Genomic DNA, 144,179 nt, shown 5'->3' with positions numbered 1-144,179 from the left:
CCATAGACTATTCAAGATCAAAGAAGATCGCATTTCCTTTTGGTATAAAATGCCAGCCTTGTGCTGGATTCTAAGCGCTTTAGTTGATCCAGGATGGATCGCACGTTACGCAAGCCGCTTCAGTCTTGTGATATAAGTTTTTTTCTTCTGTTTTCAAGGTGGTGCTTCAGTCTGTTATTTATCAAAGTTTCCATAATCTTACCAGATATTATTAGTAAGGTGATTGATCTGTATGAATTGATATCCGCTAGATCTTTTTCGGGTTTCGGGATTAATCGAAGAATTGTCTGTTTCCAGCGAAATCTAAGTTTAATGGGCTTGAATGGTTTCTCCTTCCTGTGGACAATTGGGGAGTGCTTTCTCAGCTTTATTCATGTATTGTTGGAACGTTTTGGAGCGATCAGAGTTAATATTCATACCGGCAAAGGGGGTGGCTAAGATTTCATCTTATTCCCCGTCTTTAGTGAGCCCTGGAGTTTTGGGGTCGAAAATATGGTTTTACCGCTAATTTTTTAAAATATATTTGAGCCCATACTTGTTTTGAATTTGACTAACGGCTTAATGATTAGTATAATTCTTTCCACGAGTTCTATTTTGTTGTGAATATGGTGTTCTTAGCGATTCGTTCTTTCCATTTATAGGCAAGGAAATCCAAACTTTGATACGCCTCTTTTCTCTTTAGTGGCTTGCCAGAGATCTTCGTTCCACCGTGGGACATTATGTTTGGTGTACCGTCCACTAGGTTCAGGGATACACGGTCAATCCACCCCTCAACACACACACACACACACACACACACAAACACACACACACGCACAGAGAGAGAGAGAGAGAGAGAGAGAGAGAGAGAGAGTGAGTGAAACATATCCCAGTCATCCTTGTCAAATATCCATTAGCGTGTATATGAGGTAATGTTTTTTTGTACTTTTAAATGTATTGTGGTTATTTAAACGTGGTCTTTACCCAGTTTAGCAGAGTTAATTTTGCATATGTCATTGTAACATATAGCGATTTTGCATAGATGAATGCGATTTTGATCCGGATTAAATCCGTGGAATGTGTAAAGATGCTAATACTTGAGTGTATCTGATTGGAACTTGATTGATTATTAATGAACTTCCATTTGCTTACTATGTCAGGCGAACTGAACAGGGGTAAAGATTGGGTTATTGTTATCGAAATGGGTTGATATGTTGCCCTAACAGCGTTTGTACTTTCTGAAATATTTGCCATAAGTGGTAACTTTGCGGAGATCAATATATTATGGGGAGTGGGGAATGTAGAAAATTACAAACCCTGGAGGGACGTGTTTTAATAATGGCGGCTAGATAAGCATGATATTTTATTGGGTAGTTGGTGGTTTGGGATGTTTCTCAGACGTAGTCTCGTGTTTTAAAAATGACATACAGCAAAATCAGGCAGTCCAATGTTTGCTCGAGGCGAAAGGTCTTGTCTCCGGGGATGGGCGAGACCCTCGTAAAGGTTGTCCAAGGAACGTGTAGTTGAGAGTCTGACAGGCACGTAACTAGGGGTGTAAGGAAACGATTCTTCTAAAGGAGAAAAGAACGAAACTCGAAGCTAAAAGGTACCGTATCTTCATTTCATACATATTTTTTCTTTGATACGAGTCTCGAGATATGTTTTTGAACTGATTTATCTTTATTTACAAATGATATATACTACGAATTGATCATTATTAAGTTTGTAGATATTTTCTACCGAGAAATGTTTAAATAGCAATAGTGTAGTATAAGATAAGGTGTGAATTTTGTTTCACATATTTGTTTAACTAAGATGTGAATTCTTTTAACCTTTAAATTGGTTGTATTAACATTTGAGCAGCGTTATGGACTGTCTGTTATTTACTGATTAGCGGTACGTGGGTATGTGGTCGACGTTTACTTCAAGATAGTGATTAATAGTTCACACTGCAGGGGCTTAACTGTTATTAAGCGAGAGCAGACTATACAATCGATCAGTTATAGTAATGGTAACTAGTTCTGTTGGAGAAATACATTAATTTCCTTCACTATGTTATCTAGGTAAAGAGAGAAGCTCGAGAGTAGCTACATATGTTGTTTGTATTTGATGCAAGGTAATGACCTGTGGCCAATTAACAGTGGAATGTCTATTGTGAAATGTGATACGGGCTATTTTGCGTGTACCGGAGAGAGGAATGTGTGTTTAGTTCAGGAAATAAGGAATGAAGAAAGAAACTGAAGATGAGATAAAACGACCTGTACAAGAGGCTACGCAAAGAGAGGCCACTAAAGGTGGTGTGACACATAAGTAGGCCAGAGAGAACCCAAGAGTGTTCAAGTGCATGTCGACACCAACCGACAAGCTATGTTGATTCTGGAGGGTGAATAAGAACCAGTTTCAGATTATGAGAAACGTAGTGGACATATAAAGTTAGAACACTCACTCGATTTCGTTATGAAATTCGCCGTCTTAATATAAAACGGAGCTATAAATTGCATTTACGAACTTTGAGTTTAATTGATTTATATTCTTTCCTTTCTGGTAGAGGCGCGTCATGTAATTGGTCTTGTACAATTTTTATTACTTTGTATCTCTCTGTGTTTGTGTTTTGGATTTTTAACGTAGCTTTAAAAGTTTTTCAATCATATCGCTACGATGTCCTGCAGTGTGACAGTTTATGGTGGGGTTTAGCACTGGGATATCTTGCCTTAGGCATGTAGCATGATGTCCCACCAAGTCACAGTATCCTGAAACCAGGCCGACCAGTCCTAACACTAGCCTATTAATGCTGAGCGCCAAGCAAGGCAGCTGCTAGTGCCATTTTATAAGTAAGTGGTATGACTCGGCCGGTGTTCGAACCCGCGACATCCTTCATCTGTTGGCGGGCACTCTAAGCACTAGGCAACCAGAGCGGTCTTTGAATCTAATTAGTTAGTTATATTCTCTGCACAAGGGCTCGTGTTGTTCTGTTCTATATCTTTGCTCAGATTTCCATTTAGTCCATCCGTTAATTGCATTTTAATATTCGCTCGATCGGGCAATAACACCGTAGTCGGTGCTCCTCTAGGATCGACAGCCACCAAAAGACACACCTAGGGCGATTGATTGCTCAACCTCCCAATCAGAAGTCAGCGCACGTTTTGGTATAGCATTGCCCCGTTTTTCAGGATTTACTCTGGTATCATTATTCAATAAAATTAGGTGTGAATGATCCACCTTTCAACGGATCTGCATGTAATATCCAAAATGGGTCCATACCCATAGTTCGCTGTAATCATACAAATGTCCGCAGATAACAAAGTTGCCTCCTGGCTTGCTAATGATAGCTTGATACATTTCTGCTGAGGTCTGGTTTCTCTTCTGGGTCATATATGTTTACCACTAGCAGTGGGTTGTGACCTCAGTTACTCTTGTTATTTGGAATTCTGAGATTAGTTCGGGATTTTGGGTTTGAAATGTGCCTTCAACAGACTCAGATAACAGTGTCACTAACAAATGCCACCAGATTTCCATGTGGTCTGCTTGTAATAACAGGTGGAATACCCTGGTATTTTGGGAGTAATTGAATGTTGGCTCGTTCAAATGTGTTTCTTTTAGTCACACGATATCGGGTTCATTAAATTTATTTTGCAATTTGCCGATCAGTTCTGGGATCCCACACACACACACACAATTCTACTGCAAAATACGAATTACTTCTCTTGACTCCATTTTGGGTGCATCTTAGATACATCTTCATTGTATCTACCTTTATCAGGAGCTGTAATAGGTGTTATGAATCTGGAAATTGGTCATGGAAATTATCTGGTTAGGTACGGCTTCACCGAGTACGTAGTTGTTATTTAGTTTGAGTACCCTATTGATTAAATCTCGGATTTTGTTATAGCACCTATGTTATTGGAATATTGTGTGTTCTTTCCTTTCTATTGCTAAGCTTTGCTGGTTAGTGCTTTCTGATTATAGGCGGGCGGTTTGTTATTACCTGGAGTGAAATAAATTCACCACAGGCATATTCACTCAACAAATACTTGTTTTGCAACCATATGTCCAAATCTGTTATTTTCAAACTGTAGCCTTGTTTGATTTTCTTTCGACGGTCGTTAAATCCAACATTGTCCGTATCATCATATGCATTCAATGCTGTGTCGTCGATCATGCCCCAAAGTTTCATGTTTCCATACCACTGAAGTATCCAGACACGCGTTCTTTGCTTCCTTCTGTACATGAAGATATTTGCCAGGTACGCTCGGTAAGATAAGTATCAATGCTGTTTCTCACCGGTGTGTTATTCAAGTATTAATCCACTGCTCTGAACAAGGAATGCATGAAATTGTTTACGGGAGCTACTCTGTCAGCGGTGCTTGGATTGGTGTTGTCCGTTTTGAGATCTTTGACTTTTAGGTACCAGTACATGTTTCTCACATCGTTGTAATCTTTGATTTGTCCTTTGGTCTCAAATTTGATTCATGCCTAAGAGGTCTTAAGTGGTTTAGACTTATCGTCCCTGCTGTGGGTCAACGGCGAAGTAATGCTTTTGCCAGAATGATGAAAATAGTCTATACGGGTGTACAGGCACCCTAGGAGTTCTTTTCCAGCTTGAGTCAGTATATCTGTCGCAGAATAGAAACCGAGTGGGATTTTGGACTAAATGAATAAGACAAACACAATGTGTGAAAGATGGAAATTTATGAAATGAATTGAAAAAGAAAAATATATGATGCAAAAATACAGTGATTCTCTCACGCTCTCAACATACGATTGACCCACTCACTCTACACAAACATTCACACATTGAACGTAAACCAAGAATATGAACTCAATATGACATACAGATCCAAGAACCTCATGGACTTCAGATACGTTGCAAATAATATTATACACAACAAGAGAGATTCACATAATCTCAAGTATAGACTCCGATTAAGATTCAAAATAATCTTATAATATTCAAATGTGTTTCCAAATAATGTTATAAACTATAAGAGATTAACAATCTCTTGGAACACAACTAAGATTCAAAATAATCTTATGAACACAACTAAGATTCAAAATAATCTTATGAACATAAAAATGCACCCAATTGGAACAACAGTTGAACCAAACATATGATTCTAGACCCTTGTACAGTCGCACGATTCCTTGGGTTGGCCCACACTCTTATCGGCCGCTCGCACCCTTTATGGATCCACCACATGAACAGTCATACGTATTCACACATACAGACAGCATACAGCCCCCTTTTGAATTAGCTACGTCTACGTCCGTGGCTCAGACATACGTACATACATACATACGTATCGACAGTACGCAGCCTTAAATACTCTGGAAACTCCAGACAGCTCTAAACAGCTTCAGATAGCTCTAGACATCTCTAGTAAACTCTAGTCAACTCTAGTTATAGTCACAGTCACAATCAGCTACAATAAAACCAAACTGGTGATAATAATAGTTTCTGTAAAATCTCTAGATATATGCTAATACATTAACCTCTAATAGTGACTTGTAATTCAAAGTTCAAATATGCGTTGTAATAAATGCATTATTACGCGATAAGACATTACAAACCGAATAAGCTTCGCATATCATATGAAATATAAATTTAACACTTACCCCTATGGCTGGAGAACAATGGAGAGCATACACTCCTTGACGTGATCCAAACGACCAGTGTCGGTTTAGAAATTGATCTTACTTAAATCCATAGGAGAGTGAGCAATAGTCAGGGTAAAATACCCGTGCATATCATGTTATTAATGTCCCTCGTCGCAAGTAATTTCCGGCGAGGTACATGCTAATACAGTCGCTTACCTGGAAAAACACTTATTCACCTTAGATAAAGTTGTACGCATTTACAACTAAAAATAGTCAAATAGTTCTAAGGCAAAACCAAGTTATTTTTTTTTTGCCTAATTCTGTGACAATATCTTTTCCAGCTTTCATCAAGGCTTGTTTGGGACTTATTTCATCGATGATTACGTTTTGCGTATGTTAGCCTCGTTACGCAAAATCTTAGCTATTTATCAAGCACTTCTCGAGTGACGCGCGGTTTTAACGCGGCTGCTACTATACGAAAAGCAACTTTTAATATCTCTCCCAAACCATGTCCTCGTTCCTGAGTAGCTTGGTAAAAAGGATACATCTGATAAAATTGACAGAGGAATCATTTCCAGAAATGTAGTTTTACTGTGAGTTTCCATTTGAAAATAGAATATTTTATCCAAGATATACATTTTTTTCTAGTACTAACACTGTCAAAATACGATTTACTGACAGAAAGTTAATGATGATGCACAAAATCTCGATCAACGTGTTACTTGTTTCTTCCTTCATGTTAAGAAGCTATAGCATAATCCACTTTGATAGAAACGGCTCTCAGCAAATTAGTCCTTCGTTTAATTCAATAGCAAAGCGTAAATACTTGTTGTGAATGTCTTTCATATGTACTATAGAATAGCAAACAAACCGGGAGAATAATTAATGGACATTGTTTTGCTGTCGGAAAAATAAATTTTAAGGTTTGGTTTCGGTTGTGGGTGTAACGTTTTTCAGCACACCATAGGTTATACGTGGCGGCCAGTATATTTGATCGAGGATGAACCCGACAAAATCCCAGAAAGAACGATCGACTTACCGGAAGATACTGGCAAGCTTACTTACATAACCACGTTAGCCGAACCTGAGACTCAAACCCATGCGGACAAAGGCGATATGACTTTGGTCCGTAAAGGTGAGTGCCTTAAACCACTCGGACACCCGAGGCCCCGGTTTTAATACGATGAGAAATGGCATGGTATTCGATCATTACACTTCGCGGAGTTTCTTAAGTTCATTGCCAAATTTATCGTTTGAAATCGTATTGATGAGATGTCGAGCATTAAGATACTATTTTGTTGGAATTTGCATAATTACGATTGAGGATTGACTGGTGATACTTCATAGATTTGTAATATATATGGTAATTTTTTCCAACTGTTCTTGGATTTGTTCACTGAGGATATTTACAGTTACAGTGAAAGTATTTTGACTGTCGGTGATATTGATGACTTGAGTATGTAACAGTATGAATTTTGTAGATGTCATGATAACACATAGCTAAGTGAACGTTGCAGAGGACAGCGTGACACATAGCCATTTTAAGTTAATGGATATGATTGGAACGGAATTGAATTCATGGCAGGGGTTCTGTATACGGTACACTAATGTGGATCAAAGGGAACATGATTGATTTTTATTTAGGTCCTTCCGATAATTGTGCCAGGCTAATTAGTCAATACAAGATGAATTGGTTACAGTATAGAAAAATGACAAAGGTTGAAATATTACCGAAAGAGCATCTGAACTCGGTGAAATATTTGCCATAAGTTAAAACTTTGCAGAGATCTGTTATTAAGGCAACAGGAATGTAAAACTTTTCAAACCCTGGATGGACGTGTGTCAACTTTTGGCAGTTAAGTAACCTAGATCCTGACTGGATAAGTAGCAGCTTGGGATGTGTTTCCATGCCATGTTTCGTGTTGTATAAATGTCTTACGCCGAAAAATTAGTCTAGTTATGCCGATGAATTGTTTGTTAGCAAATAATGTAGTTAATACAAGAAGTGAATTTCTTTTGTAAAATTAAGACGCGAATTCTTTTCACCGATAATCGACTGTATTAGCACCGGAGCAACTCTGACGGCTTTTTATTGTCGACCGTATGCATACATGTGTCCGACTTAGGAAAAATAGCGTTTAATAGTTCACACGGCATTATATATATCTGCTCAGATGTCCATTTATTTCAGCCATTAATTTCATATGTTTATTTTCCATTTGATTTGGGCAATAGCACCCCGTGGTCGATCATCATCGTAGAGATAACGACAACAACCACCACCAAACCGTAACAGAGTTGGATGGATGATTTCTATCAGAGCTACTTCCTACTGAGTGTCAACATGCAATTATATGGCTTGCGATAATTTAACCTTGAAACAACGATTTTGTTTTGGGGAAAACCATAGAACTGTCACTGCATGATGTTAATTGATATCTGTTATTCTTAGTTCAATGATACTGGTCTCAGAAGTGTCACTCGTTGCCAATGAAGATTATCCAATTAGGGTTTCAGAAGAGGACTGGAAGAGGGGTGCTCACTTGCGTTGGCGGCGAGACTATCGTTGGTGTTACTGTCGGCATATTTCAACGACATATTTCGAAGATGACCAGTATAACTGCTGAGTAAAATACTCCGCAAATGTTTATCTTCTTACTGCAAACACAAATTTGCAATCGTTGCTTCGATGAAACAATACAATACAAAGATTTGGGAGAAAAAGACGAGTTGATTTTTAAGGACACGTTCTCGACACCACAGCCACAGTAATCGTGTTTGTTGTTCTTGGAGAGGGGAACTCCGAGAAGGAGATGCAACTGAGTTTAACGGCATATTAGTAACTTCTACTTTATTTTATAGTTGATGACTTGTAAAGCTGCGCGCCAAGCATCTAAGCCGTGTGGCTATTCTTTCTAACAAAACTTTTACTTCTTGAAGTCGAAAGTGTGCCCCACATTAAGTGTTCTTCAGTCGAGAGTGCTTTCAATATCGTACACATCTTTCTTTTTGGTCACTCGTTGTACAGGCAAGTAAAAAGTTAAACACTTGTCCTTTGAAATGTTTCTACAAATGGACAGGAATATTACGTCCACGTACTGTGATATGAAATAATTATGTCGTCTAGCTGCGTAAATAACCTTTCTGATAAAACGGGTGAAGTCATTGCAATAGATGTCAACGCCGTTGCGATTTTTATGTTTCGGACAAATCTCTTTGATCGATCAGCGATTGTAATTCTTGTTGTAACTGTGATGTCTAAGAGTGGGATTAGGAGGTAAATGTGGAGTTCGTCGCTCCTACCATTTGTGGATTTCCATCCACTGTTCGTAAGGAACATAGATTAACTTTCGTCCTTTCATAAAATCTTAGGGAATATGTGTGATGTCTTTCCTGATAGGTGTTACTTTATATTCTTCTTCATTTTCTAGTCACACCTCCTAAAAGATGGCCAGCAATCGACCCTAATAATGGAGCAGCCACTTCTAAGAACGGTCCTATCAGCATGGATAGAAATCTTCTCCAACGAGCATTTTGTTTTCTTTTGACTAATTGTCATTTTCTTTCTCGCCATTTGGCGAAGAATGTGTCTTTCTAAGCGCTGTTTCTGCATTGAGGTCGCAAACACCGTTTCCTTCAGAACGTTAAAACAACATTCACACACGATATCGATTTCTTTAGGTTATTTGTTAATGAATTGAGCATTGGATTCGGTCAGTAGTTACAATGCATTCCACAAGCAATTAAAATCTGGGGTTGCAAGCAGACCAGTCGATTCGAAATCGACAGGGAGGATTAGTACCTGAAGCACTGTTGGTAGACCTAAAGGCAATTACACTTCCATCGACAGCAACAATCCAAGCTTCGGTTGGTAAAATCAACAATGAAGAAACTAAACATCGTCTGACTGATTCTGTTATTGTAAATGCGGCAATGGGAAACGGATTACAGTTGAGGACTAAGGCTGGACATAAGTGGCGTATTAGAGGAAACCAATAATGTATAAACAATGATACACACTTGATAATGTACCTGATCACGCGTTTGATACTAACGCGCCTGTGTTAGCAGATCAAAGTTTCTGATATTTCCAGTATTATTCATACCCGCCTAAGTACCCTAATGAACAAAAAAAAAGAATTCAAAGTGCATGACACGTCTCGGTATTTTCTCCCGTTTGAGGTTTTCTTGGAGATCGAGGAAAAACATGTTGCAAACGATGACGACGGTACCAATTACGCCCTCCATATCAAGGTTTGATTTAACAATGGCATCATGGAGTTGTCCAGCAGCGCACTATATTTTATGAATGAAAAAGTAATCGAAGCAATTCTCGACAACTTTGACACTGCAACGACAATAATCTGACTAGCTACATGCAGCGATGTTTTCACGCGAGATTCTCTGGTCCGTCTGTGATGTTTCCCATGGATGGATTCGACCATGCAGATCATAATCTCTGTATCAAACATCAGTTTACACAAAATTCGTTCGTAGATGTACAAGCCCCTGATATTCCTGCCAGACCAGGTGTTCATCGCGCCTCTATGATGGATTACGCCAATGATAATTATATACTTGGATACGCACAGCGTGGAGGACAACTTCATGGACCCTCATTACTGTTTTCATGTGAGATTCATCAGAGTCATGTATTTGGATTTAGCAGAGGGGTTCGCAAGATTATTTTTGGAGCCAAACACAGTCATGTTATTTCGAAAGGGAAACAACAACAGTGCAATTTGGCACGATGAAAATACTGATGATGATGGAAATGTTGTGTTGGTGAAATTAACATTTTGTATGCCTATATTGAACCCCTTCGGTGACAGTTGAAACGCGTTTGTTGGCGTTTATTGGCTCTGGAGTCAAGTCACCACAACTATTTCACACACTTACCACAGACTCGCATGAAGCCAACGTTCGGCAGTTTCCATTGCAAATAATCACCATTGGCGCTTCGTTCTTTGGTTCGTGTAAATGGTATTTTACAAGTTAGGAGTGTCTTAAGTTTCTCTGTGATTAAACGGTCATCAGGTTCTATAAGATAATGTCTCTCGGTAGCCTCAGTGCCATGGCAGAGAATATTTAGTGAAGCAGAGAAGAATATGTATATCTCTGTGTAATTCTAATCCCGGTCTAACGAAAGTGTTTGCCTTTGATGAAAGAACCTGTTATTTCTACAAAGAAAGACGTATCACATGTTATTTATGTCTTGGTGCTACGTCTTACAGCCTAAAAAAAAGGCGCTGTGTAGCGTGTTCCGATATTGACTGACATCAGAACGAGAGACCAAATTTTTTAGAATATCTCACACACTTGGCAGCACATTTTGAAGTTTTTTCCAAATTAGAGTCATGTTGATCTAGGCGGACTTTACTTTCTCCAGTGTCTTTTTTCGAATAAATTCAAATTCTCACACAACCAAATGGATGTTTTATCATGTTCCGTTGACCTACGTTTGAGTTGGCTGGAATGCGATGGAAGACGGGAATGCAGAAACTGGTTAAAAGAATGATAACTATCTTGAACTAAGCTACATAAACACTTACTTCTATATTAAGAGTATTTATTCGTTTCGTTAAAGAAACATTCTTTAACCTAACCCGATATCGGCACTCTCGGCTTCTTTTGCATTCCAACCATTTGAGCGGGACAAGAAAATGCGTCAATTTGATACTGTCATATTTTGATTCGATCAGGATAAAGATAGCAAAGTAAGTTTAATCGATATGATTTAAATTTGTGGAAGAGTGTCGATATGGTCTACCAAGTGTGTGAGATATTCCTGAAAAGTTTTACCTCTCGTTCTACTGTCAATCGACTTAGCAATACGCTACGCAAGGCCGTTATTTGGACAGCAAGACATAGCACCAAACAAAAAATATATGTGATAAGTCTTAGTTGTATAACCAATGAACCTGTTTCGAAAGAGCTCAGGCTACTTTCAAACGAGTGTTGAAGTGTTCTTGCAAGAGATTTTCTCATCGATTTATTTCTCAAAAACGGGTTCTCCAGTGAATGAGAAATATCGTCATTTTGCCGTAAAATTCTTTATATATAAAAAACAGCTGGCCGGAGATTAAAAGCCGAAATGGAAGACATGTCTGGGAAAAAGAGGACATATGGCAACCATAAAGGAGGGGATGTTCCCTATGCATGTGTGTTCTATTAGTTTATACTGTATATTCTTATTCTCCTTTATTGTATTTTGCATTTTTTATATATATGAGATGTACACTCAAGAATGCATCGATTGTATATGCATGGTAGTTTCATCTGATGTAGTTAGACTTTCCTTTCTCATGTTTCTTCGGGATTTGAAATTAGTGGATTTCTCAGAGAAACTTTAAAAAAAGTGTGTGTGGGTGAATAGGATGTTTAACGTAGCTTTAACAGTTTTTCAGTCATATCGCTACGATTCTGCAGTGTGGCAGTTTATAGTGAGGTTAGCACTGGGGCATCATGCCGCAGACATATAGCATAATGTCCCACCTAGTCACATTATCCTGACACCAGGCCGACCAGTCCTAACAATAGCCTCTTAATGCTGAGCGCCAAGCGAGGCAGCTGTTAGTACCAGTTTTGTAAGTCTATGGTATGACTCGGCCGGGGATCGAACCCACGACCTCCCGCATCTGAGGCGGACGCTCTAAGCACTAGGCCACCGGAGCGGTATAGATATACATAAGTCGCAAACAATAAAATCCGACACAAGAGAAAATTCCCAAGTAATTTTAATGTTAACACAAGCTAGAGCTCAAGACGACTGCACCTTATACAGAACAGATAGGTAGTTTTTAACCAAGGCGATATTTTGTCAAAATAACAGAATTGAGACAAAGTCAAGGATCATTAAGAGTATAAATTCTTGCCTTTACACTGATGACCGACACAGACCCAAGTCGTATGGGTCAGCCTGATAATCAGGATCAGATGTGTATGTTATGGCTTAATGTGCTTAGCGGGTTAGGGTCAATTTCGACACTGAATAGAGTACCGTTTGAGTAGTAGTAAAGAGATGCTATCGTCCATACTATCGGAAGGCATTCTATCTTAATTGTAGAATAATTCTGTTCTCTTGGCAATAGCTTGCGGCTAAGATACGTTATAACATGTTTGTCCTTACTGTCGTTGTACTCACTCAAATCAACTTCTAAGTTCACGTCACTTGCGTCAATTTTCAGTACAAAAGGCGTTCAAAAACAGGGTTGATCAGAACAGGTGCATTTTCAAGTGCAGTCTTCAAGTAACGATTTGGCTGTCCCTTCCTTGTCAAGATGCAAAGCGAGGTCGAGAGCTCAGCAAATTCCTAACGAACTTTCTAGAATAGCCTACCATTTCTAGACAGTAATGAACTTTTTCTTTGTTGTCGGGAGTGGGAAGTCAACCATAGCTTTGACTTTGTCGTCGTCCCGTTTAACTTGTCCTCCACCACCAGACTCATCACACACAGTTGCTGACAGCAGAACAGCTCTCTTGTACTCACGTAATAGGTTACTATGGTAGATCAGTAGTCCTCGCCTACCACCAATATTATTTTTGTAATTAACGTCACTGACCTTACGAATGGACACCATAAGATCCCTTCGAGTGAGCCTTCATATTTGATGCATCGGATGGAAGCAAATCTAGAACTTCATCTCCCGGTCTAAATTCCCTTTTGGTAGCATGTTTGTCGTAGCAAGATTTAACGTTCTTGTGAGACTGGTATATTTTATTTCACTAACTCACTTACATCGGCCAATCGCTGACGAATCGAAAGAACGTGTTTTACAACTGACTTTGTGTTTCTCCCTCACCGGTGGATAGATCCTTAAGAATCTCCATCGACCCTCTTACTGACCAGCCATACAGCAGCTCAAACGGCAAACTCAGCAACCTCATGTGGTACCTCCCTATAACAAAAGAGTGCGTAAGGCAACATCACAGTTCACTCTTCACCGTTTGTGGAACACGGTTTCTTCAAGACAGCATTGAGCGTCTCAATAAATCTTTCGACTTTTCCATTGGGCTGTTGCCAGTAAGGGGAAGCTGTTATCACTTTGATGTTAACATGTTGTAGAGTTCTCTTATAGAAATACTTGTGAAGCTGGTCCCTTTATCTGTAAGGAAAATCTTGGGTATTCCTCTGTTTGGGCATCACTGTCCTTGAATGAAATTGCTTCCGGATACCAGGTGGCTTAATTAACGATATATTTTATTCCCGGCCTTTGTGCGCTGTAGTGGCATTATGATATCCATCACAATCTTAACAATCGCGTCATACACAATTGCTGGACACATTATTGGAGCTTTCTCCTTTTCTGTTATTCTGGTTGTCTTTTGATGGATGTCACAGGCCTGATAGTAGCTATGAATATCGACAAACATTCCTGGCCAACGCTGTTGTTATTCTTGCCTTCGTTTTCATCCTTCCAAAATGACCAGCAAAATGTCTATCATGTGCCAACTCCACTACTGATTGACATAACTACTTCGGCAAAACTAATCAGATTCCGTACTTTTCTCCATCCAACGATTTACGCTTTTGTTTTAAAATTACATGCTCCCAGAAGAACATTATCCACACCTTCTGCTTTATTCGCAGATGACAGGGCCTTTTCCCTCACGTCTGCCGACAAGTCGCCATTCTTTTGATAGCAAGAAATTGAATCCACATTATCATTGTGCAGCTTATCAAGGGGTATGTTCTTGTCATCATTTCATCTTCAGGATGGATGTCATCCTCGTCCTCATCAGTATCGTGATCCCTGTCTTCATCGGAAAATATCCTATCGCCGTCCAGTTCGTGGAATCAGACCCCGCATTCTTTACTTTTTCTTTCACTTGCGTCAGCTTCTTCTTTCCGCGCCCTTGCTTGATTCCTTGCTGATACCATAGTCCTTTATCTGCGTAGAATGTCCATACCCAGCAGCGGTTGTGCTGACAAGTCAGGTTCCAGTCCAATCTGGATATGACCTTTGTACTTTGGCGTGTTTTATTCTAATACGGCTCATTTCGCCTCAAGAGCCGCCCGGTGACGGTGTAAAGTGTTACTGGCAGTGTTTGTTGTTCACTGTTCCCGGTAAATTTATTAGCCGTCCACCAGTGGTTTCCTGGACAAAGTAGGCTACTTGATTTTGGTTTATCTCTATTGAGACAATCACGGGCATCATGACCCTTCTGGTGACAAATATAGCAATTTTTGTCTCCATAGAATCTACTGTTGAACCAGTTGCTTGGGTTGAGGTGAACCCGAAGCTTGGCTGTTCGCTTGATATCGGCTGTTCTTAGGGTCGAACTTATTGTCACCATAGGCAAAACGTAGTACCCAGTAGCCTCGACAACAGACCCATTGCCCCTACTGCGCCTTATCCATTGGGCCTGCACTGGCGGGTAGGATTTCAAGAAGAACTCATCAGCTAAACATCTATGTGGATCACGACTGTCAATAAATCGTTTTAAATACTGCTCTATACGCGTCATCAAACCTCCTTCTGCTTCGTTTGCGTCCTTTTTTTACGCTCACTAACTGGCTGAAATATTCATGACTTCTTTTCCCAAACCCATTTATCAGGGCCATTTTTTGTTCAACATTACTCTTGCTTGTGGTAACTCTCTTGCCTCTTCTGTTAGCAGAGTTCTAAGTTGCAAGGTTTTCATTTCTTCACCCCATTTTGCGTGGTCAGCCATGACCTCAAATTCCGTAAGAAATGTTAGAATATCTTCCTTCGCTTAAATGATTGTAAGTTTGAAGCTTAACATTGAATTGGAGGCTTTCGTTTCTTTTATCTCGGTCTTTCTGGTGTGTCACGTTTTCTATCACTAATTCCAGATCTTTATGTTTAAGATTGTGCTCCATTCGCAATTTCTCCCTTTCAAGGTATATTTTTATGTCTTTCAACAACGCATTCTCTTTCTAACTGCAACCGTTCGCGTTCAATTTACTTGTTGGTGTCCTTGGACGCTTTTAGTTTGCTCTGTGCTTTCTTTGGGTTTTTTAAAAATAAATATCGCATAATCTTCCTGTTTCCATCTCGTCCACTTCTCCGGCTATGAAGTCTCCTTCAGCATCTGTAAATTGTATCAAATTTGTCGGTTGTTTCCTTCTTTTTCTATCCCTTACAAAGCTGTGCTCTTCAATAATCGTTCCTACTTCCTCATCCATAGTGCTACCTTTGGTCGCCATTTTAATTCTTCCTTATGCTTATTCGTGGCTGAACAGGAATCCCATATGCAGAGTACATCTGATAGCAATTTTCTGCTACACTACTCATTCATAACTTTGGTACTTGTGCTGTTTCATTACTGCTGTCAAATATTTCCACAATTTTACAATCCCACCGCTGTCACCAAAATCTGTTACAGGTTACACATGTTGCAAACAATAAAATCCAACATAAAAGTAGATTCCCAATTAATTTTAATGTTCACCCAAGCTAGGACTCCAGAGAACAACACCTTACACATAACAGATTGGTAGTTTTACACCATGGCGACAATTTATCAAAAAAGCGGAATAGAGAAAACGTCAAGGATCATTAAAATTATACATTCTTGCCTTTACAGTGATGACAGACACAGCCCAATTCCTATGGATCAGCCTTTTGATCAGGATCAGATGTGAGAACTAAGTTGAATTTGTTTCTGACATCACCATGTGCCATCGCTTAAAGTCTTCTACCAAATCTACCAAATACATCCATGCCTCTTGTCTTGATGATAACCAATATTTATACAATAACTTGGATGGAAATGTTAGGCATTCATATGACGGCAACTATATATATATATATATATATATATATATATATATATATATATATATATATATATATATATATATATATATATATATTCCAGTATTACTTAGGCTATTTGGACTCGATTTTAAAACGGTAGACATTGTCTCAACTTATTTATTTAGGAAGAACTAGACTAATTTAATTTCTCAGTGAACTTGTTAATAATGTGCGGCCCATACACCACCAATAATGGATTACCGGTAATTCGATAAAATGATGGCTACATATATATATATATATATATATATATATATATATATATATATATATATATATATATATATATATATATATATATATATATATATATATATATATATATATTGCCATCATTTTATCGAATTACCGGTAATCCATATATATATATATATATATATATATATATATATATATATATATATATATATATATATATATATATATATATATATATATATATATATATATATATATCCTTCATCTAGTTTGTATACCGAATATCTTTCCAAGCAATATATAAATCCATATTCTTTGCATGCGAACTAGTCTTATATTTGACACATGATAACACATGATTTATTGAAGATGTAACTTTACATTTTTTACAATTGCCAAATGATGTAATCGTCGATTTTCTTCAAAAGTAATCAAGGAAAATATTCGAATATGTTTACATGATATTTGCCACATTCAGGCCTGAGAAACTGGAGTCGATACAGGTTTCATCCCTTTTTAAAAAAAAACAATCGAGTTAATCGTTTGGGATGAACAAGCAAAGCTGCGTAATGGTTTCTAATTTGTTTGAATGTCAGTAATAACGTAATAATAATCAATTAATTTTTTTTATACTTCATTTGTTTATGTGCCCAGCCTCATTTGAATGTATTTTTCTCTTCTTCTAGATTTCAATGTATAATGCAAAATCACTTGAAGAGAAAATCGTTCCCTATGTGCCTCTATTCCTATTATTCTATGACGAGGAACATATATAGCTTACATACAGGAAATATTTGAAATAAAGAAACACGTCTGACCATGTAAGAGTGTTGAAGAGACACGACTTTACATTGTTTACAGTACACACTATGATTCAAAAGATAGTTATATGCGACCCTCATAACTTTCCCCATAATCTTTTTTTTTAGCCTAATAAACCCAGGTCAAGTATATTGGGTCAGCAAGTACAAGCTCGGTGAATATCAGTACGCATTCCTGTTATACAGCTAAGAATAAAACAACTGTATTCCAGCTTTGGTCTGATAATAAAACTATGAGATTATGTATGAAAACGAGAGAGAGAGAGAGAGAGAGAGAGAGAGAGAGAGAGAGAGAATTGAATTGTATTATTTTTCACGATCAGTTTAAGTATATGTATTGTCTATATACATACATACATACATACATACATATTTACATACATACATGCATACATTCATGTATACATACGTAACGTACGTACGTACATACATACAAACATACGTTACGTTGATCGCCATATATAGCGACATTCTCGTTTCAAAACTATGAGATTATATATGGAAAAGAGAGAGAGAGAAATGTATTTTTTCACGATCAGTTATACATACATACATACACATTCATCCATACACACATACATACATACACACATACATACATACACACACATTCATACATACATACACACATACATACATACACACACATACATACATACATGCATGCATGAGTACATACATACACATACGTACATAAATCCATCCATGCATACATACATACACACACACATACATACATACATACATACACACATACATACATACACACATACATACATACATACATACATACATACATACATACATGCATACACATACGTACATAAATCCATCCATGCATACACACACACACACACACACACACACACACACACACACACACACATACATACATACATACATACATACATACATACATACGTTACATTGATCGCAGCACTTCATGACCACTTAGAGAAGGATATGACCATATATAGCGACATTCTCGTTTCAAGCCCATGGATAATACTTTGCTCTTGATGGTGAACATAACAAACAGAGATTTGCCTCATTTTTCCGTTACTTTATCATTCCCGAAATATGATTTTTTTTAAAGCTATGATGAACAACCACCTGCTTGCGTCGTGAGAATGAAACAATAGATTCAAATCACGATTTAGTATGACCGACATTAACCTATGACACATATGATGTGAAATGTTTACATGTGTTTTCTTTTACTGAGAGCACCCTATACTAAAGGTATACAGTTAATATGTACAGTTTAATTATTGATGTTTTCATCCTTTCGCTGATTTAAACAAGCGTGTCGGAGACTGCTTTCAGCCGTATGTCTATCCGTCACGGTACCTAATGGTAAATACTCCCCGCATAAGCTAAGCTGGTAGTAGTGAATAGGGGCACCCTAGCCTCAATGGGAATTAGCATTACAGACCCTCCTTGGGCAAACCTAGCCTCAATGGAAATTTAACATGGGAAAAAATCATGGGCAAACCTAGCCTCAAGGGAAACTGAACATGGGAAAAAATCATGGGCAACTCTAGCCTCAAGGGGAATTGAAAATGGAACAGGGTCGGGACCCTATTTTAATAGGGTCCCGACCTGATGAGTCTATGGAAAGGGAACAGGCTAAAATTGAAACAGGGAGGGTCTCTATTTTTTGTTTTTAAAAAAATAAAAAATAAAATAAAAAAATAAAAAAAGGGTAGGCAATTGAAAGTCCATCTCTTTTCGAGAGATGTGGGTGGCCCTGAAAAGGGCCTTTGGTTTCATCATCATCTTCTTTTATTTCCTCCACTTCTTTAGCCATCTTCTAACTTTTGCCATTATTCCTGTCTTCTTCTTTATTTCTGATTCCGGTATCCAGTCCGGGTGACCCATGGCTCGGAACTTCTGTTGGATTTTTCATCCAGTTAGCGTTTAGTTTCTCTAGTTCTTCCTTTTTCTTTCTATTTTCTTCTTCTTTTCTTTCCTTTGACCACTTTTCTTTGATCTTCTTGACCTCTTCGGTTAGCACATTCCTCATTACTTCTTCCGCTTTCTTAAGCTTGTCTAAGCCCCACTTCACAAAAGACCAATCTGTCCATTCTACAATGTCTTGTAAAAAACACCTTACAATCGTCACATAAACTATGGCTTCTTTCAACTTGCCCACTTTCACATACGGTGGGTTAATGAAACCTCTGATTCTCTTCTCCTCATCCTCTATCATTTCTTTCACAATATCGATGGCTAAGTGGAGGCTGGTTACTTGTCTTGAGACGAAGTCTTTTGTCACTGCATGCCTCCATTCCTGTTCAAGCCTTTCTGCTACATTCAATCCATCCACCATCCAATACCAACTTCCCATAAGGTTGTTATACAAAGCTGAAGCTGCTGGCATCTTCTTGTTTGCTTATTCCGTGGAATGGACTCCAATGGCAAACATTGTTAGTTTTATAGTTAAAGCACGGACGTGATGGAAAACATCCCCATAAAGCCCAAAAGTTATATTACCTAGATCATCGCTTAAAACGTGCGGACGTGAAGGAAAACATCCCCTACTTTTCTCATTTCATATGATCTACTATCCACATACGTGAAGCAGCAATAAACAAACCCCTAATCTACTATTCACACACGCAAAGCATTAAAATGAAACCCAAATCTACTATCCACACAAACTTACGTTAGCTCTTACAAAATAACACACACACACACACACACACACACACACACACACACAAAGAAAAAAAAGAGTCAGTGTTTATATTCACACTACTCTACCTACACACATTGGCAAATCGATTACTATTACATCTTCTTCCCCAGTCTCCTTTTACCTTTTTTCTTGGGAGTGCAGAGGCGGGATAAGTGGCTTCAGAATCCCAATTTTCTGTCTCTGGGATTCTGAAATTTCTTCTCTCCTTTTCCTCCTCTTCTTTTTTTCTTCTTTCCTCCTCCTCTTTCATCCTTCCCTCTTCGACAATGGCCTCCGCGGCCAGTTCATTCAACAGGCGCCTGGCATATTCCAGGTGCATCTGGAGTTCTAGAAGCTTTACAATTCTGGCATTCATTGTCTTGTTAACGAATGAACAGGGTAGCTAGACTGCCCAGCGAGTTTCAATTTATAGTGAAAGCGCGGACGTGAAGGAAAACATCCCCTAAAACAAAATTTATCTTACCTAGATCATAACCTAACAAACGCGCGGACCTAAAAGAAACACTCACTCACTTTTTTTATACTGCCCATCACTATTCTAAAAAAATTTCATTAATCACTTCAATATATTATTCACATACGCAAAGCAATCCAATCAAACCCCAAATCTACTCTCCCCACACCTCAAACAGCCAAAAACATGATCTTAATCTACTATCCACACCAACGTACGTGAGCACTTACAAACACACAATCCTATACACAAACACATACACTCACATCACAAAAGAGTGTTTATATTCACACTACTCTACATACACACACTGGCAAATCAATTGCTATTTCTTTTCTTGAGTATTGGGTAGCCCTGAAAAGGGCTGTTTTTTGTTTGCTATGGCAATCTTTTAGTTTCTAAGAATGCGACGTCCTCTGAGGATAGACTTTCTGACGATAGGTCTGTTTCTTCGGAAAGAGAAGAAGAACTCTTTGGTGTCGATACGACAATCTACAAAGCCTCTGTCAGGTTCAGGTTCCTGCTGCTGCTGCTGCTGCTGTTGCTGCTGCTGCTGTCTCTGAAGTCTGTACTTCTCTGTCCATTCTTCTTTCTCCCTGTTCACTTCTTCTCTGAAGAGCTCTTCTATGAGGTCTTCAGTGACTTTTAACATTCTCACATTCTCTATCTCTTCAGCTTTAAGTATCAGACTGTGTCTGACCCTAAGCAAATTCACGTAGGCTTCGTTTAGCTTAGCTAGTTTGGAGCACATCTTCGTAGGAGGATGAGTCGACAATGGATGGTTAGACTGGAAACTACCCCGGTTCTTAAAGTCAAAGCGCGGACGTGAAGGAAAACATCCCTCTGCGGTTTTCAAGCCGCAACGTTCAGTGAGTGTCATGAGAGGGATAGTAAGAAGTCAAAGAGCATGAATCAACATTCTTATAGCCAAACAAAAGACAAAGGCATTTTTTTTCAAAACACAACATTTTTTATTCCAAATCACTTAACACTAACCAACAACTCTAACATTTTTTTTAACAATAATCCAACAATATAACATCAAACATTTTTTTTCAAATGACAAACATTTTTTTCAATTAACACTCTACTTTAAACAGGGCTGACAACGTTGTGAATGAAATTGTGATTTCCACTGTTGGAAGTCATTAGGCCATTGATGGACACTACGTTTCCTAGCTTGAGACAAAAGATAAGCATAATGGTCACAAAACCATCAATCTACTTTCACATCATTTCTAGAAGACGAACGAGGATCAAAATGAGTCACTAAATGTTCTAAGGAATAGCCCAGGCTGCGATGATGCAGAAAATGCAGAAAATACACACAATATTGTCCACACACCAAGGAATCTGTGCCTTGTAATTTCACATTATTGAATCGGGTGGTCTGAGCATTTCTTCTCATAAAGTCAATGATATCGTCTTCCAAAGGGGGCAATCCGTACGAATCAAAATATTCCACACATCCTTCTTGAGGAAAGTAAACGGCTACCCAGTGGGTTCCTGGGAGATGACTGTCGTCCGTGTTGATCACATAAGCTTGATGGTCTTGAGGTTTGCGATGAGGGAGTTCATCTTTAGCACAGACGACAGGATTCCAAGAAGCCGTATACGAACTGTGGTTCAAAAGGTAATAAAGTTCCCAGGTATCCATGTTTTTTTTTCTTTCTTCTTCACAGGTAATAATAAGTCATCAATTCGATCCTGACTTTTTGCTTGAAAATGTCTGACAAATAACCGTTTCTTCGTTTCGTCTCCTCACTTTGATTCAGGAGAGCTTCGATACGATCGATCTCTTGAGTGGTTAATGGTGGACAAGAATGTTCACGCAAGCCTTTATACCACTGGTGCAACACGACTTCGTCCGAGATGAGACTCGAAGCTTTGTCCAGATACTCGTCCAATTTTTCTTCTTTACTCAGCATCAGGCATTTATCGTGTTGAATTTGACTAGGATGGTCGTTTTGACATCCATAGCAATCTTTTCGTCAACAATTCCGTCATTTTTTCGACCAAGTGTTTGGCAAAACAGGAGACTAAATGGGCTTCTTGTTCTGGCCATCTCGACTTCATCATGACAACTTCTTCGTCTTTGTCTTGGGATTCTCCTTCCACGGTCTCCTCACATTCCATGTCCAAAGTTTCTCCACTAGGTAAAGAGGGATAACAGTCTTCCATAGCTTCTAATAGTCTAGAATAACTTCTCTCAAACTCTTGATTTCTATCGTATTATCGAATTCTGCATACAGGATGACGTTCACTGTCTCTTTCACTTCTTCTGCAAACTGAATTTCCACACGAATCTGGCCGGATTTTATAGGGTGGAAATGTCCCTCGTCACTGCCTTGGTCTGGAGTGAAATCGAAAGCCCACAAAGCATAGCCTCCAGCGTAATCTTCGTACGTAATGCCGTGACTGGTGTTGGTCCCTAACTGGCCGGTGGCTTCGTACAGGGACAAGTACGATCTCAAGTAATTCATCTTCGTGTCACTAAAGTCAGGTTCGAAAGGTCTGGTACACAAGGTCTTGCCATCGCGACTGACTTCGATTTTCTTCACCTTAAAGTGTTTAAACTTAAAAGGATTTTTAGTGAAGTCTCCGTTGAAGGCTGAATTCTTGACCATACCAAGGATTAAACGTTTGGGTAACTGTCCTTGAAACAGATGATCTTCGATCATGGAATGATGTCCAGTGGGAATGGTGAAGGTTTTCACTTCCACGCGTCGTATGGGTATTTGGCGGTCGTTCTGCTCAATGTCTGACTAATGTCGTTTCCCACTCTGGGTAACACTTCCACGCGTCGTACGTAGAGTTTGACCTCCTCGATTTTGCTTTTAGGATTGCCACCAGTAGTAGCATCAGCATCAGCCAATAAATGGAAAGCAGTACTGCTACGATTCAGTCTCAAGCGAACATTTACCCCGTTCAGCAAATATTTCTCTTGCAACCACATGTCCAAATGCAAACGATCCATCAGTTCTAAACTCTTTCCATCTTTGATTTTGTTTCCTCTTTCCTCAAAGCCGTCATTGTCTTTATTTATTATGTCAAACTTGGTCGCTTCGTCACGTTCCCATAGCACATAAGCATTGAGATGAGTATTCTTGGCATCTATTCCGTACGTCAAGAGATTGTCCAGGTAGGCACGGTAAGGGTAAGTATCCATGCTGCTGCTGACCAGTTTGTTATTCAAGTACAAGTCCACTGAGCTGAACAAGGAATGCATGAAATTGTTGACGGGAGCTACTTTCTCGTCACCGTCTATACCACCTCCATTCTTATCTAGAACTTTGACTTTCAAGTACAAGTAACTGCTATTCAGATCGATGTAATCTTCGGGCTGTCCCTTGATTTCAAACTCGATGGGAGCGGAATCCGTCAATGAGGAGACGGGATGAAATTCCACCCACTGGGATTCTTGCATCGTCATCATGGTGGGGGGGGGGGGCATGGCAAACAGATCCAGTTCCGACTTGGAACAGGCGCAAGACTCTCGGTGCATCATTTTTTTCTCTTTCTCAATAATCGAAAACATCTAAGTCTCGAACGGTTCTTCTTTTCTTTGCCTTTCTAGCTTTAGACGTGTGAAGTCTGGTGAAAGGGTGTTTTCTTCGTCGTCTCTTTCTGCCTTGTCCTTGCTGAATGCTTGACTCGGTAGCGTGCAGGGCATTTATAGGTGTGTCTCGTCGGCCCAAAAGGTCTTTGCCCGTTTCCAACAAGACATTTTTGCCTGCCCTCATGAAGGCTTCTTTAGGATTTTGTTTGTCGATGATGACATTTTGGAGAAATTCTTTGCCTTGTGTCAGTGCCGCATCTTTCAAGGCGTGCAATTCGCCTGTCACCATCGGTTTGAACACCGGGGCCACCGAACGAAAGGCCGATTTTAACATATCTCCTAAACCGTGTCCTCGCTGTCGAGCAACCCCTCGGTACATTGGATACATGACTTACGAATCGTGAGAGAACCGTTTTCGAAAATGGAGTTTCACCGTGACTTTTCCTTTGGTGAATGGAATATTTTGTCCCAAATCTCATTTTATAGCAATGTTGACCGTGTCCAAATACGACTTGCTGACAGGCAAATAATTTGGATGTACAAATTTGCGGTGGACGTGGTAAGTGTTTCCACCTTCCTCGTCAGTGACCGTGGCAGAATCCACTTTGAAAGGAATGACACGCAGTAACGGCACGGAGGTGTGTCCCACCACGTTGTACTCCACCACATCGGAGTACACGAACATCAAATTCAGTCCCTGGTTCAGTTCTACCGGGAAAGGAAAATACCTCGAAAAATGCCCGTTGTTGTCAATCTCTGCTGTCTCAATCTTTTTGGAGTGCTTATCCGTGACCAAATTGAGGTCTCCACCCAAAATGTCATACAATTCAGGGCAAAATTTAATACGTATACTTTTTTCCTCACTTTCAAATTTGACGAGTAGACGGTGAGACAATTTGTGGTACTCAATGGTGACACGTTTTTTTAGTCCGGTCAGAACTTTGTCAAATGCTGCATAGAATTTGTCAGCGATGGCCTCCACCAGATGTTGACCACTAAAATAATGGCCTGAGTTAATTTTAAAGTGATAAACATAAAAAGGAGGAGAAGGGTCACTGCTGCTGCGGGGTATTGGGGTCTTTGGAAGTAATTTATGTTGAGAAGTGGTCGTCATGGTTTGCTGCACCATTGGGTCTAGAATTTCGACGTCAAAAGTGTTTTGAGTTTCAGTGATGTTTTTGATTTGTGTTGGATAAATCATTTCTACCAAAGCCACTTCCCAATGGGCTTCGTGATCTAATGGGATGGCCTGAGGTAATTTGGCCGTGTAACAGCACAACGTGTTGTGGGGAAACACCTCCATGGAACTGTCACTGGGTAAGGTTAAGTAAAATTAGTTTTGGTGACTCATAATTCCAGAGTTCTGTGGCTGTCCGAGGGTTTACTGGAAGTCAGAGGCGTGTCTCCGCCAAAAATGGGGTTCTGGTTGTGGTTGTTGTTGGAGTGGTGACTGGCACTGACACTGGACACAAGGTTTCCGTGGTTCCCGTTCGAAGAGAATTTCAAGGAGGGATTGGGAAGCAGGTAACCGATGCAACTGCTCAATAAAATGGTCCACAATTGTTTGTCTTCTTGTTGCAAACTCAAATTGGCAATGGCTGCCCCGATGCCACAATACACCACAAAGATTTGGCAGATAAAGACGATTTGCGTTTTAGGCACACGTTCTCCACACCACACCCACAAGGGTTGTTTTTGTAAATCTTGCACAGAAGAACTGGGTGAAGGAGTGGTCGACGTAGTGCGTCTGTGTGAAAGGGCATGATGGTCACTTCTTTTTATAGTCGATGACTTGCGAAGCGTCGATCCAAGAATGAAAACTGGGTGGATATCCTTTCCAACGTACTTTGACTTCTTTGACACGTCGTTTGCCCACTTTACGGGTTCTGCGTTCGAGAATGCTTTCGATGTCGTACACGTCGTCTTCTTTTTTGGTGACACGTTGTAACTCGGGCAAATAAAACGTTCCTTTGAGTACTTCTCCGTTCATGTCTTCCAATTTATAGACGGCAGGATGACGGCCATGCACTCGTCCAGTGACACGAAACAATTCGGTCGTCCAGTTAGGTAAGTAACCTTTGTCGAAAGTGCGTTTGGTTTTGCCAATGCGCACCCAATCTCCTACGGTTAACTCTCCACTTTTCTTGGGGACAGCGCTCGTCGGGGACGTACCAAACAGGTGCTCAAACACCAACACTTCGTTGTCGGGAGTCACTTCTTGCGGGGCACGTCCGATGCTTCGATGGTAAGATTGGTTGTACGCTTGTACCAGGTGCGGTAAGATGTCGATGTACTTCAGAGTGTGGTGATGCGTAAAATATTTCCACATGCGTTCTTTCAAAGTGCGTTGAAAACGTTCCACGATGCTGGCTTTGGTTTCGGGATTCTCGGTGGTAAAAAAATGAATGTCACGTTTCTTTAATTCTTTTTGGAAAGCTTGGTTCAGAAATTCGGTACCTTTGTCCGTTTACCATCGAAGAGGCTGACGACCGCTTTGTTTCAACATCCGTTGCAGGGCTCGCACTAACTCGCTGCTCGATTTGGAAGTCAAGGGCACGACCCAGGCAAATTTGGAAAAGACGTCGATGACACAAAACAAATATTTGTAGCCACGATTGTAGCTGGCCAAATGAGAGACATCGGCTAAATCGGCTTGCCATTGATGATCGATGCCTTCCACTCGGGTGCGACTTCTGGCAAACTTGCGTCGAATGGGTTTGTGTAAAGTGTAGGTAGCTTGTTCTTGTAACCATCGTTGCACTTGAGGTAAACGGAGACTTTTCAGTCGAGTTTTGGCAGCACGATACAATTTTTGAACTCCTGCGTAACCTGCAGGATGGGAGGGATCGTAGTAAATGCTGGCTAAGACTTTTTCCATTTTTGTGTTTGTTTGTGTGTTAATAAGTTACCCACTCTTCGGTGATGCTACTTTGGGTGGGACGAAAGGGTGGTTTAGAAACGGATTTACGTGTCCGATGGGCTACGGGAGTAGAAGTCGAAGGTAGTGGTGGTGGAGGTGGCAATGGAATGGCTTTGGTCTTCTTTTCTTTTTTCACTTCTGGTTTCCCTTCTTTCTTTTTCACTTCTGTCGAAGGAGGAGTGGACATCATCTTTTTAACCCAAGCTTTCATTTCTTCTCGTTGGGGTGTAGGGGACGGGGTCAACAAGGATGCTGCAATCTTACTCGAAATGGGAGCTGCTGACGGTGTTTGAAACACTTCTCGCATCTCTTCTTCCTCAGGTCTTCGTGGGGTAGCATCTCTGGCGACCCCTGGGAATGGTAGTAGTGGTGCTGGTGGTAGTGATGATGGTGCTGGACTTTTCATCAAGGTCTTAAAATCTTTCAGAGTGGGTAGAGCTGTCTCGTCTAAAGCTTTCTGGTGAAAGAGTTGCAGTCGTTGCAAGAGTTGACCGTACTTTTGCGATTTTTCTGTTTCGGACAAATCTTGGCGATCCATCAAGGACTGCAATTCGTGTTGTAACTGGGACATCTCGCTCAAATTGGGATTGGGAGGTAAATGCGGGGTGCGTTGTTCTTGCCACCGATGGTATTCCATCCATCGTTTGTAAGGCACTAAAGCTAGTTTTCGTCCTTCCATTGGGTTGTCAGGGGTCGATTCTGAGATCTTGGGACTTCAGAGGGCCTTTTTATCTTGCTCCCACCAGTCCTCCCAACATGGTTACCAAGACTCCTTTCAGTAAGGGGCCTAACAAGAGGGGTAAAATGCCTCCACGTTGAACCAACATCTTCTTCTTTTGACGAATGGGAATTTTCTTTTGAACCATTTGGCGAAGAAGGTGACGATGTTTGCCTACGCATTGTTTGTGGTGTTTGGACAAAGGGATTTTGCCTTTCAAGACGTTCAAACAGCATTCGCACACGGTATCGATGACCTCTTTGGAGGCCGATTGAGTTTTTTTTCGTAGGGGTGGAGAAGCTTTGGACAGGACAGATAACATGTCCCCATGTTTGACTAAACGAGGAGGCAGTCCTTTCCTTTTCTTTCCTTGGGGTTGTTTAGAAGAGGGATGTTTTCTGGAGGGTGACATCTTTGAGTCTTCAGCACCAAAAACACTGATACCCCTGACTTGGTCACAGGCCTTTTTTATACTGGAACGCGTCGCCACTGATTGTCTTTACGTCGTATCAGTTTGAGGACAGGCATGACACGTCGTGCAGGGGTACGCAACGGACTAAATCGAGCCAGTTCTTCCTTGGACAAATCCAGTAAACTTTGTAACATGCCCGATCTTTCTTGAACTTTGATTTTGGGAGCAGGTACTTTGTGAGCAGCAGCCACTGCCACTAAATTGGAGGGTCCTGCCACTGGGGAAGTTCTTGGGGTCATCAACGGAGAAGTTCTTGGGGTCATCAACGGAGAAGTTCTTGGTGTGATCAACGTCTCCAAGTACTCTTCAGTTCTTGGTGTCATCAACGGAGAAGTGGATGAACGTGAGGCTGCCGGAGATGCAGTCACCGCCGTGGCAGGTCGTCTTTTGCGAGTGTAAGGTTGCATCCTGGCCGAAGTGCCTCTCTTGCGACTAGTTTTCTTTTGTGGACTTTTCTTTTTCTGGGGACTTTTTCTCTGTTTCTTTTTCTGGGGGCTTCTTTTCTTTTTCCGGGGTGGTGTCTGGTAAGAGGAGGGTCCCGCCACTGGAGAAATTCTCCTTGGGGACCTGGTCTTTTGCTTCTTCTTGGAGCTTCGTTTGACTTTTTTCTTGGGGAGAAGTTTGGGGGCATTAGGATCCCATCTTAAGAGAGAGCGAATGATGACCCCTCCTAGAGTACCGCTGTCTCCAGGTTTCAAAATGATTTGGTTTTTTGGTTTGAGTGTCGATGCGGGGACCGGCCAGTTGGGTCAAAGCGACTTTGTTTCGATCAAAAAAGCGTTTGGTTTGATGAGGAATCTGAATGATTCCTTGGAGTAATTGACGTGCCGTCACCGTGAACCATCGTAAGACTTCTTTGAGACTAGCTTCTAAGACACGAGCTCGTATTTGTGGATTTTTTTCTCGACTGATGCCATACAAGGCACGAATCAATTTGACGGGAAGATGCGACTGAAGGGACGTCATGTTCGAAATGTGTGTGAGACAGACGAAAAGGGTCTGAGGTTTTTATAGATTTTTTTTGTAGAGTGAAATTAAGTCGAGGACGGAGACGTGTACAGGACAGGCCCTCCGTCTTGGCACCAGTGGTGAAACAAGTGGGTACGAAATCGCAAATCATCGTGGGTCGTAGGTTTCAAATCGACGAGTAAATAGGCGTGTGGCGTTTGAGTGGCATCGTCGTACGCCTGAGTCAGCCAAGGCGTTCCTAACTGTTTGGCTAAGACTTGCACTTGCGATTTATCTCGAGGGCTTTTAAACAAGACCACGTAATGCGCATTGAGACTGATGGTGCGATGGGCTTTACTTTGTTGAAACAAATTTTGGGTGATGTAAACGACACTGGCATTACGGTGATGCCCTTTGCGCGTGAACCACAGTTTAATTTCTTCTTCGTCTTCTCCTAACATGTCGTCGAAAATGACCAAATGGGTTTGACGGGAGTCAGAGACGATGCCGTCGTCTTCTTTAGGAATGCCTTCCACAAACACGATGGAATCGCCTTGACTTTCTCGCAAGATGCTGTACGCCGATTGCCACTCTTTGTAACACCACGCGATCCGCTGAGGTGGTCGATGGATCAAATGATGTTTATGTTCGATCAAACGTTTGACGAATTCGGTTTTGCCTGAACCGCTAGGTCCAGCAATGAGCATGTTAAAGGGATGGCGAAGATACAAAGCCTCTCAACTGGCACGATCTAAGTGTTCGTCGATGACTTTGACAGTGGAGGAAGAGGGAGCAGAGACAGCAGAGGTAGCCATAGAGTCAGGAATGTCACTTGTGACACGAAAACAGACAAGACGAGAGTTTATATACTTTTTTTCAGAACACGTTTATTGAATGTTTTAAACATGAATACGAAAGAGAAAAATACATAAAAGCCAAAGGCTTAAGTACAACGATAAAAGGCACATGATAACCATTAACGTGGAATAAAAACAAGTGTCTGTACAACATGTTTTGGGTAAAGTTCTGACCAGTTCTATAGGGGGTAAGGTCACACAAGTGTCCTCCCGAAAGGGTCTTTCAGGCCTATCCACGACAGTCGTGTCCTGGGTGACGGGTTCTTCTGGCACCGTCACTAACACAGGTTGAAAAGTAACTTTTTTCTTTGGACGTTGAAAGGAAGGATCACAACTCTTGGGTCCAAGCCTCAAAATCCCATTTTTTCCAGTCACGGACATCTGTCCAATGGGGGTGTAAGTCACAAGCTACACACACATCGTCATACACGTTTTGGGTAGCTAAAAGTTGACGAATCTTTTTTTTCCGTAGAGGTCGAGAAGTATCCAGATGAAAACGTAAGGCTTTGAGCAAAAGGAGTCTCTCGTGAACATTTAAAGGCACCACTTTCATGTTGAATGGGGTGGTAAGTACTGTTCATAAAGAGTCCACAAGGAATCGGCTGGTAAACGAAATCCCAGAAAACAAGTCACTAAGACACACACCACTTGTCGACCCAAATTGAATGGATACAGTTCTTGTAATAATTGATGGTAACGATCCACGGTTTGAATATGGTTATTGAGTTCCTTCCACGGAATCTGTTCAATTACATGTGACATAAGTCGTGGCATGGCAGCCTGTTTTTATATTCTCTTTTTTTCGGATGCAATACACGTACTTTCTAGCCAGAGATCTTCGTTCTCCAGTAGGGGATCTAAATCTTGCATACTGTAACCGAAACGTCAAACTTCGTTTAGGAGTTTCCTCTTCCTCTAAGTAGATTCCACGTAAAATATGTTTGTAATCCTTTAACTTGTCTTCCTCAATGCGTTGCACTAGGTGAATCTCGAAGTAACCAAACTTATGAACACGTCGATCATTGGCGGCCTCAAAAGTTTGAACAATGTCTGACCACTGAAACAATTTCTGACGAATCAGTTCTTTTATACCATTCAGGTACCAGTGGTTAAAGATCTGGTGACGTAACGGATGCAACTGTTCTTTACGTTTGACTTGTATTTTGACCAGCTCTCGGTAAATGCGTTCTCTCAACTCCACAGGCAAGCCCAAAATGTTCTCTTGTAAAGTATCCATAAGTATATACTGTTTTTGGAATCTTTGGGTGGTGGCCAATAGCCTCTTTTACCTTTGTGGCTGATGTAATATCCACTCATAATCAGTCTTCTTATACTTTGGAACAGAGCATAATTTAAAAACGGATGAATAACTTTGCGTTTGCGTTTCACTTGTATTTTGATCAGTTCTCGGTAAATGTGTTCTCTCAACTCCACAGGCAAAGCATGAATGTTCTCTAGCAAAGTATCCATGAATAGGTCAGTCCGTACAATTCAAGAGCAAAAGTAATCCACATAGTGAGTAATTTCTGGCCACTGCCATTCAGGGTAACGTCCAAGAATGTCACTGAACTCTTTTGATGTAAACGGTCTAGAGTAATACAATAGGACGAATGCACACTTGACCCAAAGAAATCTAACACACTGGTTGACTTTTTTCACTTTCCTCTTGTGAATTTCTCGGCACAAAAGTTCTACAGTCACCCATTGAGATTTCACTCTGGCAAATCCCTGCCAAACTTCCTTGTAAATCTTCTCTTGCAGTTCTTTAGGTAATGATTCAATGTCGTTTTTGAAATGAAGTTTAAATACTGGTCTCGGTGATGTCCAACATTTGACTCCTAGCCAAACTGGTTTCTTCTTCGTCAACGACATGGTAAGTTACTTTAATGTCTCGGTCTCACTAGGGGTAAGTAATGACAATTCGGTGACCATCGAGCATGTTCTACGTAGGCCGAATCTTGCGGTTCCCAGTGGTGAAGTGACACACCGCAACTGAAGCACTTGACTTTATCTCCTTCGCCCAAGTAGAACAATCCGGCTCTGGCTAATTCTTCGGGGGTCGGGCCTCCCAGATACTTAGGCCATTTTCCTTTGAACGATTGAAGACGATTTCAAAGTCACAGTATTCCGACAAATGCACAGGAAACGAATATTCGTCTTTCACAGGTTCGTTTCGATGAGGGTTGGGTGACATGAACAGGAGTTTACTCAGGGCTGGATGACATCCGTAGGGAGGTAAACGTGAAGGTCGACATTCCCCTTTAAAACGAAACCCAGTAAAATGTCCAAGAGGACGAGTGGCATCGCTTTCGCATCCCTCAGGTTTGACACGCACAGCATCACTTTCCATGATAGGGGTAGTGAGAACAAAGTTCCCATGATGCTTTACGGCATCGCTAAGGTCACAGCGTACAGCATCGTACCCATCGCAAGGCTCACAATCGTATTCCACTTCCGAAGCCCCACACTTGAATTGTGCCTGTCTAAACTTGTTTTGTGTTTCTCTGAAAGTATTCATCTTGTTCGCTCGGTCTTGGTAGTCCCCACGAACTATCGATCTTGACCATAGCCCCTTTTTATACTAGTCGCAATGCAGTCTCAAGCTTGTACACCGTTCCTTTTTTATGTTTTTTATGTCTTGTTTTGGAAGGTACCGTCTCTAAGGTACCGTCATCATTGTACCGTAATGTCATGGGTGGAAAGGCCATAGAAAGGTAAGGGCAGTGCGGAGACCATCGAGTATGTTCCAGAATAGCTGAATCTTTATAGATACATAGATCCATTCGTAACTTCAGGCCACAAGCGAAACACTGTACTTCATATCCCAATCCTGACTCAGGTCCCAAGTAGACAAATCCTGTTCTAGCTAAAACATGCGAAGAAGGTAATCCTTCCCTATCCGTAGGCCATTTCTGAAACGTGTCCAATCGACGGGCACAATCACAATAGTCAGGTAAGAAGACTGGAAAATGGTAGGGTTTGAACTTGGAGTTCTCATCGGGTTTCTCACTCGATTCTTGCTGTGGCGAAGTCATCCTTCTGGTGGGTGGCTATCCGCTTACAACCAATGTTTTATACCAACATGTCCATACGGCAAAGTAAAGTGGTTGGGCAGTCGCACTCGCTTCTGGTACACGATTTGATAGACTTTTTCCAAGGGTCGACTGACGATGTGGTGAGTGGGTAAACGTACAATCTTGTTCGGTTGATACGTGGTCACTTTAAAGTGTTGATCGTTTCCAGACTGCAAGGCTTCGTTCAGTACCCCAAAGTTCACCACTCGACTGGTACGATAATTCAGAGTCAATCCTTTCACTTTGCACGTCGTGTGCACTTCTCCTTGTTTGTCCCGGTATTCGTAGCCGTAATTTTTTGGACCGCCACTGACGAAACTTAGAATCTTGTCGTCGGGATGCTCGTCTGTCCAGGCTCCTAAACGGTCTCCTTCGATGTCAGGGTGCTGTTGACTCGGGTGATGGATGTAAATGCAACTGTCCGTGTCAAAGTACAGGACGCGTTCCCCTAACAGTTCTAAAGCTTCGTACAATTTTAAGCGAGCATGGGCTGTCACGTAAGCCGCAATGATGACATTTCCAAAGGGGTCGTCTTGTACAAAGTCCAGATCTTCTTCGTAATTGACCAAGATCAAATCCTCACGAACGACGTCCACGTGTTTCATGTATTTGGTTTTGTCGTGAATCATCTGGAAGTAGCGGGAAGGTTCTGTCAAATATTCCGTCTTGGGTAAACACGGTCGTTGTGCCATTTTACCCCACAAGCAATTTAACATCACTCTGGCAAACGATTGCCTGCCTTCGTTTTTCTCGATGTGATCTAAAGGGATGCCTTCTTGTTCATAGTATTTCTCTTTGAATGTCTTTTCGTCTTCGGGAGTGTGACACCAGGAAGGATAGCCGCTGGCTTCTTGCTTCAGTTTCAAAAAGGCTTCCACGTAGTCGGCGAAAATGCCTTTCTGACTGGGGTCACCCTTGTGGTATTGTTGTGTCTTGGGAAAGTGGCAAATTTCGTACACTTCTAACAGTTGGTATCCCATGTCCAGAGCTTTGAACAATTCTACGCTGACCCAGGTTCCCGTCAAGGCCCGTTCTTCCTGGGTGTGCTGACAAGGCTGATCTTGGTTGCACGTTTCGGCACAAGTACGGCACAAAGGAAACATCAGTTTGCCTCGGCAATGGTGAGGTAAGACGGGATGGTATAGGTTCGTGGGAGGCAAAACTTTGCACTTGATCAAGCCTTCGTATTGTCGAACGTTTTTCAGGTCGATGTGTTCCGTGAACAATTGTGGGTGCCCTGCAGGAAAGCGACAATAATTGCACACGTAGGGATACAGCGAACGCACGTCCAAGTATTTGATTTATTCTCCTTTCTCTTCGTCGGCTTGGTACAGCAAACAGGTGGCATTGGCCCTTCCTCCGTACAAACTATCCCTCGGGTTCAGGGGGTCCATGAACTGGTAACTGTCCACGAGGCATTTAAATTCGGGATCGGTTTTCAAACGGTGATCGTATTCGTGTTCCCACATTTCCACCACTTGGTATCCTTCCTGTTCTAACTTTAGGTGTCGCTGACAAGTGTCCTGGTACAAGTCTTCCATGGTTCGTTGTAAAAACTGATTTTTAGTGTCGCGGTCAGGGTAACAGACGGGACATCCGTGAAATAAGCAACCGTTAAACTTGTACACGATCCTGGGGTTTTCTAAGTCCCAACCATCGACCGAATGCGTTCCGATGGTCTTTTCGCCTCCTCCGTTGCGGGCATGCTGAATCCATTTGTCTTCCTTGTCGCACAAGTAATGTAACCAGCGTAGGGCTTTGACCGAGTATTGACGTTTGACATAGTTGGTCGTTTGAGGACTGATGACAGGCACGGTGTTTTCAGGCATGAATCGTTGCCTGTACACTAAGGAACACGCTTTGGCAATGGTGCAAGCTTCTTTCAAAGGATCGACCCCTCCGTGTTCCATGAACAGTTCTCGAAATTTTCCACAGCATCGCCGTAAAATGTCCACGTCGGAACGACAATACTTTAGCATTTCTTCCTGAAGGTCGAAAGGGTCCGAGGCGTGAGCCTGGTACCAAGCGTAGAAAGCTTCTCGTTGTTCGGTACGCATGTTGTCGGGGTCGTAATAGTGAGCCTCAGGCAAATGGGGTAGAACAGCGTGTTGATTGGCTTCCGTATTGAAAAAGTGTGGAAAGTACCCTTTAGCCATTTCTGTCATTCCAAACGTTTTAGGCATTCGACTCAAAGGCATGGCCAAAAAGCTCATCGAATCTTTAAACTGTACTTGTCCCACTTGCATGAAAATGATTTTGGCTCCGTTCAAAGTCACTTTAGGACGTTCGGTGCCATGTTCCGTATAGTATCTGAGAAGAAACTGTCCATCGTATCCGGAGAAATTGTGAGCCATCACCGTGGCATGACGATGACAATCTCCGTAACGTTCGATTTCCTCTTGGCTCCACGTCTTGTCGATGAGGTCTAAGACCCATCGGGCTAAATCGGCTAGCGTGTTCGGTCCTCGAAAGATTTTTTCACGCCCTCCGGGAATCTTACTGCAGTGAGGGTAATGACTGAAGATAGGTTCTTGCATGCATTTCTCGCACGCTCGATGAGCCACGCAGAAATTAGGAATGTGAATGCCGGTCTCTTGCATGCATTCGAAATCGAAAGAGATGAAATTGACTTTCTTCTTGTGTTCATCCTCTTTCTCTGGTGGGGGCTGGTATTTTTGCACGTAGCATTCGTGTTCCAAGTCCACGATGTGGTGACAAATGTGACATTTTTTCTTTCCTGAACATACGTGTCCCTTGGCACTATTGGTACATAGGCCTTGTCCACACGTGGGGCACAATCTCAGCAGTTGACAAGCGCATTTCTTCTGTGAACCTTGCGTCTTCAAATGCTGTTGGTAACAGACAGGGCTGACAAACGTGCGCAGACAAGTGAAACAATGCACTGGTTTTTGTCCTTCGCCCTGACAGGGTGGAGAGGCCAAACATCCTGAGCATTTCGATCCACAATGCTTGTGTTGCTCTCGATTGTTATAGCCATAGTCACATTTCTCACAGTAATAACTGTATCCCAGGAATCCAGTGATAGTGGTAATGGTATCGAAATGGTCATCGTGATGATAGACGTGAATGTATTTTCCATCCTTATAGTCTTTCCCTCGAAACAACAGAGGCCCACGCATTTCTTGAGGATGCACTTTCAAGGTGTAGCATGGAGCTAGGGCATCTTGCAATTTTTGCATTTCAGGAATGCCACAGGGTTTGTCTTTGGGCAAGCCAGCTTGTCGTAACGGGAGTTCTGCTTCGTTTCGTTGTTTGGCTCGGTCCGATTGACGAATAGTTTTCCAGGCTGTTTTCCCTTCTACCGTGTCGTTCTTGTTGACATAGGTTCGTGCCACCACGATGGCCCTGGCTAAACACATCTGGTCTTGAGGGTTGTGAATTCGGACGAGACTTGTTTTGGTGCTGCGAAGCTCGTCCACCAATAACATCTTTTTGCGTCCAGTCCTTTGAGGAGGAGAGACGTGGGTGATGTCCAGTGTGGCTTTTCCATCGGTGATGTCAAACTTGCCATTGGATTGTTGTACGTGTTGAATCTTGTCCATGACTTTGAAAGCGGTCAATTCTGCAGTGGTGCTAAACTCAATCCAAACAGGGGATTTCAAACCGTCGTGTTGTATAGAAATTCTCAAGCGATCATCTTCTTTGGGTTGGCATTGTCGCTCGAGTGTGGTGAGCAAAGAATCCCACACCCCGGTGATGAACCCTTCTGCTTTCTCTAACGGTACTTCAGCCTTGAAATCTTTAAACTTCACCGTGTATTTGTAAGCCGTGGTTCTAAATTTTCTAGAGGAGCGCTTTTCCGTCTCTCGAATGGAATAGTACTTTTCAGGGTTGACTAAGGGTGGTGAACTTCGTTTAGAGGGTTTGGATTCTGGTTCACTCATGTTCTCTTCAAAATCACTGGCATGAATTTGTGCCAAGACTTCAGCCCTGGTACGAGGCGATAGATCACGTTTCTGCCTCTTAACTTTCTTCTTCTTCTTTCTTCTCGAATGAATTGGATCGTTTCATCTTGAGTGCAAAACGTCAAATGACTAAAGTTTAAACACCATAGACTAATTTATAGTCAAGGCAGACCAGCGTATATAAAAGGGTGTGTGTCTTGTCCTTTCACTATTCATTTCACTCTCAAACCGAGCACAACAATAGAAGAGACTAGACAGATCGAACATTTCATCAGAGCTTTGCGAGGGGTCATTAGAAAATTCTCTTCAGACCAGCCGACGGACTACTCTCCTTCCTTTCGAGATAAAGGTCAAGATACTTGCTATATCTGTCAGAAGAAAGGGCATTGGTCTTCAGAGTGTCCAGACCGTCAAAAAAGAAAAAAAGGGGCTAGAAAAGACAAAAGTCAAGATACCTGTTATTATTGTCAAGAAAAAGGACATTGGTCTCCAGATTGCCCAAAAAAGAAACAAGAGGAGTCAGAAGAAAAGAGGGATTCTTCAGAAGAAGAGAGGGATTCTTCAGAGGAAGAAAGCAGCCAGGTAAAGAAAAAGAAACAGAAGAAAAGAAGGGAAGAAAGTGAGGAAGAAGAGGAGGAAAAGACTGTGACGGTGAAGAAATTCAAAAAACAGAGAGACTAAACAATGAGACAGAAGAAGTGTATGAACTTTTTTAAAGTGATTTGTTGAGAATTGTGAATTGGATTGTAAATATTTATAAAAGAATAAATTAGGTATAAAAAGGTAAGTGTCTTTGGGTTTTGATTTTAAAATAAGAACGTACACTCACGCACTCATACACAGACACGTACTATAGGGGTAAAATGTTTTTTTTTTTGTTGAGTTATTGGCAATTGAAAGTCGATCTCTTTTCGAGAAATTGGAGTGGCCCTGAAAAGGGCCTTTTTTTGGTGTAGGGGTGAGTTTAAGCAATCAACTTTAACTGTCTTAAGCCTTTGCCACGGCCAAGGCCTACTTCTGGACTGCGTACTGTTGATGATGATGATTTGGTTGAAATCACTAAGGGTGGCACGGTAGGCTTAGTCACAGGGTTGGCGTGTTTAGGTCGTATTCTCTTCGGTCGTGATAAAGAAGTCTGATACATTTGTTTCAGACTTCTTAACTCCGCTAAAATGTCTAACAGTACCGTGACCGTTTGATTTTCACCCTCTTGTTTCTTTGCTGCTACTTCTTCTTGTTGTTGTTTTTTTCTTACCTCTTCTTCTTGCTGTTGTTGCTGTAGGAGAAAAGCTTGTTCCGCTTCCTTTTGTCGTTGTATAAATTTCTCCAATTCTTCTTTCTGTCTCTGTCTAAAATTCTCCACGTGCGGTAATGAAGAAGGTGACGAAGGTTCCGGAACAAATTCTTGCGAGGTAAGAAAATCCACAAAATCCCAATTTACCTCTTCTGAAAGTAAGTCCGGGTTCCCTTGGGTGGTCTCCACTGCTGGTGCACCCCAATGAATCGTTTTCTGAGTTTCCGTCATGTTGAATCACTGTCGCATGGATTGACACCGCACAGGCGCTAGCGAATCTATATAGACCACGTGACGTCACAGACTGTTCTCTTCGGATTGGATGCGGACTCACTGAATTTTGTAACGCGTGGTTGGATTGGTCAATGAACTCAATCCGTTTCAATCCTTCTTCTAGCTATAAATAAGCGCAGTTCACTGCATTGATTCACCTGTTCTCGGCGCCTCAAGATGTGGACCACAGTCGAATCATCCACCCTTGTGTCTTCAATGATGTTTAGGACGGACATGCTAATGTATGTATGATCCAAGTGGACAGTTGTCCACAAGTCAGACACCAGTCTGTGGATACGAAGAGTGTATGTGGAAAGACAAGGATGCCTCAAGAGGACTCTGATTTATGGCCCTACACTAAGACGCAGCTTGAGGACAAGAAGATGCCACAGATGCCCTTTATGTTAAGGGCATATTAACATAAATCCGAAGGCCCTTTTCAGGGCCACCCACATCTCTCGAAAAGAGATGGACTTTCAATTGCCTACCCGTTTTTTTATTTTTTTATTTTATTTTTTATTTTTTTAAAAACAAAAAATAGAGACCCTCCCTGTTTCAATTTTAGCCTGTTCCCTTTCCATAGACTCATCAGGTCGGGACCCTATTAAAATAGGGTCCCGACCCTGTTCCATTTTCAATTCCCCTTGAGGCTAGAGTTGCCCATGATTTTTTCCCATGTTCAATTTCCCTTGAGGCTAGGTTTGCCCATGATTTTTTCCCATGTTAAATTTCCATTGAGGCTAGGTTTGCCCAAGGGGGGTCTGTAATGCTAATTCCCATTGAGGCTAGGGTGCCCCTATTCACTACTGTTGGTGCAAGACATATTTTTGTTATCTTAGACACCCGATTAGAACGCTGCAATTGTTTCAATAAATAAAAAAACTGCCATCATTGCTAAAATGTTTTTCGAATGAAATATTATGTATATGAAGAAACATGCATTTTCTTACAAGAAGTTCGAACTTGGAATAGTTTGATGGATGGTGGTATTTCTCTATAATACGTCAGGTAAAAAGACGCCATCAGTTTTCTTTCAAAACATTTTGTGCCTGAAGGACTCACGGTACTAATTCAGTTCCCTAGTATACCCATGCAAAAACCATGATATTAAAAATTCAATAACTTAACATTTCTGAGTGCTCATGATCAAACCTATATATATCTGTAAAGATGAAACCTGGATGTTTCTGTCAAAACATTTTGTGCCTGAAGAAACATACATTATATGAGAAACTAGCTGCACAGAATTATCGTCGTTTGTGTTGTTTTTCTTATCTAATTCTATAATACCTCATACAGTTTGATTTTTGCCTTACCAATCAGGAGTGATAGTGTACTTCGACGAGAAGATTAATTACTGACTCGATTTGCAGATGGGTCTGTTACGTACTCTAGCGTCATTTTTTTTAAATGTATACATGGTCGAAATATTAAAGGGGAGCGCATGTGCAGGCAAAGCGTTCGGTGCCGTTACCCGCGGATCCGGATTCGAATCTCCGTAGAATACGAACGAAAAATTCTTTATCTCTATCATAATATTAGTTACTCGTATTAAACATTTTGCCCATGCCATCAAGCATTCTTCTATATTATCCAGGGATAGCACTTTCTGCTCTATTCGGTTTAAATCTCTCTCTCTCTCTCTCAATACATACATACATACATACATACATACATACATACATACATACATACATACATATATATATATATATATATATATATATATATATATATATATATATATATATATATATATATATATATATATATATATGTGTGTGTGTGTGTGTGTGCCCAGGATCCATTTGTCTTAGGCACTATTGTTTAATTTCGGACATAGCATTTCGACTTGTGTAATTAGCAGTGGGAGGGACAGTGTGTGGATGGGTATACATTTTTCAAACTCAGAAACCCATAAAAAGTGATGGCAATGAGTCGTTAGTTTTTAACCGAGTTAGTGGATTAGGTCTTACAGTTATCAGTTCTGAGTCGGTCTAAAACTATTTAAATGTATTTTGACAATTTATAATTAAAATAATATATACTAATTCATACATCTAGATGCGTGATATTGTTAACTACATGAATTGCAAATACACTCATGATATTTTTGTTACATTTATATTTAATGTTTTTGAAATTCTTGTTATATTTTTCATTTACAAGTTTTACATCCACGGATTTGTTCAGCAGAGAAAACAAAACTCGCACCAAAAGTAGTACGTACACACGTACATACGTAAGTACATATTTAACGTGTTTACACACATTGACAGTATATGCATATTTATAGATCGCTTAGAGATTAAATACGTTACAATATTTAACACAATCATACGCTTTCAGGATCGACCGAAATGGCGAGGCTTTCAATCCAACTGTCAGATCTTCCCATGGTGGTTAGCGTAGTGTGCTCCTAGGCACGGCACTTTACTACAACTGCATAATAACCTATTTGTGTTGCTGTGTCATTAACACAACTCCACTGCCAAGAAAGAAACCATCTTCGCGGATCACTTTACTTCACAAAAATGCTACCAACTCTAGTTTCCCCCCCCCAAAAAAAAAGAGAAGAAAAAAGACTTAAAAAACGCATAATGTAAAAATAAATATCTTTATTTGTCCCCCCACCAAAAAAGAAAAAAAACGAGAAGAAAAAATAATAAAAGAAAAGCATATTGTAAAAAAAATCTTTATTTGTTGTAGACTTTTATTTCTCAACCCACTGCACTCTAATAGGGAAATACTGAAGTCGCTATAACTGTGCAGATAATCTTTCACAAAAACTTGCAAATGATAATAAACGTATTATGCAATAAACTTTTTGACGTATAATATATGAATTAAAAGTTAATGAGTGATATGTTTTTATGTGGGGTTTTTGGTGTTGTTTTCTTGTAAAGGTCGGTATATTTTTTCAAACATACCGTTTCAAAATACCATCTTTGTTCAACGGGTGAAGTAAATGACCTTGAACACCAGCATATCGATCATTTACTTCCCGGAATTCCAGTTTTGTGTAATGCTTGTAAACACAAGTAATCTAAAAAACGGTGTAACGAAAGGAGGAGGAAGATCGGAGATAGTACCTATGGACGAGTGGGTGTATGTGTAAGAAGACGGGCCCATATTAATCAAGAAAAAGGAAAACTGATTATATTAATAGTCGGGTGTGTAGGTAGGTTGGTAAAGACATGCGACAGATTACAATGTAATAAAGTGATTGGAATTTCCTTCATTGCTCACGCTTGACCTTGGCTGCACATGTTCTTGACAGAATGCATGTTTTGTGGAAGTGTAACTGGAACAAAGTTAACATACACATTTCCAATGCATCAGTGTATTTAGTCAAGGTAAATAGATACATATGAGAAAGCACAGCTCAGGTGGACTAAGTGGTTTGAGCTTCCGCTTCGGATGCGGGAGGTCGCGGGTTCGAACCGCGGCCGAGTCATACCAAAGTCTTATATAAATAGTACTTGCAACTACCTCACTTGGCGCTCAGCATTAAGATGCTAGTGTTCCGGGCCGTAGAGAGCGATCACGGGCTCTGGGGTAAGAAACACCCGTGCCTCTCCTAGTTCTTGTTCAAACAAGTTTTCTTTAATAAAATTAAAAAGTGTTGTTCGGCCCGGGCCCTAGGGATATATCCCCGGTTGCCCCCCCCCCCCCCTTATCGGCCCTGCGAGTGTTAGGACTGGTCAGCCTGGTGTCAGGATAACTTGTCTAGGTGGGACGTCATGCTAAATGTCTGCGGAATGATGCCCCAGTGCTAGTGACATGACTACAGTTGTTAAAGCTACGTTAAAAATTCAGAAACCACACACACACACACACTCTCATATAAGAAAGTCAGAATGTTATGTTTCTGACACTGAGCTCCTATTTCAGAAGATCTGGGAGGAAGAAGAAATATCGACTGACTGGAAGGAGGGATACCTCATCAAGATCCCAAAGAAAGGCGACCTCAGCAATTGTTCCAACTACAGGCGAATTACACTCCTGTCAGTACCAGGCAAAGTCTTCAACCGAGTCATCTTGGATAGGATGACAATAATCAATATTAATTCATACATCTAGATGCGTGATATTTTTTCTACATGACCTGCAAATACAGTCATGATATTTTTGTTACATTTATATTTAATGTTTGAAATTCTTGTTATATTTTTCATTTACGAGTTTTACATCAAAGGATTTGTTCAGCAGAGAAAACAAAACTCGCACCAAAAGTAGTATGTACACACGTACATACGTAAACACATATTTAACGTGTTGACACACATGGACAACATATGCATATTTATAGATCGCTTAGAGATTAAATACGTTACAGTATTTAACACAATCATACACTTTCAGGATCGACCGAAATGGCAAGGCTTTTAATCCAACTGTCAGATCTTCCCATGTCGGTTACCGTAGTGTGTTCCTGGGCAAGGCACTTTACTCCAACTCCATTGGCATTCAATAATCTATATGTGTTGCTGTGCCATTAACACAACTCCACTGCCAAGAAAGAAACAATCTTCGCGGATCATTTTACTTTACAAAAATGCTACCCACACTCGTCCCCCCACCAAAAAAGAAAAAGAAAAAAAAAAAAAAAAAAAAACGAGAAGAAAAAAATAATAAAAGAAAAGCATAATGTAAAAAAAAATCATGATTGGTTGTAGACTTTTATTTCTTAACCCAATGCTCTCTAAGAGGGAAATACTGAAGTCGCTACAACTGTGCAGATAATCTTTCGCAAAAACTTGCAAATGATAATAAACGTATTATGCAATAAACTTTTTGACGTATGATGTATGAATGAAAAGTTAATGAGTGATATGTTTTTATGTGGGGGTTTTGTGTTGTTTGCTTGTATGGGTCGATGTATTTTCTTTAGACACACGGTTTTCAAAATACCATCTTTGTTCAAAGGGGTGAAGTAAATGACCTTGAACACCAGCATATCGATCATTTACTTCCCGGAATTCCAGTTTTGTGTTATGCTTGTAGACACACGTAACCTAAAAAAACGGTGAAACGAAAGGAAGATGAAGATCGGAGACAGTACCTATGGACGAGTGGGTGTATGTGGCCATAATAATGTAGAATAAAGAAAAGTGATATATTGACAGTCGGGTGTGTAGGTAGGTTGGTAAATACAATGACATGTGACAGATTACAAAGAAATCAAGTGATAGGAATTTCCTTCATTGCTCACGCTTGACCTTGGCTGCACATATTTTTGACATAATGCAAATTTTGTGGAAGTGTAACTGGAACAAAGTTAAGATAGACATTTCCAAGGCATCAATGTATTTAGTCAAGGTAAATAGCTACATATGAGAAAGCACCGATCAGGTGGACGAAGTGGTTTGAATGTGTTGTTCGGTCAGAGCCCTAGGGATATATTCCCCGGTTGCCCCCACCCCATCTTGTCGGCCTGCTAGTGTTAGGACTGGTCGGACTGGTGTCAGGATAACGTGTCTGGATGGGACATCATGCTTAAATGCCTGCGGCATGATGCCCCAGTGCTAGTTAAAGTTTCTGTGATGATATTGTGAAAAATATTAATGGCACTGGCTAAACAAAAACAAACAATAAACTTTATAAACGTACGATAAATCAGGGTAATAGTTGTTATAGTGAAGCCTTTAAATTTGGAAAGCAAAAAAAAAAAAAAAAAAAAAGAGTAATAACGGGAATGATTATATAAATGAGGGCGGGTAAAGAGGCAGTACACGTATGTGCGGCACAGAGCTTCTTAAGGTGTCTTTTTTTGTTCTGCATCATATTCAGTGCGTTTGATTAAAGCAATTGTCTACTTTTTATCATCATACCAGCAAAATATATTTAACATTTCAAAGGACATAATCGCGAAAGTCGTCTGTACTCGCTTGTAAGTTTGGTCCAATTTTAAACAACATAAACCCAAATCTGCCCTCACATGATGCGCCGTTAGAACAAGGTCAATGTTGTTTGTTCGACTGATTACTCCTAACAAACTGCAATGACCCTTATATGCCAACGCATTATGCGACGGCAGATCTGGCTCTATGAAGTTTGAAGTTGGATCCGACTTATAAAGAATTACACACGGTATACATGTCCCTTCCTTCTCAGCGGGGATAACAAATGTACCGACATTAAAACTGGGACATTTAAAACCAAAATACACGTAAAGTTTTGTGCACTAAGTATTTCGACCGTCGTATTGGTGTTTTAAAACTAATACAGAAATTCTGGGAAGGTTAGGCTAGTATAAAAACGTTATTTCTTACACATATAGTCAACCATGTTACAATAAAAACGTATTTCTTACACAGAAAATCAACCATGTTACAATAAAAACGTATTTCTTACACATATAGTCAACCATGTTACAATAAAAACGTATTTTCTTACACATATAGTCAACCATGTTACAATAAAAACGTATTTCTTACACATATAGTAAACCATGTTACAATAAAAATGTTTGCATTTTCTTCGTGTGTTACAAACTGCCCTGTGAAGAATTGTTTGAATGTTAATGGCTATTAATCTAAATTAGAACAATATTGAACTTCACATTTAATCCGATTAATAAAATAATTATGTACGTATTGAATGCTTCGGTCACATTTGGTTGATCGATGTATTCAGCACGTGCAGTCACCCACGCAATAGCTATTACACAGAGAAAGAGAGATCACGGGCCCGGGGGTAAGAAACACCCGGGTCACTCCTAGTTCTTGTTCAAGCAAAATTTTTCTTTTATAAAATTAAAAAGTTGTTCGGGAATTTATCCCTGCTTGACCCCACCCCCACCTGTTGTCGGGTCTGCATATCACCACTGTGTACCATTCAATTACAGATACTACTTTGTACTTTATTGTTGTTGTTGTTGTTGTTGTTCAGGGTTTAACGTCATTTTTTAGCACATGTTGGACTATACATGGTGTCCGTATACTTGGTGGAGGAAGAACCCGGGAAAACCAGGCGGACAATGGTGAGATGGCAGTAATCTATAAAGGAAGAGCGCTTTAGACCACTCGGCCATCCGAGGTCATTCTGCCATCCGAGGTCATTCTTAGAACTGTCAAGACTACTGATATAACACATACATTTTCTCACATTCAATCTACAGACAGTAATTTAAAGTCTGTTTTAAAAGTGAATGTCTCTGGGGGAAAAAATTAAAATAAAGCTGCCTGACAATGACCTAATCTTTCATTGTGCTGTTTTTATATCTCCGATCACGCTGTGACGGTTTTTCCGAATGGTCTTCAAACTGAAAGTTACACCCACACACATTAGGGGCCCCGAGTGGCCGAATGGTCTAAAGCGCTCTCCGTTACGGATCACTGCCGTCTCACCTCTGTCTGCGTGGGTTCGAGTCTCGAATTCAGCCAATGTGGGTATGTGATAAAGCTTGCCAGTAGCTTCTCGTGGGTCGGTGGTTCTTTCCGGGGGTTTCCCGGGTTCTTCCTCCACCATTTATAATGGCCGCCATGTAAAACATATCGTGTGCTGAAAAATGGCGTTAAACCTTACAACAACACCCACACATTCTGCCCTTTTCATTACCTGCCTACTCGATTATACACCCGCTCAAGTTGTAAAAAATGCACATCCCAATATGCACTTATAAGGTTGAACGTTTCCGAATTTAGTATCGGGTTCCCAAATCTATGCAAGATATTCATGCTTTATATATAGTTTTTGTATTACAACTACATTATTTTTGAAGGGGAAAAATCCCATAAAGGTGTGTGATTGGGGTGGGGTGGGTTGTACCCTGAAATATGTTTGGCGATGGTCTGTAGTTGCATGAGTTTTGTTGGCAAAGGTCTTAAATGTTTATATACATATGTATATATGAAGAAAACACACACACACACAAATATATATATATATATATATATATATATATATATATATATATATATATATATATATATATATATATATATATATATATATATATATGTGTGTGTGTGTGTGTGTGTGTGTGTGTGTGTGTGTGTGTGTGTGAATATCCCCACGCTTAGTCCGAGTTTCCTCTGGCCCTTTTCACCCCATTTTTTATATTTAGACATTTATGTTGGGGTGTAGGGTCACAGTCCATTCCTTATCGTAAAGTTGGAATTCACCGACACCATTTGGTGTCGGCATGGGGTAGCCGCTTACTAGCCGGCCCAGTAAACTTGAACGACCTTTCATCGACATATACCTGCATGAAATCGATACGAATATGATTTATTTTCTCAAAAATCGTGAGCATAGCATTCGTCTTGTCTTTAATCCGCTGACAGAAGAGACGAAAGTACGTCGTTGCTGAAATTTGACATGGATCTAGCCATCTGCATTCCGAGTCACATGACTATACAAATCTTGGAAAATGAATTTTGCTCAGCTAGACAATACCAGCTTCGGAAAGTGCAATGGATCAATTACCAAATATATAAAATTGAAGAAAAAAAAGTTATCAGCTCTTTTTTAAAAATACAATTTATTTCTGAAGTTCAGGCAGTGAAAATGGCCAAGTGGAGCTAGCAGTTTTTTTCTCTCAAAGGTGCACATCTGGAGTAAGGCCAAGCTGTATACTCTATAACCCATATTACACCCATCAATCACACACCAAAATAAAGGGTATTAAAGGTTCTTTGAACAATACCTAAGATATACAATGTCTTGTTTTAAATAGCCAGTATAACCAGTGAGGAGACCCGGGGAAATTCTTTTTCTTTTTAAATTCTAACTATGCAAAACATGAAACTGTAGAGCGCCACCATATGGAAGCAAAAATGTACTTTAGCTTCATCCTAACACAACCCTCCACCCTCTCCTTTGCCCTGGGATAATCACAATAATCTGCTGTTGCCAACTGATTTTTGAAGTAGTCGAAAGTAATTGTAATCATATATTTTGTTATTAGAGATATTTAGTGTTTTAATCAATGACAATCAAATACATTTTGCGATCATCATCACTTTCTGATTACATGATTACATTGTCATAAATACTGGTTTACAAATTTAATTAATTAATAATTGTAATTTTTTTTAAAAACTGAATAAAAACAGACATGTACTTAAATTTAGCCGGTTTATAAATTTAAGACTGAAATTTTATGACTTGAGATAATAAGTTCCAGTCCCGAGATTCAAATGATTTGAAACTGTATTTGCACTCGATCAGTGGTTCTTCCCGGTGTCTTCCACCGCCAAAATTTAATCCTCGCCACGCAGAATCTATCATGTCCTGAAAAACTATGTTCAGCTGCAAAAACGAAATCAAACTCTGCCAGAATTGAATATTATAACTGTAATAAAAAATTTCAAAAGTAATTACAATGTAATTGATTACATTTTAAATAGTTCACCCCAGGCTTGTTCACCAGCACTATTGTCCTAATTTGGAAACTATTGCCCTTCCACATTGTTCAATAAGCGAAGTGTCCTAATGGAGGCAACTGTTTTGCTGTGTGATGTGCCAGCGATAATGTTACCACTGAGGTCTTGCATTTGTCAAAAGTGTGCAGCCTATACTACCCCCTGCCCCAATTTGAAAGTGTGTGTAGTGGAGAGTCCAAATTCCAAGCTGTTTGACATGCATGGGGGAAGAGTCTGGTTGTTCGCAGGTTGGCTTAAAAAATGAAGTCTTGCCATATATAATGTCGAGAGTGATACCAATTTTCTTTTTAGTCACAGTGGCCTTGACTTTTCATCCCCATCAGCAGGGTTCTTCCTAAGTACAAGCTACAAGCTATCCATGAAGTTTGGTAACTGTAGATGGTGAAGAACTTGAGTTATTGTGCTGAAACTCTCTCTCTCTCTCTCTTTTCAGTTACAGTGACCTTAACCATTCAGCCTGAAACTAATAAGGTGCTTTCTTACTCTAAGTGTAAACGATCCATAATGTCCCGTAACTGTAGATGACGGATGTAGATGCAAAAATCAAACTGATAAAAGATGAACAGGAAGATGGGCATTATAACATAATACGCTCTGACATTCGGTGGAACACAAAAGAAGACCTTATTGCAGATAAAGAAGCAAAAATTACATATGCCCAGTATATGTTTGAAAACATACCAAAGTATTATCTAATATTAATATCATGGGTAACTTGTATGAAATATTTACAGTTAAACAAATCAATACTTATGAAAAACTGTGTCAGGAAAAGGCAATGTATTTAGATACTATTCAACAGCCAGTGTATTTACTCAAAGATGCCACTGTGAAAAATGGAGACAAGCACCATGTCAAGCTCTGCTCAGCCATCATGCCAGATGATGAACATACAATTGACATCAAATACCACAAGTGATGCTGGGCAATGTATGTCACAAATGTTTGCCACCAATCGCCATCTATGCCAAATGCAGCTGATGAACTTGAAGTAGAGGCTGAATTCCTGTCTGATTGAGGGTATGTTGGAAAATGTATATGGCCTAATGTTTTACATCAAAAATCACAATGTACCTACACTGCTCCTTTTAATCAACTCTGAAAAGGCATTTGATTAGCATGGTAATTTTGTTGATAAAGCCATGAACATTTTCAATTTTGAAGAACCAATAAGAAATTGGATAAAAGATTTCTATTGGAACATCAAAATTTTGTGCACTATCAAGTTTCCAGTTGGTTTGGCATTGAAACAGGGTGTAGATAGGGGGAACCTCTCTCACATTACATTTTTATCATCCATGCAGAGATTTTAGCTCTTATAGCTCATTGGTGACATAATATACATTCTTTCTCCATATGTATGGTTCAGTGAAATCTGTTTGCTTTACATCTTTTATATCAATATTCCAAATTTTCTAGTCTTGGTATAAATATTGAACAAAAAAACAAAAAACAAGGGTGGTTTGGATTGGAAATAGAGTGTCTGATTTGTATTTTTAATGTAGCTTTAAAAAAAAATTAGGCGTATCGCTACAATGTCTTCAGTATGGCAGTTCATAGTGATGTCAAGCACTTGGGCATTATGCCACAGACCTGTAGCATCATGTCCCACCCGATCACATTATCCTGACACTAGGTCGACCAGTCCTAACACTAACCTCTTAATGCTGAGCGCCTAGCGAGGCAGCTGTAAGTACCATTTTTATAAGTGTTTGGTATGACTTGCCCAGGGATCAAACCCACGACCTCCTGCATCCGAGGCACACACTTCAACCACTTAGGCAGTTGGAACAGAACTGATAATAATATGAAATACTGTATGGTATATAAATTTAATTGGGGATGTACCGAGTTTTTTGTCTTGGGTGTTAAATTTTGGATTTGGAAAAAAAAGCTCTTAATTACCCATCTAAAATTTGAGAAAAAAAGAACTTGCGAATTCACTGGAATAACAGGTTTTAACCCCATTTGGAAAGATAGTATTAATATGAAGTTTAACCATCTCCAGAATTAATCATCTTTCATTGTCATTACCAAATCCATCTACACAGGTTCTGACTTAGTGAGCTAAATACACTCACAAGTTTTTTACGGCATGGGTCAAAGGACCGAATTCAAATTAAACAAAATATTGTTCTGACTCAGTCTGGTTGGGGTTGGTGTTTTATGTTATGACCACTCAAATAGGTTACTTGGTGTTGAGGCAATTGGAATAACGTGCCTTGCCCAAAGACACATCAGTGCAGCCAACCTAGGCTGATTCAATGGCATGATTCAAACCAGCATCATAAAATAAATGTATTGTAGTATAGTATTTTATTTGTATTGCATTAACGTAAGGTATGATATGGTATGGTCTTGCCTTTTCAAGCATGGCTGTGTTTATAGATAGTTCAAAAATGATGTCATCAGCAGTCGTAATTGTGGTAAACTGGCAGATTCCCCTTTGAGTTTATTTGGTGTTTGGAAGCTGAGAAAATGTCAGGTTGCCCATCGTCCCCGTAAAACAGGCAGAATATTGTCAGCTAGTGACCTTATCGGGAAGCATCTATTGTGGACACCAATAAATCTTCAATGACAGTGGTCTGAACATTACTAGTCAGTATTTAATGCATTAATTGGGGCCAGATATCAATATTGCTTAACTAAGTAGACAATGCACCAACATGTTAAGGTAAATACATTACCGCTTATGGGCCATCCATTTAGTACGTACACAAAAAACTGGCAAAGCTTGACCCCCTTCCTGTACACAAGCTTACTTTTATACACACACACCCCACCTGAGTATGTACGCTTGATCCCCCACCCCCAAATTCTATAGAATGGCCTATATTTAATCCACACAGAAACAATCAAGGATTATGAATATTAATGTGTTTAATAAAACATACAGTCCAGCGACGTTGAATCTCTGGCTGCATCAAAGAAATAAGCTGCATAACTTTAAAAAGTTTGTCTAGTGTCCGCTAAAATTCAAATGCTGCCTGAACCAGTTGAACAGGTTACGTATTAGACAAATTATTATCGAGGTTTCTAAGGCATATGTAAATTATCAGTAGACCCACCCCCATATGCATTTGGGTTAACCCCACCTCCTCCCATCATGCATACATACCAAATGGACGGCCCCTTACGTACATAAATCCGGAACCCTAAAAATTTAGTAATTTTATATATATTTATAAAAGTACCAGGTCTGGACAAAAACTAGATCATGATGTGTCACACACAAAAAAAACATGATTTTTTATCCTCAACTGCCCTCCCAACATGTGTTTATAAAAAAAAACAATTTCCAATATCAGTAAATCTTATAAAAAAGAAGAAAGAAAAAACAAGGCGTCCCTTGACACTACAATATATATATATATATATATATATATATATATATATATATATATATATATATATATATATATATATATATATATATATATATATATATATATATGAATTTGCTAAATAATATTCAGTCAGGATTTACACAGCTTCACATCTAATTTTCAAGGAATAGTTTATACAGCTGTCATTGTGGTGATAAAAAAGTAAAGGCAATCAGCGATAAACAGATTGTTTAAAAAACTGGCGACAGCTTGGATGATTTTGTATTTGATATTCCTTTCAGCACTGTTGTGGGAGAACATGTTAGGCTAATTTGCATAAACAAATGGATTGGTCCAACTAGTTTGGCATTAGGTAAAAATTGGAGATGGATTTTGAAGAAACAAAAGTTGTTACACTTTATTTCCTTGAGAATGTTTAAGACAGCTTTATTCAAACTTATTGGCTAGTTTCATGATCAGCTGCAAAGTTTCTCTGATTTCGCTCCATAAATAAATGTAAAACATAATTATAACTGAGGAATCATAAAGTTTGGTGCAGTGTCACTGTGGAAATGCAATTCATTTTTTAAGGCAAAATGTCAAAATGCAGTTGTGATTTAGGGAACGATGAGCCATCTGGTGAACTAACTAAAGTATAGACCTTTCCTATGGACATTATATCAATAGTTACCTTATCCTAACCACCATGTGTCAGCCATTTAGGTACTTGTTACTGGTGCTGATTTTACATATTCCTGACACTACAAAGACTGTATAAAGCAGGACAAACACTTCCATGTCTTTACTGCAATAAAATAACATACTCTCAAATACTACAGAAAATAGCTACAATAGAAAGTAAGTAAAACTAAAATGCATAATCATTAAGACAGCTGTGTTCACAAAATTGAGGTCCATATTTCTGAAAAAAATCTGCACTGGATAATTGAGTAATTATTGCCTATTTAATTTAAAAGGAGCAAGAATTTTCATTAAAAGAGCTTGTCTAATTTTAGCTTGCAGAGGAATTCTAAAATTGTGCAAATTATCTGTAAAAGAGTCTGAAATGCCAAAGTAACTGAAAAATCACTGATATATTTGATGGTTTCAATGTTTACTTTCCTGATATGAAATTGCAAATATATATATATATATATATATATATATATATATATATATATATATATATATATATATATATATATATATATACACACACATATATTTGATAAGCATTATCATTCTCCTTTTCTTGAAAATTTAAAAAGCCTGTAATATTATATTTTCTAGAGAAAGAGATCTTTCACATGTCAGCTTATTTGTATAATTTTGTAAATTAATCATTTTGTGGAAAAAAGTAACATTTTTTTTATTTCATACCATTTTTCTAAGTAAAGTAAATAATCACCTTTAATCTTACTGAATGAATAAATTAATTCTATTAAAAATGAGACAAAGGATGGCAAAGATTATGTGGAGTCTTCGATTAGTGGAGTCTTCGATAGTCAAATTCCTTTGTAGCTTTAAAGTCTTCATGACATTTAAAAATTTGACATGCATCGATAGAGTGATTAGAATTTATTTTATTGATAAATTAATGAATGTAATTTTGTAGAAATTAATAATTATTTAATTCATTCATCTTTGTGTTTATTTAAAGGTAAATATAATTTAGTTATGTACCTACAGATGTGATATTCTCACCAAAAAAGTACGGGAATAAGTGAACAAAAAATATACGAGCAAAAGTGAAGGTATGAAAACAATTACCTATTTTATGTGGTGGCTTTGATATGGACTATAAAATTAAATAAAAAATTTCTTTTAAAGACAATTCGATAAAATAATTAAAACTTTAGAACTATAAAATAAATAATTGAAGAAAAAAGAACTATAGCATGAATTACAATCTTGGGAAAAGTGAACTAATTATACAAAATTACACAGAAAAAGTTCAAAAGTTAAACAAAGATGAAATTTTAGGGCAATTTGCTAAATATTGTTTTCACTGGGATCACAGTTAACCTAAATCCTTGTACAAATAAATTATCTTTGCAGGTAAATTTATGAATGTAACATCTATAGTACAGTGAGCTGGGTGATATTAGTATCATACTGGCAGAAGGACACATGATGCACATAAGACTGCACACACTGAAACCATAAAGGAAAGGTCTATATCGAAACCAAATTTTTGAACTTTTTGTCGAATTTGTGAAACACAGCAGTTGCGGTGGAACAATTTCTTCTTTCCATAAACTGCAAACACAACAGTGACAGAGTACACAACATCCATCAACACAATAATACCACATTGCATCTGGCCAGAAGCTGAACAATAATTTTAAATGCTGCGAAAAATGTAACAAAACTGAACAACAGTTATTGTGTTTGTGTCATGATGATATATTATTCTCAATTCTACATCACTAATTTGGGTCATACATAACTGCCCTCCTTGGGACCATAAAACACTTTCTGGTTCTCAAAAAACACAACCCTGAGTAGTTAAGTGGGATAATAGAGCGACAATGAAAATTAGCATTACAGGACCCCTTGGGAACATATAGCGACAATGGAAATTTAACATGGAGAAAAATCGTGGGAACATATAGCGACAAGGGAAATTTAACATGGAGAAAAATCGTGGGAACATATAGCGACAAGGGAAATTAACATGGAGAAAAATCGTGGGACTGTTGAGCGACAAGGGGATTTGAACATGGAGAAAAATCGTGGGAACATATAGCGACAAAGGAAATTAACATGGGATTTTTTTTTTAAAAAAAAATAAAAAATAAAAAAAGGGGTAGGCAATTCAAAGACTATCTCTTTTCGAGAAATATGGCTGGCCCTGAAAAGGGCCTTTGGGTTTTCTTCTTCTTCTTCTTCTTCTTCTTCTTCTAATTTCTTCTTTTCCTCCACCAAGTTCTTATTTTATCTCCTACACTCTTCTTCTCTTTCTTTTTTTTATTCTCCTCCTCTTCTTTCTTCTTCTCTTCCTCCTCTTCTTTCTTCCTCTTTTCATTTTCTTCTTCTTTTTCAATTTTTTCGTTCCATTTGCGTATTCTTATTCTTTCCTCTTCATCCTCCTTTTCCTCCTTTATTTCTTTCAACAGATCACTGATGATTACCTTCATTTTTCGTAAATTGTTTATCTCCATCTTCACTCTATGGGGACTATATGAGTAGTGATCCTCGTTTAGGTTAACCAACATTTGCTCAAACATTCCTAAATTGTCCATGACGTTTTGCAATTTTTCCATTTTGTTAAGGTGGTTTGAAGCCATCTTCTTTTTTTATTCTTTGCAGAATGGTTTGAACCACGAATACTGTGGGTTCTTATACAAAAAGCGCGGACGTGATGGAAAACATCCCCCTAAAAACATAAAATTGATCTTACCTAGATCATGACCAAACAACGTGCGGACGTGAAGGAAAACATCCCCACTTTTTTCATTTCATATAATATAACCCCAACTATACTCTTCACATACGCTAAGAAACCCATAATCTACTATTCACACAAACATACCTGAGCTCTTACAAACACAAACACACAATCACACAAACACATACCCTCACATTTTTTTAAAAAAGAGTTAGTGTTTATTTTCACACTACTCTACCTACACACTTTGGCAAATCGATCGTTATTTCTTTTCTAGAGTATTGGGTAGCCCTGAAAAGGGCTGTTTTGTTTGGAACTTCATGGACAGGTGGTTAATGGTGGCACCTTCCAGGCCTGGCGCCACATACGCATCTTATCCCCCAGTTACTTTTTACCTTTTGGGGGGAGAGAGCAGAGGCAGGATATGTCGCTTCAGAATCCCAATTTTCGCTCTCTGGGATTTTGAAATTTCTTCTCTCCTTTTCCTCCTCCTCTTCTTTGTTTCTTCTTTCCTCTTTATATCTTCTTTCTTCTTCTTCTTCTTTATATCTTCTCTCCTCCTCTTCTTTGTTTCTTCTTTCCTCCTCTCTTATCCTTCCCTCCTCGACAATGGCTTCCGCGGCCAGTTCATTTAATATGCGCCTGGCATATTCCAGATGCACATGAAGCTCCAACAGTTTCTCAAGTCTCGTGTTCATTTTTTGGTGTTGATCAATCAACAAGGGTAGCTGGACTGCCGAACGAGTTTCAATTTATAGTGAAAGCGCGGACGTGATGGAAAACATCCCCTAAAAAACATAAAATTGATCTTACCTAGATCGTGACCAAAATCAACAACAACGCGCGGACCTAAAAGAAACACTCACTCACTATTCTAAAATTTTTTATTAATCACTTCAATAGACTATCCACATACGCAAAGCAATCCAATCTAACCCCAAATATACACCTCTAACAGCCAAAAAACTAACATCATTTTAATCTACTATCCATACCAAGTTACGTGAGCTCTTACAAACACAAACACACAAACACACAAACACATACCCTCACATTTTTTATAAAAGAGTTAGTGTTTATATACACACTACTCCACCTACACACATTGGCAAATTAATAGTTATTTCTTTTCTAGAGTATTGGGTAGCCCTGAAAAGGGCTGTTTTTTGTTTTGCTATGGCATTCTTTTTTTAGTTTCTAAGAATGCGATGTCCTCTGATTATAGACTTTCTGGCAATAGGTCTGCTTCTTCGGAAAGAGAAGAAGAACTCTTTGGTGTCGATACGGCAATCGACAAAGCCTCTGTCAGGTTCAGGTTGCTGCTGCTGTTGTTGTTGCTGTTGCTGCTGTTTTTGAAGTCTGTACTTCTCTGTCCATTCTTCTTTCTCCCTGTTCACTTCTTCTCTGAAGAGCTCTTCTATCAGGTCTTCAGTGATTTTTAACATTCTCACATTCTCTATTTCTTCTGGCTTCGGTATCAGACTGTGTCTGACCCTATGCAAATTCACGTAGGCTTCGTTGAGCTTAGCTAGTTTGGAGCACATCTTCGTAGGAGGATGAGTCGACAATGGATGGTTAGACTGGAAACAACCCCGGTTCTTAAAGTGAAAGCGCGGACGTGAAGGAAAACATCCCCCACACGGTTTTCGAGCCGCAACGTTCAGTGAGTGTCATGAGAGGGATAGTAAGAAATGAAAGAGCATCAATTCAACATTCTTATAGCTAAACAAAAGACAAAAGCATTTTTTCAAAACACAACATTTTTTTATTCAAAAATCACTTAACACTAAACAACAACATTTTTAACAATAATCCAACACTATAACATCAAACAATTTTTTTCAAATCACAAACATTTTTTTCTTCAAATACAATCTACTTTAAACAGGGCTGACAACGTTGTGAATGAAATTGTGATTTCCACTGTTGGAAATCATTAGGCCATTGATGGACACTACGTTTCCTAGCTTGAGACAAAAGATAAACATAATGGTCACAAAACCATCGATCTACTTTCACATCATTTCTAGCAGAAGAACGAGGATCGAAATGAGTCACTAAATGTTCTAAGGAATAGCCCAGGCTCCGATGATGCAGAAAATACACACAGTACTGTCCACACACCAAGGAATCTGTGCCTTGTAATTTCACATTATTGAATCGGGTGGTTTGAGCATTTCTTCTCATAAAGTCGATGATATCGTCTTCCAAAGGGGGCAATCCATACGAATCGAAATATTCCACACATCCTTCTTGAGGAAAGTAGACGGCTACCCAGTGGGTTCCTGGGAGATGACTGTCGTCCGTGTTGATCACGTAAGCTTGATGGTCTTTAGGTTTGCGATGAGGGAGTTCATCTTTAGCACAGACGACGGGATTCCAAGAAGACGTATACGAACTGTGGTTCAAAAGGTAATAAAGTTCCCAGGTATCCATTGTTTTGTGTTTGTTTTTTTCTTCTTCACAGGTAATAATACGTTGTCAATTCGATCCTGACTTTTTGCTTGAAAATGTCTGAGGAATAAACGGTTATTCGTTCTGTTTCCTCACTCTGATTCAGGAGAGCTTCGATACGATGGATCTCTTGAGTGGTTAATGGTGGACAAGAATGTTCACGCAAGTCTTTATACCACTGGTGCAACACGTCTTCGTTCGAGATGAGACTCCAAGCTTCGTCCAGATACTCGTCCAATTTTTCTTCTTGACTTAACATCAAGCATTTATCGTGTTGAATTTGACTGGGATGATCGTTTTGACATCCATAGCAATTTTTCTTGATCAATTCCGTCATTTTGTCGACCAAGTGTTTGGCAAAACAGGAGACTAAATGGGCTTCTTGTTCTGGCCATCTCGACTTCATCATGACAATTTCTTCGTCTTGGGATTCTCCTTCCACGGTCTCCTCACATTTCATGTCCAAAGTTTCTTCACTTTGTAAAGAGGGATAACAGTCTTCCATGGCTTCTAATAATCTAGAATGACTTCTCTCAAACTGTTGATTTCTATGGTATTATCGAATTCTGCATACAGGATGACGTTCACTGTCTCTGGCAGAGGATTTGCAAACTGAAGTTCCACACGAATCTGGCCGGATTTTATAGGGTGGAAATGTCCCTCGTCGCTGCCTTGGTCTGGAGTGAAATCAAACGCCCACAAAGCATAGCCTCCTGCATAATCTTCGTACGTAATACCGTGACTGGTGTTGGTTCCTAACTGACCGGTGGCTTCGTACAAGGACAAGTACGATCTCAAGTAATTCTTTTCTTTAAAGTCAGGTTCAAAAGGTCGGGTACACAAGGTCTTACCATCGCGACTGACTTCGATCTTAGACACGCCAAAGTGTTCAAAGTTGAAAGGATTTTTATCGGCAGCTCCGTTGAAGGCTGTATTCTCGACCATACCAACGATCAAACGTTTGGGTAACTGTCCTTGAAACAGATGATCTTCGATCATGGATCGCTGTCCCTTGGGAATGGTGAAGGTTTTCACTTCCACGCGTCGTATGGGATATTTGGCGGTCGTTCTGCTCAACGTCTGACTGATGTCGTTTCCCACTTTAGGTAACACTTCCACACGGCGTACGTAGAGTCTGGCTTCTAGGATTTTGGTTTTGTACTCGTCAGCATTACCCAATAAATGGAAAGCGGTACTGCTCCGATTCAGTCTCAGGCGAACATTCACTCCGTTTAGCAAATATTTCTCTTGCAACCACATGTCCAAATGCAAACGGTCCATCAGTTCTAAACTCTGTCCATCTTTGATTCTGTCTCTTCGTTCTATAAATCCCGCATTGTTTGGTGTTTTTTTTACATCAATTTCGAATGTTTCAAACTCGTCTGCTTCGTCAGCTTCCCATACCACACAGGAATTGAGATGAGTGTTCTTGGCATCTATTCCGTACGTCAAGAGATTTTCCAGGTAGGCACGATAAGGGTAAGTATCCATGCTGCTACTGACCAGTTTGTTATTCAAGTACAAGTCCACTCCACTGAACAAGGAATGCATGAAATTGTTGACGGGAGCTACTGCTTCAGTGTCTATAGGACCTCCAGTCTTATCTAGAATTTTGACTTTCAGGTACAAGTAACTGCTATTCAGATCGATGTAATCTTCGGGCTGTCCTTTGATTTCAAACTCGATGGGAGCGGAATCGGTCAATGAGGAGACGGGGTGAAATTCCACCCACTGAGATTCTTGCATGGTCATCATGGTGGGGGGCATGGCAAACAGATCCAGTTCCGTCTTGGAACAAGCGCAAGACTCTCGGTGCATCATTTTTTTGTTCTGTGTCTCAATAATCGAAAACGTCTAAGTCTCGAACGGTTCTTCTTTTCTTGGCCTTTCTCGCTTGAAGTCTGGTGAAAGGGTGTTTTCTTCTTCGTCGTCTCTTTCTGCCTTGTCCTTGCTGAATGCCTGACTCGGTAGCGTGCAGGGCATTTATAGGTGTGTCTCGTCGGCCCAAAATGTCTTTTCCCGTTTGCAGCAAGACATTTTTGCCTGCCCTCATGAAGGCTTCTTTAGGGTTTTGTTTGTCGATGATGACATTTTGGAGAAATTCTTTGCCTTGCGTCAGTGCCGCATCTTTCAAGGCGTGCAATCCTCGTGTCACCATCGGTTTCAACACTGGGGCCACCGAACGAAAGGCCGATTTTAACATGTCTCCTAAACCGTGTCCTCGCTGTCGAGCCACCCCTTGGTACACTGGATACATGACTTGCTTACGAGTCGTGAGAGAACCGTTTTCGAAAATGGAGTTTCACCGTGACTTTTCCTTTGGTGAATGGAATATTTTGTCCCAGATCTCCTTTTATAGTAATGTTGACCGTGTCCAAATACGACTTGCTGACCGGTAAATAGTGAGGATGGACAAATTCGCGGTGGACGTGGTAAGTGTTTCCACCTTCCTCGTCAACGTTCGTGGTAGAATCCACTTTGAAAGGAATGACACGCAGTAATGGCACAGAGGTGTGTCCCACCACGTTATACTCCACCACATCGGAGTACACGAACATTAAATTCATTCCTTGGTTCAGTTCTACCGGTTTTCCAAAAGCTTTGTAAAAATCCATATTACTGTTGATCTTGGGGCTCCAATTGTTTGTGACCATTGTTGAATGTCCACCCAAAATTTCAAACAAAATACCATTGAACCTGAAGGACAATGTGTCCGTATCTGGAAATTTCATCAGTAAGCGACGAGCCACTTTATGGTACTCCAGGGTGACACTTTTTTTGACTCTGATCAGGGCTTTGCCAAAGGCGAACTCGAACCTGTCCGCAATAGTGTCCACCAAATGTTGACCACTAAAATAAAACCCTGCTGGAATTTTCACGGTGTAGATACTGAAGGCTGGTTTGCTGGCTGGTCTTGTGATCCCTGAAAACCCGATGTCAGTCATGGCTTCTTGTAATTGTTGGTTCAGGATTTCCACCTCAAAAAAGTTTTGTTTTTCGGTGATGTTTTGGATTTGTGTAGGGTGAATCATTTCTACTAAAGCCACTTCCCAATGGGCTTCGTGATCTAAGGGGATGGCTTGAGGTAATTTGGCCGTGTAACAGCACAACGTGTTGTGGGGAAACACCTCCATGGAACTGTCACTGGGTAAAGTTAAGTAAAATTGGTTTTGGTGACTCATAATTCCAGAGTTCTGTGGCTGTCCGAGGGGATATTACTGGACGTCAGAGGTGTGTCTCCGCCCAAAATGGGGTTCTGGTTGTGGTTGTTGGAGTGGTGACTGGCACTGGCACTGGACACAACGTTCCCGTTCGAGGAGAATTTCAGGGAGGGATTGGGAAGCAGGTAACCGATGCAACTGCTCAATAAAATGGTCCACAATTGTTTGTCTCCTTGTTGCAAACTCAAATTGGCGATGGCTGCCCCGATGACACAATACACCACGAAGATTTGGCAGAAAAAGACGATTTGCGTTTTAGGCACACGTTCTCCACACCACACCCACAAGGGTTGTTTTTGTAAATCTTGCACAGAAGAACTAGGTGAAGGAGGATTGGTCGACGTAGCTGCGTCTGCTGTGTGAAAGGGCATGATGGTCACTTCTTTTTATAGTCGATGACTTGCGAAGCGTCGATCCAAGAATCAAAACTGGGTGGATATCCTTTCCAACGTACTTTGACTTCTTTGACACGTCGTTTGCCCACTTTACGGGTTCTGCGTTCGAGAATGCTTTCGATGTCGTACACGTCGTCTTCTTTTTTGGTGACACGTTGTAACTCGGGCAAATAAAACGTTCCTTTGAGCACTTCTCCGTTCATGTCTTCCAATTTATAGACGGCAGGATGACGGCCATGCACTCGTCCAGTGACGCGAAACAATTCGGTCGTCCAGTTAGGTAAGTAACCTTTGTCGAAAGTGCGTTTGGTTTTGCCAATGCGCACCCAATCTCCTACGGTCAACTCTCCACTTTTCTTGGGGACAGCCCTCGTCGGGGACGTACCGAACAGACGCTCAAACACCAACACTTCGTTGTCGGGAGTCACGTCTTGCGGGGCACGTCCGATGCTTCGATGGTAAGATTGGTTGTACGCTTGCACCAGATGCGGTAAGATGTCGATGTACTTCAGAGTGTGGTGATGCGTAAAATATTTCCACATGCGTTCTTTCAAAGTGCGTTGAAAACGCTCCACGATGCTGGCTTTGGTTTCGGGATTCTCGGTGGTAAAAAAATGAATGTCACGTTTCTTTAATTCTTTTTGGAAAGCTTGGTTCAGAAATTCAGTGCCTTTGTCCGTTTGCCATCGAAGAGGGTGACGACCGCTTTGTTTCAACACCCGTTGCAGGGCTCGCACTAACTCGCTGCTCGATTTGGAAGTCAAGGGCACGACCCAGGCAAATTTGGAAAAGACGTCGATGACACAAAACAAATATTTGTAACCACGATTGTAGCTGGCCAAATGAGAGACATCGGCTAAATCGGCTTGCCATTGATGATCGATGCCTTCCACTCGGGTGCGACTTCTGGCAAACTTGCGTCGAATGGGTTTGTGCAAAGTGTAGGTAGCTTGTTCTTGTAACCATCGTTGCACTTGAGGTAAACGGAGACTTTTCAGTCGCGTTTTGGCAGCACGATACAATTTTTGAACTCCTGCGTAACCTGCAGGATGCGAGGGATCGTAGTAAATGCTAGCTAAGACTTTTTCCATTTTTTTGTGTTGATTGGTGTGTTAATAAGGCACCCACTCTTGGAAGAGGCTACTCTTTTTCTCTTGGGGTATTTTCTTGGATTGCAAGGCTTTGCGTGTGCGACCGGCAATAGGTGTTGAAGAGGAGGAGAATGTCTGAGCGGGGGATATCGGTTCTTGTTTCACTTCTGTCTTCACTTTCTTTTTCTCTTGTGAGGAAGAAGGGGTGGCCATCATCTTTTTAATCCATCCAATTCTGGAGGTAGGTGGTGTTGTTAACTTGCGTACTTTTTCTGGTGGAGTTTGAAACCCTTCTTCTTCTTCTTCTTTTCCTTTTTCTGTCTTGGTCACGGGTAGTGGTGGAACTGGTACTGGTACTGGTGATGGTGCTGGACTTTTCATCAAGGTCTTAAAATCTTTCAGAGTGGGTAGAGCTGTTTCGTCTAAAGCTTTCTGGTGAAAGAGTTGCAGTCGTTGCAAGAGTTGACCGTACTTTTGCGATTTTTCTGTTTCGGACAAATCTTGGCGATCCATCAAGGACTGCAATTCGTGTTGTAACTGGGACATTTCGCTCAAATGGGGATTGGGAGGTAAATGCGGGGTGTGTTGTTCTTGCCACCGATGGTATTCCATCCATCGTTTGTAAGGCACTAAAGCTAGTTTTCGTCCTTCCATGGGGTTGTCAGGGGTCGATTCTGAGATCTTGGGACTTCCGAAGGCCTTTTTATCTTGCTCCCACCAGTCCTCCCAACATGGTTCCCAAGACTCCTTTCAGTATGGGGCCTAACAAGAGAGGCAAAATGCCTCCACGTTGCACTAACATTTTCTTTTTTTAACGAATGGGAATTTTCTTTTGAACCATTTGGCGAAGAACGTGACGATGTTTGCCTAAGCATTGTTTCTGGTGTTTGGACAAAGGGATCGTGCCTTTCAAAACGTTCAAACAACATTCGCACACGGTATCGATGACCTCTTTGGAGGCCGTTTGAATGAGTTTTTTTCGTAGGGGTGAAGAAGCTTTGGACAGGACAGATAACAGGTCCCCATGTTTAGCTAAACGTGGTGGCAGTCCTTTCCTTTTCTTTCCTTGGGGTTTTCTGGAGGGTGACATTTTTTGCTTGTGGTTCCGGGACATTCACCGAACAGACACTAACGTCGATGACTTAACGCACACCCTTTTATCTTTTTTTTGGGACTATCGCTTTGTCATAAAGGTGACAATGTTTTTCCCAAAATCACCAAGGAATCCTCCCCTTTGTTGACGCCTCTTTTTCTTGGAACGACTGTGTCTTTTCTTAGGGTAATGTCGATGCTTGGCTAAGCGCTTTGTCGGATGACGCGTCTGCCTTTGTCTCTTTCTTTTGTGGCTTCTTGGAGGTGACATCTTTTTTACAAGTTCACTGATACCCCGACTTGGTCACAGGCTCTTTTTATACTGGAACGCGTCGCCACTGATTGTCTTTACGTTTTATCAGTTTGAGGACAGGCATGACACGTCGTGCAGGGGTACGCAACGGACTAAATCGAGCCAGTTCTTGCTTGGACAAATCCAGTAAACTTTGTAACATGCCCGATCTTTCTTGGACTTTGATTTTGGGAGAAGGTACTTTGTGAGCAGCAGCCACTGCCGCTAAATGGGAGGGTCCTGCCACTGGGGAAGTTCTTTTGGGGGTCATCAACGGAGATGTTCTTGGTGTGATCAACGTCTCCAAGTACTCTTCAGTTCTGGGTGTCATCAACGGAGAAGTGGATGAACGTGAGGATGCCGGAGACGCAGTCACTGCCGTGGCAGGTCGTGGTTTGCGAGTGTAAGGTTGCGTCCTGGCCGAAGTGCCTCTCTTGCGACTAGTTTTCTTCTGTGGACTTTTCTTTTTCTGGGGACTTTTTCTCTGTTTCTTTTTCTGGGGGCTTCTTTTCTTTTTCCGGGGTGGTGGTGTCTGGTAAGAGGAGGGTCCTGCCACTGGAGAAGTTATTCTTCTTGGGGACCTGGTCTTTTTCTTTTTCTTCTTGGGGCTTCGTTGGACTTTTGTCTTGGGGATAACTTTGGGGGCATTAGGATCCCATCTTAAGAGTGAGCGAATGATGACCCCTCCTAGAGTACCGCTCCCTCCAGGTTTCAAAATGATTTGTTTTTTGGTTTGAGTGTCGATGCGGGGATCGGCCAGTTGGACCAAAGCGACTTTGTTTCGATCGAAAAAGCGTTTGGTTTGATGAGGAATCTGAATGATTCCTTGGAGTAATTGACGTGCCGTCACCGTGAACCATCGTAAGACTTCTTTGAGACTAGCTTCTAAGACACGGGCTCGTGTTTGTGGATTTTTTTCTCGACTGATGCCATACAAGGCACGAATCAATTTGACGGGAAGATGCGACTGAAGGGACGTCATGTTCACACTGTGTGAGACAGACGAAAAAGGGTCTGAGGTTTTTATAGATTTTTTATGGGGAGTGAAATTAAGTCGAGGACGGAGACGTGTACAGGACAAGCCCTCCGTCTTGGCACCAGTGGTGAAACAAGTGGGTACGAAATCGCAAATCCTCGGGGGTCGTAGGTTTCAAATCGACGAGTAAATAGGCGTGTGGCGTTTGAGTGGCATCGTCGTACGCCTGAGTCAGCCAAGGCGTTCCTAACTGTTTGGCTAAGACTTGCACTTGCGATTTATCTCGAGGGCTTTTAAACAAGACCACGTAATGCGCATTGAGACTGATGGTGCGATGGGCTTTACTTTGTTGAAACAAATTTTGGGTGATGTAAATGACACTGGCATTACGGTGATGCCCTTTGCGCGTGAACCACAATTTAATTTCTTCTTCGTCTTCTCCTAACATGTCGTCGAAAATGACCAAATGGGTTAGACGGGAGTCAGAGACGATGCCGTCGTCTTCTTTAGGAATGCCTTCCACAAACACGATGGAATCACCTTGACTTTCTCGCAAGAGGCTGTACGCCGATTGCCACTCTTTGTAACACCACACGATCCGTTGAGGGGGCCGATCGATCAAATGATGTTTATGTTCGATCAAACGTTTGACGAATTCGGTTTTGCCTGAACCGCTAGGTCCAGCAATGAGCATGTTAAAGGGATGGCGAAGATACAAAGCCTCCCAACTGGCACGATCTAAGTGTTCGTCGATGACTTTGACAGTAGAGGAAGAGGGAGCAGAGACAGTAGAGGTAGCCATGGTGTGAGAAATGTCACTTGTGACACGAAAACAAACAAGACAAGAGTTTATATACTTTTTCAGAACACGTTTATTGAATGTTTTTTTTCAAACATGAATACGAAAGACAAAAATACATAAAAGCCAAAGGCTTAAGTACAAGGATAAAAGGCACATGATAACGATGAACGTGGAATAAACACAAGTGTCTGTACAACAATCACATCTTTTGGGTAATGTTCTAACCAGTTCAACAGGGGGTAAGGTCACACAAGTGTCCTCCCGAAAGGGTCTTTCAGGTCTGTCCACGACAGTCCTGTCCTGGGTGACGGGTTCTTCTGGCACCGTCACTAACACGGGTTGAAAAGTAACTTTTTTCCTTGAACAACTCTCGTGCATACTGGGCCACTTCTTGGGTCCAAGCCTCAAAATCCCATTCTTTCCAGGCACGGACATCTGTCCAATGGGGATGTAAGTCACAAGCTACACACACATCGTCATACACGTCTTGGGTAGCTAAAAGTTGACGAATCTTTTTTTCCCGTAGAGGTCGAGAAGTATCCAGATGAAAACGCAAGGCTTTGAGCAAAAGGAGTTTTTCGTGACCATTTAAGGCCATGGAGGTGGTAAGTACTGATCGTAAAGAGTCCACAAAGAATCGGCTGGTAAACGAAATCCCAAAAAACAAGTCACTAAGACACACACCACTTGTCGTCCCAAATTGAATGGATACAGTTCTTGTAATAATCGATGGTAATGATCCACGGTTTGAATATGGTCATTGAGTTCCTTCCACGGAATCTGTTGGATGACATGTGACATAAGTCGTGGCATGGCAGCCTGTTTTTATAGTCTCTTTGTTTCGGAAACAATACACGTACTTTCTAGCCAGAGATCTTCGTTCTCCAGTAGGGAATCTAAATCTTGCATACTGTAACCGAAACTTCAGAGTTCGTTTAGAAGTTTCCTCTTCCTCTAAGTGGATTCCACGTAAAATATGTTGATAATCCTTTAACTTGTCTTCCTCAATGTATTGCTGTAGGTGAATCTCGAAGTAACCAAAATCATGAACATTTCGATCATTCACTAACTCAAAGTGTTGAACAAGGTCTGACCACTGAAACAGTTTCTGACGAATCAGTTCTCTTATACCATTCAGGTACCAGTGGTTAAAGATCTGGTGACGTAACGGATGCAATTGTTCTTTACGTTTGACTTGTATTTTCACCAGCTCTCGGTAAATGCGTTCTCTCAACTCCACAGGCAAAGCACGAATGTTCTCTTGTAAAGTATCCATGAATAGGTCATACTAAATCCTCTTTGGTCTGACACAAGAAATGTACTCTTTGCACAAACATGGTTTCACTTCAGTGTCGAATTTAAATCGTTGAGTCACTAATCTACACATGACAATTCGTTCAGAAGTTTCCTCTTTCACTAAGTTGACATTGTGTTCAAGATGTTGGTAATTCGTTAACTCTTCCTCTGGAATTCGATGCAGTACGTTTACAATGATGTAGGTAGAATCGTCCATACCAAACCAATCCTTTTTAAAACTAGAGGATCGTTGATCAATGTCTGTCCGATGGAACACTTTCAATTGAATCAATCCTTGTATAGCCTTCAGGTACCAGTGGTTCAAACACCGGTGACGTAACGGATGCAATTGTTCTTTACGTTTCACTTGTATTTTGACCAGCTCTCGGTAAATGCGTTCTCTCAACTCCACAGGCAAAGCACGAATGTTCTCTTGTAAAGTATCCATGAACAGATGATTATGGTAAGAAGTTACTTCAATGTCTCGGCCCCACTAAAGGTAAGTAATGACAATTCGGTGACCATCGAGCATGTTCTACGTAGGCTGAATCTTGCGGTTCCCAGTGGTGAAGTGACACACCGCAACTGAAGCACTTGACTTTATCTCCTTCGCCCAAGTAGAAAAATCCGGCTCTGGCTAATTCTTCGGGGGTCGGTCCTCCCAGATACTTTGGCCATTTTCCTTTGAACGATTGAAGACGATTTTCAAAGTCGCAGTATTCCGACGAACGCACAGGAAACGAATATTCGTTTTTCACAGGTTCGTTTCGATGAGGGTTGAGTGACATGGGTAGGAGTTTGCTCAGGGCTGGATGACATCCGTAGGGAGGTAAACGTGAAGGTCGACATTCCCCTTTAAAACGAAACCCAGTAAAATGTCCAAGAGGACGAGCAGCATCGCTTTCGCATCCCACAGGTTTGACACGCACAGCATCACTTTCCATGACAGGGGTAGGGGTACTAAAGTTCCCATGATGCTTTACGGCATCGCTCAGGTCACAAGGTACAGCATCGGTCCCATCGCAAGGCTCACAATCGCACTCGTCTGCAAACTCCGTTACGCAATTACAATGGTAACCACATGGACAATCGCAGTCTCCTTCCGGACATTTTCCGTCGCAATGCCTGGGTCTTATCCATCCAGTATTAGTCACACTAGAGGAAGATACAACTTTTTTACAATCCCCAAACTGGAACGATGTCTTTTTCAAAGTATTCATCTTGTTCGCTCGGTCTTGGTAGTCCCAATGAACTATCGATCTTGACCATAGCCCCCTTTTTATACTAGTCTCAATGCAGTCTCCAGCTTGTACATCTTTCCTTTTTTACGTTTTTTATGTCTTGTTTCGGAAGGTACCGTCTCTAAGGTACCGTCAACATTGTACCGTAGTGTGATGGGTGGAAAGGCCATAGAAAGGTAAGGGCAGTGCGGAGACCATCGAGTATGTTCCAGAATAGCTGAATCTTTATAGATACATAGATCCATTCGTAACTTCAGTCCGCAAGCGAAACACTGTACCTCGTATCCCAATCCTGACTCAGGTTCCAAGTAGACAAATCCTGTTCTAGCTAAAACATGCGAAGAAGGTAATCCTTCCCTATCCGTAGGCCATTTCTGAAACGTGTCCAATCGACGGGCACAATCACAATAGTCAGGTAAGAAGACTGGAAAATGGTAGGGTTTGAACTTGGAGTTCTCATCGGGTTTCTCACTCGATTCTTGCTGTGGCGAAGTCATCTTTCTGGTGGGTGGCTATCCTCTTACAACCAATGTTTTATACCAACGTGTCCATACGGTAAGGTGAAATGATTGGGAAGTCGAACTCGCTTCTGGTATACAATTTGATAGACTTTTTCCAAGGGTCGACTGACGATGTGGTGAGTGGGTAAACGTACAATCTTGTTCGGTTGATAGGTGGTCACTTTAAAGTTTCCATCCTCTCCCGATTGCAAGGCTTCTTTCAATACCCCAAAGTTGACCACTCGACTGGTACGATGATTCAGAGTCAGTCCTTTCACTTTGCACGTCGTGTGCACTTCTCCTTGTTTGTCCCGGTATTCGTAGCCGTAATTTTTGGGACCACCACTAACGAAATTTCGAATCTTGTCGTCGGGATGCTCGTCTGTCCAGGCTCCTAAACGGTCTCCTTCGATGTCAGGGTGCTGTTGAATCGGGTGATGGATGTAAATGCAACTGTCCGTGTCAAAGTACAGGACGCGTTCTTCTAACAGTTCTAAAGCTTCGTACAATTTTAAGCGAGCATGAGCTGTCACGTAAGCCGCAATGATGACATTTCCAAAAGGGTCGTCTTGTACAAAGTCCAGATCTTCTTCGTAATTGACCAAGATCAAATCCTCTCGAACGACGTCCACGTGTTTCATGTATTTGGTTTTGTCGTGAATCATCTGGAAGTAGCGGGAAGGTTCTGTCAAATATTCCGTCTTGGGTAAACACGGTCGTTGTGCCATTTTACCCCACAAGCAATTTAACATCACTTTGGCAAACGATCGCCTGCCTTCGTTTTTCTCGATGTGGTCTAAAGTGATGCCTTCTTGTTCGTAGTATTTCTCTTTGAATTGTATTTGGTCTTCGGGAGTGTGACACCAGGAAGGATAGCCGCTGGCTTCTTGCTTCAGTTTCAAAAAGGCATCCACGTAGTCGGCGAAAATGCCTTTCTGACTGGGATCACCCTTGTGGTATTGTTGTGTCTTGGGAAAGTGACAAATTTCGTACACTTCTAACAGTTGGTATCCCATGTCCAAAGCTTTGAACAATTCTACGCTGACCCAGGTTCCCGTCAAGGCCCGTTCTTCCTGGCTGTGATGACAAGGCTGGTCTTGGTTGCACGTTTCGGCACAAGTACGGCACAAGGGAAACATCAGTTTGCCTTGACAATGGTGAGGTAAGACGGGATGGTATAGGTTCGTGGGAGGCAAAACTTTGCACTTGATCAAGCCTTCGTATTGTCGAATGTTTCTCAGGTCGATGTGTTCCGTGAACAATTGTGGGTGCCCTACAGGAAAGCGACAATATTTGCACACGTAGGGATACAGCGAACACACGTCCAAGTATTTGATTTCTTCTCCTTTCTCTTCGTCGGCTTGGTACAGCAAACAGGTGGCATTGGTCCTTCCTCCGTACAAACTATCCCTCGGGTTCAGCGAGTCCATGAACTGGTAACTTTCCACGAGGCGTTTAAACTCGGGATCGGTTTTCATACGGTGATCGTACTCGTGTTCCCACATTTCCACCACTTGGTATCCTTGCTGTTCTAACTTTAGGCGTCGCTGACAAGTGTCCTGGTACAAGTCTTCCATGGTTCGTTGCAAAAACTGATTTTTAGTGCCACGGTCAGGGTAACAAACAGGACATCCGTGAAATAAGCAACCGTTAAACTCGTACACGATCTTGGGGTTTTCTAAGTCCCAGCCATCGACCGAATACGTTCCGATGGTCTTTTCGCCCCCTCCGTTGCGGGCATGCTGAATCCACTTGTCTTCCTTGTCGCACAAGTAATGTAACCAACGTAGGGCTTTGACCGAGTATTGACGTTTGACAAAGTGGGTCGTTTGAGGGCTGATGACAGCCACGGTGTTTTCAGGCATGAATCGTTGTCGATACACTAGGGAACACGCTTTGGCAATGGTGCAAGCTTCTTTCAAAGGATCCACCCCTCCGTGTTCCATGAACAGTTCTCGAAATTTTCCACAGCAACGCCGTAAAATGACCACGTCGGAACGACAATACTTTAGCATTTCTTCCTGAAAGTCGAAAGGGTCCGAGGCGTGAGCCTGGTACCAAGCGTAGAAAGCTTCTCGTTGTTCGGTACGCATGTTGTCGGGGTCGTAATAGTGAGCCTCAGGTAAATGGGGTAGAACGGCGTGTTGATTGGCTTCCGTATTGAAAAAGTGTGGAAAGTACCCTTTAGCCATTTCTGTCATTCCAAACGTTTTAGGCATTCGGCTCAAAGGCATGGCCAAATAGCTCATCGAATCTTTAAACTGTACTTGTCCCACTTGCATGAAAATGATTTTGGCTCCGTTCAAAGTCACTTTAGGACGCTCGGTGCCTTGTTCCGTATAGTATCTGAGAAGAAACTGTCCATCGTATCCGGAAAAATTGTGAGCCATCACTGTGGCATGACGATGACAATCTCGGTAACGTTCGATGTCCTCTTGGCTCCACGTCTTGTCGACGGGGTCTAAGACCCATTGGGCAAAATCGGCTAACGTGTTCGGTCCTCGAAAGATTTTTTCACGTCCTCCAGGAATCTTGCTGCAGTGAGGGCAATGACTGAAGATAGGTTCTTGAATGCACTTCTCGCACGCTCGATGAGCCACGCAGAAATTAGGGATGTGAATGCCAGTCTCTTGCATGCATTCGAAATCGAAAAAGATGAAATTGCCTTTCTTCTTGTGACCGTCCTCTTTCTCTGGTGGGGGTTGGTATTTTTGCACGTAACATTGGTGTTCCAAGTCCACGATGTGGTGACAAATGTGACATTTTTTCTTTCCTCGACATACGTGTGCCTTGGCATTGTTGGTAAGTATGCCTTGTCCACACGTAGAGCACAATCTCAGGAGTTGACAAGCACATTTCTTCTGTGAACCTCGTGTTTTCAAATGTTGTTGGTAACAGGTAGGGCTGACAAACGTGCGCAGACAAGTTGAACAAGGCACTGGTTCTTCGCTCAGACAGGGTGGAGAGGCCAAACATCCTGGGCATTTCGATCCACAATGCTTGTGTTGCTCTCGATTGTTATAACCATAATCACATTTCTCACAATAATAACCGTATCCTAGGAATCCAGTGATACTGGTAATGGTATCGAAATGGTCATCGTGATGATAAACGTGAATGTATTTTCCGTCCTTAAAATCTTGCCCTCGAAACAACAAAGACCCGCGCACTTCTTGAGGGTACACTTTCAAGGTGTATCGTGGAGCTAGGGCATCTTGCAATTTTTGCATCTCAGGTATGCCACAGGGTGTGTCTTTGGACATGCCAGCTTGTCGTAACAGGAGTTCTGCTTCACTTCGTTGTTTGGCTCGATCGGATCGTTGAATAGTTTTCCAGGTTCTTTTCCATTCTACCGTGTCGTTCTTGTTGGCATAGGTTCGTCCCACCACGATGGCACGGGCTAAACACATCTGGTCATGAGGATTGTGAATTTGGACAAGGCTACGCTTAATGCTGCGAAGGTCATTCACCAATAACATCTTTTTGCGTCCGGTTCCTTGAGGAGGAGAGACGTGGGTCATGTCCAATGTGGCTTTTCCATCGGTGATGTCAAACTGGTCATTAGATTGTTGCACGTGTTGAATCTTGTCCATGACTTTGGAAGCGGTCAATTCTGCAGGGGTGCTAAACTCGATCCAAACAGGGGATTTCAAACCGTCGTGTTGTATGGAAAGTCTCAAGCGATCGTCTTCTTTGGGTTGACATTGTCGCTTGAGTGCAGTGAGCAGAGAATCCCACACTCCGGTGATGAACCCTTCTGCTTTCTCTAACGGTACTTCGGACTTGAAATCTTTAAACTTCACCGTGTATTTGTAAGCCGTGGTTCTAAATTTTCTAGAGGAGCGCTTTTCCGTCTCTCGAATGGAATAGTATTTTTCAGGGTTGACTAAGGGTGGTGAACTTGGTTTAGAGGTTTCAAATTCTGGTTCACTCATGTCCTCTTCAAAATCACTGGCATGAATTTGTGCCAAGATTTCAGCCCTGGTTCGAGGCGATAGATCACGTTTCTGCCTCTTACTTTCTTCTTTCTTCTCGAATGAATGGGATCGTTTCATCTTGAAAGCAAAAAGTCAAATGACTCAAGTTCAAACACCATAAACTACTTTATAGTCATAGCAGACCAGCGTATATAAAAGGGTGTGTGTCTTGTCCTTTCACTATTCATTTCACTCTCAAGCCGAGCACAACGATGGAAGAGACTAACCAGATGGAACGTTTCGTCAGAGCTTTGCGAGGGGTCATTAGAAAATTCTCTTCAGACCAGCCTACGGACTACTCTCCTTCCTTTCGAGATAAAAGTCAAGATACTTGCTATATCTGTCAGAAGAAAGGGCATTGGTCTTCAGAGTGTCCAGACCGTCAAAAAACAGGAGCTAAAAAAGACAAAAGTCAAGATACCTGTTATTATTGTAAAGAAAAAGGACATTGGTCTCCAGATTGCCCAAAAAAGAAACAAGAGGAGTCAGAAGAAAAGAAGGATTCTTCAGAAGAAGAGAGGGATTCTTCAGAGGAAGAAAGCAGACAGGTGAAGAAAAAGAAACAGGAGAAGAAAAGAAGAAGGGAAGAAAGTGAGGAGGAAGAAGAGGAAAAGAGTGTGACGGTGAAGAAATTCAAAAAACAGAGAGACTAAACAAGGAGAAAGAAGAAGTCAATGAACTTTTTATTAAAGTGTTGTGTTGTGAATTGTGAATTGGATTGTAAAAAATGGAGAAAAGAATAAATGAATGATATAAGGTAAGAGTCTTTGAGTTATGATTTTAAAATAAGAAGCTACACTCACGCACTCATACACAGGGTAAAATGGGTGGGTTATTTTTTTTTGAGTTATTGGCAAATTGAAATTGTATTTCTTTTCGAGATATGTGGGTGGCCCTGAAAAGGGCCTTTTTTACGATGTAGGGGTGAGTTTAAGCAATCAACTTTAACTGTCTTATGCCTTTGCCACGGCCAAGGCCTACTTCTGGACTGCGTAATGTTGATGATGATGATAATGATTGGGTTGAAATCACTAAGGGTGGTACGGTAGGCTTAGTCACAGGGTTGACGTGTTTAGCTCGGGAAGGTCGTATTCTCTTCGGTCGTGATAAAGAAGTCTGATACATTTGTTTCAGACTTCTTAACTCCGCTAAAATATCCAACAGTACCGTGACCGTTTGATTTTCACCCTCTTGTTTCTTTGCTGCTACTTCTTCTTGCTGTTGTTTTTTTCTTACCTCTTCTTCTTGTTGCTGTTGCTGTAAGAGAAAAGCCTGTTCCGCTTCCTTTTGTCGTTGCATAAATTTCTCCAATTCTTCTTTCTGTCTCTGTCTAAAATTCTCCACTTGCGGTAATGAAGAAGGTAACGAAGGTTCCGGAACAAATTCTTGCGAGGAGAGAAAATCGACAAAATCCCAATTCACCTCTTCTGAAAGTAAGTCCGGGTTCCCTTGGGCGGTCTCCGCTGCTGGTGCACCCCATTGGATCGTTTTCTGAGTTTCCGTCATGTTGAATCACTGTCGCATAGATTGACTGCACACAAGCGCTAGCAGATCTATATTGACTACGTGACGTCACAGACTGCTCTCTTCGGATTGGATGCGGGCTGACTGAATTCTGTAACGCGTGTTCGGATTGGTGAATGAACTCAATCCGTTTCAATCCTACCTGTCCCTATAAATAAGCGCAGTTCAGTGCATTGATTCACCTATTGTAGGAGCCTCAACATGTGGACCGACGTTGAATCTTCAACCCTTGTGTCAACGATGATGTTCAGGACGGACATACTCATGTATGTCCGATCCAAGTGGACCGTTGTCCACAGGACCAGCAGCAGCCTGTGGATAAGAAGAGTCTATATAGAGAGACAAGGTTGCCTCAAGAGGACTCTGATGTATGGCCCTGCTGTAAGACGAAGTTTGAGGACAAGAAGATGTCGCAAATGCCCTTTATGTTAAGGGCATATTAACATAAACCAAAGGCCCTTTTCAGGGCCAGCCATATTTCTCGAAAAGAGATAGTCTTTGAATTGCCTACCCCTTTTTTTATTTTTTATTTTTTTTTAAAAAAAAAATCCCATGTTAATTTCCTTTGTCGCTATATGTTCCCACGATTTTTCTCCATGTTCAAATCCCCTTGTCGCTCAACAGTCCCACGATTTTTCTCCATGTTAATTTCCCTTGTCGCTATATGTTCCCACGATTTTTCTCCATGTTAAATTTCCCTTGTCGCTATATGTTCCCACGATTTTTCTCCATGTTAAATTTCCATTGTCGCTATATGTTCCCAAGGGGTCCTGTAATGCTAATTTTCATTGTCGCTCTATTATCCCACTTAACTACTACCCTGCCTGGAAGGCTGGCAGGCAGAAACGTTCAATGTAATTATGTTATATTTTTACTAAAATCATCTGCAAATAGCACAGTATAATACGTAAAATATCAGTATTCAAGTAGCACAGTATAATACAATGTAAAATATCAGTCATCAAGTAGCACAGTATAATGCAATGTAAAATATCAGTCATCAAGTAGCACAGTATTATACAATGTAAAATATCAATCATCAAGTAGCAGTATAATACAATGTAAAATATCAGTATTCAAGTAGCACAGTATAATATGTAAAATATCAGTCATCAAGTAGCACAGTATAATACAATGTAAAATATCAGTCATCAAGTAGCACAGTATTATACAATGTAAAATATCAGTCATCAAGTAGCACAGTATAATACAATGTAAAATATCAATCATCAAGTAGCACAGTATAATACAATGTAAAATATCAGTCATCAAGTAGCACAGTATTATACAATGTAAAGTATCAGTCATCAAGTAGCACAGTATAACACAATGTAAAATATCAGTCATCAAGTAGCACAGTATTATACAATGTAAAATATCAGTCATCAAGTAGCACAGTATAATACAATGTAAAATATCAGTCATCAAGTATCACAGTATTATACAATGTAAAATATCAGTCATCAAGTAGCACAGTATTATACAATGTAAAATATCAGTGTTCAAGAGCAAGGGTGTCCACTTTAAATGCATTTTCAAACTGGTCCCAGCATTTTGAACCATGATTAGTATAACACTGGGTGGTCCATCTTCAACACCATGGGCCACACGGACAAGTGTCCAGTTCGTGGACCATATATATATATATATATATATATATATATATATATATATATATAGGCTTTCCATATCAGCTGAGAAATAGGTGATTTACCTGGCTACAACTCCTGCCCATAACCTCCAACTCAAAATATAGTGTTAAACCCTGCGCGCGTGCACACACACACACACACACACACAGTTATTACAGTATAATTATGGAACTGACTTTTTGTATGAGCACAGGACACAAGAAAATTACCGGCAGGCTGTAGTTGGACCACTATGGTACAACATAGTGTCCGCCTACTATGGCGTTTGAGACACTATTTTAGAAGTCGCATGATCTCATGAAATGTCTGAATTTGCGCCGTTTCTGTGAGCTTTGATATTGTACGTGTTTATCTTTTTATTGTCATTTTACACCTATTTAAAACAAGCTGCAATACCTAAGCTTCGTCGGCCAAAAAGGATAACCCTTTTCCCGCTGAACAGGTCTGCACACACATTTACAGTAGGGAATGACAAGGGGATTTTTTTTTACTCACATCCTATTTTTAGACAGTTATAATATCAACTGGAATTACCCTTTAAATACTTTGAGAGTAGGACCACTTATAAACTGGGACTTCAGCTGTTCTCTAAACATAGTTCAGACTATGCTATAAGGGGCTCGTTTAAAAAATATATAAAAGGCTAGTTGGAACGGTACTGTACAGATAGGCCGATCTTAAAACATTCAGGCTGCATACGTTGTGTGAAAAGTATTTAAAGAAAAGTTAACTGTTTTACTGAGTTTGATCATTCAATATATGTAAGTGTTGGCTGCTGAAGGATTATAATCTTTTTTTTTTAAAAAAATACTGGAAGAACGTAGACCTTTTTATGCATATTTCCAGCTCAGCGTCGGATCCTCTTTCGAAGTTTTGAAACTGGTTCCTTCTTAGTTTCGCTCACTGAGATCTAATATTTTGTGATGATTCAAAATCCGTATCGGAATAATATATTATTTGATATTGAAAACTCGGAAACATAACGCAAACATAATTAATTTAACTAATTAATTTATGTAGTTTGTAGAAGGAGAATAGTTACACGAAAAATCATTTGTTATAATAGATATCCTCTTGCTTTTGGTTCCAAAGTTCCAAATCCCAGAAACAAAGAAAACTTTTAAGATCGGTGCAGTTTACTTGTCTGGATAAGAACGCGAGTTGTTTTATATTATATTTTACAGATAATCGTACAAAAAATGCATCTGCAGATGATTCCTGTGTGCATAATTTTATATTTTACCTGGAGTGTACTGAATATAGATGGTAAGTAGATTTAATTTCATTCATTCATTCGAGACATGTAAGACTTCAGTCACTTAACAGTCATGCCTTCTTGAATTCAGAACTTTCTTTTCCGACAGAAATACTTAATGAAACTAGTACATGTCTTAAGCTGAGTAAAGATTCTTTGTCCTTTTCTTCCTCTGAATGATCAGTTGTACATGTGCCATGTAAGTTAAAAAGCAAACAAATCAGTTATTCCCTTATATTATGATCATTATAACATATTAGATTGTATAAACATACTCTACACGTGTATTATGAAGAAACACATGAATAGATTAACAGTAATTTCAATCTTGCAAAATATTCTCCAGTTGTTGGAAATCTGTACAACTGATAAAATATTTCAAAATGTACATATAGATGGTCTCTAAGGTATAATCTGCTATATGTATGTATGCATGTATGTATGTGTGTGTGTGTATATATATATATATATATATATATATATATATATATATATATATATATATATATATATATATATATATATATATAATTTTTATTACAAGTCTAAAGTAGCTCAACATTTTGGAAATATTCTGTTTCTCTCTGTCTCTCTGTCTCTGTCATATTGCCAGAATAAATAAAGCAATATAATTTTGAACAATACTGAGAATAGATTATGACGATGTCATAAATGTTTACTACTATATACATCCAGACAGAAATGTCCTCGTAAATGTTTATTAGCAGAAATATCCTGAGAGTTAAATTTTCCTTTTTGTTTTCATAATTCTTACAGCTGAATTACGTGTCTGCGATGAAGACAGTTTCGACACATCCACACAACTATGTTGTGGAGGTAAGGTGATTCCTTTAAGAGATCATCATGATATCATGCAGTCCTGTTGTACGTGTAAGTATATATCCTTATCTCAAAATGGCATAATTATATTGTTCAATACTGTAAAGTTAGCCCTAGATAGTAAAATGTCAATCCAGATACATATGCCCTATCCTCTCTCCCCACCCCCAACAGCTATCATAGCTGGGTTGTCTTAGATTGTATAAATACTGTAAAGCATGCCTAAAGAAATATTTGACTGTTTTCATTATGTAATACAAGAAATTTTTGACTGTTTTCATTATGTAATAGAAGAAATTTTTGACTGTTTTCATTATATAATACAAGAAAAGAAATGTTGCAATTTCGAATGTTAAGCCAGACCTTGAATTTGTATTTAAAAAATCAACATACTGTGTTTTAACACACCCACAGTTCACATGCACACTCATGTACAGTGTACATGAGAACAGTCCCATAAATAAAATTTCAAGTGCTCATGTCAACCAGATTTGTAATTAAGATTTATTATATTTTTCACTGCTCTGTCTCTGTCTCTGTCTTTGTCTCTGTCTCTGTCTTTCTTGCTTGATAGGATGAACTGTTTCCTATTTCCTTCCTTCCTTTTTGCATTCTCAGTTCATTCCTTTAAATCATTTTTAGTAGCTACACAATTAGGCAGACATGAGGTAGATGGTGATTGTAGATGAGCTTTCCAGTTCAGATTAAAAATGAGTGTTCATTATTTGATGATGCAGAAGAAAAATGCAGTGCGACGCAGTAGAACAAGAGAGTTCAAAATAATTAGGACTGCACTTTTTTCATGATACTTCAAATAGACAATTAGCAGAATAACAGTTTTTTAAAAAAAAGTAAAAATATAGCTGCAAATCTCTCTTGCTCAATATTTCTCTATCTCTCATTCTCTATAAACTCAGTTAATAGAACTGTGCAAGTGAAAAGTGTATAAAGGGTTAAAAAAAGGTGTTAACAAAGTTACTTGATGACAAAGATAATTGAAGATTTTTTCTGTTGAGCTTTAGCTTGATACAATCCAGATTTGCTGAAAGATCAATTTCTTTAACAGCTCTACAGTCCCCCAAGGAAAGTAAACCTTACCGTGAGGATACTCATTTCTGCTGTGATATTATACGACCGAAACATGATAGGGATGGAAATGAGTGGCACTGCTGCAACGGGAATAGACCTTACCAAAAAGACAAGCATATCTGTTGTGGAATTCATCTTAAACAACTGAATAACTCAGGTACCAAACTTAAGACAGTGATGATAGTGATGATATGACAGTCATACTGATTATCATTAAAAAGCAATATTGTTGTTTGTTATTATCACTGTATGAATTAGCTGGATGATATGTGTGAGTGCAATATCAAATATATTCTAGGGTGGGCAACAAAAAGGGCATTGGTAGAAAAATCAAGTGCTTTTCAGCACCTGATTTTTTTGGTGCCAATACCCTTTTAGTCCCCCACCTAAAGCTATAACTTGTATCACACAATATTCTATAACTTGTTTGTTGCATAGCTGCAGCTTTCTTTCTAATTTTTGTTTGAAAAAAATATTATTTCACTTGGGTCGCATTTGCTACCATTATGCTCTTTTTATCCCAACATTTTGGGTTATTTTTTTATGAAAACATTGCATTATCAATCATGATAAATTCAGACAATCATTTTTGACTGCTCACATGACCATACTCATGTCTCTTACAAATTTCACATCAACAAGTCACTTATACATGGAGCACTATGATGCTATTAGAACAAGTCACTTATACATGGGGCACTGTGGTGCTATTAGAACAAGTCACTTATACATGGAGCACTGTGGTGCTATTAGAACAAGTCACTTATACATGGAGCACTGTGGTGCTATTAGAACAAGTCACTTATACATGGAGCACTGTGGTGCTATTAGAACAAGTCACTTATACATGGGGCACTGTGGTGCTATTAGAACAAGTCACTTATACATGGAGCACTGTGGTGCTATTAGAACAAGACTTTTATGTGTCATTCTGTCACACATTTTGGACCATGTTGAAGGCAGGCCTGTAAGTGAAGACATTGGATATTACCTCTGTATTTCAGGAGACAGCTCTGGTGGCTTAGTGGGTAGAGTATTCATCTTGCTTGCAGGGTGTTGATGGTTCAAACCCCAGCTGAGTCATACCAAAGACTTATAAAAATAGTTCTAACAGCTGCCTCGCTAGGCACTCAGTATTAAGAGGTTAGCATTAGGATTGGTCGGCCTGGCGTCAGGATAATGTGACTGGGTGGGATATGATGCTACATGTCTGCAGCGAGGTGCCCCAGTGCTGGACATCACTATAAGCTACCACACTGCAGACATCATAGCAATAGGATTGAACAATTGTTAAAGCTATGTTAAAAATCCAAATCTCTCTCTCTCTCTCCCACACACACACACACACACACAGTATTTAAGGATTAGTTTTGAACAATTTGACATATAAATTGATTTCAATTAAGTTTCCATTGGTGAAGAAAATTCCAAACTTTTAAAAATTCTGACCTGAATTTACAGAACATGTTCATTATTCCAATTCTTAGAATCAGTTTTTGGATCAACACCTGCAAAATATTGACAAAATATGTCAATCTGAATATATCAATGATGATACTAAGGTACATTTCTGGATATCATTTGTGGAACAGAGGTTAATAAACTCTGATGTTTATTTTTTCCTCATGTTGATTCATATTTGTTTTGTTAAAATTCAATGTATCCTTTTATTGTTCATATTTAGGTCAGTACAACCAATGAAATCATTATTCAATGTCCATAATTTCATTGTAATCGCTGAATCAACTTTGAAATATATTCTCTTTTCTCTATGTCTCTCATTGTAAATTACTTTTCTCTTAAACTTGATTCAATCCTCTTTTCACAATTTCGTTTTCTTTCACTGTCTATATAAAGGATGGCATAATAAATACATGCAATTATAATGTCTATCATATCATGTTACGAGTAATTCAATATAGAAAATAAATTTACCTCTCTCTCTCACTGTGACTGGAGACAGCATCTGATGACATCAATCAGTATTGCACTTGGCCACACACATGTGTGAAATGACATGGGTTACCAGAATTTAGAACATGGGAAAACCAAACAGAAAGCCAGGTTCATTCAGTATAGACTTATTTGTGTAACATCCCAAATTTCAGTTTTTTGGGGTACTCTGCCTCAAATACACTTTTCATATCAAGCTGTCCTATATATAATAGCAGTCAATGTGTCAAAAAGGCTCAAATCTCAAGATACTCTTACCAGTAGTATAGACAAGTGAATATGGTTGCTGCGGCATCTGTGTCCTAATGGTTAACAATGACATTTCTCATGAGGTTCTGTAATAACATTTTTAGAAGTTACATATCTTCTACATCAGTAATTATCATCAATGAAACTTTTGGAACCATTATTACATGCCTAAGCTTGTACTCTGGTATGCTATGAGTTCCTGTCTTGCCTGCTTGAATCATGGTCAACAATTATTTTGTGGGCATTTTTTATAATGTCACCTATCTACTACAGTTACTTTGCAGACCACTAAAAATTACTGAAAATTACTGACCCATTAATAAAATGCTAACCTGCAGACCATTGTAAATAACTCTAAGCAGGGTTAGCCTTAGACCAATTGGACTAATTTTGCCCAATTGGGCCCCACATTAATGTGTTGGTAATTTAAAAAAATATATCAATAGAGAGAAAGTAAATTTAAAGTGATGGGAGAAAATTTTAAATTCAATATCAAATAAAACTTTTCAAAGTTTATTTCTAAATGCCGTGTTCACAGGGGACCCTGCGCATAAATCCAAGGGGTCCCACCAAAATAATCCGAATAAGGCTCTGTGTTTGCTAAGGCCAGTGCTGACTGTACATTTTTATTGTTGAAAAATGTAGAATGTCTCTCTTGCAAGCCATACTGATCATGAAATATGTAAATTGTTGATATTAATAATAAATTTCAAGCATAATTTCTGAATACAGTTCAGGAAAATATTGACCATAAAAATTGTTTAGAAATATAAATAAAGAAATAAAGAACATACAGTGCCTGCAATGTCCTTTATTTTTAATTCTTCGCTGATGATGAAATGATATTTTTTGAATACCTATTTACATAATGTGTTTTGAGTGAATACTCAGTGGAGAAAATTTACTTATCTTTTCAAAAATTGCAGACAAGATTTATTCAGGATAGATTATTAAACAACACAGTACAGATTGCAATTTAATTGATGTACAACAGCAAGAATGATACAAAAGATATTCATTCACTGATTTTCATTGTACTCCTTACCAATCACGCGTCACAGCTGTAACGTCAAGTATTTAAAACAAATTAGGTACTTTCAGCTATATTTAATAACACTGACCTGAAAATTTACTGTGTTACAGATAGGATCAAATCCTAAGTGGAACAAACTATATTATTTTGAAGTTTACATTCAACATCAATTTTGACATCATGAATGATAAAGTCACATGACATGCTGCTAAAATAGGTAAAATGGCAATGATAGTTAGTAACAAACTGAATATATATATATATATATATATATATATATATATATATATATATATATATATATATATATAGAGAGAGAGAGAGAGAGAGAGAGAGAGAGAAGCTGTACTAATGTCAATTGAATAATGATGGTATAGTTATAATCTCTATATTCCACTAACAACCTGTTCAATTTGACTAAACAGGTCAGTGCCATTATCCAACATTGGTTCTAAACCCAGAACAAATCTGAAAATATTGTTGCATGTAAATTTATGTACAATTTATTTTAAGTTTCTGTAACCTGATGACCTGAGTGTTTGAGTGTGTGTTATTTGGAATTTTAATGTAACTTTTAAAAAAATTCAGTCATATCAGTACAATGTCTGCAGTGTGACAGTTTATAGTGATGTCAAGCTCTGGGGCATCATGATGCAGACATGTAGCATGATGTCCCACCCAGTCACATTATCCTAACACCAGTCCTAACACTAACCTTTTCATGCTGACTGCCTAGCAGGGCAGTTGTTAGTACCATTTTTTAAAAGTCTTCAGTCCAGGGTTTGCACTTGCATCCGAGGTGAACACTCTAATGACTTAAGCCACTTGCCGTGACTAAACACATTAGAACACACATAATCAAAATGAATAAGACACTTACCTGCAACATTTTAATGTTACTATTTGAATACTTTCCCTTGCAGGGATTAAAGTCAAGTCTTGTGTTAGACATGTGTAAAAAATAAAAGACAGTCCCATCAGTTCCCCCATTTAAAAACTGGTCACTATCGACATGAATAGATTGAAATGAGTTTTCTTTGCATGTATAATTCTGAACTATTTATGAATTCTGTCTTGAGTTCAGAAAGGATGGCTTCAGTTTTGCATAAATAGATGGATAACACTGTCTAAAACCATGCTTACAAAAACGGCAATGATATCGCTCCATAAGTAAGAGACTAATTTTACTAAATGGGTGGCCATATTGGCATCGGGTCTTCTAATGGTACCAAGTTTGTCAGTGAAAATGGTGCCAATCTTACCTCCAAGTGGCTAAATTGAAATGGCTTTAAAATTTGGCAGATAAAATGAGATGGTCTTATCTTCTGTTCTTGGAAATTCCTTTAGGAAAATAAAGCCTCATTCCCATCAAGAGACTCTTGTTTCATCTTTTTTATTTCATTTTCCTTCTTCAACTTCTTTTCATCTCAATGAATAAGAGTTACATAAAACATTACTTTCTTAACCATACACATACACAAATGACAACATAACCATGAAAAACACTTTCTCTCTATAAGTATCATATATGGTTCTCTTAACTCAGTCAACTTATTGCTTCATCAGTATCTCTATTCCTCTGGAAGAATGTGTCAATCTGATTTTCATTGCTAAATATATTGATAACACAAATTATTGTGCAAGAATAAGGAATGAGGCCTGGAAAGGTTTTGGCTAAAACATACCTCTCCCACCACCCTCCAAATAAATCAAGATTTCGACAAGAACAGAGTTTATATCAAGAATTGGTACCAGGAACCCTGAAGATGAAATTTTATAAAATTGTTGAGAAGCTTTCTGTGAATTCAAGTCATCTTAACAGCTTCTTTTAAGGGATAAACCAAAAATCAGAAGTGCGTTCTGTGCAGTAAATAGATTTAGAAACTTTAAAATGATGTATGTTTTTTTAGAGCTCACACAATTTCTGAATTTTGTCAATTTAGGCATATAATAATCATAGAGACGCGGATTTACACTGTTTTTGGTATGTTGATTTAGTACATATTTTTTTTCCTGTTGCTGAATAATACAAATCTTGAATCTCAGAGAAAATCAAAAAGGACTAAAGAAATTCCTCCAACATAAGTTTGAACAGATTTTGTTGACACTATTTTATCACTAAATCATCACTCAATCATGAGAAATATGATGAAACTGGAAGTATCTGAGAACTGAATGTATTTCCTCCTCTGGCACTCATTTGACTCTGGTAGTTTATTTTCCTTACCAGACATATGACATCATAGAAAAAGTATTTCAGGAGTGATGTCTCACTATTATTATGTCCTATTTCAGTTTTATTTTAATAGAAACAAATATATTTCAGAAGCTACAGATGAATGCTGTGATGGAAAGTTCTACAACTTCAAATCTCAGGTGTGCTGCAGGAATACCTTGCACCAAAGGAAACAAGATCAAATAGATGAAAATTACATGGAATGTTGTGGTGATGAAAGATATGATGCCAGGAACCTTAAGTGTGAACATAGTTCAGAAGATAACCCCAAACTATTAAGTACTGAGCTGGAATACTGCAACCAACAAGAATACAATACGACTACACACACTTGCTGTGATGGTAAATTGCCCTTTTAATCTCTCTGCTTTGGTCTGATATCTCACACACACACACGCACACACACACACACACATACACACACACACACACATATATCTTGTTTTCACATTTATACATGAAATATTTCTTTGAGAAACAAAATATATGGTCTTTTTTCTTTATTCACAGACAAAATTATGCCATATCCAGAGCTACATGAAAGACACAGCTACGGCTGCTGTGGAAGCAAGCTTTATAAGACAACACAGATGAAATGCTGTAGCAATAGTCATCTTATTCCGAAATCAAAAGAATGTTGTGGGATTGGTGAGATATTGTTTTGTCTATTTATCTTGCTGCTGAAACATAGGCAACACATGAGTGCTACTTTTTCAATGGAAGAGTTATTCAGTTTTTGTAGTAAACTTAATTATTTAAACACTGATGAATGCAGATCCGCAAATATTCAAGGGTGCCTTTATCTTAAAAGGTCCAACTCACCTTAACAAAACATTAAGTCAAGCAGTAAATTATCTTGAAGACACTCCATTAAACATTAAATTATCTTGAAGATATTCAATTAAACATTAAATTATCTTGAACACATTTCATTAAACAGTAAATTATCTTGAAGGCATTCCATTAAACAGTAAATATATCTTGAAGATATTCCATTAAACATTAAATTATCTTGAAGATATCATTTAAACAATAAATTATCTTGAAGATATTCCATTAAACAGTAAATTATCTTGAACACATTTCATTAAAGATTAAATTATCTTGAAGACATTCCATTAAACAGTACATTATCTTGAACACATTTCATTAAACAGTAAATTATCTTGAAGACATTCCACTAAACAGTAAATTATCTTGAACACATTTCATTAAACAGTAAATTATCTTGAACACATTCCATTCAACATTAAATTATCTTGAAGACATTCCATTAAACAGTAAATATATCTTGAAGACATTCCATTAAACAGTAAATTATCTTGAAGATATTCCATTAAACAGTAAATTATCTTGAAGACATTCCATTAAACAGCAAATTATCTTGAAGACATTCCATTAAACAGCAAATTATCTTGAAGACATTCCATTAAAGAGTAAATTATCTTGAACACATTCCATTAAACAGTAAATTATCTTGAAGATATTCCATTAAACAGTAAATTATCTTGAAGACATTCCATTAAACAGTAAATTATCTTGAAGACATTCCATTAAACAGTAAATTATCTTGAAGACATTCCATTAAACAGTAAATTACCTTGAAGACGTTTCATTAAACATTAAATTATCTTGAACACATTCCATTAAACAGTAAATATATCTTGAAGACATTCCATTAAACAGTAAATTATCTTGAAGACATTCCATTAAACAGTAAATTATCTTGAACACATTTCATTAAACATTAAATTATCTTGAAGACATTCCATTAAACAGTAAATTATCTTGAACACATTTCATTAAACATTAAATTATCTTGAAGATATTCCATTAAACAGTAAATTATCTTGAAGACATTCCATTAAACAGTAAACTATCTTGAACACATTCCATTAAACATTGCATTATCTTGAACACATTCCATTAAACATTAAATTATCTTGAACACATTCCATTAAACAGGAAGTTATCTTGAAGACATTCCATTAAACATTAAATTATCTTGAAGATATTCCATTAAACATTCAATTATCTTGAAGACATTCCATTAAACATTAAATTATCTTGACCACATTTCATTAAACAGTAAATTATCTTGAACACATTTCATTAAACAGTAAATTATCTTGAACACATTCCATTAAACATTAAATTATCTTGAACACATTTCATTAAACATTGCATTATCTTGAACACATTTCATTAAACAGTAAATTATCCTGAAGATATTCCATTCAACATTAAATTATCTTGAAGACATTCCATTAAACATTAAATTATCTTGAACACATTTCATTAAACAGTAAATTATCTTGAACACATTTCATTAAACAGTAAATTATCTTGAAGACATTCCATTAAACATTAAATTCTCTTGAACACATTCCATTAAACATTGCATTATCTTGAAGACATTCCATTAAATATTAAATTATCTTGAAGACATTCCAGTAAACATTAAATTATCTTGAACACATTTCACTAAACATTATGGAAATAAGGAGAGTAAGGTAAATGTAACTAAAGCAATCTGAAACCAAAATTTGAAAATATTAAAACAAAAATAAAAGGATTCTGCACTCATGATATACTGATAAATTATTTACTTTTTTTAAACTATAGACTCATATAATCCAGTCCATCAGCGGTGTTGTTCTGGTGTCCCCAATAACCTATCTTCCATACCAGAAAAATCTAAGTGCTGTGGGACAAAGCTCATCAGAGCACATGATATTTGCTGTAATGGGATGCACGGTGATCTCAATTTTCATTGCTGTGGTGGTAAGTTAATATATTTCATCAAACGTTTTCATTTCTTACTATATTTCTTACCAAGATATTGTGTATTCATGTTTGTGTTTGTTTGTGCAACATACTCATGTATAGTAAGCTAGCAGTGTTTTTCAAATCATGTATAGTAAGCTATCAGTGTATTTTCAAATCATGTATAGTAAGTTAGCAGTGTATTTTCAAATCATGTATAGTAAGCTAGCAGTGTATTTTCAAATCATGTATAGTAAGCTAGCGGTGTATTTTCAAATCATGTATAGTAAGCTAGCAGTGTATTTTCAAATCAATTTTTAAAATAAATGACAAATGGGCTCTACATAACAAAAGAAATTTTAAATGTGTTACTGTCGTTTGTTTTGGTGTAATATTTGTTTTCATTATGGAAAGCTTCCAGAAATATTAATTAGTACTTAATTAATTAGTACTTAATTAATTACTTATTAGTATGAGCAAGAGTATTCAACAAAATTACTTATAAGAAACACATTTATCCTTCTTTCTTCTTCTTCTCTCAATTATTGCATGTTATATAAAGCCTGAAAAGAAAGCTCATGCCTAAAACAATTCTTAAATGTAATGATGCAGTATTATGATGAAATGCAACCACATTCATAAACGTAATGATCAATGCAGTATAATGATGAAATGCAACCACATTCATAAATGTAATGATCAATGCAGTATTATGATGAAATGCAACCACATTCATAAATGTAATGATCAATGCAGTATAATGATGAAATGCAACCACATTCATAAATGTAACAAGAATTGACTGTACCTCTGTCTTTGCAAAATTTGCAGAATTTGTGTGTGTCTGAAACAGCTGTACTCATATAGTGTCAACAGTATGCAGTCTTTCAAAGCTAACAAATGTGCTAGCACCTGTTCCTGAACTCACTTCCCCTTGCTGGATTTGTGTCCCACCAGTTGCTATTGGGGTTCAAACCTAGACTGTAGTGGAATATAGTGCTAAATTATGTACAGGTGTAATTATATTGACTTTACCACTTTATTTTACAGTTTGTTTGAAATTGCCAAAAAGTAGCATAATACAGTTACTTAAGACCTCTTTTCTTTATCTTGTCAATTCATACTTCATTAATGTTTCTAGTGAAACAATGGAAAATAATTGTAATGAATTATAGATGTTATATTTTATGTCAACTGGACAAAGATTAAACCAGTTAAACATGTTAATCTTTGTTTCTGCAGATAAACTTATTAGCAAAAAAAATAAATGCTGCGAAGGTCGGGCTTTAGAAGCATCCAAAATATGTTGTGAGGGGAAAAATGGGGCCACAAAACAGATTGAAAAAGGAAAAGACAGTGATAATGCTTGCTGCACCTACAGGAAACATCACAAGCAGATTTATGAACCCTATGACCAAATGAACCAGGTAAAAATAGAAGAGGAATATGTTATATACATTCATCTTGGCATAGCTGGTAATGGCAAATGTCTCTCGCTTATTTGTAATAAATTCTATGCATTACATTCTTATAACTGCTTATAGTAAGGTTGGACTCCTGTCTGCACATTTTTAGCACAATCTGTTCCACTTTATCACCCTTGCTTAGGTTAGCTTGCAGGACCATTACATATGAATGATTATTATTTGGATGCAGGCTTATTCAGACAGTGGCTGATACTGACCAGGCTTATATGGACCATATTACCAGCTGATTCAGACCAGGCTTATATGGACCATATTACAAGCTGATTCAGACCAGGCTTATATGGATCATATTACAAGCTGATTCAGACCAGGCTCATATGGACCATATTACAAGCTGATTCAGACCAGGCTTATATGGAACATATTACAAGCTGATTCAGACCAGGCTTATATGGATCATACTACAAGCTGACTCAGACCAGGCTTATATGGATCATACTACAAGCCCCAGATCAAATAATAATAAGTTTCATCTTCAATATGTATGCGACATTTAGAATTGTTTAAAGTAGCATATTTACCATTATTTCCCAGGTAAGTTGAGCAACTAAAATCTGGATTTAAGGAAACAAATTCCTAATTTTTTGTGAGATAATGGCATATATACAGATCAAAATGAAATACTGTAAGACTGTTTATCTTGGACTGACAGTTGAAAAAGGAAAATCATTTTGGAGCATTCCATTCACCTTTTTGAAGAAAAAACATTATACTTTTTTTAATTTGAAATAATACAATTACTAACACTGAAAAAGATTTTCATTAGATTTATGTACAATTTATTATTATAGTGTTTATTGTATTCTATTCTATTATTATGACTCATGGTCTTACACCATTTAACAGAAAGAAGAAAAAACAGCTAGTTTAGTAAAATCAAAAAATAATATATTTCTCTAAGTTACAAAGTGAACATTTAAGAGACAATTAAGTATTGTGAATTAAATCCCAAAAAGTCTGAAATTTTCTATCACAAGACCAAAGTATACAATATTCCTAATGAATTCCAAATGTTTTGAATGTCCTGATGTACCAGTAGTCTTGAATGTCCCGATGTATCAATAGTTTTGAATGTCCCGATGTATCAAGTTTTGAACGTCCCGATGTATCAATAGTTTTGAATGTCCCGATGTATCAGTGGTTTTGAATGTCCCAATGTATCAATAGTTTTTAATGTCCCGATGTATCAATAGTTTTGAATGTCCCGATGTATTAATAGTTTTGAATATCCTGATGTATCAATAGTTTTGAATGTCCTGATGTACCAGTAGTCTTGAATATGTTCACAATAATCCCAAAGTGATGGGTTAGTCCAAAGGTCAATCAACACTTTCTAACTCCAATGAATAATTTAAATAAATAATTCCTCCCAAATTATATCTAAACATAACTGTAAATTATTGCACAGACTGACCTATGGTGTAATAGTATATGCCAGAAAACTAATGGAAAATTAGACTAACTTGTAAACAAGGTCAGGCCTTTAACTCAAATTTTAGTAAACATCTTGTTACTACTTATAATTATGACAAAAGTCAGGTATGCAAAAACTCTATCCACAACCTCAATCACTGAACAAGTGAAGTTATATATATATATATATATATATATATATATATATATATATATATATATATATATACACACACACACACACACACACACATACACTACACTATATTACAGGGGTCAGCAACCTATAACACAAGAGATTTTGTGTGGCACACGAAGGGCAGACAAAAATCTTGATTTTAGCAGTTACTTTCTTACTGGTGAGATGTGCTCATTCATTTTGTAATTAATCCAGAAAAAAAGTGACATGCTATGTAAAACAGATTGCCGACCCCTGCCATGTTATATGCTGAAAGTGCTAAATAAATCTTATAAACCAAGCAGTGAATGTGGGATCCTGTCAAATTCATGATTTAATAAAGTGTCATACATCTAGTCTGCTAATCTTTTGGACAATGTATTAATTATAACAATGAATTATGATTGCAAAAACAGGAATAACTACTGAGATAAAAACATGTATGTATGTTACATTATTTGTCTTTATTATATAATATTTCCCATGGTCCAAATCAGCTCATTATTTTGATCTGATCTAGCCATGGTCCAAATCAGCTCATTATTTTGATCTGATCAAGCCAGTCCAAATCAGCTCATTATTTTGATCTGATCAAGCCATGGTCCAAATCAGCTCATTATTTTGATTTGATCAAGCCATGGTCCAAATCAGCTCATTATTTTGATCTGATCTAGCCATGGTCCAAATCAGCTCATTATTTTGATCTGATCAAGCCATGGACCAAATTAGCCAGTACTCTATTTGAAATTCAGGTGTAAAATGTATTTCTCATCTAAGGAAAAGGATTCTTTTACTTATCATGGTGTCAGAGTGTTCCTAAAGATTTAATTCCTTTTACATTTTTCCCCATTACACAATATACAAGTGATGACCTAAACCCAAATAAAAAGGAGGAAAAAGACCTTGGAGTTAGCATACTTATCATGGTGTCAGAGTGTTCCTAAAGCTAAAGATTTAATTCCTTTTACATTTTTCCCCATTACACAATATACAAGTGATGACCTAAACCCAAATAAAAAGGAGGGAAAAGACCTTGGAGTTAGCATACTTATCATGGTGTCAGAGTGTTCCTAAAGCTAAAGATTTAATTCCTTTTACATTTTTCCCCATTACACAATATACAAGTGATGACCTAAACCCAAATAAAAAGGAGGGAAAAGACCTTGGAGTTAGCATACTTATCATGGTGTCAGAGTGTTCCTAAAGCTAAAGATTTAATTCCTTTTACATTTTTCCCCATTACACAATATACAAGTGATGACCTAAACCCAAATAAAAAGGAGGGAAAAGACCTTGGAGTTAGCATACTTATCATGGTGTCAGAGTGTTCCTAAAGCTAAAGATTTAATTCGTTTTACATTTTTCCCCATTACACAATATACAAGTGATGACCTAAACCCAAATAAAAAGGAGGGAAAAGACCTTGGAGTTAGCATACTTATCATGGTGTCAGAGTGTTCCTAAAGCTAAAGATTTAATTCCTTTTACATTTTTCCCCATTACACAATATACAAGTGATGACCTAAACCCAAATAAAAAGGAGGGAAAAGACCTTGGAGTTAGCATACTTATCATGGTGTCAGAGTGTTCCTAAAGCTAAAGATTTTATTCCTTTTACATTTTTCCCCATTACACAATATACAAGTGATGACCTAAACCCAAATAAAAAGGAGGGAAAAGACCTTGGAGTTAGCATACTTATCATGGTGTCAGAGTGTTCCTAAAGCTAAAGATTTAATTCCTTTTACATTTTTCCCCATTGCACAATATACAAGTGATGACCTAAACCCAAATAAAAAGGAGGGAAAAGACCTTGGAGTTAGCATACTTATCTTGGTGTCAGAGTGTTCCTAAAGCTAAAGATTTAATTCCTTTTACATTTTTCCCCATTACACAATATACAAGTGATGACCTAAACCCAATTAAAAAGGAGGGAAAAGACCTTGGAGTTAGCATAAGCTATAGTAAGGGAAAGTTGATAAGTGTCTGAGTTGGATACTTACTGTGGTGACAAATATGTTTGATAAATTTAACCATTTGAACATGTATTTCAGGCAAGCTAAATTACTTTTCTGAGCCAAAATTAAACTTGCCCATAGAAATGTAAGCCCAAAAAAATGCTGTCAACCTTTAGACAGTTCGATTGTCAACTGATCAAGAAATTATTCATCCATGGAGATTGTTAATTTGCAAAAAAAAATTTTTTTATAGTAGTTGATGGTGTACTGCTGTTTTTAAACTTTGCATTTCTTCTTCAGATATGTCACAAAGGAGTATCTGAGAAAACAACAGACCCAACTAAACCTAGAACAATTTTGACTTCAACCTCAAAAATACCAACATCACAAAAATTAAAAGGGAATACAATTCAGGCTAACATTAATGTCGCCTGCAGTAAAAGAATGAGTAAGTATTGTCTTGAATCATACAGGCTAATTAATACAAATAAAGGAGAACTGATGTTTTAAGAAATTAGCTTTCATTAATTTTTCCCAAACTGATTTATTTGTATAAGTATGATAAAAAAGGCACAAGTAGCTCTTTGCTGCATGTGTATTTCTAGCTTTTATTTAAATGAAAAATTGTTTTCATTTTGTCATATTTTCATATTCCATAAAATCTATGATATGATTAAAATTAACCGCCATCCTCCCCCAAACCCTGTACTTTTCATAGTATAACCAGTATCAAAGTATTTTGCAACAGTGTTTGATTATTGCACATATGTAGTCTCCTTGGCATAAAATACTAGAGGGATAACAAAGCAAAGGTGTGATTTGTGTAAAATGGCAGAAATTGCATAACATGCATATCTATGGCAACTTATGTATCACTTTTGGAGTTGACTATGAAATAAATGATTAGATTAATGAATAAATTACACTCTTTTGAAAACTGTTGTCAGGAACCAAGAATACAATCACAACTTATCCAAGATCTTAAAACAGCATTATTAAAGCTGTTAAGTTCATATTTGGCTGCTTTCTTACCACCCACATTCACATATCAACAGAATCTGATTCATTAAAATATTCTGAACAATTAAATTATTATTTCAAAATAACTCAGTCATGTGATGATCTTCTCAAACTATTGAACTAATCAACATTAAGGCATGCATATCTCTAGAGGGCAAATGCACTCCTTCTTTCACATGACCTTCATTCAAATAAAGCATGGCATATTTGACCTAAATAGTTGTCAGCTTGACCTTAGCAATCTGCTTTGGTTTATGAATCAGATTCCTACAACATGGTATACATGTACTTTGCTATACTGCTAGCCAGCCACGGAATTAAAGAATTTAAAACACAAATTTCATAGACTCAAAAGACCTTAATAAAACTATATTATAATTTAAAAGATGATACAGATGTCCATAACAAATGCGTAATTTCGTTTTTATACAAAGACATCAACTTTAAATTCATGCCTTTACCCCAAATTCCAGATATGGTTGTAAGATTGATTATAAATATGCACTGACAGTTTAAATATAAATTAAGTAAGTTCTATTTGAACATAAATAATTGTAATAGATAAACATTATCTAAACTTACAGAAAGCAAACTGTACATGATGCTTTCTGTTCTGGAAGCTATACTGTTGGCATATGCACAAAAATGCACCTGCATTTATGCTGCTGCACAGTTTAGCAAGCCACTGAACTAGTGCCTAACCAAGCCACTTAACTAGTACCTAACCAAGCCACTTAACTAGTACCTAACCAAGCCACTTAACTAGTGCCTAACCAAGCCACTGAACTAGTGCCTAACCAAGACACTTAACTATGTGCCTAACCAAGTCACTTAACTTGTACCTAAGCAAGCCACTTAACTAGTATAAAAGTGAGCCAATTAACTGCTAATCTACTTCCTACTCTAATCAACCTTTAACTAATTGTGACTTTTTGTTGACCTATACGGTGTATAAAATGACAAAATTAGTATTCATATGAATATCAAATGCTCTTTCATTCCTTTGATAACATGGATTTTGATAAAAGTTTAATTTCACTTAAGGCTTGCTTACTTTATTTCAGCTGCTATGACTCTGGTAATGATACTGGTGCTGTACCATCTTCTTGTCTCTACGTGATAAACATGTTGATTTTTTATAAAGAAAACTGGAAGGTCAGTTTTGTCATGGCTAGATTGAAGCCTTCGCACTTTGTCTGCAGCCATTTTCTACCACTTCTTTTTTCTATTTGTTTATGTGCTATTACATTCTTTCAGATAACTTTCTGGTTTTTGATTATTTGCAACAGTTTCTCTTTTTATTTATTAACATGGCAAAAGCTTCGAATTCCTGTTCTGTCATAGAAGACCTGCTGATAGTTGGATATGATTGGGAATGGGAAATCATGTCTCTGTATGTACCGAATGCTGGGAATGGGAAATCGTGTCTCTGTATGTACCGAATGCTCATTAAATTTGATTTATCACCTTTATCATCAAGTTAGAAAGGAAGTTTGGAGCTCATAAGGATATATTTGAAAATACATAGAACATGCTAATTTCCACAATTTTCTGGGTTGTAAAGAGTATCAATTGCATTGTGTTGAGAAAAAATGTAATCTCAAAGGGCATGATTTCTGAGTAGATAAAAATGCTTTACTGAGCAGATAAAAATAGGTATGGGTCAAAACAATTAGTAAAGATAGCTCAGTGTGAAGTTTGAATTAAATAAAAATCTGAATGATACAAAAGGTTCAAAAATTGAATATTATGAAGGTATACTGAGTTAAAAAATTTCAAACCCGTCTTTAAAAATTTATGTTTAAAAGTTCTGGTGATACAAAATTAGTTTGTTCTGAATACTATATATACTCACGTATAAGTCCAGCTGCAAACTGCACAGACCCAGATCTGCCATCACATAATGTGCCAATAGATATGGGTCTGTGCAGTTTATTAAGTTATCAGTAGAACAAACAACATAGACCCTGAATGATAGGAGCATTATACTATGGCAGATTAGGATCTTTGTTGTTTGCAGTTTGACTCAATTTATAAGTGAATGAATATGGTAATTTGTGGTTTTATTGATTCTAAAATTTAAACAAAGAAAGAAAACTAAATAGACTAGGGCTAGCAGGTCAAGTCCATGATCAAAAAGAAAACTAAATAGACTAGGGCTATCGGGTCAAGTCCATGATCCAAAAGAAAACTAAATAGACTAGGGCTATCAGGTCAAGTCCATGATCAAAAAGAAAACTAAATAGACTAGGGCTATCGGGTCAAGTCCATGATCCAAAAGAAAACTAAATAGACTAGGGCTATCGGGTCAAGTCCATGATCCAAAAGAAAACTAAATAGACTAGGGCTATCAGGTCAAGTCCATAATCCAAAAGAAAACTAAATAGACTAGGGCTATCAGGTCAAGTCCATGATCCAAAAGAAAACTAAATAGACTATGGCTATCAGGTCAAGTCCATGATCCAAAAGAAAACTAAATAGACTAGGGCTATCAGGTCAAGTCCATGATCCAAAAGAAAACTAAATAGACTAGGGCTATCGGGTCAAGTCCATGATCCAAAAGAAAACTAAATAGACTAGGGCTATCAGGTCAAGTCCATGATCCAAAAGAAAACTAAATAGACTAGGGCTATCAGGTCAAGTCCATGATCCAAAAGAAAACTAAATAGACTAGGGCTATCGGGTCAAGTCCATGATCAAAAAGAAAACTAAATAGACTAGGACTATCAGGTCTCAAACATGCGGCCCTCCAAGTTATACCCTGTGGCCCACAAAATGATTGGCGTCACAAGGTGTCAAGAGAGATAACAAAGGTTGTGCAGCCCTTGATCCATAAAAATTTCCCTCATTGAGCCTTCAGGGTGTTTTGAGTTTGAGACCCATGTAATAAATGGTCTTAGCTTGATATTAGTCATATCAACTATGATGAGAACATATTAAGGGAAATCAGAAATATATGCAAGTGATGAACTTTAAACAAAACTGTAATGCAGTTGCTGACACCAATTCTGGTGCTGGAAAAGTGACTTACACATCACTTCCATCAAACAATTGGCTCCACAGTAACATTTGTGGTGGCAGTTTGAGCTATAGTTACTCAAGGAAGAAAGAATTTGGTTTTTAAAAAAATCCCAAAGAAAGGAATCTGAATAGAGCTGGGTATCATGAGTCGTGTTGTATGGTGATATGTAACCAAGAAATTGTCTTGCTTATACAATATACATAAATAAAATGCTATAAAAATAGGTATGGCATTGTTTATGACACATTTGTTTCCTCTACAAAACAAATAAATCATTACTAAAATGGTTGTTATTTCAAACCTTGTTCAACATATTTGAAAGACAGAACAACTTTTTTTATTGAATGCTTTATATTTAATTAAAATTTAACATGCATACACATGATTTTCCCAAGAATTATAAAATTATAAAATTCTGTGTCTTCTTAATTGATTTTTAAGTTTGCCCAAACTAAAACGGTTGATAACCCATGATCCATTTATGTGATATAAAAAAAGCTAAGTGTTCAGAGGCACATGGCTAATATCTCAAAAATCACATGACTTGTAGCTCAAGATTCGTATGGTTAATAGCTAAAAAATCACATGGTTAATAGCTAAAAAATCACATGACTAATAGCTCAAGAAGTAGATGGCTTATAGCTCAGGAGGTGCATGGCTTATAGCTAAATAAACACATGGCTAATAGCTAAATAAACACATGGCTAATAGCTAAATAAACACATGGCTAATAGCTCAGGAAGTGCATGACTTATAGCTAAATAAACACATGGCTAATAGCTAAAAAAACACATACAGGCCTGCCAACCCTGACGAGTCTGTCTCAGGCAGTTACTTTTTTTCCGTAAGTTTGACCAGTTTTCAGTAAGGTGTAACAAAATATCAATAACTGCCATTGTAAAACTGTAAAACGTAATTAAAAGTTAGAGTTAAACATTATGTTCAACTGAAAATGTTGTAAAGTACATGTAGACTTTATTAACCACTAGTACAGTTGCACAAACTTTAGTTCCCAACCCTATGCAACTCAATGGCCTGTTGCTATCTCTCAGCTTGATGTAATTCTTGTAATTTCATTTTCCATTTCACATGACGATGGCAATCATATCTTCCACCACAAGACATACTCAAATTGGTACTTCTGTCCAATAAACATAATTGTGTCCTTTCCAACTTTTATTCACAAGAATCTGAATACTCCTTTTTATTCTTCTGTGTTGATTATTAACACTTTTCTAGAAGCTTATTTTCCCTTTTGTCTTTAACATGCATCGCTTTCTAGATGCCATTTAAAAAAAATAATTATATAATCAAAAGTTTGATCATGCAGACACTTCGCACAAACAAAGAGGTGCAGTTTAAAGCATCTGGGGTGCTGCTGTAAACTTAGTCTGGTTCCATGACCAATTTCACTAATTCTAATATGGAACACGGACCCAAATCAAACACAGATGAACCAATTATCTGGACTTTTTGGCAACGATAATTTTTCAGTCATTTTTCTTGTATCCAGTAAGTTTGTATCTTAATGGTAATTTTCATAAGATTTAATGGCAAAATCGTAAGAGTTGGCAAGTCTGCAGGAGGCACATAGCTAATAGCTCAGGAAGCGCATGGCTAATAGCTTAATAAACACCTGGCTAATAGCTTAATAAACACATGGCTAATAACTGAGGAAGCACATGCCATATGCCTAATAGCTCAGGATGCACATGGCTAATAGCTTAATAAACACATGGCTAGCTTAATAAACACATGGCTAATAGCTTAATAAACACATGGCTAATAGCTTAATAAACACATTGCTAATACCTAAAAAAACACATGGTTAATAGCTGAGGATGCACTTTTTTGTCAGCAAATATTAAGCAAAAATGGCTCCAAGCAGTGCATGTTAGTGATGTGGTCAGATTACAAGCTAAAAATATTTAAAAGATGAATATAAAGTTTGTGCATGTCAAAGGGTGGATAGCAGAAATGATGTGCTAAAACTCGTTTCAAAAACAATTTGCAGGAAAATGCATCATTCAGCCTGTGCATTTACACCCATTTATAATGCAGGCATGACTCTCCTCGTAGGTTGAGATACAATCTTTCAGTGTTATTTAGAACATAAAGTGGCATAACTTCTTGTAAATCATATACTTTTATTTTTTTCTTTTGCCCACAAGCCTTGACATTTTTTTTAGGTCAAATACTTTTATTATTATTATTATCTCAGTATTTGCTATTATTATTTCAATGTTTTGCTTTGAAGTCACTTGACATCTGTCCATTATACTAAGTGTCAGCCCACTCCAAACTCCAAACTGACACATGCTGAGTATTCACTTCTCTGACAAACTGTACAATATCCAGCAGATTTTAGACAGGCAAGGAGAGTGCACCAGAGTACTGGAGACTTTTTTCAAATAAATTGGCCTTTTCTTACTTTTATAAGGCTACCATAAGCTGTTGATAAAGTTTTGAATTCTGACTTAAAGTTAGAAAGATTCAACTTATATTTTCAAGAACTTTGCCCAAATGTATACATTTGTAAATCACTGAATTGAACAATTAACCAGTCTGTAAATAAATGTCAATCTCACATATCTGTTTATATCAAGTCTGTATAGTTAATGCAATTTTAGGTATCAACTGGTCAGATTGTTCTTACTTTCTGTACTTAAGGTCATACAATGTCCATTGTTCTGGTCTGTAATCAACCAGACTCACAAATTGACCAAAGTTGCATGATTTGTTTTTATCCTATGGTTGACTCGTTTTTGACCTAAACTGACCGCTTAACTGTACACCTTACAGTTGGGTTGGTAGGAATTACCACAGATGAGGGTTTAAGCAGTACATCCAAAACAAAAGAAATTTCTTCTCTATTTACAGATTCTAAGGATCTCAGGGTTATCAAAAAAAAGCATGGCAATGGGAACTTGATTCTACGTGTCCAACTGGAAGGCAACATTCAGGCAGGAGAACGGAGAGTTCCAAGTAATCCTGAAGGAAAGAATCCACATTCAAGTAGGAAAAATGTATCGGATTTACACCACGAAAAAAATTGGTTTTACCAGAAAATTCTACAAGTCAGGAAAAGATGTTCTAATCAGAAGAAATGAGAAGAATATAAGACGTTTTGAAAAGTTGTGTGAAGTGAAATTCATGTTAGAGAGGTCATTACTACATAGCTGAAACCAAAGAATTGTCAGGAATTTGTTTCAATATTTGTAAAAGTTCGTTTTTAGTTGAATGGGCAACTTACATTTAATAGGGCTTGTAAAAATGTTTCGTTGATGTTGTGCATTCAGAATTTCTGATTCTGTAACCCAAGAAATACTGCTATTATAGAGCAGCATTTGAAAAACAATACTGCTTTTTAAGGGTATAAATATATTGTGTAAAGTTGTAAGCATGTTTGGATTGGTAATATTTCATTTTATTATTAATGAGGGCAACTGGTCTGATATATATGGGATACGGTCTATGAAAGTGAAATTCAAGTTTTTAAAGTTATATGCATGAAATAGTTACAAATTTGATTTGTTTTATTGATTGGTATTGTAAATTTTCCTCGTGAGAGTTGTGTTTTATAATTAAAAATGTTTGCTTTTCAGCAACTAAAATATATATTTTGAAATGAAACTGTTGAAATAAAATGGATAGATATTTGTTACAATAGTTGACATCTATATTCTAAAAAGCCTGTACCTTCATCTTGCATTATTTGTTAGCAATAACTTACCCTCACTCAGCTGTATTTTATTTGAAAGGCGGTAAAGAATTTTCTTTTTAAGGAAGAGCTTGCATTTAAATGGCATTGTCGTACCTCTATCACAGTGTCAACATATGTATTTTGTATATTTTTTCATATGTATATCTAGGGCATTTCCTGGTTAATGTTGATTCCTCATGGAACTGTTAATACACATTTATTTTTTATATCCATTTGTAAATAGACTACACACATTTATTTTTTATATCCATTTGTGAATAGACTACACATATTTATACTGTTGATATAGGGCTCAAGTAGATTCGGATAACATTTTTCATTCTTACATAAAGAGATAAAGCATTAAATCAAAATATGTGCAAACAAATATTGTTTTGCAGATGTCTTACAGCATATGACATTTATCGCGTTTCATCCTCTTAGCGTTATTTCATTTAAAATATGTGCAAACATTTTAAAAATGTTGAAATGTACAAATCGATCATATTCATTTATATAACTGATTTATTTTGGGGGATATGTTACCTGAAGAACTGTTAAATATTTTTTTAAATTTTAATTTATTCATTTTTTTTCATTAAATAAGGACCATATTTTAAAAGTTGTATTTTTTAATTAAGTACTTTATACATGTACTAAATCAAAGTTCTATCTGTAAAAAATTACTTCTTACAAGTATTAAACTAATGTTTTTTTTTAAATGAGTACATCTTACAAGTATTAAATAATTTCCTATGAAAATATGGATACTGGTTGTCAGCATCAAGTTCATCTGGATGATTGTTCCATGGGTTCTATCTTTAAAGTTTTGAATGGGGATTCTGGACATATAATAACGAGTAGAAAAAATGGCCAGATTTATTTTTCAAAAAGTTCCTGGGGCTGTGAAAATATTTGAAAGGGATAGTAACTCTAGTCAGGAATGTAGATCTCATGCACCATTTCAGTGTCTAATTGTGATGCATTCAATTCATGTGTATCTGAGTCATAAACCCTACAATGTACATCTAATTGTGATGCATTCAATTCATGTGTATCTGACAGTCATAAACTCTACAATGTACATCTAATTGTGATGCATTCAATTCATGTGTATCTGACAGTCATAAACTCTACAATGTACATCTAATTGTGATGCATTCAGTTCATGTGTATCTGACAGTCATAAACTCTACAATGTACATCTAATTGTGATGCATTCAATTCATGTGTATCTGACAGTCATAAACCCTACAATGTACATCTAATTGTGATGCATTCAATTCATGTGTATCTGACAGTCATAAACCATACAATGTACATCTAATTATGACAATTTCATTATAAAACATTTGAGAAGTTTGTTTTTAAAACTTCAGTATTCTTAGCTGTGTGACCTGAAGTTTGTCAGGCACAAAAAAAAGATAAAATCAAATTGTAAATATGCATGAAAGAATTCCACACAATAATATCCTGAATAAAAATGTTTTTTAACGTTTTGCTTGAACTGAATAATTGATATAAATTTCCATACTCTAAGCGCTGTTCCATTTAAACATACATGGTAACCAGGGAAGGCAGTTTAAAAAAATATATGCCAGGATACTTTGATTTCAGTGTTCATATTAAAATGACACAAAAATTAAATTGCATGTATGGGTGGGTACCCCACTTTAAAAGTGTCTTTTCTGAGTCCCATGTATTTTTTTAATGGAACAGCCCTACTATGACTGTAACACTTTTTTTTTGGAATGAATAGATAGAATCAATTTCATCCTATTTTCACCAAATCAAAACAGAAGGCAACTTTGCTAATTGCATAAAATTCAGAAATGTTCACATAAACATGCAAATTAATTGTATATACTGATTCTTTAACTTAATAGGTAGGATGCAAAGTTTTTATTCCTGCATAAATACTCGTAGGAACTATACTGTATGAGGCTGTTCACTCATCTGTCATATTATGCCGCCACTTTCTGTAATCTATGATGATGTATTCATACATTCTCAGTACTTCTCATTTATTTATTACATTTGTAAATAAGGCATTAATTTATTACACTAAAATTTACATACTTTTAATAAATAAATTGTGTTGAATTTCATTGTCTTAAATGTGCATTTTTCATCATTTTTTTTAAAGCATTGTTAAACAGTAAACAGTTCATTTACAGCAGTAAACAGTTCATTTACAGGTCTCTTTCTTTCTCTCTCTCTCTACCTATCTATCTATATATATATATATATATATATATATATATATATATATATATATATATATATATATATATATATATATATATATATATTAAATCCAGAATTGTAGAATAGTCATCTGTTTAAACAGTGTGGCATATTTTGGCAATATTTTGTGAGGATAAATTCTGAAAAAACTGAATCTAATATGACATAAATAATAAATATAATCTGGAAAATAAAATAATGTAACAATATTTCCAGCTAAATTTATGTTGAAGCACTAACTTAGTTTTTCTTCAACAAAAGAAATTGTTGTTGTTATGGGGTTTAATGCCATTTTTCAGCACATGATAGGCTATACATGGCGGCCAGTATTAATGGTGGAGGAAGAACCCGGGAAAACCCCGGAAAGATCCACCGACCTACGAGAAGCTACTGGCAAGCTTTCTCACATACCCACATTGGCTGAATCCGAGACTTGAACCACTGCAGACAGAGGTGAGATGGCAGTGATCCATAACGAAGAGCGCTTTAGACCACTCGGCCACTCGGGGCCCCAACAAAAGAAATAATGGAAGTTATCCTTTACCAGAAGAATTTTTTTCTTCTAATCACATCACAGCACTGTCCAAAGTACATGTACAAAAATGACAGGATGATAGAAGAGATGGGATTATAATCATGATGGCAGTCAAATATGAATAGCTACATTTATCTTGATAATGATTGCAATAGTTAAAAATAAACAGCTGGGAGACCAAGGAAAGAGTTGCTTAAGGTTACCCAGGTAAAAACATAGAGTTTATCATAGGGAAGAAAGTTATGATAAAGCAGTTAGATACTTTCTTGTGTGATGGCACTTACATCACAGAGATGAAGACTCCATGAAAGAATTATGAGAAAAAACTCAGGTGAGGAGTAGGTTGGGGGTGCCCTCATTTTTTCGCTGCCCAACCCTACAATATATCTTGTATACCACTTATGCACATATTGTCTAAGGCTTATTTTATGTCTGTAAGATGACTGTCATCACAAGAATCACCTCATAAGCCAAGTTTGTGGTCCACATTCTTATTTTCACGCTTTCAACATCTCACTATACATTCACATCTGCACAATCCTTGTCTCCAACAGAAGACTTAAGTCTTCATGATGAAAAGTCATCACATTTATTGGAGATATTAGAAACAAAAATATATGAACTGTGCACTTCTTCCAAACCAATCCTTGTCTCATTTTGGGTTCAATAAGCATAAGAACTGATCTGACTGACACTGATACACTCATTATAACACTGTCTATGGGATTCAGAGAGTACTGACATGATATACTCATTATAACACTGTCTATGGGATTCACAAAGTACTGACATGGATACACTCATCATAACACTGTCCATGGGATTCAAAGAGTACTGACATGGATACACTCATTATAACACTGTCTATGGGATTCACAAAGTACTGACATGGATACACTCATTATAACACTGTCTATGGGATTCACAAAGTACTGACATGGATACGCTCATCATAACACTGTCCATGGGATTCACAAAGTACTGACATGGATACACTCATCATAACACTGTCCATGGGATTCAAAGAGTACTGACATGGATATACTCATTATAACACTGTCTATGGGATTCATAGAGTACTGACATGGATACACTCATTATAACACTGCCTATGGGATTCACAAAGTACTGACATGGATACACTCATCATAACACTGTCTATGGGATTCATAGAGTACTGACATGGATATACTCATTATAACACTGCCTATGGGATTCACAAAGTACTGACATGGATACACTCATCATAACACTGTCTATGGGATTCATAGAGTACTGACATGGATATACTCATTATAACACTGCCTATGGGATTCACAAAGTACTGACATGGATACGCTCATCATAACACTGTCCATGGGATTCACAAAGTACTGACATGGATACACTCATCATAACACTGTCCATGGGATTCAAAGAGTACTGACATGGATATACTCATTATAACACTGTCCATGGGATTCATAGAGTACTGACATGGATACACTCATTACAACACTGACCATGTGAGTCTGTGTGTGTGTGATTTTGGTTTTCAACAGAGCTTTAACAATTTTCCAGTCACATCATTATGATGTCGGCAGTGTGGCAGTTTATAGTGATGTCTAGCACTGGGGCATCATGCTGCAGACTTGTAACATCATGTCCCACCCAGTCACATTATCCTGATGGCAGGCTGACCAGGCCTAACACTAACCTCTTAATGCCGAGTGCCAAGCGAGGCAGCAGCTAGTACCATTTTGATAACTCTTTGGTATGACTTGGCCAGGGTTCAAACCCACATCCTCCCACAGAACCCTTTTGTTGTAAGAATGTGTTACTAACAGAAATGCATATAGTCATCTAGTTAGATGGTTCAAGCATGAACAGAGCTTGAGAAAATAAACTAAAACAAAACTGAAACCTACTCAGTGAAGCATGAAATTTGGGTCACAGTGTCCTATTTTTGTGATGAGGGTATAGTTTTCTTCAAGATGCATCCCCTTGCCTAGTTTCATGATTCCAAGCAGCACAATATGTATATGGGATGCACACAAAAAAAAAAAGCTCAATGCAAAATCTTAGCTAAGAATGAACATATAGTAAGTTAGCCACCTTGACACAGGGACTAGAAGCTAAGTTAGCCACCTTGGCAATAGGGACTAGATGCTAAGTTAGCCACCTTGGCACAGGGACTAGATGCCAAGTTAGCCACCTTGGCACAGGGATTAGATGCTAAGTTAGCCACATTGGCAATAGGGACTAGACGCTAAGTTAGCCACCTTGGCACAGAGACGAGATGCCAAGTTAGCCACCTTGGCACAGGGACTAGACGCCAAGTTAGCCACCTTGGCACAGGGACTAGATGCTAAGTTAGCCACATTGGCACAGGGACTAGATGCTAAGTAAGCCACCTTGGCAATAGGGACTAGATGCTAAGTTAGCCACCTTGGCACAGGGACTAGACGCCAAGTTAGCCACCTTGGCACAGGGACTAGATGCTAAGTAAGCCACCTGGGCAATAGGGACTAGATGCTAAGTTTGCCACTTTGGCACAGGGACTAGATACCAAGTTAGCCACCTTGGCACAGGGATTAGATGCTTAGTTAGCCACCTTGGCACAGGGACTAGATGCTAAGTAAGCCACTGCAAATTGTTGCCCAGGACCTAGCGAAAGAATGGCTGAGATGAGGTGATGTTGTATTTATGTATATACTTTTATATATGCACATGCTGACACCGATACCAACACCTGGGTAGGTCAATACCCATCCTCTACACAATTCATTGCCACTAAAAATGACAAAAATGTTGATTGTTGTATATATTTAATAAATAAAGGATTGTTAAGAAATTGCACAAACATGTCTTTCATAAAAGTTAATTTTGGATGAACAAGGCTAGTTTATATACGGGTATATTTGAAAAAATCATCAAATTACAAAACTATTACGAAATAATAAGGGTTGTTGATTTCAGACAAATAAAGACTAAGTATGGAGACAAATTAACTGATGCACATCAAATCTGAACGTCAAAGGAAGTCTTCATTGATACCAATGAATGACAACAATTTCTATGGACAGTTGTAGCTTGTTTATGAATAGTTTTATGTAAAATACATAACCATGAATGATAACAGTTCTGTGGAACTTTTCAGCTTGTTTGTGAGTAGTTCTATGTATAATACATAACAATGAATGACAACAGTTCTGTGGAACTTTGCAGCTTGTTTGTGATTAGTTCTATATATAATACATAACAATGAATGACAACAGTTCTATGGAACTTTGCTGCTTGTTTATGAATAGTTCTATGTATAATACATAACAATGAATGACAACAGTTCTATGGAACTCTGCAGCTTGTTTGTGAATAGTTCTATGCATAAAACATGACTTCAAAGAAAATGTAACACACTGACAATACTGATGCTACATGTTTCTTCCTCCACTAAGGTAAAGACTATTGATGATCAATTACTGCATCATTTTATTTTCAATATATCAAGTTCTTCAGACTTCTTAGCTGGTGTTTTACTTTCTCAGACAACCGTACTATACACTCCTTGAATCACCTGATGAGTTTAGGCTTCTTTTCTGGTGGTGGCTTTACACTGCTTGTATTTGACTTATCCTCTGCTTTCTCTTGCTTCACTTCCTGCTTGGGTTCCACCTTAACTTGTTCTTCTACAAAATAAATACCATATGATAAGAAGATATAAATAGGCATATCTACTGTAGTCGGAAATTAAACTCTGACCACCTTCATGTAAAATCAACACATGCATTGCATAAAAAAAATAAATACATGTCCATACTGACTTCATGTGACCCATATAAGGTCAAAAACAACATGTCAGGCTCAGTTCTTTATCCCATACTATCTTACATATCATTATATAGCTAATTAATAGTCATTATTTTAAGTCACATCACAATTCTCGTAGCATCAATGTCAAAATTATGTTTTTATGCAAGTATGAATTAGACGACCTCAGAAGATCTCGGCCATTTATACTTAAACAGATCACATATACCATTGCTGATGACCTCCAAAAGATTTAGACCGTACAGTTCAAATGGTCAAGCATGTATAACAATGGCGACGACCTGCAAAGGTTTAGAATGATTACACTACAAATGGTTTTATATATATATATATATATATATATATATATATATATATATATATATATATATATATATATAACATCAGTGATAATCACTGAAGGCCTCTTACTCTGTAATTGGTCATGTATAACATTGTTGATGACCTGTGAAGTTCTGTACCTCATACACTTCAACCTAAATACCAGTGGAAAGGTAATTTTTGTTATTGTAAGCCATACAAGTTGACATTAACACAAAATGAATTCCAAGAATTTGGTAATGACCACATAGGTCCAGCTTTAATAGTTTTTTATGGGGATAAGGGATAAAGTATCTAAACAATCATATAAAAAATCACACTGATGCAATAAAATCACACTGATGCAATAAAATCACACTGATGCAATAAAATCACACTGATATAATAAAATCACATTGATGCAATAAAATCACATTGATGTAATAAATCACACTGATGTAATAAAATCATACTGATGTAATAAATCATATTGATGTAATAAATCACACTGATGCAATAAAATCACACTGATGTAATAAATCACACTTATGTAATAAAATCACACTGATGTAATAAAATCACATTGATGTAATAAATCACACTGATGCAATGAGAGAAGTTGCTCAAGGCCAGATGGCAGGTCAATAGATCTGAACCACCCAAAAGGAATGTTTACTTCTGGCAATGAAGCATGTCTCCCATCACTCATGTCTCTTACTGAAATTTCTTGTGTACCAAAAATTATTATCTTTAAATTTATTTCACACCTTGCTCAAAGTGAAGTAAATGTACAGTTATACTGCCTGTCATCACATGACTGTGAACTGGCTTAAGCAAGGCACGATGATTTAGTTGCTAATTTCAATCTGCATCAAACACCTCTCTGATTCTGTCAGCAGGGTTAGCTGGCTTCAGTGTCAGAAGTTTATCAACGTGGATTATACTATGTTGGTTAGAAGTAAATCCAATACGATTAAATTTCAGTGGTTGGAATCAGTTCCAAAGGATTCTGCCCTTCCCGTAAAGCTGATTTTAAAATAGGCTCAGTGGTGAGAATGACATTACACATCACACGGCACATAAAACAGGACAACAAATACACCATCACTGTAATACATGTTATGTAGAATCACCATCAAATGTGGATAAAGATGCATGTACCAAGACAATGTTTGCCTACTTTAAGCTGAATAAAATCTCCTGTTTATGGTAGCAACTCTTTTTTTGATTACGATAAAATACTTTTCCCTGACTCAGAAATCTTACAGAAGTCTTTCTATCTAGATTATTCTTACGTTTTCATGATGAGCAGAATTAAAGAGATGACAATATAAATGATAAGCATAATTTTTTATTGCTTTATTTTTATTTTATTGTTTAATGCACCAGAAAAGCTTAATCCATATACGGGTGAGTGTACGACGTAATTCGTTGAAAAAAGCATAATGATTACACCAAAAACACAGTGGTTGGTATGATAAGCACATGTGCAAAGCTCAAATGCTGATCCAAAAAGTAAAATATGAACAGCTGGAACCTTAAATTGATTGTAATGGTCAGAATGTTGATAGTAATGAGAATTGTCAAAACAGAAAAAGTATCTTAGGATGCCAAACATCCTGAAGTGCATAAAATGTGTTGGATGTCTACTTGTTAACTTTCTTGGATGTTGATAAGATGTGTTGGATGGCTACTTGTTAACTTTCTTGGATGTCGATGTGTTGGCTGACTACTTGTTAACTTTCTTGGATGTCAATAAGATGTGTTGTACGACTACTTGTTAACTTTCTTGGATGTCAATAAGATGTGTTGGATGGCTACTTGTTAACTTTCTTGGATGTCAATAAGATGTATTGGATGACTACTTGTTAACTTTCTTGGATGTCAATAAGATGTGTTGTATGACTACTTGTTAACTTTCTTGGATGTCAATAAGATGTGTTGGATGGCTACTTGTTAACTTTCTTGGATGTCAATAAGATGTATTGGATGACTACTTGTTAACTTTCTTGGATGTCGATAACGTGTTGAATTACTACTTGTTAACTTTCTTGGATGTCGATGTGTTAGATGTGTTGTATGACTTGTTAACTTTCTTGGATGTCAATAAGATGTATTGGATGACTACTTGTTAACTTTCTTTGATGTCAATAAGATGTGTTGTATGACTACTTGTTAACTTTCTTGGATGTCAATAAGATGTGTTGGATGACTTCTTGTTAACTTTCTTGGATGTCAATAAGATGTGTTGTTGTATGACTACTTGTTAGCTTTCATGGATGTCAATAAGATGTGTTGTATGACTACTTGTTAACTTTCTTGGATGTCGATGTGTTGGATCACTACTTGTTAACTTTCTTGGATGTCAATATGATGTGTTGTATGACTACTTGTTAACTTTATTGGATGCAATAAGATGTGTTGGATGACTACTTGTTAACTTTCTTGGATGTCGATGTGTTGGATGACTACTTGTTAACTTTCTTGGATGCTGATGTGTTAGATGTGTTGTATGACTTCTTGTTAACTTTCTTGGATGTCGATGTGTTGGATGACTACTTGTTAACTTTCTTGGATGTTGATGTGTTAGATGTGTTGTATGACTTCTTGTTAACTTTCTTGGATGTCAATAAGATGTATTGGATGACTACTTCTTAACTTTCTTGGATGTCAATAAGATGTGTTGTACGACTACTTGTTAACTTTCCTGGATGTCAATAAGATGTGTTGGATGGCTACTTGTCAACTTTCTTGGATGTCAATAAGATGTATTGGATGGCTACTTGTTAACTTTCTTGGATGTCGATGAGTTGGATGACTACTTCTTAACTTTCTTGGACGTCGATGAGTTGGATGACTACTTGTTAACTTTCTTGGATGTCAATAAGATGTATTGGATGACTACTTCTTAACTTTCGTTGATGTCGATAAGATGTGTTGGATGACTACTTGTTAACTTTCTTGGATGTCGATAAGATGTGTTGGATGGTTATTTGTTAACTTTCTTGGATGTCGAATGCATGTAAAACAACACAGTCAGCTAAAGAAAGTCAAAAACAAACAAATTTAGAAAGGTACCTGTTTTTATTTATGATGTATTCACATTTCAATAAGTTTTTGGGGGCCCTGAGTGGCTGAGTGGTCTGAAGCGCTCTCCATTACGGATCATTGCCATCTCACCCCTGTCTGCATGAGTTCAAGTCTCAGATTCGGCCAATCTGGGTATGTGAGAAAGCTTGCCAGTAGCTTCTTGTGGGTCAGTGGTTCTTTCCTCGGTTCTTCCTCCACCATTAATACTGGCCACCACGTGCAGCCTATCGTGTGCTGAAAAATGGCATTAAACCCTACAACAACAACAATAAGTTTTAGAAAAGTAAACAAGAACAAAAGATGGAAAGTAAAGCTAGTGAGTACTCACTCAAATACTAGTAAAAGTGAAAAATGAGCAAAGAAAATCAAATAGAGTCTGTTTATGAAAGGTAGTTGTTTTAAATAATAGCTGTTATGGAGGGTAGGGTTGTAAGATATACCTCTGGCCTCTGGTTGACTAGGTGCCACAAATTTTGGAGGAAATTTCTTTGCCAATTCACCAAGAAGCAGGTCCACTCTTTGTCTCTGGAAGATGGAACTTGGTTCATCCTTCTTCTTTTCCTTTACATCTGATTTATCTGTGATAAAAAAGCATTTATTACAGGAAAATGTAAGAACAGCTACACAGTGTGAGGTATAATATTACAGGCAGTGAACATACTATTAGTTAAGAAATCCTTGAATCAATTTAATACAGGATTCTGTCATGCTGAAATTAACGTCAGTGTCATATCCAATATGTATTAATCCTGACCACATACTTTCTGTGGTAGGTCGCTGAGGAACTATCCTGATTTTTCACCCCTACAGTTTTCGTTTTTATCATTCTGTTATCATTATATATGTATTTACTTTTGTATGGTGATTTATGTTAAAAAAATTAAAGTCCAGATCTTTTATTTTTTCTCATTGAGAATTGTCACCGTGTCAGGTGAGAGAGCCTGTGAACCTGAATGACCTTTGTAGCCTGAGTGACCTTTGTAGCTATGATGACAGGAGTTTAGCTCTAAAACAGTTAGCAAGTCCAAAAATTAATAACAGTGGAGGTTAGAGAAAGAAGTCCTCTGTGTCTGAGGCTGTACAAACAGCTAATCACAAATTCATGCAAAAACTTAGAAATCAGAAATGTTCTTGTGGCATCATGCACAACATGTTTGTGGCATCATACACACTGTTCTTGTGGAATCATACATTCCATGGTATTAAAAGGATAGGGTAGGTAAATACCTTTCCTACTCTGGTGTTTGGTATTAAAAGGATAGGGTAGGTAAATACCTTTCCTACTCTGGTGTTTGATATTAAAAGGATAGGGTAGGTAAATACCTTTCCTACTCTGGTGTTTGATATTAAAAGGATAGGGTAGGTAAATACCTTTCCTACTCTGCAGTTTGGTATTAAAAGGATAGGGTAGGTAAATACCTTTCCTACTCTGTTGTTTGGTATTAAAAGGATAGGGTAGGTAAATACCTTTCCTACTCTGCTGTTTGGTATTAAAAGGATAGGGTAGGTAAATACCTTTCCTACTCTGCTGTTTGATATTAAAAGGATAGGGTAGGTAAATACCTTTCCTACTCTGCAGTTTGCTTTGAGTTACAATGACCCTGACATTTGATCTATTGACCCCAAATAAATTGAGCTCTTCTTTATTTGATGTGCAACATTTCCACAACCTTTGGTAAAAGTGTGTGGTACAGAACTAAAGTTAATACATAAAAACCAATTGTTCTTTTTTCAATCCTAGTAACCATGACCTTTTGAACCCAAAATATGATTCTTTCTTACCAAATGTAAAGGTTGTTCACAAACATTGGTGAAGATGCTGATCAAAAACTTGAAATTTGTGTGCAGAAACCCATTATTCACAATGACCCCTTGACCCCAGAGACTACCTCACTCTGAGAGAAAGTCATCCACAAACTTTGATCAAACAAGATATGCTATGTTTTGTTTGTGGGGTGGGTGGGTGTGTAGTGTTAAAAAAATCTTCAAATTACATCTTTATTTCTGGTTGAGCCCTGGCTGAGATATTTATATTTAATCAATTCTAAAAATTCCCTGGAGAAGTGATAAACAGTTTTAAGTGAAAGCGTGGAAACTCCATATCTGGCTTAAAATTCCAAAAGTAGATAAATATATAGAGATACCAGAATCTTCTTTATCATGAAACTCCCACCAATATCCTCTGGAGGGGTGATATCTGGCATAGGAATGAGCTGGAAAAAAAGAAATAGTTCTACAAGAGGCTGATATGTCCTATTAGCACATTAATACTTAGGAAATATACCAATAAAATGTTTCAGTACACTTACTTTTCATTTGCATTCTAGTGTATGAGGAATCTACAGGGTAGGCAAGGTCAATATGAATTATTCTTATTCCCGATCAATGGATCCGCCAAAGTGCTGGCGTTGGCAGTATACATTCTCTCTTTCACACACGCACACACAGTGTTGCTTAATTTTTCTTTAAATGTGGCTTGTAGTTTCCTTTCAATAACAGATTTATACAATGAATGATATATCAAAAGATACAGCACATATACAACAATACATATATTTTATTTATATCACATACTTAATTTCCAGTGGAGTTAAAACTGTCAGCATGAAGCTGTCTATTGAACTCTTCACATCCCTGCAAAATGGTCCACTAAACAATGTAGTTTGCTTTTGCCTAATTTTGTTGCAAACTGTTTTTAAAAAATTTGAGATTCAATTATAGAAGTCGGTTTAAATAAAGACAGTACAAACACTGTATGGCACTGAATAGTGAAAGCATGGCCTTTTTTATATTGATTGATGGATGGTATGTATATCAAAATCAAATGGAAAATAGACAAAGCAAAATGATGACAAAAATGGGTGGGAATTGAAGCATTAAAGTTTACAGCTGACCCAAGTCATTGTTGTTCTTGACTTATCATTGCTACTGACCATAAAGGATTGTTTCTTTTATCCTCCAATCTTAATCTCTCTCATATTTGGTTTGTGTGTCAGTGAGTTTTACCATCACAGATCCATTGAGTGAACAAGAATTTTTTTGTAACAGTGAGAGATTTGGATTGGTGTAGATAAATCGGAAAGTCTACTACTGACCAACATACACAAAGTAAGTAAGTAAAAGAGAGAGAGAGAGAGAAAGAGAGAGGGGGAGAGAGATTGAGAGATCGATCTTTAGGTATATGAACAGTGTTTAAAATGTCTGTTCAAAAACCTTATTTACAAGTTGAGTCCAACTGTAAACAACACAGACCCTGATCTGCCAGCACATTATGCAGAGGCAGATCAGGATCTATGCTGTTTGCAGACTCAATTAAGACATAAAAGCCAAGTTTTGCTAATTGTTGCATCAAAAAAACAGGATGAAGATAGTAATATGCCTTTATGGAAAATGCAATGTAAATGAAGCATACCTTCTTCAAATGCTGTCTGTAAGTTATATACTGCATTAAGCTGCAAAGGAAAATACAATCTTTACTCTATCATATACATGAACTAAATACATTTCATATCATTTGGTCTCATCAAGTACAAAAGCTGAAACTTATGAAGATTCTTAATTACTTGCAGTTCAGTATGGTATTTTACAGCCAGCAACCTGAAACACACCTTTTGAGTTTCGAAAAGATCCGATACTGTTTGAGAATATGGCAGGTATGCATTACATTCAGTGAGGTATCTTCTGCAAATTTATCCAGGTAACCAAATAACCAAACGCTTTATTCTTGTACAATGAATTTATTTCTTTGAATGATTATAAATCTTTTGTACTTAAGTGAAAAATTTCAGTCTTAGTGGTATTTAAATAAATCTGTGTTCTTAAGCAACCATAAAAAATTTGTACATCACAAAACATGTGAACTGACTATAAATAGAAACATGATGATGACTATAATATAATGCTGCTGATGACTTTATAATATTGGCATTGCTGATGACCAAATAGCAATAATTGCTGATGACTTTATGATATTGGTATTACTGATGATCAAATAGTGATAACTGCTGATGACTTTATAATATCGGTATTGCTGATGACCAAATAGTTGATAATTGCTGATGACTTCATATTAGTATTGCTTATGATCAAATGGTGATAATTGCTGATGACTGTATAATAATAGTGATAATTGCTGATGACTTTATAATATTAGTATTGCTGATGACCAAATAATGAAAACTGCCAATGACTTTATAATATTGGCAATGATGATGACCAAACAGTGATAATTACTGATGACTTTATAATACTGGTATTGCTGATGACCAAATAGTGAAAACATGATGACTATATGTCAGCATTGCTGATGACCAAGTAGTGAAAACATGATGATTATATAATATTGGTACTGCTGATGACCAAATAGTAATAACTGCTGATGATTATATAATATCGGTATTGCTGATGACCAAATAGTGATAACTGCTGATGATTATATAATATCAGTATTGCTGATGACCAAGTAGTGAAAACATGATGGTTATATAATATCGGTATTGCTGATGACCAAATAGTGATAACTGCTGATGATTATATAATATCAGTATTGCTGATGACCAAGTAGTGAAAACATGATGATTATATAATATCAGTATTGCTGATGACCAAATAGTGAAAACATGATGACTATATAATATTGGTATTACTGATGACCAAATAGTGAAAACATGATGACTATCTCATATTGGTACTGCTGATGAAAAAATAGTGATAATTGTTGATGACTATAATATTGGTATTTGCTGATGACCAGACAGTCATAACTGATGATGACTATGCTGATGACCAAATAGTGAAAATTGATAAAGACTATATGTCAATTTTGCTGATGATCAAATAGTGAAAATCTGTGATGACTATATATCAATACTGCTAATGTCCCAATGGTGAAAACTGATGATGACCAAATAAAACCAGCCTTGCTGATGACCAAATAGTGAAAATTGATGATGACTGTGTAATGGTAGTACTGCTGATGACCAAATAGTAAAAACATTATACTGCAAATATTCCAAATTTACTGCATGTGTCAAAATTTAATTGTGCAAAGCATTTAAATTTTATAGAATTACACTGATATTAGGCCTTAACACAGTGAAACCCCATTATAACATGATGGTCAGAGTCCACAAAGCACCATCATGCTATGCAACATACCATGCATTATCCAAGCAAGTCAGTCAACTGAAGAAAATATTGCAGATTTACTCTTTAACAGTTTTTAGAAGACTGGGGGATTGGTGTGGCACACTATGGGTTCAGTAAAGCAGTTACAAATTTAAATCAATGCATATTAAACAATAAATACTTAAAACAGTGATTACATATTGAATAATTTGGGGGCAAGAAAATCTCTTTATTTTCCTGCAGACAGACGTGTCATGAGATCAGGATGTTGGAAATCAGTAGTTACTTGATGGCTAAACGGTGTTTTCTGAAACCTACATCACACATTAAATTAACGTTTTCCGATTTTGCCTCCTGAATGCATACATGTAAAGGAAATATGCTATTGGAACATTGATATTTAAAACATTAAAAATTGAAAGAAAGTAGTATAAAACGTAGAGAATTTCCCAGTATTTTTTTTTATAGAAAATTTTAGATAATAAAATTAATTTATGCCGACATTAAACAAACACAGGGTGTCTATAAAATACAAGATAAAACTTTATTGGGTTTTGTTTGATCTATGACAGACAGAAAACAAAAAATGAACACGATATCTTCATGTTGATACTGCTGCTGTGGATACTACCAGAATATGAAGCCTAGGACTCCCTATGTATTACTGTGAGTAAGATGATAAATAATTCAGTTAAGCTTACCAGTCTGGAGTTGATGACTGAACAAAGATCTGGTGCCTGGTATACTATTCCAGCTATGATGTAATAGTCAGCTAATGGCGTCACTTGAGAAAGAAAATTAAGAATTATTACACATCTGAAAACATGACTCACTTTATAATGAGTCAGAATCTGCTGTGTTAAACTTTAAACTGATGAAAACATGACTAGTATTGGCAATGGCACAAAACATGACTACTATTAGCAATGACACAAAACATGACTACTATTAGCAATGACACAAAACATTACTATTAGCAATGACACAAAACATGACTACTATTGGCAATGGCACAAAACATGACTACTATTGGCAATGGCAAAAAACATGACTACTATTGGCAATGGCACAAAACTCCACTTTGTAGTACAACAGAAAATGACAATTAAAATTGTTGACAAAATAGACTAAAACACATATTCAAATTCAAAGCATTATGTATTACAGCAACAAGTTATTTCCTCCTTTGCCTAGTGAAAATATTCCTATCTAGCACATAGTCTGTGTTCTTTAATTAATCATCAAGTGTGAAATTGTTTCGAGATTAAAACTTCATTAAACCCAAGTACTAATGAAACAAAAACAGCTTGCTTCCAAATTTTTCCTTTTTCTTTTCAAATTAGAATCATTCAGCTGAAAAAAAATCTCCTCATACAAGGATGACCTGAGATTGCCCACCTGACCAACATCTTCCTAATAGCCAAAAGAGCATGAGAAGTTTTGCTGAAGGAATGCTCTCTGCAGACATGTTTTCTAATGTGTTGACTGCATATGTTGTAAGAAAAAAATAACTGTTTCAAGGTTTCTCTATATGAATCCATATTTGACTGCATATTAGCAATATTTGTCCAATATTGCAAAGTCTTTATGCCATAATACTTTCTGCTGAAGTTGGTCAAATTCTGTTGGGTAATATTTTCAGATAATATTTAACTGTTTTTCTAGTTTTAGTAGTCATATCTGATGATGCATCATTTGCATAAATTCAAAAGGCCTTCAAGATACAATGCTTTCTGTCAAATCTGGTCAGGTTGATACTTTTGAGAAAAAGCCATTAGTTTTTTCCTACTTATTTGAATGAAATTTACATCATTCATATACAAAAAATAAAGTACCTAATTCCAGGGGGCTTTCTGTCAAATTTGGTCAAATTATTTTGAGTGGTTTTGAAGAAGTCATTTTAAGGTTATCTATTTTCAGTAACAGTGTTTGTATTTGATGACGAATCATTTGTCCAAACCTGAAAGCTCTTCAAGTCTTTACCAAATTTGGTCAAATTCAGCCAAGTGGTTTCTGTGAAAAAGCTGTTGAAAGGTTTTTTAACTGACAGCAAAATATCTGGAGTTGGATTAGTCTCATTTGTAGAATTTGAAAGACCTTATTGTCATGATGCCTTCTGTCATAATTCTGCTTAGAAGTTTTCAAGAAGTTGTTTTAAACATAATTCTCATTTTTTTTAAACCAACCATATCTGAAGTCAAACCAGCATCATTTGTATAACTTTGTCCAAAATGCTTTCTGTCAAATTTGATTTCTCTTGAGCTGCTTTCAACATCTTTGAGAAGAAAAATGTTAATGACTTTTCTAATTTTAGTAATGGCAGAATTATTTGATGGTAAATTTCCATTATCTGTACAAGCATAACAGCCCCTCATGCTAGGATGTACATGCCTGAAGTGTGAGCTTTTGCATGTACATGCCTGAAGTGTGAGCATATGTATGTATATGTTTGAAGTGTGAGCATATCTATGTATATGCCTGAAGTGTGAGCATATATATGTACATGCCTGAAGTGTAAGCATATATATGTACATGCCTGAAGTGTGCGCATATATATGTACATGCCTGAAGTGTGAGCATATGTATGTATAAGCCTGAAGTGTGAGCATATGTACATGGCTGAAGTGTGAGCATATCTATGTACATGCCTGAAGTGTGAGCATATGTATGTACATGGCTGAAGTGTGAGCATATGTATGTATATGCCTGAAGTGTGAGCATATCTATGTACATGACTAAAGTGTGTGCATATGTATGTACAAGCCTGAAGTGTGAGCATATATATGTACATGGCTGAAGTGTGAGCATATGTATCTATAAGCCTGAAGTGTGAGCATATGTATGTACATGGCTGAAGTGTGAGCATATGTATCTATAAGCCTGAAGTGTGAGCATATGTATGTATATGCCTGAAGTGTGAGCATATCTATGTACATGACTAAAGTGTGTGCATATGTATGTATAAGCCTGAAGTGTGAGCATATGTATGAACATGCCTGAAGTGTGAGCATATGTATGCACATGCCTGAAGTGTGAGCATATGTATGCACATACCTGAAGTGTGAGCATATGTATGAATATGCCTTAAGTGTAAGCATATATATATGTATAAACCTGAAGTGTGAGCATATGTATGCATAAGCCTGAAGTGTGAGCATTTGTATGTACATGCCTGAAGTGTAAGCATATGCATGTACATGCTTGAAGTGTGAGCATATGCTTGTACATGCCTGAAGTGTGAGCATATGCATGTATAAGCCTGAAGTGTGAGCATATGCATGTATAAGCCTGAAGTGTGAGCATATGTATAAGCCTTAAGTGTGAGCATATGTATGTATATGCCTGAAGTGTGAGCATATGTGTATGCCTGAAGTGTAAGCATAAATATGTATATGCCTGAAGTGTGAGCATATCTATGTACATGACTAAAGTGTGTACATATGTATGTATAAGCCTGAAGTGTGAGCATATGAGCATATGTATAAACATGCCTGAAGTGTGAGCATATGTATGTACATGCCTGAAGTGTGAGCATATGTTTGTACATGCCTGAAACCTGTCCAATTTAGTAAAAAAATTATGAACAGTTTTTCATAAGGCAGCGTAATTGTTTTTTTGTTTTAGTGGCCATATTTGATGGCAGATCAACACTTATACTTAGGATAAGGTTGAACCAGGGCCAGGTTTAGCTCACAATTTAGCAATAAATTAAAGTGTGTGTGTGATTTTGATTTTTAAGATAGCTTTAACAATTTTTCAGTTATATTCCTACGATGTCTGCAGTGTGGCAATTTATAGTGATGTCTAGCACTGGTGCATCAATTCGTAGACTTGCAGCATTCGGTCCCACCCAGTCACATTATCCTGACACCAGGCTGACCAATCCTAACATTAACCTCTTAAATTTGAGTGTCTAGGGAGGCAGCTGTAAGTACCATTTTGATGTCTTTGGTATGACTCAGCTGGGGTCTGAACCTACAACCTCCCACATCCGAGTGGATTCTCTGACAACTAGGCCACCAAAGTGCTCATAAATTAAAGTGTTTGTATGAGAATTTGTTATGGCTATAACATACTCACTCTATGTTCACTGCAGCATATATAAATGATATGAAACATCATTAAATGAACAGCTGGTTGTTGTTCTAAAGTGGTATGTGTTAATGCAAGACCTGAAAATTTTACCAGATGTCTGCATCTTCAAAAACAAACAATGCATTCAAGAACATGCTAGATATTTTTTTTATTGAAAACTTGAACACACTTTCTGTACCCATCCAACATGAATGCAAATTCATTTCAAACTTTGTGTTCAACAAACAGAAAACTGAAGACAAAGTGTGTTATTGGCTAACCTGTAATAATGTTCATTGCCATATGGGACCAGAAAGTCTTTTATACTGTACAGCTCTCCCCCATTATCATGCACCTCACTGTAACATGATTCTATGTGTTCCATGACCGAAATCATACCAATGTAGAACAATGTGGGGTGAAAGAAAGCAAGTTGAAAATTAGTCTTTTATCTTCATTTCCTTTCAAAACACCATTATGTAATAAAATTTGATAGCGCTTGCAAGTGGTATGGTATATTATTAATATATCATTGTTCCGTACATACCACACTTCTCAATATAAAACAGTTCAGTATATAATACAGCTGCCAGTTATGGACCCTAAATGCATCATTATGAGGGTTCTGATGTGGTGCTTTACAGCACAGTAACACAACAGGTTATTAATTGCTGAGACAATTGCCCAATGACACAGCACATTAGGTGACCCAGGCAGGTCCAATGGATTGATTCAAATGCATACCTTTTCAGTCATGAGTCAGGCAAGCTAACCTTGGACCCACATGCCCCAGCTCCCTGTTATAATGAGAGAGAGCTGTATCATAAAAATGATATTTTCTTTAATTAAAAATTCAAATAGCAATTGTCATGTTCTTTACCACAAATCAAAATCAACTGTAATACTGGGATGAGTTTAGCTAAATACAGAAGAGGTGCAATCCACAACAGCAAAAAGCAACCTATTGTGCTGATTTTTTGTTACTAAAGTGGTCTGAGAAAAACGAATAATGATAAGAAATGAAATTTCTAGTGAATTTTTTAAAATCATTTTAAATCATATTTATTATGTTAGTTGATTCTGAGGACTATATTCCACCCATATATGAATTCACAATCTTGAATTCAAAAAAATGTAATCAGAATAGGAGATAATAGTGTGAATCACACACATGCATGACATGTAATATGAGATAATAGTGTGAAATCACACACATGCATGACATGTAATAAGAGATAACAGTGTGAATCACACATGCATGGCATGTAATATGAGACAACAGTGTGAATCACACACATGCATGACATGTAAATTCTGAAACAGTACTGTGCTGAGTTAATATGCAATATTTATTTGTTTGCATCCTTTTTCATTTGTTTCCATTTGATGAACTACTTTACTGCACAACTTCAACAAATCTTCTGCAATAGAGAAAACTGAAAACTAATCTAGGCTAACTGTAGACAAACATGGAGAAATAAAACTGATTGCAATAGTTCCCTATGAAATATTTGAAAAAGGGATTATCCTGTAAACTTATTAATTTTAGTCTATTCTCAACACACTTACATGACTTTGTATAAGTGTGTATGTGTGTGAATAAATTTTTTGGATATAACTACTGTGTTACCTTGGGTAACTCACAAGGTCATATACTATCTATACAACAGTAATTTGCATATTGTTTAATTTTTCTGTTGCTGTGGTGTAAAGGTAAAATGGTTATGCACTTTATAACAAGTAAATATGAAATCACTGCACCAACATCTGGCTATTACAAATGCAACATACACTGGTCCTGAACGTTTTCAATCAGCAAGAGATAATAAACTGGTTTGGACTTTTGGTTTTGTACGGCACAACAACACAAGTAGGTTCTTTAGAGCAGAGGCAACTGGAGTATAGTATCAGGACACACCCCAGTAGCCAACCCAAGATGAAGTGATGGTAGGATTCAAACCCAGACCCTTCATGGTCGCAATTTTCCGATGATAACCACTAAGCCACTCTGTGTGTGTTGCTAAATTATCCAAAGGATATGTCCAAATTAGTTACACTGTAAAAGAAATGTTCAGTACATGGCTAAACAAAACCCACCAAAATTGTATTTCTACTGCAAAATACCCATAATCTGTATCTTATAACATCCGATCCATGAAGAAGAAAAAAAACGAATCAGTACAGTATCAGAACAATTATCCAGACCTACTGGAAGACCATGGCTTTGTCTGGGGAAAAAAAACTGTTGTCCAGTTCATTTTGTTTTTATTTCCTGGGATTTTAATTTTATTGGGTGATGGTGGGAATACTATATATTCGCTTACAAATGAAAATCAATTTATGCAGAGAGGGATCATTTTATAAATATAACTTGAGGGTAATGTTGGAAACTCCAGATGATTGCAATACATAAAAATACCACAAATTCAAACATTTTTTTACAATTTCATGCAATGTTCCTATTCAGAAACGCAAATATGGCATGCATTGTATTTATCCATTTTATGATAGTGTTCATTATATAATAATCATATCTACAGCTTTTTGGGGGTCCATCGTGGCGGAGTAGTCTAAAGCACTTGCCTTTACTGATCACATACACAACACCCCTGTCCTCAAAACTTTGAGTCTCAGGCTCAGTTAATGTGGGTACATGACTTTCCATAGATTGGTGGTTCATACTGGTGTTTTCCTCCACTGGTAATACTGTATTAATATTTGTTTTTTTGCTGTATATTAACTGCATCTGATGCTGTAAATGTTTTGACTTAATTTGTATTTTCCTTTTCCAAAAGTCTGATTTAATTCCCTAGTGATATTTCCAAAGTTTTCTGCCTGTACATGTGGACCAATACACCCTTGGCTTGTAAAGGTTGCACTGGCTCTGTTTTTAAGTTGAATTTAATGATTGTTCAGTGCCAAATAGTGTTTGACAGCTTCCTATGCATGTTTAACTTTAATCCATTAGCTGGTAAAGTCAGAATCCTTTTTATTTTCCCATGTGATAACACTTGCTTGACCCATGAACTGAAATCTGCTCAATTCCATGTAACAAAGGTTAGTTATTTGAACTCCATGTAATCTTGCAGCACAAATGACTGTTCCTTTGCATCCTTTAATAGATTTTACAGACTGCATAAAAAGTGTTACTTACAAATCCCAAGCTCAGTTTCTACATAAATATCTGCATATAACAATAAGGCTGAGGAAATTGAGTCAGATGATAATTATGATGACTAGTCTGTCTCTACAGAAGAATCTGCATATAACAATAAGGCTGAGGAAACTGATGATAATTATGATGACTAGACGATTTAAAATGACTACACAACAATAGCGGATTTCAGAACATTATCAGACAAAGAGGAAGAATTCTTGGATTTTGTACCAGATGACACTAGACAGTGACATTTATAGGATACTGTGAATCAAAGAAATGCTGATTGAAGTTTGTTTATCTGCATCCTGTGTGGATTTAACATATTATGAGATACTGTGAATCAGACCATTCTGAACATTTTATACTGGTATGTGACCTATAAATGAATTTATGGACATGGATTTATTATATAACGGGATTTAAAATGTTAAGGATTCTGAATTTTAATGGATTATATTACATTAAGATGGACAAACTGCAAGTTTTCCAATTAAATTTTACCCTGGTTTTGTTGTTGTTGCTATAGGGTTTAACGCCATTTTTCAGCACACGATAGGCTATACATGGCAGCCAGTATTAATGGTGGGGAAGAACCCGGGAAAACCCCAGAAAGAACCACAGACCCATGAGAAGCTACTGGCAAGCTTTCTCACATATCCACATTGGCTGAATCCGAGACTCGAACCCACGCAGACAGAGGTGAGATGGCAGTGATCCATAACAGAGAGCGCTTTAGACCACTCGGACACTCGCCCCACCCTCCGGTTTTGTTTTATTTTTTCCTACTTATCTAATTTTGCTTGTTTATTTTTTTGAAAGCGCAACTCTGACTCACTGATGCCCCCTTAAAATAGATCTGACTTGCAAAATACACACTGACTTAGACAAGGGATCAAAGAGAAATTGGCTTTTTGTAACCCTAAAAATGGCAGCAATGGGAGTTGAATTTTAGTAGAGTATATACAGTATGTGCAAACAAACAATCCAGAAAAACTGCATATAAAGAACTGATATTCTACTTTAATGATGACTATTATTCAATAAGAGATCATACATTTCTTGAGTCTGAAATATACACACATAAAAATTGGCTTAAAGATATCCAGTTTCAGTCGGGACCATCGTTGAATTGCATCAAAGGCTGAGTCGGATATGCTAACAATATATTTTTCTCTGTAAGAAACCAAAAAATTATATATCTTTCTTCTTTTTTAAAGAAAATACATATCATATATATTATGAACAGAGATGACACCATTACTTGCCTTGCTGTGGTGAATGTCTGTGCTGCTTGCGGACAATGTAGAGAATGGGATCCTGTGCATGTAACAGGACATACTCCACCCCCGTCATATTACTAAAAATATATCAATTTAGTTTACTTATAAGAGCAAGCATGAACCAGTAAGAGTTTTTGATGGAAGAATCTTAGGAGTCAAGCTGCTACATGAAGCAACAGTTACCAAAACAAATATAAGTCAAAAATCCCTTATACAGAATTTCTTTTCTCCTGTTAATGTGTAGCAGTCTCATTCTCTTTTGAAGCAGCTGACTAGTATTCAAAATGGCTGAATCAAGGCAATAATGCTACAAAATCTCACAGTGCTGTAAAAGCAGAAGGCTTCAATGTTACAAAATACAAAAGGATAAGTTTTTTTTTAGCCAGTTGCTGGAAGTTAAAGAAAACAAGTTCTTCTTTCTTCTGTTTACCCATCAAACATATTTTCTAATTTACATTTTCCATTTGCATCAATGAAAAGTTACACAAACAACAAATACTGAACTATCTGACCCACTATTAGATGGTTTGCTTAGAATCATGCCCTCTTGTGAACCTATTTGCAAAGCTGATTACAATCAAGAAATGTAAACAGAAAAAGATCTATTTACACAACTTTTAATAAAGTGTAAAGTCTACAAAGGTTGTGGACAGGGAGGGGGTCAGACAGATGTACAAACAAATTGATTGATAATACTGTTAGTACCATAAACTGCATGATATCTAGAAGCATTTTGGTCATAGCACATTGCTCTTTAAATATAGTATATCTAGTGAAACTGTGGCCACTGCACAAAGCTATTTACACTGTATTTTATCTGTGTTATTTTGGCTACTGTACGTTGCCATTTACATATACACCACATCTAGTGAAATTTTAGCCATTTACATATACACTACATCTTTTCTAGTGAAAATCTGGCCACTGCACAGTGACATTTACATATACACTGCATCTTATCTAGTGACATTTTGACCACTGCACAGTGACATTTACATATACACTACATCTTATGTATTGACATTTTGGCCACAGCACAGTGACATTTACATATACACTGCATCTTATCTATTGACATTTTGGCCACTGCACATTGACATTTACATATACACTGCATCTTATCTAGTGACAGTTTGGCCACTACACAGTGACATTTACATATACACTGCATCTTATATAGTGACATTTTGGCCACAGCACAGTGACATTTACATATACACTGCAATTATCTATTGACATTTTGGCCACTGCACATTGACATTTACATATACACTGCATCTTATATAGTGACATTTTGGCCACAGCACAGTGACATTTACATATACACTGCATCTTATCTATTGACATTTTGGCCACTGCACATTGACATTTACATATACACTGCATCTTATCTAGTGACAGTTTGGCCACTACACAGTGACATTTACATATACACTGCATCTTATCTAATGACATTTTGGCCACTGCACAGTGACATTTACATATACACTGCATCTTATCTAGTGACATTTTGGCCACTGCACATTGACATTTACATTGCATATTACTGACTGCACATTTTGACCAATACAGAGTTTCATGTACATATACCCTGTATCTTATTCAGTGACATTTTGATCACTACACTGCACCATTTACACAAGTATACATTATAAACCAAAACAGAAACAAAATTGTGAAAAATATTTAACAAATGCAACAACAACAAAAAATTATTGGGATAAGTGATAATAAAAATGACTGGGATATTTCATATAACAGACATGGAAGACAACACCCCACTGACCACAGTTATTTGCAATATTTGAAAATTCATGGACAAAAGGTAGTGGTAGGTGGTCATTTTTTATATGTGGTTAATAAATACAGACAAATCATAAAAGAGAACTCATAGGACCCATTTATGAAGGCTGTTATGAATGGTTATTGCTACATACAGGTGGTTCCAAAATACAGTTTGCCAAAATGGATAGACAACGTAATCTTGCTTTGAGTCGGAGGTATTGTACCCGAGTTGGTCCTGGAGGTATTGTACCTGAGTTGGTCCTGGAGGTATTTTACCTGAGTTGGTCCTGGAGGTATTTTACCTGAGTTGGTCCTGGCTAAGTCTCTGCATCTTGATGACCTCATTGTTGCAGGTCCTGTCATAAAATGGATTACTTCTCTCACTAAAGTAATCCAGGATGTTGGATGGATTCAGCATGGGAATCCAGTTGCTGTCATGCCAGGAGATGAACAGTGGATTTTCTATTTTTGTTGAGGAAAAAAAAAAAAGAGAAAGCATGTATGAATAACATCATCAAGTTGACATTTAGATAATTATTTTATTGAAATGAGTCCTTGTTTATCTCTAGTATCATCGTATGTGTATGTCAATATAATTTTTTTGAGAAAAGTTTCTCTGTTTAATGATTTTTAATTATTAAATGCATATGTACATGAATATCACTCCCACTTCACACATGTACATGAATATCACCCCCACTTCACACATGTACATGAATATCACTCCCACTTCACACATGTACATGAATATCACTCCCACTTCACACATGTACATGAATACCACTCCCACTTCACATATGTACATGCATATCCTCACAATTGATGAATGTATATGATTATCACCCCCACACTTCAGCCATGTACATGCATATGCCCACACTTCAGCCATGTACATGCATATGCCCACACTTCAGCCATGTACATGCATATGCCCACATTTCAGCCATGTACATGTACATCCCCACACTTCAGCCATGTACATGTACATCCCCACACTTCAGCCATGTACATGTAAATCCCCACAATTCAGGCATGTACATACATATGCCCACACTTCAGCCATGTACATACATATGCCCACACTTCAGATGAATATCCCCCACTTTAATCATGTACATACATATGCCCACACTTCAGACGAATATCCCCCACTTTAATCATGTACAGTACATACATATGCCCACACTTCAGACGAATATCCTCCACTTTAATCATGTACATACATATGCCCACACTTCAGACGAATATCCTCCACTTTAATCATGTACATACATATGCCCACACTTCAGACGAATATCCTCCACTTTAATCATGTACATACATATGCCCACACTTCAGACGAATATCCTCCACTTTAATCATGTACATACACATGCCCACACTTCAGACGAATATCCCCCACTTTAATCATGTATGCTTCAGACATTTCCTTCTGAACATATTCTTCTCATATAGCTAACAATACTTTTTCTCTCTCAATACCTTCAGAGCAATTTAAGATCAAAAAGTTGTCAGCACATCTGTGAATGACCAGACAGGGCTGCATAAATACTATATAAACAAGAGAATTTTAAAATGTCCCTTTTATCAACAATTTTCAAGAAATATCCACCAAAATGGGTAAGAAGAAAAAAAATAAAACCTTATTGTTTAAGTACTCTTACCAGTAAAACCTTATTGTTTAGGTACTCTTACCGGTAAAACCTTATTGTTTAGGTACTCTTACCAGTAAAACCTTATTGTTTAGGTACTCTTACCAGTAAAACCTTATTGTTTAGGTACTCTTACCACCTATCTAGCAAAGAAAGTTTGAATAAAATCCCCAATGCCATGCGGGTGGAGAAGCAAAGATTGCTGAATTCTTAAAATATCCCTTTGTTTTAAAATATAAAAAAAAGAAATCAACAAAAATGGGTGAGATGAAAACAGAAAAGAACTTTGTTGTGCATTGTCAGCAACCACATTTCATTAAGATCCTTAACACAGTGTAGGGAAGAGATGACAAGTTTAGTCACCTGTGTATATAAAGGCAGATGGACAGACTGACACATGGGGGCAGATGGACCGACCGACACATGGGGGCAGATAATCAGACTGACATATGGGGGTAATGGTCATCTTGACAAACAGTTTATCATTGAAGTGGAGGGATCACAGCATAATAAAAGTCTGGTACATCATTGAAGAAAGGCCTGCAGCTAAAAGATTATAAAGCATATAAAATTAAAATAAACTGAAATTTGTAAGATAGAGATTGTGCAACTATGTTACCAATGTAATCAGAGCTATATATAGCTGCAAGAATAGAATGAATCAGTGGTCACTCAACAATGCTGTAAAATGACAACATCTCCACACTCTCACCCTTTGGTTTTGACCATATATTCTTTTACAAAGTATCAGTTTACCCAGACTGTTACAATTAGCAATTAAGAATTTATATTTCATGCAAAGATATGTTTTGTTCATAATTCTTTAATGATTACTATACAGATTAAAAAAGACCAAGGAAAATGTCAAGCAATTTTAACAGTGTCTTATTTTCCTGACAATAGTGCACTTTTAAAGCCTAACAAGAAATAGAAATGACACACTACAATAAAATCTACATTAATGTCGTTTTGATTCTTGCCCCATTTTAAATGTTACTAATTTAATGTGACCATCTTTAACAGGGGTCTCAAACACGCAGCCCATAGGCGTATCCTGTGGATCACAAAATGACTGGTGTCACAAAGGTGGTGTGGCCCTTGGGCCATCAAAAATGCCCTCATGCAGCCCTCAGGGTGGTTTGAGTCTGAGACCCTTGATCTATAACCTGTAGTTAATACAATGCCTGTTCAGTAAGTAAGTTCCTTTTATTCACAAAACCAGGCAGAAGATGGGGGAAGGATTTTTGGGTTTGTGGGTGGGTAGCTAAGCTGCATACACCAACCAACATGAGCTCTCTTTAGGATTTTAAACATGCAAGTCCAGAATGGTTGGTCTAAAATCCACTCCTGAATCCCCTTCCATGAAACTCCCTACCATGTCTGGAAATTAATGATGCTTTCTTACAAATAACATAGGCATTTTAGCATTGCAGTTTATGACTAATATATTCTTCTGATTGACTTTACCCTCATAAAACGTGTGAATAAAATACAAACCATATACCAGACCGCTCTGGTGGCCTAGTGGTTGGTGCATCTACCTCGGATGCAGAGGCCATGGTTCAAACCCCGTCTGAGTCATATCAAAGACTTATAAAAATGGTACTACAGGTAACAGCTGCCTCATTAGGCATTCAGCATTAATAGGGTTAGTGTTAGAACTGGTTGGCCTGGTGTCAAGAAAATGTGACTAGGTGGGACATCATGCAACATGTCTGCGGCATGATGACCCAGTGCCAGACATCACTGTAAACTGTCACACTGTAGACATCATAGCGATATGACTGAAAAATTGTTATAAAGTTATGTTAAAATCCAAATCACACAAACCATATACCAGTCTAACACCAAATAAATGTACCAAGCCTCTAAAGTCTGCACTGACTGAACCATGCTAAAACTGTACAGCGCATACCAATATGCTAAAAGTGTACAGAGTATGCCAATAAGCTAGAACTGTACAGTGCATGCCAATATGCTAAAACTGTACAGTGCATGCCAATGGCTTAAGAAATATTCTTCTGAAATATCATAAATTTTAAGTGTTTGTTTTCCTGCCTATTAATATGGACAAATACACAAATTAAGGCATTTTGTTGGCATGTACCAAAAGCCATGTTTAAAACATGCTACTATCCCACAGATCCATAAACTGATACCCTAAGAATACATAAATTAAGACATTTTGTTGGCATGTACCAAAAGCCATGTCTAAAACATGCTACTATCCCAAAGATCCCTAAAATGATACCCTAAGAATACATAAATTAAGACATTTTGTTCGCATGTACCAAAAGCCATGTCTAAAACATGCTACTATCCCACAGGTCCCTAAACTAATACCCTAGATATACATAAATTAAGACATTTTGTTGGCATGTACCAAAAGCCATGTTTAAAACATGCTACTATCCCAATGGTCCCTAAACTGATACCCTAGGAATACACAAATTAAGGCATTTTGTTGGCACATACCAAAAGCCATGTTTAAAACATGCTACTATCACATGGGTCCCTAAACTGATACCCTAGAAACACATAAATCAAGACATTTTGTTAGCATGTACCAAAAGCCATGTCTAAAACATGCTACTACCCCACAGATCCCTAAACTGATACCCTAAGAACACATAAATTAAGACATTTTGTTGGCATGTACCAAAAGCCATGTTTAAAACATGCTACTATCCCAATGGTCCCTAAACTGATACCCTAGAAACACATAAATCAAGACATTTTGTTGGCATGTACCAAAAGCCATGTTTAAAACATGCTACTATCCCAATGGTCCCTAAACTGATACCCTAGGAATACATAAATTAAGACATTTTGTTGGCATGTACCAAAAGCCATGTTTAAAACATGCTACTATCCTATGGGACCCTAAACGGATACCCCAGAAATACATAAATTAAGACATTTTGTTGGCATGTACCAAAAGCCATGTTTAAAACATGCTACTATTCCACAGGTCCCTAAACTGATACCCTAGGAATACATAAATTAAGACATTTTGTTGGCATGTACCAAAAGCCATGTTTAAAACATGATACTATCCCACAGATCCCTAAACTGATACCCTAAGATAGTTTGCCACAGATATAACCAGCTGGTATGAAAATAAAAAATGCATGAATAGCGTATTTAAGGAAGCAGAAAATAAATTACTATAAATATTATTCATTCCAGTTGGCTCATATCAGATCAATAGAAATTTTCCGTTTTTTTTTGTGACAAAGTCTCAATTGGTCGGGTTTGACATTCATGATCAAGTAGCACATTTCACACACAACCCTTGCTATACATTTAACAATTTTCATACAATCAAGGTCTGCATCATTATCAATTAAAACATTTTGTATGGAAAACATATATTCAACATTCATACATTTCAGACAAGAAATATTATAGGTCATTGGCATTCATGGAAAAGAGCTGGGGCAGGTTTCAGGCTGTGGTTTGGTTGCCTGATAGTAAGTTGCATGTATTTGCTAGTATTTCAAGTCAGATAAATATTAAAACAAAATCTTTGGTATAATTTTTGATTATTTGTTTAGCCAGTGAATGTGACATTTTTAGACTTTCAGACTGGTCAATACTAGTCTTTTTGCCGTTAATGAAATTAGTGCTTGAGAAAAGTACACTAAACTAGTTCCATGTGCCCATTTTGATAATCATACTAATTTATGTAATGACTGGATGAGTGGTACAACATTGTCCATTTGCAACATTGAAAATTCAAGTACACAATGTTGAAAGGTACACAACACAATAAACAGATCAATTAACCATTAAATGGAATCTGTTTCATTTGATACCTCAATGATAAGGCCACTTGTTGATTGCTGTTAGTAGTTAAGACTGTGATCCATTAGCAAAGTCACTAACTATGGGTTAGCAGATTAGTTTTAATTTTGATGTATCTCATTACTTATTCAATTTAACAATTTCAACAACAAAAAGTGCACTTTACTTTTGTATAAAAAATTCACATTGTAAGGGTTTGTGCATGGTGCAAACCAAAATTACTTACATAATTTCTTTCTTGTTTTGTTGAAAAGTTGCTGTTTTAAAAGTAGTAATAGTAATTGTGTTCTTTATTAAAGCCAGTCCACTGCTGCATTATAATAAATTTGTTTGTTACTTACAGGAATATCCCATATATATACACACACACACACATCTAATCCAGTACTTGCTTCTGAGTATCTGAATACAACAAATGTATGTGTTTATTCATTTAACAAATGTAAATAATGGGGCCATCCATTTAATATGTGCACGCTAATCTGGAAAAACTTGACCCCTCCCACCTCCCTGTACACATGCATGCTTTTTATTACACACCCCACCTGAGTACATATGCTTGATGCCCACCCCCAATTCTATAGAACGGCCTATATTTAATCCACGTTGAAACCATAAAGGATTAATAATATTAATGTGTTTAATAAAATAGATAGTCCACCGATGTTGAATGCCTGGCTGCATCAAAGAAATAAGCTGTGTAACTTCAAACAGTTTAAGTATTAGACTTATTGAGGTTTCACCCACGCCCCATTTCCTATGCATATGTACATTATCAGTAGACACGCCCCCATACACAAGTGTATGCATTTGGGTTACCCCCCCCCATGCATACATACTCAATGGACAGCCACTTAGTCTGTATTATAATAATTATGTTTGTTACTTGCAGGAAATATTGGAACAAGGGTTCTCTATGATCATGTGGTACCTTAAGTTATTTTCACATCAAATTAAAGTTCTGTTCTGGGTCAAAAGATTGGAATCTTTTTCTGCATGTCTACTCAGCAGACAAATGTCAACAAACTGAAATACTGAACACTACTACAAAAATAATCTCCTTTTCAACAAAAAAGCATGAAACAGAATGTCATACAAAATAATTTAGTTAATCAGAATTTTAATAAAATAACTGAGTATTTCACATTAGACCATGAGGCTCCAAACATATCCTGGCAGATGAATAAGAGGCCATCTGTTCAACTTATGCAATTCAAAGCACAAATACATGTATATATACATTTATCATTACCAATATGCAATGTCAACTAAGTTACTATTTAAACAGCTAGTTACAAAAAGAGAGGGGCCCAGAGTGGCTGAGTGGTATAAAACGCTCTCCATTATGGATTACTGCCATCTCACCTCTGTCTGCATAGGTTCGAGTCTCGGAATCGGCCAATGTGGGTATGTGAGAAAGCTTGCCAGTAGTTTCTCGAGGGTCAGTGGTTCTTTACAGGGATTTCCCGGGTTCTTCCTCCACCATTAATACTGGCCACCATGTATAGCCTATCGTGTGCTGAAAAATGACGTTAAACCCTACAACAACAACAAGAGAAGTTTTTACTTGTACGGCATCTGTGTACAGTGGTCCCCCTCTTAAAGGTCACCCCATTTGCAATGGATCAAAGAGATGGCCTTTCCCGAGGGGGACTATGTTTGTGAAAAGCATATATATCTGTATAAAGTAACTTCAAAACATTTAATATCTAATATTTAATTTCAAAGTTACACTAATTATCAATGGTTCTTCCTGTTTTAAGAATAGATTTGTTTCCAGTGAATGTACATAAACAGTTCTTAATTCTTTATACACTGGGTACATACAGTGCAAGTCTTAATTCTTTATACACTGGGTACATACAGTACAAATCTTAATTCTTTATACACTGGGTACATACAGTGTAAATCTTAATTCTTTATACACTGGGTACATACAGTGTAAATCTTAATTGGCATACACTGGGTACATACAGTGTAAATCTTAATTGGCATACACTGGGTACATACAGTGTAAATCTTAATTGGCATACACTGGGTACATACCATGCAAATCCATTCAAAAACATTCTCATTTAAATCTGTAAACATTGCTTGGCATTCAGAATCAGTCGCCTTCCATTTACTCCATTTTCCCACTGTTGCAGAATATTCTCCTTACCTGTTACAATATTTTTTATTCAAGTCTTTCGACATGAAATTATTCAGCAAGAACTCTTGAGCTCTCCCCACTTTCAATGAGTCAAATAAAATTTTACTTTTCTTCTAAAGTAAGAATTTCCATTTCCATTACATTTTTGTCATGACTTATTCCTTTGTTGCTAACTGTGCTGCAATTTAATCATGCAGACAAAACCTTGATAAAGTAGACTAAATGTCTTCTTTATAAAGGAAGTTGACAAATGTACTGTCACATGATTTTTGTCACTGCCTGGCACCCTCATGTTCAAGATTCACTTCTCTTGTGTGTATATTAGCTTATGCTGACCAATTTATGATCTTAAGAACTACTTTGGTCATAATCATCAAAGAGATAAGAACTCATCAAATGTGTTAAGCCCAATAGCCCATCACAACACTGTTAACATAAGCATTTGTAGACACAGTCCTAACCACTTATGTCGACAAGCCACCTATTTCGACAAAAACACAAAGTACTGGTCCCTTGGTCTACTATTACTACCAGAATTGTCATGCTTATGTTAGCGTCGAGATAAAAAAACGTACATATCAACAGAAGCCTTTGGTCCCAGCTTAAACAAATCATTTGGTTTCTATTCATTTATGTCAACAAGCTGCCAGTTTCGACCCATACTTTGTTCAACAAATGGTTAATCTTGCCGACAGGCTTTAATTTTCCCGCCCAATCATTTATGTCAGCTAGCAGCCAGTTCTGACCTGTACTTTATTCAACAATTAGTTGATCTTGCTACTAGGCTTTAATGTCGCGGTCAGATAAAAAAATCAAGCTTTTGTTTGGTCCTATAAAGTTGGCCTCTCACAGTGACTTAAATAAAAGCAATGAAATCTGTTTGATTCTTGCATTTTCTAAAGTGATCGGTGATTTAAACAAGTTTATTGTGCTGTGACAGTTTCCTTTTTAACTTTATTTAGCATGTGTCAATGTATACAATATTATGCCTTCATTAATCATATCAGCCACATATCTCGTTTGCTTTTATGTACTTTTCATGATGACTTCTGTAACTAAACACATCTACTGTTTAAACCAACCTGTTGACAGGTTTTCATTTCCCTGTGAATAGCCCCATCCCCTTGGTAGCCTCAATAAGATGGGAACAGACTGACCAAAATCTAGGACAATTCAAGTACATGTACTTGAAGCATGTAAATAACAACTATGCAACCATGTGCTAATGCCGACATTAAATATCGTAGTGAATGTTTTTCATATCAGGATGTGACTGATACAATATTTTATTGTGGATTTTATTACACAAAGGTAACCAAAATATAATTTGTCAATATATAACTGGTTTTGTCTTCATGTACTCAAAATTTCCATTGTTAGTTTTCTCAAAATGTAAATGCTACTCACTGATGACAGGTCACCCCTTCCTGACGAATTTAACTTGTATCTTTTTTCAGACACCCATCCCCCAACACTTATCTTGACATCCACCTATGTTGACAATATTTCCTCGGGCCTGAGGATGTCGACATAAATGGGTAGGACTGTAATCATACTGGCATAATATACTATAGCCAGCAATCATCTCAGCAATGAAAACAACATCTGGAAACAGACATCAGAATATATAATTGAATTACTTATCTTACCATATGAATTAAATATTGGTTTTGAACAGCTACATGTATTAGAATGTGCCAGCTTGTGAGGGGTAAATTTTACAGTTTTTAAAAACTAATGTGTTAGGGCCACATCAGATGGTTAAGATACCCATGAAGTGTACGTTTGTACATAAATTCATTGGTGCCAAGAAAACTAGCCATGTAGAGGAGGTGGCCACTGGTGAGGGAGGCCATAAGAAAGAGACCACTAGTAAATTTTATAAATAAAGACCATTCACATGGCTGCTAGACACACACTGTGGCAAGACTATCTGCATGGCAACTGGTGTATGCCTCATACTGTGGATTATAACAACCTTGATTATGAAGACTATTAATGTCGGACATTATGAATTGGTAGAGGGTCTGCACCACCTGCCATGTTAATTGTTTTAATGAGCAGAACTAAAAGATAATATGAAAGATATGGCAGTCAATAGTATTTCTAGTTAAGATACACAGCAGCTGTTCAGACTCATCTCCACCCTCAAATAGACTGCTGAGGATGGAATACATATCTGCCACTATCAAAATGGTGTAGCTGTCTGCTTATTTGTCAGCTATTCTACAGTGCATGCAAACAGAGATATGGACAATGTGAAGGAGGGCAGGATAACACTGATCCACCCAATCACAACTACCTGGAGGAATGTCTTTAAAGAACTACTTCACACCCAAACCCCATCAAACAAATCTTCCCAACTACAATACAGTAACAGCAGCAACCAGTATAGTGCTCAAAAAGTGTGTAAAAACCATACAAGTCTTCAGCTCAGAGATTTGAGGTTAATATTTTTATTTTTTAAATATATGAGACAGTTTTTGTTTACTTGCCATCTGATTTTAAAAAGGAAAAGTATCAAGGCCAAAAAAGTGCATACAACTTACTCATTTCATTCATCAATTTATAACCTTTTACATCATTATTCAGGACAGTGAACTAAATATGTGCTGTCTGCAAAACTGGACTCATGCATATCAACCATGTCAAAGATACTCCCTTAACATTTGAAATTTGAACAAGTTGACAATTAGGGAAATGACAAAGTTCTATGCATTTACTATATGAAGCTTTTCATTTAACATTAGTAGGGGAGGGTAAGCAAATACTATATGGCAGTGGTTCATCAATTATTTTTTCCACTGACCATATGAACATTGCTGAGGGTATCGTAAGTATCTTCTGACCCTTTGCACCCCATTTTTTTATACTGGGACATTTATGTTGTTGGATTTGCTAAATCGGCTACCCTATGCCAACACCAAATTGTGTCAGTGAATTCCAAGTTTTAAACAGATGATTGACAAATTTATTGGACTTGTGTGCTGTTTTGTGTGGTTCTTTTCCTGCTGATGTTTTCCCTGGCTCTGTTTGACAATGACGACATTGTCATATCTATTTATATTTTTGTTGTACAATTTTAACAGCAGGTGCTTTCCCTGTTACATCATGGTATACAACAGAAACTGGTTTGAATGCATCACTCCCCTTGGTGACTACATCTAGAAAATGTTGATGTACGTTATCACTGAATTTGCCATTAAGCATTTCTCAGGTTATTTATACAATAATCTTCAATGGAATTTTGATGGATAAGGACCGAAATAAAGTGAATAAACACCATTTAAAGGTATGTGAAATCAAATTCTCCAAAATGACACATATAGCTATAAAAAGTGACTCAGAACATATACATGATCTTTGTGAATTGTTCTACCATGTTGATTGTACCTTTAGGCAACTACTGCAACCTTCTGCAGACCCCTAGTCTTACATGTAAGACCTCGAAGCTGATATGTTTTGGGCATCTGGGCATTTTGTAGTAGTAAAACATAAATAACATGTGATGTCTTACATTGTAGGACTACGCAGACCCCATAAATGCAGCTCGCGGACATGGTCCGTGTTGTACCAGTTTGAGAGCCTCTGCTATACTTCACTATAACTCATGGGTTATACAATACTGCTATACTTCGCTATAACTCACAGGTTATACAATTCTGCTATACTTCACTATAACTCATGGGTTATACAATTCTGCTATACTTCACTATAACTCATGGGTTATACTATACTGCTATACTTCACTATAACTCACAGGTTATACAATACTGCTATACTATCACTCACAGGTTATACTGTAATGCTATACTTCACTGTAACTCACAGGTTATACTGTAATGCTATACTTCACTATAACTCACGGGTTCCCAACGCGAGCTTAATGTTGAAAAGAGCAATAACCCGTAGGAAACGTATTGTAACCACAAAATGACCTCAGATTACACAATAACCCTTTCTGATATAGGACCCTGTCAATCATACCATAAAAGAAACCTGTGGAAATGTTGTTACTCGGCATGATTTTTTTCCCTTCATGTTATTGCTTTCTTTGAACATTAATGTGCAAGCTCGCGCCAAGCACCTGTAGTAAGTTATGATCCACAAAGTAACCTATGTACCATGTGGTCTTCAGTATATAGGATGCAAAAACGAATATTCGAGGTAGAAATTTGGTACCTTTCTCTGTTGCCATTTTGTCACAAAAACATCATTCAAATGATTTAGAGTTTGCCAAGCTATCAACAATACAATTTTTACAAGCCGGTCTACTCCATTTTAGACTGGTTTCCTACTCAATTTCTAACAAAGCTAATATTTCAAACTTCCTTCAAGAATGGATATTACCTAACATAAAAACATCGAGATAGAAACCGGATCTAAAGCATTAAATAGAGAAACCCGGATTAATAACAACCTATTATGAAATTCTTATACGAAAAAAGAGAAGAAAAAAAACTAGATGATAGATTTACTAAGATGGAAAAGAGAAATAAGGATCCTGTGGATATATAAACCGACAAAATGGTCTTCGCCTCTTTTATTACTTTCAGTAGGCGATTTAGTCCCCCTGCCCGCAAGTTCAACGTCCAAACCCCCACCACACAAGGATACTGGGGCAGCCAGAAATATTAGTAGACCTTGAAGGTGCTATTTAGTATAGAGGGTAGGGTTACCATATTTGAACTTTTAACAAAAATAGGACACTCAGAAGAGTGTATGTATCTGTATAAGTATCAATAAACTAAAATTATATAATAATAATAATAATAATAATAATAATAATAATAATAATAATAATCATGATAATAATAATAATAATAATAATAATAATAATCATAATAATAATAATAATAATAATAACGTGAGTATATATTACATACTATATATTATATAATATAATATGACCTGTGTACTGCATGTCGTTCTTTCCTTTTCTTTCCCCAGTCCTATAATGCTTAAGTGCATGACGGCTAGTGGCGTTATATTTTATCACACGTAAACATATTAAACACGTTTACCCTCCATTTTTGCTACGATTTGTTTAGTGGCTAATCATATTTAACAATGGTGAAGTAAAATGTGTAAAGGTTGCTTTATTATTGATGCGTTTCACCCGTTGGCAGCACCAAATCAGCGGCGTCTATTAGAGAAACTGGTATCTGGGTGGTTGGTACAGGATATTGTGGTACGAGGAAACAAGATGACAACGGTCGCATTCATGTCCTGTTGCTGAAGATCAAACCTTACAGAACGATGGCGATGTCAAGCTGCTGTTGTTTTATTTTGCGGTGCTAAACACATTTTGAGGAAGCAGCGGCGTTTAACGTAGAGTAATTTTTAAGCAAGTGTATTGCACTGGTAGAAGAGGGGGTTGCTTTTAACAAACAGGAAAAGCAATTGGCAGTGTCTGCGATGACGAGGATGTCGGTCGTCGTGCTTACTGAACACAAACATGGTCTAATAACTATTCTGGTAACCCCATAATGTATACGTAGGTGAAAAAATGGGGGAAAAAAAACAACGGTGAACAAAATTGTTTCTTCTTCACCGCAAAGCTGCGAATATGACTTATGTTTCGCTCTTGAGCATAGATCGGAATTATGAGAGCAAGACAAATTTTCGTTCCTGCTGTATTGGCGGTCATATTGCTATAGTTGTTGTTGCTTTCCCAGCTCATTCAGCTAACCAACCTCAGAATATAGAGAATTTTTTAAAATAATCTATTTGCGGGATTCTTCTCCTGTTCTGGCTGACAGTAGTTTAATCGACGCCACACCTGTGTCCACAGACAGAGTTACAAGTGTGGCTTCACCGCCATCCACCGTATTTACTGCTCGCTGGTATCTTTTTTAATCTGATAGCCGTTTTTCAGCCTCATTCTTTAATGAAATTTCAGCCTAAAAGACTTTTTCAGGCGAAATCCATGTGCGTCTTGGAGTACTGATGTTCAGTGAATAGCGACAGTATAATTCCTCGATGAATAAAGTAATATGAAGGTTTAATTGGCTCTCGGGGGATTGGAGGTTAACTCTTCTGTGGACATGCACCTCTAGCCTATAGCCATGGTTTTCTGACAGGGGAGTGAATATGTCAAGGAAAATTTCAGTTTCTTGAAAATCTGTTTGTCTCTGTAATGTCGCTACATTAAAACCAAATTCAACACGCTCGCCAACTAGCGTGCATATTTATTGGTTGTGTTTTTTTTTCTCGATTACTGTAATGCGAAAAAACATATCTTGTCCAAATATCACATGGTTTTTAGTCTGATGAACCGACTCATAGAGGACTCTGCACACACATAAGGAAGTATTACCGCTGAAGATATTGGCCAAATACCATATTTTCATTATCGTAGCTATGGAGCCAGAGAGTCCTAGGGGAAGGTGGTAGTACCTTTTACCGTTTTCTTGCCATCACGATCGCAATTAACAGCAAATGTTCACCGGCTGATTATGGAGTTGCTCTACGTAGCTCCAATGCACAATATCTATTCATTCTGCATCCGCTTTTCACCCCATTATGAACTGGATAGTGGATATTCTCAATTGGTGTAGGTTCTCTTCTAGCAGTGATTCGTATTATTTGTCAATGTAATATAAAATTTGTCTAAGGTTTTCCACATGTTCGTCTTTGGTAAGAGGATCATCAGGTACCGAATGACTCGAGTTTCAGCTCGACTCTGTCTGGCTGGTCCTGCAACGCTTGCTACTAAAACATGATTTTAGGTAGGAAGATTCCAATTAATTGATTGTGACCAAAGATGGTTAGAGCGGCAGAGAATCCTACTGATTTTATGTTGATGTTGAGGCCTGTGCACCTGGTGGTTTCTCCGGTGATGAGCATACAGACAAAGCTGACTGCGATACTTCCGTGTGAAACGTCTGAGGAGGCGGCTCTGCTTTCACTATGGGCTTTGTACGACGTCGATTACATGGATCAGTCTCAGCACACATGGAAAAAAAATCACCAGTGGCATGAACGTTTTGCATTAGTTCTCAACCATATAAACTGGAAGAGTTGTCCGCAGTAGTTTCGCTGTCAGATATAATTCTGTTAGCCATAAAGTATACAACATCCTTCTTTTAAAAAGGAGCGCCGGCCTGTCATGGCCTGGCACGAGAAGATCTCCAGCTCGCCCCGTTTGACGCATTTGTTGTATTGTATTTTAGACGCAGTCCATCTTAAGGCTAGAGACGACCCTGAGACGCATGCGGAGACGCCACCAAAGAAGTCAGGACAACGTAAACTCATATTATGCATATAGAACGCCTATTATTGCTTAATCAAAAGAGTGATAATACACTCCAGCTTATTAACTGGTTTTCCCGTGTCACCTAAGCTACGCTTTATCATGTAACACTGGACAACAAATTTTTACAAAAGTCATGTTACTGAAATAAAATTAGTCAATTCTTATCAATTTTTATGTGCTGAACACGAATATGACAGTCAAATTGCAAAATTGGCTCTAGTTTTTTTGTAATCTGCAAGAAATTAATGTTTACATAACGAAATGCATTCCAATAGTAAAAGGTCAACTGTAATAGCCTACCTATAAAAAATCAAGTCATTGACTACATCTTAGATTTCTTCGCCTGTCTCTTGTACAGCTGTTCGGGAGCATCTCTGAGGAGTGTCCAGCAGTGGTCAGCCAGCATTGTAGTGGACCATTTTCCCTGGTATCTTTGTTCCATTGTTGCGATATCTTGATGAAAACGTTCGCCGTGTTCATCACTAACAATACCACAGTTGCTAGGAAAGAAATCCAAATGGGAATGAAGGAAGTGAATCTTTAGAGACATATTGCAGCCAAGTTTCTTATACTTCATCAACATGTCTTCTACTAGTTCCTTATAGTTTTCTGCCCTAACATTTCCGAGGAAGTTTGTAGAAACTAGGCGAAAAGCATTCCATGCTTGTTTCGCGTCACCTTCCAGCAAGTTGTTGAACCGGTCATCTTTGAAAAGCTCTCGAATCTGAGGACCCACAAAAACTCCCTCTTTAATCTTTGCTTCGCTGAGTCGAGGGAATTTTTCATGCAGGTATCGGAATGCTGGCAAAGTCCGGTCAATGGCTTTCACGAAGTTCTTCATCAAACCTAGTTTGATGTGAAGGGGTGGTAGCAAGATTTTCTGAGCCTCAACCAGAGCTGGGTGTTGGATATTCTTCTCTCCAATGGCTACATTCTGCCTGTGAGTCCATTCCTTCCTCATGTAGTGCATTTCCCTTGCTCGGCTATCCCACTCGCATAAGAAACACATGTATTTTGTATATCCTTGCTGCAGTCCCATTAAAAGGGCAACTACCTTCAAATCACCACAGAGGTGCCAGCTGTACTTGTTATACTCAATGGAATTCAGTAGCTGCCTTAAGTTATCGTATGTCTCTTTCATGTGGACAGCATACGCTACTGGAATAGATGGAAGAATGTTTCCATTGTGCAAAAGCACAGCCTTGAGACTCAGTTTCGAAGAGTCCACAAATAGTCTCCATTCTTGTGGGTCATGAGTGATTTTTAAAGCATTCATGAGGCCCTCAATATCGGAACAGAATATCAGATTACTTTCCTTTCTGAAGAAAGGCTCCAATTGCTGGTGGCGCTTTCGATATGCAGTAATTGTGACATCTTCTTCTAGAAGATTCCATTGTTGGAGTCTTGATCCTAGCAATTCTGCCTTGTTCTTTGATAAGTCCAAATCACGAATCAGGTCATTTAGTTCTTCCTGTGTTATTCTGTGTGGGGTTGATGATGCACCACAGTGAAAATCTGGATCACTGCATGCTGATGGACCAGGAGAAGAACAGGTCGACTCACCTTTGTCTTCGTCAGATGAATCAAGAGAATATTCTGCTGGAGGTTCTGGAATAGGAAGTCCCTCACCATGTGGAACTGGTCTCAATGCAGACGGAATGTTTGGGTAGACTATTCTCGACTTCTTTCGCTTCGTTATTCCGCCGGAAAGAGGAGGAACCAAGCAGAAGTAACAGTCATTTAGGTGGTTGCTTGGCTCTCTCCACACCATTGGGACTGCAAACGGCATTGATGACCTTTTGCAATTCAACCACTGTGAAAGCTGTGTTGTACATGTAGCACAGCATATATGCGGAGCCCAAGGCTTGTCTTGGTCACCAACCTTGCATCCGAAGTAAAGATGATATGCCTTCTTCACTTGAGAATTGATACTTTTCTTCTGGTTGGCAAATGTCACTTCCCCACAAATATAGCAAAAATTGTCCGCGGTATTAACACACTTTCGAAGCATTACTGTTCTTTATTGTACGTAAATGGATAAAATAATAAGTTTTATGTAACAGTAGCTTGAACTGTCTCGCACAACGTCTAAAATATTTTAAATGCTGAACCTATCTGATTGGGCTTTATATAGTACACTGCTTACGTCAGCTTCAGCAGCCGCCTGGCATTAGTATAATAGGCCTACACATGTATAGTACACTGCTGACGTCAACTTACTTCAGCAGCCGCATGGCATTAGTATTGCATTGCATCAGAAAATGATGCAATCAACTGTGGATGATGTGAGCATGATGGTATTATGCAATGTTACATCATTATTCCGGATGTTGCTGCAGTCCTACTGGAGAAATTTACACAGTGAAACATAGAAAATGAGGTATATGAATATCTTCAAAACGAGAGCCAATACAAATTTTTCACGGTTATATTCGTGTTCGGCACACCAAAATACTACAGATTAGGGCCTTTTCAAGTCAGTAATGATTTCACTGTTGACCAGTGTAATCTGCGTCAAAGTGTTCCATTAGAGACAGTATGTGTGTCCTTGTAGTACTCGCCAACAATAATAATAACTTGTACCAGGGTAGCGTTTATCGATCATGGATACTCCCAGTTGTACTTATCTGCTCGAGGTGGACGTAAAGCTGCCGAATTTGAATACATGTCGAGGATAAGGCACTACATGTGTACCTGGTAATTTTGACAGTTCTTGCAGCTTGGATAAACCCGAAGATGGGGGCTAGAGAGTTGAACAGTTGGTTTGGGAATGTGATACTGACCAGCCCAGTCGCTCATCGGTTATAATACCCAGAATAATCAGAAATAGTGATAATTTCACACTTGGTGGTGTCAGTTGAAATTGGGTTGTTACCAAGCGTAGTCGAAATGCTGAACAATCTTGATCTTACAAAATCTCCTGGATATTAGGTGCATATCACCTGTTATAGAGCCACAGGCCCAACAATGCACAACATATATTGTAAACATTTGGCGATGCCTTTAACTACAGCGACGCAAAGAAAGCGTGCAGATTCACGATCTGTTGATCAACCTTGACGTCTATGTGTGAAATGCTTTCTTTATGGCTAAATGTAATCCCATAAGTATATGATGACGTACGTCGAAAGGAAATAAATTGTGAACAAATGATATTTCGAAAATGCGGAAGGCGACATTCAATTTTGGCCAAAGCAAGTAAATTTTACATTTTTGTGCGCGGCCACCTGCTGCAAGGGAACCTGCTGAAATGTTTAAATTTTTTAATAATGTTATTTGTAGTACCATGCAAGAAGGATTCTCACTCAGAAGCGGTGCCCCTTTCATGGCTAGCCGCTTAGAAACACGCTCCCTAATCCCCTTCCATTAAAATGAGTACCTACACATTGGCAACAAGATTAACGTAACAAAATTCATACTGGTGGCATAAAGACAGATCAAATCAGGGACTGGGCATAATGTTCAACTACTGTCTTGAATATTCCTCAGGAAATTCCTAAAGACGAATGGAACCACAGCGTGTATGCGTTTGACCTTGCAATAAGATCCCCCACAAAAAACCTATTCAGAAGTCGCTAAAGCTAACCACGCTTTTGTACATTTTTTGCTGAACAAATCGCAACATTTTACCTTTCCATGAAGGTTGCTTATTAATGAAACCGTTTAATTGTATGATGAGTTGCCCTGGGTTCGCAAGCTGAAATGCTTACCTCGATACTGGATCCAAGTAATGGTGGTGGTGTGCAAAAACAGTTTATCGTGGATGCAGAAAAAACAACGGAGTGGAAATAAAACGCCCTAGAGTTGTTTATAGGTACAAGTCGTTGACAGGATATGCCAAAAGCAAGCTAGAGTAGAATCTTCGTGGCAGCTTTTACATGCTTCCAGGTAATAATGAGAAACGATTTGGCACCTGTGAAGGATATACCAATAACATTCCTGTGTATGACGACAACATGCTATATTGACCAATGCTGATATTAATTTGAGGAGACTACCAATGCAATTGGTTATTAGTCAAGAGCATAGTATACCCCAACAGCTACGGGCAACGAAGCATAAAGAGGTGGACCTCGACTCTTCTCAGTTCGTAATAAGCAGCAGCCTAGCTAGCACTTCGTCTGTTGGACTGCTTATTTCGTTGGTTATTCTAGCAGCGATAGTGTAGGAAGAACAGACCGAACACCTGGCTCTGGTTTAGCTAGCACTAGTGCTACGGAAAGCTCGCCCAAAGAAGTTCCGGAAGCTGAATACCAAAAAGCCATTAAAACGGCTCTTGTTGTTGGAGGCATCATGGTGCGGATTTTCCCATCTGGTTCCTATGCTGGGCGCAAACTGCTTGCGATACTAGCGCAGGGAGTGTCTAGTTTTCTCACTTGTTTTCGTCGTTTCAAGGAAAGTGACGGTGTTCTGCCTGAGAACGGCAAGGAACGCGTGATAACAAGTACCCAGACGTTTCCAACGAACCATTTGACGCCATTGCATCGGAAAGTACGACACGATTT

At 37.8% G+C, this 144,179-nt stretch overlaps 2 protein-coding genes across 5 annotated transcripts; one reads left to right on the top strand and one right to left on the bottom strand.

Annotated features, from left to right (window-relative positions):
• The first annotated feature begins 75,688 nt into the window (after positions 1-75,688).
• Positions 75,689-101,503, top strand: LOC149804331 (uncharacterized). 4 transcript variants are annotated; one of them, XM_089938931.1, is made up of 10 exons: positions 75,690-76,461; positions 77,228-77,341; positions 78,357-78,536; positions 83,941-84,192; positions 84,361-84,498; positions 86,476-86,634; positions 87,859-88,043; positions 91,953-92,100; positions 93,737-93,827; positions 98,575-98,710. In XM_089938931.1, exons 1-9 carry the CDS (start codon positions 76,395-76,397, stop codon positions 93,790-93,792), a joined length of 1,299 nt encoding a protein of 432 aa, XP_089795057.1. In that variant the 5' UTR covers positions 75,690-76,394; the 3' UTR covers positions 93,793-93,827; positions 98,575-98,710. The 4 variants fall into 4 exon arrangements, with proteins under 4 accessions (XP_089795066.1, XP_089795057.1, XP_089795047.1 ...); XM_089938921.1 differs by lacking the exon at positions 93,737-93,827 and having other exon boundaries at positions 75,694-75,956; positions 76,380-76,461; positions 98,575-101,503; XM_089938913.1 differs by lacking the exon at positions 93,737-93,827 and having other exon boundaries at positions 75,694-76,461; positions 98,575-101,503.
• Positions 101,504-104,969: 3,466 nt separating this feature from the next.
• LOC149804330 (mediator of RNA polymerase II transcription subunit 6-like) lies at positions 104,970-136,738 on the bottom strand. Its single transcript, XM_089938903.1, has 8 exons — positions 136,599-136,738; positions 125,108-125,267; positions 123,006-123,097; positions 115,208-115,290; positions 112,792-112,831; positions 111,524-111,592; positions 109,820-109,957; positions 104,970-105,847 (listed from the first exon to the last, which is right to left on the bottom strand). Exons 1-8 carry the CDS (start codon positions 136,612-136,614, stop codon positions 105,732-105,734), a joined length of 714 nt encoding a protein of 237 aa, XP_089795029.1. The 5' UTR covers positions 136,615-136,738; the 3' UTR covers positions 104,970-105,731.
• Positions 136,739-144,179: the final 7,441 nt, after the last annotated feature.

The sequence above is a fragment of the Sinohyriopsis cumingii genome, chromosome 2, assembly GCF_028554795.1.
Source record: "Sinohyriopsis cumingii isolate HCF-2022 chromosome 2, ASM2855479v2, whole genome shotgun sequence".
In the NCBI taxonomy this organism is placed as follows: Eukaryota; Metazoa; Mollusca; class Bivalvia; order Unionida; family Unionidae; genus Sinohyriopsis; species Sinohyriopsis cumingii.
This window is presented reverse-complemented; position numbering and strand designations above follow the sequence as displayed.

Excerpts from the sequence above, each read along its gene's own strand:
- LOC149804331 (XM_089938921.1), top strand. The coding sequence starts at position 76,395 with ATGCATCTGCAGATGATTCCTGTGTGCATAATTTTATATTTTACCTGG. Across the intron at positions 77,342-78,356 it reads CATGCAGTCCTGTTGTACGT|CTCTACAGTCCCCCAAGGAA; the intron begins GTAAGTATATAT and ends TTTCTTTAACAG. Across the intron at positions 86,635-87,858 it reads CAATTTTCATTGCTGTGGTG|ATAAACTTATTAGCAAAAAA; the intron begins GTAAGTTAATAT and ends TTGTTTCTGCAG.
- LOC149804330 (XM_089938903.1), bottom strand. Across the intron at positions 111,593-112,791 it reads ACAGACAGCATTTGAAGAAG|CTCATTCCTATGCCAGATAT; the intron begins GTATGCTTCATT and ends CTTTTTTTCCAG. Across the intron at positions 105,848-109,819 it reads TAGTCAACCAGAGGCCAGAG|AAGAACAAGTTAAGGTGGAA; the intron begins GTATATCTTACA and ends TTTATTTTGTAG.